The sequence below is a fragment of the Rhipicephalus microplus genome, chromosome X (genome assembly GCF_043290135.1).
Source record: "Rhipicephalus microplus isolate Deutch F79 chromosome X, USDA_Rmic, whole genome shotgun sequence".
In the NCBI taxonomy this organism is placed as follows: Eukaryota; Metazoa; Arthropoda; class Arachnida; order Ixodida; family Ixodidae; genus Rhipicephalus; species Rhipicephalus microplus.
The window spans coordinates 92,189,130-92,311,025 of record NC_134710.1 but is presented as its reverse complement, the minus strand read 5'-3'; the positions used below and the strand labels follow the sequence as shown (position 1 = coordinate 92,311,025).

The window sequence follows — 121,896 nt, the reverse complement described above, 5'->3', positions numbered from 1 at the left end:
GCAGTTAAATAAATGGGTGTTGTTTCGCTTCGGTTCGACCGCGTCTACTGCATCCGTTCACTCCAAGAACATGCGCTCTCCATATCTAGACCCCACATTTTCTGAAAAACATTCCCAAAATGTCAACACTTGAAAAACAATCATTACTTGAGTTCCATTTCAAGAAGAGAACCTGACCACTTACAAGCAGTGGTTTTAGAGAAAATGGATTTTAAAGGAGCCTCAAAATACAAAAGAGGTATAGGGCCTGCCCTGTGCCCTTAAAACAGACCTGCTTGTGGCAGCTCAGCACATGTACCATACAAATGGCTTTTTTCCCATTTTTTATTTCTTTGTAGATGAACATGTTCACACGAGAAGTCAACAAGAAAACAATTTATTATACACTATATGTTACACTTTTTAGAACTGAACCAACAGAAATATTTGTAAAATAAGTTAATTCACAGCTATTTTTTTTTTTTTTCAAAAAAGGTAAAACAATAAACTTCGGTTCACTTCACTTAGCACCAATATGTGCATAAATGTGCTTTCATCAGCCATCCTAGTTTCTCCAGTAATCACGGCGCTGTCCAAAATCTGACATATCTGTAAGCACTGTTGCCAGCGGTTCAATCACGCAAACAATTCTCCTTCTGCAAGACAGCGGCAACCACAGCCAGACGGGCACTGTGATTGACTTCTGAACCAGTCCAGCAGATGTTGCACGTGGCCTCCATGTCCACACTGAGCACAAAAGTGAAACTGGCCTGCGCATATAATGAAAGTATCAGCAGAATTGCATTTACTTGAAAAAATTGGTGCACACTGCCTCTACATTCATGTGTGTTATCCTGAAAGCTGACCTGTGAGACCATATACATGCTGACCATATACACGTAAATAAGACCAAATACATGCTGTTTACACCTGTGAATAAGCCAAGGCATTTTACCACGACTATTGGCTGCCAGGGCCACATAATAAAACAGATTAAGTCTCAGAAGTTCTTAGGTGTGTGGTTTCAAGAAGACTTATCTTGGAATGAACATACAGCCAAGCTGTTGCCAGAATTAGGTAAAAGTATTGCATGTCTATACAAGTTGAATTCTTTCATACCACTGTGGCTGAAAAACAGACTTTATTACACATTCTTCTTCTTGCGACTTACTGAGTGCTTGTGTGGGGGACCACAATCCAAACTATTATAAACTGCTTATTTTGAAAAAAAGGGTCCTGAGAATCTTTGGGGATTTCCATGGCCCCATACGTGACTTGCAGATAGAACCGCTATTTTTGAAATACCTTGTGCTCAAAGCAAATCAGATTTATTATTTCAAATTATATCAGCATATAAAACGCAGTAGACTATATAGTTCGCAGAATCCTCGTGGTACACTGTATGATTTTCGTACTAATGCTAAAAGGACTCCAAGGTTTCGAACGATTTACGGATGGCAACATACATCTTTTCAGATACCCACCTTTCTAAACAAAATCGACTGCCTTCTAGCCATAAATAGCACAATCTCCAAGCAAATTATCAAGAAGGCACTAATACAAAACAACTTCTTTCTGCTTGCCTATGATGTTAGTTAATTATGTTGGGTTCTATGGCACAAAGGCAGCAATGGTTATGACGCACCGGACACTAGGTGATTTTTAATGATAGGGTTAAAATGCGAGGTGAAAAACAGACTTTTCTTTACAGTTTGTTTAAAAGACCTGCGGCCTCCAGAAACCGAAAAACGTCCTCTATGGAGAAGATTGCATTTTCTGATAGTATTAACATTCGGTGTAAAGGTGTTTGTGTTCTGTAGAATTCTTTGAAGTAAGCGTCTTTTTTCAAAGACTGGGCATGTTATTAAAATACTGTATGATTGATAGCTGGAGATTTCTTGCAAAGTTCGCATTCTGGCTGATCTTCTCTACACAGAAAAAAGTTGAGGGTTAGGTGAGTATTACCTATCCACAGGCAGCATAGTATTACTTCGATGCAGCCCTTTTGGCGATAGCATGACTTCGATTCTTGTAAAATAGGCTTGACAGTTTAAAGCCTGTTATGCACTTGAGCCTGCCAGTCTCCTTGCCATTTCACCCTAAAGGCTGTCCGGCATCTGTTAAAACAATCTCTGAATGGTACCTTTATTTCTGCTATGCTTTGATGACCTGCCCTTGTTGCTACCCTGTCTGCCTTTTCGCTTCCTGGGATACCAACATGGCTTGGCACCCGTACAAGACAGATGCCTATGATGTATTTTATGTTTTCATTGGTGCAAATATTACACCGTGTGACTATTTGTGAGACGTATCTATTTGTTTTTTCTGAGCATCTGTGTTTTTTTTTTAGTTTTTCCTTGCTTTAAATATGGGTGTTGAGCACACACTGCTAATGTTGCACTAGTACAGAAGACTCTCAGTAAACAGGAATCTGTTAAACAAAACTACTGCTTAAACGAAACTGTTGCCTCTGCATTGCTTAGTTTCGGGCTTGTATTCAGCACTCATGTTCACCACTCAGTAAGCAGAACTCCTGCTAAATGGAACATATTTTCCCGGTCTCTTCAGGTTCCGTTTACTGAGAGTCTACTGTACGTTGAACACTACAATTCATGTGTATATATATGCTTACAATTAATAATGCTTTATTGTTGCTGTATACGTTATATTATTTTGCACATGTACCATTTTTTATCTCCCTTCTCATTCCTATCACTTGTATCTTGCCAAGAGCTTATGATTGCCTGCGTGCCTCACTTCATTTGGAGAAAAGGCCCTTTGTCAGGCTCCTAAGCCTTGTGTCTACGCTCCATTTTCTGTTCATGCACAAAAACAACAACAAAGAATAATGAATGTTTTAAGAGCGCTGACAGAGAATTTTTGTGATGCTTTCTATTGCTTCAGTGGATAGCTGTCTCAATTGCTATACGTCACCAATGGCAATTTATAAATAGGTTTGCAAGATGGAGGAGCTTTAAAATGAAAATGACTCTCTCCACAAGTGTCGTGCACACACTGGAACACCCGAAACATTACAGTTCTTTTGTATCTGTGGTTAATATTAGATGCCTCAATGGGCAGCAAGTCTGGGGATTCTGCCTTTCATATAAATAAAATTGAAAGAGCTATGACAGTGGAAGTACCACAACATAGGGCTCCTCCGTCGTCTCGAGCTATTCAGCAAAAGCCAATTTTTAGGTGTTACATTTCAGAAAAACCTAAGCTGGACTGACAACATAAATAAAGTTCGAACTAAGGTTGCGCGATCAGTTGGCTTACTACAACAAATTCGATGTATGTGCCTCTTAAGCTCGTCAAACAACTGTACTTTTTTCTTGTACATTCTCATCTTAGCTATGGCTTATTAGTATGGGGGAACGGAAACAAAACCGACATTGAAAAACTGGCAGTACTATAACGTCGAGCTGTTTGTTTGCTAAACTTTTCAAATGAATACATATGGTCTTCCAAATTAATGGTGCGTTACAGTATTTTTAACATTAGAAATTCTTACAGAGCGAAGATCTGCATTCGACTATTTAAAAAAGTCTCTACAAACCTTTAGGCCTTTTCAAACCAGTACCTCAGTCGAGACACAGAATACAGTTTACGCCGCACATCAATGGTAACTAAGAAACCCATGGCGCAGTCGTCACGCACACCTATGCGCGCATGACGACTGCACCATAGGCACAACTAGTGACACTAAATGTGACCCTGTGTATAATATAACAATACGAGCAAAACCAAAGTTGCTGGAAACTGGCTGAGAAGGCCATCTCGACACTTTAAACATGCGGCGGACCATTGGAAATACTTTTTGTAGAATAAATTTTTCCCTATCTCTTAGCAACAGCGGTCTAGCGAATAGCTGGCATAAATTTTTGGCAATTATTACTGCTAAGCATTATCAAATTGCGAAGCTGACACTTTAATTCGATATTAGGCTTGCAAAGGTTCCCTTCATAACATAACTTCGATGTTTCTGCAGTATAATCTCGAGTGGTGCACATTTTTGTCAAGTTTGTCAATCTAGTGCACTTTTCCAACAATACACGCACATTGGTTCGTGCAAAGGTCTGTTAAAACACCATGTTGCCCAAACGGGCAAATTCAAATTGATTTTGAAAGTTGAGTGGCTGGACTAACTACTAGAAAGTGATGGTTGCATGAGAAACTAGTTTAGCATGCTAAAATCAATGATTCAAAGCATCGATCACTGGTGATCGATTTGAATAGGCGTGGTAACGAAAGAGTTAATAGTCCTTTCATCATGCATTAATCCATGCAGTGACATGGAATACTTTAAAGCTGAACAGGTCGTATTGCATTTCTAGAGACTACAGAACCAACAGCTACTTTATTTTCTTAAATTCACGCTTGATGCTCGATGCGAGCCGTCGATCCGCCTTAATTCAGAGGGTGGTCGTGAAGCGACGGCACATAAAGGGTGCGGCTGCTTGCATCACACATGAGTCTGAGCGCTTTTTCACGGAGATGTGATAGATGCACTTTCCCTCTCCAATATCAAGCATCTGTCAAATTTGTTCTTTCGTGCACCTTCTTTATGGCTCAAAGCAATGCCACAGCCGCGGTCTCAAAGAGCTCGTGTGTCACCTCTTAAAGGCAGCGCATGCACCAGTGTCGCAGTGACGCGGCTCCATTGGTTGCCCTGGTAGCGCCAGGAACGTAGACACGCTATCTCAAAATATCTTGTCTTTTAAAAAGCCAGTGTGACCGCCAACACAGTGAATAGTAGGGATGCAAGAGAACACCCCATGGATCTGTACGCAATTGAACAACAAGTTACTTCTGATTTCCGTCACGTGGTGCCACCTAAAAGTACTCTTCCCCATGAATGCAAAGCACACGTGAAGGCTAGGTAATGGGCGAGTGTAGGAAAGGGCTACAGGAGAGGATGGTGAACAGCTGGATCGGATGCATCTGGTTGGCATTGGCGAAAATAGAGGCGGCGCTGCCAGAACAGATACACAGTCCATTGATTTAAACAAGTACACAAGTCAGCAAAGCAATTTTTTACAGTGCCTTCCCTTGTTTCAACTTCAAAGAGTATCATCCTAAGACAGACAAAAATATGTGCGTTGTACATTTTCATACTGTTTATAGCTTTTAAGGAACATGAAAAAAAGAAATGAGTAAAGCCATCCATGCTTTAAAAAAAAATGCCAGGCATGCAGCAGAAAATTCAAATCTGAATTTTTTTTAAAAGAAAAAGACCAAAAAAAGTCTTTAATAAGTGAAAACAAACTTTGGACAGATGCCTGTCTGGTATGAAATAAATGAATGATAACATTTTTCTTTGTAGTTTCACCTGTGCAAACATAGGGATTGCAAGCAGAAATATGGTACATGTTCATGGTACAAGGTTAGTTTGAAAAGCTTTTGTGATAAGTTAAGCAAAAGCTGGAGAGGATTGAGCACGACTGGACTTGTTCTGTTCACTCAGAAGGACTCGGCAGACCTCCAGAAGGAGCCAGACTGCTTTATGATCAAGCAGGATTTTACTCTGCACTCTTTGCACAACAATCTCAAGCCATCAAGATCGCTAATAAGATGAAGCATAGCATCAGTATAAAATTTGGCATTATGGTGCAAAAATACACCAAATGTAGTAAAAGACCTTTGAGAAGGTTGCTCTGATAGAAAGAAATGCATTCAAGCCTGTGTAGCATTTTGAGTATAGAGAGGAAGATCCGAAAACCCCAAGGATGCCCCTTTACCTTGTATACAAGGTCTGTTAAAAAAATATTCGACCTTACTTTTTTTTGTGAGCACTTAATGGACTTTAAACAAGTGCACTTGCATCGGCCGACCTTGAACCTTCGTGCGCATGCATGAATTTTTTCCCGCCTGCCAATAGCGTCAGTCACTGGGACGAAGTGTTTGAGTAAGGTAGTGCACAGCACTCTCGTAAAAAAAATGGCAGAGCGACTGGAGCAGCGCTACTGTACTGCATCAAACTTTGCCAGGAACTGGGCAACAGCCAAGTGGAAACCATTCTGAAGATCAAGACCACTTTCAGTGATGACTAGAGATGATAACTTTTGGCAAAATGCCTATTTTTTCCTGCAGTCCGTTTCGAGCCTAGTTAACATATAAGCATAAACTATGGGAAGAGAAATGTTTTAATCAAACATTTATTGTGCCTATAAGTGCCTATTTTGGGGTTCGTGCCTATTTCAGCTTATCAGCACCTAAAAATTCCTTTTCACCTTTGTCAAGTACATGTTTTGCTTAAGTGACCTGTTCGTATGGAGTATGGAAAAAAACGAGAAGCACTAAGTGCGGCAATATTAACTACAACACGCGCATAGCGTGCTAGTTATCTTTCCTTTTTGTTCACATTTTTACTACTGTTGAGGCGCCATTATAGTGCGATGTAGGGTAGACGAGCGCAGACGCTGCGTCACATCGACGAAAACAGACCATAGTTCGATGCACTGCCACAACCTACGTGTAACCGGACTCGGCTGACACACTCCGACGTATACAATGCTCACCAACGCACCGGTAACGTCGGACAACAAACACGTTTGTGAGCAGAGCTATAGTCTACCACAGCGAGGCGAAGCGACGCCAGCCTAGCACTAGCACGCCCACCTAAAAGAACTCGATCGCTTGGTTCGAGAGCAGTGCAGCACGGCGATTTAAAAAGGCTAGAGTGTACTCTAGCGACCCAAAGCTATGCTAATCTAGTGCTGCAGCCTCCAGCGTACACGTCAGTTCCAATGGAATTTATGTTCTTGATAACGGCAGCTGTGACAAGTCTGCCGAATAATGGCTAATAAGATGCCAAAGAGTGACCATTTCAGGCAATTTTATAACCTCCATTGCTCTAAAATTGAATAAGATTTTATACGACCACTCAATTATTTATTGATCCCCCACAGTGAGTATGAGCCACAAGAGAAGGTGAACAAGAACAATATACTAGTTGATTGCAGTGCTACACCGCTGATGGTGAAACATTATTTTGCCAAACACATGGAAAGCAGGCTAGAAGACATTAGAAAGGTCGCCAATATTTTGCGTTGGACGTCCACTCTAAAACATGCAGGGGCATAAAGCTCCCAACATTCGTTACGCAACCACCAATTTGAATAACCCTTGAACCTGTGCAAATAACATGAATTTTGTGGTAATTATATGGGCACTCACATTTATTGTTTTGCTATATTTATATCTGTACCTGTGAACAATGTTCAGCACATTCTCAGTCGGACACAGGTGTAAGCATTTTGATTTTAATACGCACGCTTGAGCTCGTGCTAACTTCATCATTTGCCAACAGCCGCAAGAAAAAAGTACCAGCGCAAGTCCACTAAAGAAGTTCTACGAATCCCAACACGCCTTCCTAGTGCAATTTGCGCTATTTTCCTCGCAGGTACCATCCGAAAAAAAAAAAAAAAAATGCCAGCTGGAGCAGCACACACACACACACACAAAAAACAATGTTGCATCAAGCCAAGGTTCTCCACAACCAATCTTCATCATCAAGGCAGTCATTCTTGTCTGAAACTTTTGCTGAAATAAAGAAAAGTGAATTCTGGGCAGACTTATGCAAAGCATTGGCCGCTGCTAACGTTCATTGGGTGAAGATAGAGAACAAGACATTCAAGATTTTTTTGCAAAAGTACCGTAAACGTAATATACCGTAAGACCCCACTCTCTGCAAGCAGTACCTGCGGCCAATGTACGTGGACACATTAACAGAAATCACACGAGAACTCAGTAAACCGTGCATATGAATTTCAGTGGACGAGATAACAAGTGGATATTTGGACCTTGGATATTTAATAGTTTCAAATTTTTATAAAAAAACTGAAATCAATTTGTTTTTGTGTGCTTGAAACAACTAGAAAAAACTTCTGGTAATACCATCGCCTACTTGTTGAACTCGTCCTCGAGAGTACCGTAATCCTCTGGATCCCATCACGACCGAGTACTGCGACTCTACACACACGCAACAGCTTATGTGCACAAGGCTGCTCCACTTCTCAGTGTCTTTAATCCAGAATTATTGTCATTTATCTTGCCCATGGGATTCATCGTTCAGTTCTGTTAACGAGTCATTCAGTTCTGTTAACGAACTAATAGCTACAGGCAGGGCACTGTTCCTTAAGGCGCTTTCACATGTCTGTGCCTTTAAAGAGCAGTTCGCGGATGTGCCTCTTCCACCAGACATCGTTGTTACCCGCTGGGGAACATGACTGAAGGCAGTGCACAACTACAACAAACACTTCCTTTTTGTTAAGGCTGTTATTAACAACTTTGCCACAGAGGAGAGCATCGCAGTCAGGAGAGCCCAGAGTGTTCTACACCAAGACATACTTTAATCTGACCAGGCATATTTGTGTGCTCATTTTACTTTCTTGGCAGAAGGCATAGATGAACTTGAAAGTTCGGGCACTATTCTGACTCGAAGTGTTGGGCTAATTTTAGATTCAGGAATTCGCCACCATTCCCAATGATGGAAATTGGTCAATTCGAAGCTTAAATCCTGAATTTTATGAGCTGAAACAAGTGCCTAGAGTTCTGAGCGGTATAGATTCGAAGGTTACAGATGCAATAAGAGCATCGGAAGTGCCAGACTACAACTATGCTCCACTAACTTCAGCGGATGTCGAACATTCTTTTTTCGCGTATACAAACAAACCTGCGTGCGAACCTATGTGCGTGTGTTGTTGAGAAAATGCACGTGACTGGTGAACTTGACAGAAGTGCATGCCCTTCGTAGTTATGCTACAGTAAGATCAAAGTCCTGTAATCAAAAGAGCCTTAGCAAGTCAAATATCAATTAAAGGTGTCAGCTTTGCCATCTGACAGTGTTTTAGAGTAATAATTGCCAGAAATTTTTTCAATAGAGAGCTGTTGCTAAAAGTAAGGGGAAATTTATTCTACAAAAATATATTTCTGAAGGTACACCGCATGTATAAAGTGTGGAGGTGGCTTTCTCAGACAGTTTCCAGCAGCTTTGATTTCGTTTGTATCATTATGTTAGACACAGGGCCGCATTTAGAGGCACTAGTCGCTCCTATAGCGGCTTTGTCACGCGCGCATTGGTGCACACCTGCACTGCAAAAGACATGTGCCGCTCGAAACTATCTTGCAACTGCACCTGAATTGAGTGAGGACGAGTTTAAAGTCCAAGGATGACAGCACCTCAGCTTCAAGTTTTATGGCGACGAAGTTTTCCGTCAACCTGAAACATCCGCAGCTATTCATGGGTTTGCTTTGTTTATGGAATCAAGTTTTCTCTTCCATGGCAAGTCAGGTGCTGACCTTTGTGCATAATGTTACAGCTACTCTGGTTACGTGCGAGGTCCCTACGTCGCTGGGATGCAGTCTGCTGGTGCTAGCTGCAGAGCTTTTTTCCTCACTACAAGAAGGCCATCGGAGCACATCTTGGCCCTGACTACAGAGCGGCGCAAGGCATTTTTGAACTGCATGCAATATTGTTCTTTTTAATACGATGCCCAAAAATGCAAATTAATATGCTTGGATGCATTTATTAAAATGCCAACCTATTTGGAGTGAAGTGGCTCAAGGACAAAGGTGATGGTAGACGAAATAGCGAAGTTAGTTGGACATCTGATTTATAGAGGGATTATTCACATCATAGGCATCCATCTGAAGTGGAACACCTACAGGCTTCTATCGCAAAAAAATATTACTGAGAAAATTGTACCAGTTCACTTGTGTCTCACAAAAATACCAAGGAATGCTTCACCGCATGGGAGTACCCATGAAACAGAACAACGGTTCCGATTTTTGAAAAGACGATAGTCTTTCTTGGGGACCTTCGACACAAAAATTTTGGTCTGTCTGTGTGTACATTTGTCTGTTTGTACACTCTTAACAGCATCGGGTATTAGAAACGACCGACCCCATCCGCAGCTCCCACCTATGTTGCTCAAGATTCAGCGTTCATACTTGTGCAATTATTGCGCGTGTCTGGGGCACCATAACAACATGTATATATTCTGCATGTGCGCCTTTTACTAGAAAAGGCATACATAAGTAATTTTAAGGACCGTAGTGCTTATCACGCAGCGCTGACCATCCAATCGACCGACCCCATCCGCAGCTCCCACCTATGTTGCTCAAGACTCAGCGTTCATACTTGTGCAATTATTGCGCGTGTCTGGGGCACCATAACAACATGTATATATTCTGTATGTGCGCCTTTTACTAGAAAAGGCATACATAAGTAATTTTAAGGACCGTAGTGCTTATCACGCTGCGCTGACCATCCAATGCTTGCATGGAAAGGCGAGTGTTTCCAACGCTTTGCTAAAACGAGACGGTGTTGGCACCTACCCGTCGCCTTGCGTTCTACACTTTATCACCTCTGAGACGGGCGTGCACACCCATCTCAGAGCCACGCGCTTTATTTTTGAAAAAAACTGCCAGATGGCGGTCATGTCTTACGTGTGACGTGACTTGATGTGCTCATTCGCCTCCGCTGCACGTTCGAGGCACTCTGATTGATTGATATGTGGGGTTTAACGTCCCAAAATCACCATATGATTACGAGAGACCGTAGTGGAGGGCCCCGGAAATTTCGACCACCTGGGGTTCTTTAACGTGCACCCAAATCTGAGCACACGGGCCTACAACGTTTCCGCCTCCATCGGAAATGCAGCCGCCGCAGCCGGGATTCGATCTCACAACCTGCGGGTCAGTAGCCGAGTACCTTAGGCACTAGACCACCGCGGCGGGGCGCTCGAGGCACCCTAACGCAGCGCCTCCAGAATACCATTCACCGATTTTCTTGAGCAGAACATCAAATAAATGTTTTGTTCACTCTCTCCACACACAAGACTATCGTTTTTCGACGATATTTGCAGATTAAATGCAGATACGGGGCCAATTTTTTTATGTCTATGTGTATAGAAACAATTTCTACTAAATTTATTATTTTTATATGTGAGGAGGTTTATTAGCCGTTAAAGACAGCGACGAGACAGCGTGAAGAACCGTCCAGCGATCGGCACAGCAACGAACCGAAGCACGAGCCGAGCGAGCCGGGCGTTGGCGATGCTGCTCGCTGCAGGCACATCTTTTTTTTTCACAATCGCCCCCGCTGAAAAAGGAGCCATCCTGGCGACTTAAGAAGTTTCAGGCAAAGGCTCATGGTACGGTTTCAGTCGGGAAACATGGACGATGTCACGTGCACGCCGGCGCATGTCGTCCGATCGGGAAACTGGTTCAATTAGAAAATTAACCGGAGAGATTTTCTCCAAAACGGTGTAAGGCCCCTCGTACCGGGGGACAAGTTTCGAGGAGAGTCCCGGTGTTTGGTATGGGATGGCAAGCCACACAAGAGACCCTGGGGCATAGCTGGGATCCGAAAGAGAGGTGCTACGGAATTCTTTCTGGCGTTGTTGCTCTTCCGAGGTGAACGCACGGGCGAGCTAGCGGCACTGTTCTGCTTGTCTAGCAGCATCGGAGATAGGTGGACACTCGGAAGCATCAGGACGGTAAAGAAGTAGGGTATCAATTGTATGGGAAGGCTCACGTCCGTAAAGAAGAAAGAAAGGTGAGAATCCCGTGGTGGTTTGTATTGCGGTGTTATATGCGAACGTGACGTATGGGAGAACACGGTCCCAGTTGCTATGATCAGATGCCATGTACATTGAGAGCATATCACCTAGCGTGCGGTTGAACCGTTCCATTAGTCCGTTAGTCTGCGGGTGGTATGCTGTCGTTTTCCGATGAATGACGTGGCATTCCGAAAGCAGAGTTTCGACGACCTCGGAAAGGAAAGCACGGCCTCTGTCACTAAGGAGCTCTCGAAGTGCACCATGTTGTAGGATAAAGCGTTGCAAAATGAAAGAGGCGACATGCTGAGCTGTAGCGCTTGGCAAAGTGGCTGTTTCGGCGTAGCGTGTCAGGTGGTCAACCGCCACTATAATCCACCGATTACCATCTGGTGTCAATGGAAGGGGACTGTAGAGGTAAACGCCGACGCGATCAAATGGCTTGGCAGGGCATGGAAGTGGCTGCAATGCACCAGTCGCACGTGGCAATGTTGATTTACGTCGCTGGCAGTCAGGACAGCACTGCACGAATTTACGTACAAAATTGTACATGCCGCGCCAGTAATAGCGATGGCGAAGGCGTTTATATATTTTGAACACTCCGGCGTGGCCACATTACGGATTGTCGTGAAGGGAAGCGCATACTTGCGATCGTAAAGTGCGTGGAATGACCAGCAACCACCGGCGGCCATCGGGAGCGTAGTTGCGTCGATGAAGAAGTTGATCGCGGATGGCGAAATGGAAAGCTTGACGTCGGAGGGATCGAGATACTGGAAGGTTGGGCGTGCAGGATAAATATTCGATAAGAGAGGCGATCCACGGGTCACGACGTTGTTCGGTGGCAATGGAGTCGAGATTTAGCGATGACAAGGTCTGGAGGCAAGTGTTTCCGCACGTCTGATCTGGTGGTAAAGGTGAGCGGGACAGGGCATCAGCGTCAGAGTGTTTGCGTCCGCAGCGGTATACGACGCGAATGTCGTACTCCTGGATGCGGAGTGCCCATCGCGCAAGGCGGCCAGAAGGGTCTTTCAAAGTGGAGAGCCAGCAAAGCGCGTGGGGATCAGTTACTAGATCGAACGGGCGGCCGTATAAGTATGGCCGGAATTTTCCAAGCGCCCACACCAGAGCCAAACACTCTTTCTGTCACGCTGTAATTAGTTTCGGCTTTCGTCCGAGTGCGGCTAGCGTAGGCTACAACGTATTCTGAATAGTCGGGCTTTCGTTGAGCGAGAACAGCGCCTAGCTCGATACTACTGGCGTCGGTGTGCACTTCGGTAGGAGCCGTCGGATCGAAGTGGCGAAGAATAGGTGGGGAGGTGAGCAGACGGCGCAGAGTGGTGAAGGTAACGTCACATGCAGGTGACCAGGAGGTGAAGTTCACGTCACCGCGAAGAAGCTGGGTTAACGGTGACATGATAGATGCAAAATTGCGAACAAAGCGCCGGAAATAGGAGCATAGGCCTACAAAACTGCGAAGTTCTTTCATGGTCGTCGGCTTGGAAAATTCTGCGACTGCTCGAAGTTTTGCTGGGTCTGGTAATACGCCGTGCTTGGACACGATGTGGCCTAGGATTACGAGCTCGCGTGCAGCAAAGCGGCATTTTTTCAGGTTAAGCTGCAGACCAGCGTTGGTCAGACAACTCAAAACGTGCCTGAGGCGAAGGAGGTGCGTAGGAAAGTCATGGGAGAAAACCACGACATCGTCGATGTAACAGAGGCACATATTCCATTTGAGGCCACGTAGAGTATTATCCATAAGACGTTCAAACGTGGCAGGCGCGTTACAAAACCCAAAGGGCATGACGTTAAATTCATGTAGTCCGTCTGGTGTAATAAATGCCGTTTTTTAGCGATCGGCTTCTGCCATTGGGACCTGCCAGTAGCCAGAGCGCAAATCTAGCGACGAGAAAAATTCCGCTCCGTGAAGGGTGTCAATGGCGTCATCAATGCGCGGCAAAGGATAGACGTCCTTGCGGGTTATCTTATTCAAACGACGATAGTCCACGCAAAATCGGACAGATCCGTCTTTCTTACGCACCAGGACGACGGGAGACGCCCAGGGACTGTGACATGGTCGAATGACGTCTCTACGAAGCATATCTTCGACTTGATCGCTGATGACGCGGCGCTCTTCAGCGGAGACACGGTATGGTCTTTGACGCAGTGGCTGGTGTAGGCCGGTGTCAACATGATGTTTGACTTGTGATGTGCAGCCCAGTGGAGGTTGCGACACATCGAACGAACTCCTGAACTCATGCAGAAGATCCAGCAGGTCGGCATGTTCGGTGGGAGTGAGAGTGTCGGCGATGGCGCTGGAAAACGTATCATTGGACGACTCCCCGAGTGCCGACAGTGCTTTTGCGTGGTCGCAGTAGTCGTCCGGGACATCAAACAAAAACGATGGGTCGAGATCCTGCACGCGGCCGAGACATTCCCCCGCAAGCAATGTGACAGGTGTGGAAAGCGGATTGCTTACGAACATGTTGCTTCTTCTGGCGGCAAGGTCAATTGTTGCGAAAGGCAGCGGCAAAGCTCGACGACATTTGAAGATATCGGAAGGCATAAAAAGAACTGTAGCGTCAGTGTAGGCGTTGCATGAAACGGGAACAAGGGCGAAATTTCCAGGCGGAATATCGGTATCTTCATGAACGAGCAACTTCGGCGACTGATGAGGAGCGTCCAGTAATGGGACATCACACAAGGGTGAAAACTCAACTTCTGCGCGTGCGCAGTCTATGACGGCATTATGGCGGGATAGGAAGTCCCACCCGAGGATGACGTCATGAGAACAGACAGGAAGAACAATAAACTCCACGATGTAAAGAATGCCTTCGATGGAGACTCTTGCAATGCAGGCTGCGAGAGGCGTTACTTGCTGTGCGCTTGCGGTGTGAACCGACAGTCCCGAAAGCGGTGTCGTTACTTTGCGTAATAAACGGCAGAGATTAGCGGCAATAACAGAAACAGCGGCGCCAGTGTCCACAAGGGCGAAAGTACAATAACCTTCAACAGTTACTGCGACCACGTTAGCAGGAGAGGAGCGAGGGCTTAGACAGTTCGAAAACGGCGCAGTTCTTGCCTCTTGAACTGCGTTGCTTAGTTTTCCTGGTCGGAGGGTCCGGGCCGGCGACGCATAGAGGAGGGCGATCCCCGACAAAGAGAGGGTACGCGTTGCGGCTGGAAGTCAAGGTGGTCAGTAGGCGCATAGCGAGGTGGCGAGACCGGCCCGTATTGGACGAAGGGTTGGCTGCCGGGATGCGACGACCGGGCATAGTTGCCGAACGTCTGAGGTCGACGGCGGCAGTAGCGAGCAACGTGTCCGCGAGTGAAGCAAGCGTAGCAAATCGGTCGGTTATCGGGCGTCCTCCAGGGATTGGCGACTGGTGCTGCCGCCTAAGGTGCAGTATAAGCAGCCGGGTGTGCGGGCTGTGAGCGCGTGGTGTAGGGTGGTTGCGGGAGCCTACGTACAGCGTCTGCATATGTGAGCGGTGCGGCTACGGGCTGCATCTCTTGCGAAAAGGCGAGAGGAGGAGCCACAGGCTGCGTTGCATAGGTTAGGGGCGCGGCCACAGGCTGAACGGCTGGCGGATAGGCGACAGGAGCGCCTACCGGCTGCGCGACACCCGGGCAGTGACCACGGCTAGCTAGAGGTGGCTCGTAGTGCGCAAAAGGAACAGCTTGTGCAACCTCTTCCATATAGCAGTGCGAAGCGGGGCAGGTAGACGGGTGGTGGTCTCGTGAGTAAAGGGCACTAGGGAAAGTTGGCAGGCGACTTCCTCACGGACGAAGGCTCGGACTTGCTGAAGCAATGGTGAATTGTCGGGCATGGAGTCGAAACTGGACAGCGACTCACCACCAGGCTGAGGCTGCCTAGTCAGAGTGCGTTGCTTCTTCAACTCGTTGTAGCTCTGACACAAGCTGACGACTTCAGAAACTGTGCTTGGATTCCTTGCCAAGAGCATTTGAAATGCGCCGTCGTCGATGCCCTTCAGGATGTTTTTGACCTTGTCAGATTCGGGCATGGTGTCATTCACACGTCAACAAAGGTCGACGACGTCCTCAATATAGCTGGTAAAGGTCTCGCCAGTATGCTGAGAGCGGACGCGCAAGCGCTGTTCTGCCCTCTGCTTGCGGACAGCCGGCCGACCGAACACTTCAGCACATGACGTCTTGAAGACGCTCCATGTGGGGATGTTGTGTTTGTGGTTATTAAACCACAATTCGGCGACGCCAGTGAGATAAAATATCACGTGGCCCAGCTTGTTGGCTTCATCCCACTTATTGTTGGCGCTCACCAGTTCGTAGTGCTCGAGCCAGTCTTCGACGTCGGTCCCATCCGCACCGCTGAAGACCTTCGGCTCCCGTAGCCTAGGATGGCCAGGGCAGTTGAACTGGAGCGAAGGCGTCGATGTAGTGGCGTTGGCAGTCATGACAGGTGGTAGCGTGCGGCTTCGCAGCTCCAGGGTGTAGCAACGGGGATTAACAGCACCTTCCACCAAATGTGAGGAGGTTTATTAGCCGTTAAAGACAGCGACGAGACAGCGTGAAGAACCGTCCAGCGATCGGCACAGCAACGAACCGAAGCATGAGCTGAGCGAGCCGGGTGTTGGCGATGCTGCTCGCTGCAGGCACATCTTCTTCTTCACATATATTGTTCTTGGGTGATTTACCTTCAAAAAGTATATTCTGAATTTTCTTTGGGTATTTTTTTCGTATATAGTCTTTTTATAGCACTGTTTACCAGCTGGCAACCTATAATTTCAGTCTTCACATTTTGATTCATTCCAAAATATTTTTATTGCTTAACAACATATATTTTTTGGAAAGAGCATTTCATTGTGGAAAATTTGGTATGCTGCACTGCTTGCTGGACTATTTTTCAGACTAGCAATAACAATTTTTCCAAGACATATGAAAAATAAACATTTTCGCACAATAACAAAAGAGTTAAGGAGTGGTACAACCGGTTCAAAGACGGTGGCACATCGGTGGAGAGCGAGCCACGCTTTGGTCGGCCATCAACATGCCGAAATTACCAGGTCATTGACGAAGTGAAGGCTGGGGTGATGCGGGACTGTCGTGCGACTACCCGGCAAATCGCAAAAGAGGTAAGCATCAGCACTTTCTCTGCACATCTCATTATGACCGAAGATTTGGCCATGAAGAGAGTTGCAGCGAAATTTGTGCCGAAACTGCTCACAGTGGAGCAAAAGTAACATTGTGTTGAAGTCTCACAGGAGAGCTGGATTTCACAAACAGTGACCCTAACTTCATGAACACCATTATCATTGGCGACGAGTCCTGTGTGTACGGGTACGACCCGGATACCGAATCTTAGTCATCACAGTAGAAGCATTCCACGTCACAAAAGACCAAAAAAGGCCCACCAAGTGCGCAGCAAGGTTGAAGTGATGCTGAGTGCTTTCTTTGACTCCCGCGGTGTGGTACACCACGAGTACGAACCACAGAGTCAAACAATCACCAAAGAATACTACTGGGATGTGTTCAGTCACCTACATGATGCTGTGCGGCACAAGAGATCCGAGTTGTGGTCAATAGGTAACTAGCACATCCATCACAACAATGCTCCTGCACATTCTTCACACTTGGTTCAGACTTTTTTGGCCAGTCAGGCTCCTGTAGTTCAACAGGCTCCTTACTCTCCTGATATGGCCCCTTGTGACTTCTGGCTGTTTCTTAAACTCAAGAGGACATTGAAAGGAGAGCGATTTCAGACAACAGAGGACATTATGGCTGCAACAACACCTGAACTAAACGCTATTCCGAAAAAGGCCTCCTCAGAATGCCTTCAACAATGGCAGCTCCACTGGAAGAAGCATGTGGGGACCCAAGGGGACTTTTTGGGGGATTAGTTTTCCAACGCTACAATTATGCCAGTATTTTTTTTCCACCAAAAGTAAAATACTTTTTTAACAGACCTCATACAATAAAAACTTTGATTACGAGCATTCTCTTTTTCCCAGTGTCCACCAAATAATTGCTAGAATCACAGTAGAAGCACTCGGTTTGAAATGGTTATTCATTCAATGAAATGCAATGGAAATTTTGAAAACGTAAAAACTTTGTGCCAACATTATTACAAAACTGCAGGCTGCTGAGAAAGTTTCAATGAAAGAAATGTTGCACAAATTTTATGCACCAATAAAGCTGGCCCATTTCGTTTTTGGATATGCCTTAACAGCATTTGATAGAATAAGACATGATACTCATACATTGCTTGAACTAGAACATATAGTCATGTTAATGTCTGTGAAGCATTTTCATTTCCAAATTTCGTTGCTGATATAGAGCTTTATAAATTATTCATATCCATGGCTGCCTATTTCATGAGTCTTTGTAACACACAGCAATCACTGGATGCCACATCTAACAATTGTAACATTTTCACTCATGTGAAATAATAAAAGCCTGACATATAGCAACACAAAATAGTATATAACAAAATGCATTCTATTTACATCTAAAATTGTATAGTATTTACAGATCCTCAATGCAATCCATACCTATAAAAATAAAAGATACAAACTTACCACGTACTGCAAGATGGCAGACGATGCAGTGTAAAGTAAGCTTTTTGCATTCGTCACACTGAACACTGCGAACATCACTTTTGCAGTAATGGCATACTGTAACAAAGTCTGCACATAAACAATAAACACCAGTGTAAGTATAATATCAGCGGCAGACCATAATACTAGCTGCAGTGCCAAAAATTTTGACTCACCGACTGCTTTCACCTTGGGTGGGCTTGTTGAGAGACACTTGAGAACACAAGCTCTTTGCTCATAAAGCTTCCATTTGTAGAGTACCTCTGCATACTTTTTCTTAAATTCGTCATACTGTGCGGATTTGCTAGGATCAAGGAGCCTACAGAAGAACAAGACAAAGCAGCATGCATGCTGTCCCAAATTAAGTCGTTTTGATAAACCATCATTGCCACAGTAATAACTGCTAATTTTAAAACAAGGATCATGAACAGGCTCAGACCACACAAAATAAATAAGTGAGTACCTACTGCATAACTAAAATTTTTCTCTGTGTTCTCCTGCATAACACACTAAGTCAGCTTTTTGAACATTAGCCCTCAAAGGCAATCATGAAAATACTGAGTACACTGCAATGTCAAAATGGCATTATTCTCTTCATTTCAGTGTACAGCAAGTCACTACCACCTACTGTAATAGTTGTACAACAATAGTGCAATGCTTCTAACAGTGTCCTATTTATATAACCACAATATAACTGTACATAAGAATAGCACAACAGCAGTACAGCCAGCTAAGCAAGCTAAAGAAACTATGAGAGATACAGTTCAGAAAGAACCCATTTGGGCCTCTCTTATTTTTAAGCTATTTGGCACAATAGTACATATAGAGTGCTTTCCCTTTAAGAAGTGACTAGTGTAAATACCCATATGATAGGTCATGCGTTCTTTCAAGTGGCAAAACATACTAGCATTTTGCACTACAGAAGAGCAGGCATATAATGTTATAAGTTTGATTTAAGCACTTAAGCCGCTTGCAGCTTTAAAGCATTCAGCATTCCAATACAGCTACGAGACAGCAAACAACACAATAATAAAAACGAGGAGTGCATTTGATGCTTACTTGCAGTTTATTCTGTGATTGGCGCGTTCTACTTCACGTGGATCAGGGCTGTTGTCCATAAATCGAATGTCATCTATGGAATCTGACCAGCTGTTTGAACGATTCCGCTTTAGTGACTCTGGAAAAAATATATTTGCATATACGAACATTACTGTAGCAAAGTAATACTTCAGACAAAGTGGCTTAAAAAAAACATGGTACACAGGCCACTAAAGCAGAGTGTGCATGGTACCAGTGATATTACACTCAAACCTCGATATAACGAACCCAGATATAACGAAGTACTGGTTATAACGAACTAAATAAATAATAGTCCTACAATAAATATAGTGTTAGGAATAAATCTTTATAACAAATTTTCTAGTATAACGAACCTATTTTCGTGTAAAATACAATTTTGTCATAATGAGGTTGGAGTGTAGCACCTTGCCTGCTCGGTTCTTTGAACGACTTGACATGGTTCTCTGCTTTACCTTGTTGCTGTCACTACCTTGTTGCTATAGTAACCCAACACACACACCTTAAAACCAGGAGCAATACTGCCTTCACCTGTTAGCACTGGCATCGAAGTTCTCCTCTGGTGGCTATTTATAATTTTTTTCCCTAATATGGATTTATCAAAATGTAGGCTTGCAAGCATGTATGCATGTACTTATGAGTAGTTTAATCTTTCTACTTCATTGTAGCGTATTAGCTTTTCATTTGTTATAAAACAGATGCGTATGCTACTTGAAGGTCACTGTTTAGCCCCACTACTCTTGCGTTTCTCATTAGTTCCACTTGGTTACTGCTCTTACTACGACGACATGTTATCAAACTTTTTATACACAGTACAGTTTCGTTCTAACATAAATGTTTGATGAAAAAAAAGAAAAATAAATATTCATGCAGTAGAATTATTTATAACCACTGTTATCATTTTATAGCAATAAGCCCTGAACAAAAAAATTGGTAAGTGCCACAGACGACAAAGGCTGTGCAATGAAATTCGCTGGCTTTGTGACAATGGGTCTGGACAGTTTTAGATAATAAAGAATGCCTGACAGCTGCCTGTGTGGCAGTACAATTTACTAGCTCAAGTAATAAGAAAAAATAGAGATAAGAGAAGGCTGCAGACATTACCCATATACAGTCCACCAAAGACCGAGTCTGAAGGGCCAGTTACTGTGTGGTATGGAGAGCCACCCACCTATTAGGAAACACGTCTAAATTAGCATCATAGGATGCATGTTGAAAATAAATTCAGAAGACCAAAGCATAGATGGCCTTTCGCTGACAAGCAAATCTCATATAAATTAAGTGACCATAATGCAGCACCTTTTAGTACTACCTCCACGCTTCTTTCTAGAACTCACACTTGTGCAACAGTTCGACAATAGTCAGTTTTTAAACTTTGAAGTAAGCAAAGAATAAAACTGCAATAAAAAAGCTTATAACATGTGCCTGTGCTAAAGTTAAAGATGTGGCAGTGCCAACATTGATGTTTGTTTCAATTTTTCAAGAAAAATGAAGCCACACTTCTTGAGCCAACACAGACATCACACATCCAGCTACTTGAAATATAACAACCTAAGTAAGAAACCAAGAGCCTCAACAGAACAGCTGAGTGGAGGCTTTACAGTTTGGATAAAATTGAATTGGTAGAACTTGAGAATAATATTTTTACAAACTGGCTCATACGGGTGCAAGGAATAACCTGACAAAAATATGGCAGAGGCACCTTATTCCTTTCAGTGAGCCTACAGTGCCCTTAAGTGCCTTTTGGCAAAGCCGAAATTTCCTTGGGCTTGAAACGTTAGCACAAGTACCTTCCCACAAATTTCGTTTCAGCTTTTCTTTTACGGCATATTATGATGATCACATGTATTATCAAGACTAAAGGGTTGTCTCACTATTTTCAATTCTCTCCCTCCCCCTTCATTTTTTTTCACTTCATTTAACTCTGTATTTCTAATTGCCTATTGATAAAATATCATACTGCAAAATTAACTTTTTGCTTTCACCTTAATCAACTAATGCCAATTTCAAGTAGTGTTTTGCTGAACTAAAATTTGCTATTTTTCAATGTTAACCTCCCACCCAATTTTTTATAACCTTGTCACATGCACACTTTCACTATCCACAAGCTCAATTTCTTTAGATTTCTTTCAAGATAATCTAACAATGCTTGAATTAATTTGCTAAGATAAACAACTAAAAAATAAAGTAACCTTATTCATTATACACACAAATACGAATAGTACACATTATTTGAAGGCTCTTAATCTGAACACTCCAGTGGTAGATGTTCTACTATCATGATTTACACTGCCTTACTTTTAAAACTTTATAGCAGCTAGAAAGAAAAGGCCTGCATAGAGAGAGATTGTCATTTGAGTCTTTTGCCTTAAAAAGTACTCGTGGCACTTCCCATGACACTATTCTGTATGTGTAAAGGCAGAGGCCTGTCCGTGAAGAATGTCTAGAAATTATTCATGCCTATATTTTATAATGTGCTCTCTTGTCTTCTGAAATACCACCACACAAGAAATAGTTACTTGAAGGGCCCATGACCAGGTCACATTGCACACTTTGGTTACACACGGCATGTTATAAGGTCCAACCCAAGGAGCATTTTAGTAACAATTTTTCAGACCACTTTGCTGCAGAAGTTACAAGGAATGGAACTGTCCTGATACCATGCCTCAAATAGCACACTGTCAGCACATACTCCCTTCACTTGGTTTAGGTAGTGTCCACAAGCCACATTTTTTCCCCACCTTCACTTCAGCACATGAGGCGAGGGAGGGCCTCATTCTCAGCTGAAGAGCCTTGCCTTCTGTTTTTTTTTCCTTCTCTTTATATTTTTATCCAAAGTGCACTTCCAATGTCACATTGTGCACTTTGCAATGGGTGAAGAATAAAATCATCTGCAACCATTATAGTGACATTCGATGAAGCACATGTCATGTAGAGCATGCATTTTTGTGGATTTCACTTTCTCTAAAAGTGCTGCCCATTCAGAAGAAAGTGTGCGCAGCCTTTCTTTTTTATTGGTATTGCCCTCAGTAGACATTTCATGCTTTGCAGACACAATAGCCATAAAAACACCTATGCCCTGTTGTCGAATGCTAGAACCTGGTGAGGGGCCCTTTGTATCACAACGCAGTCACCTTTGTGTGAAGCGCGGAGTACACACGAAGCTCCACTCGCAATCAAAGTAAATCACAAGTGCAAGGATCTGTCTGTAACGTGCATATCTTTCTCTCATTCTTAAGTTTTGTTCATGACCATATGCAATCTTGAAGGTCTTGTGCACACAGAGTAGAAAGCAAGTGCAGCAGAGGAAAAAAGGCATAGGCTGCAGAAGAGAACCCCATGGCAATACGTAACACAAGCAGAGCAGGTTTGAAACTATGGCACATACCTTCTGCCACCAGCTTCCAGTAAGCTGCTGAAGAGAAGAAAGTAAAAAGATAAAGAAACATGGCTCAAAGAACAGGCAAATAGTAATGACAGAAGGCTGCAGTGCAACTAAACAAGCCCAAAGCACCAGCGTCAAGCAAGAGCAAGGCCCACTGCATTTTAGTAAATAGTGATAAAAAAAAGGCAGCTCCCCCACCAACCCCATGCTCTGCATGCACAGCATGGTGATTGACAATGCATAAGATTCATAGTTATGTACCAAGCTTTGGTAAAGTCAGGCATACCAAATTTCGTAGATTGTCCTGTACGCTACTACTCAAGTCAATTTAGAGTCACAGTCGCTTAAAAATAAAAGCTGAATGTAAATGCTGCCAAATATTCAGGTGTGCATTGCATTAGGTAGAAGACTATTTCACCTATGTAATAACTTCAAGTTCAAGGCCATGTGCCGAGCTTGGAAGGAAAGAGTTCTTTTACAAGCTATGTGTTTTGAAAATTAGTCGGCCGTGTGAACAGCGCTGTTCAATTGAAAATAAGATTGCTCACATATTTTGTTATATAGTTCATATCACAATATAAATGCACCTGCTCACCAGGCGACTACTCATGCTTGCGCATGAAATCACAAGATTTTATTTCACAAACCGAACACTTACACCCAACTAAAATGTACCTTCAACTCAATAAAAGAGAAGTAAATTTTGACTTCAGCTCAAAGCATAGGAATCACATTTAAGGTATTGCAACTAACTTGCAACAGTAAAAGAAGAACATTTTACAGTTAACAGAAGTTAGTTTCCACCCTCATTGAATGGGCAGCTAAGAAAAATACTGTTTTCATTAAGATTTCATTAACATTAGAAATCTGTTTTCATTAATATTACAGTACCATGCTTGTTAATAGAATACAGAAAATAGCCCGAGTTCAGTTTTTGAATTTAATGACGAATCTCGGAGCTGGACCTCAGAATGACATCACGGATGTTAAGGCACTGTACTGTATTTGGTGCTTTGCAGCTCAGCAAAGGGTCTCACAACCTGTGTAACCCGTGAACATAAGTTCAGTTCTTGGCTCTTAAATCCACTTTAGTGAAATGTGCAAAAAATATGGCTAGGCACATCTGTATAAGTGTGCTATTTTTTTTATTGCACAAACACTTTGTTAAATGTGCAGCAGACTCCTAGACAATGTTTATTTGTTGTTTTTATTGCAATAGCAATTATATGGACACTCTCGGCTGGATTGTGCCGTCGGGGTCGCCATAACTCACCGTATATGTATACGTATCTATTTATATGAAAATGCAAGAAAGAAAAATAATCCAGAAAAAAACTCCGGGCACGGAATCGAACGTCCAACCTTCCGTTCATTAGCACGAGGCGTTAGACACTGAGCCACAAAGGAAAACCTCCTTCAACGTTGTAATGGCAAGCTATTTATATCTACCACGGGGGACATAGCGTGTTTTCAGCATTACCAGCGAGATGGCGCGATGAGCGCACTCAGCGCAAAAGTCAGCACCCAGCTCATCGCAATGTTACGATGCGCGCTCTTCTCCCACGCGTGCTTTGCTCCGCGGAGGGGGCCTTATCCGCGCACTTATCCTGTGGTGAGGGAGAATCGCATGCCTTCGGCTTTGATCAAAACAATTGCGTTTAGTTGCCAAGACCACAAAGATCCTTTCCCTCATTGGACAGGCCCCATTTGCGAAAAGAGCGCACTTTTCAAACACAGCGAAGTAACAACTGGGACACTTGTTAGTTCGCACTCATATCTGTACTTGTGATTATGTCTCACGCGTCGTTTTTGTTTAAACAGCGCATTAAGCATCGAGCTGTAAGTGTTTGGCTCTCGTCCTGTGCGTGTTGTTTTCGTGCATCATTTGTGCGGGAGTAGTGTGCCGCACATTTCAATCTGCTTGCTATTTTCAGTGCTACATTCCGTTGTTGCTATCGAATTCATGGCTTTGCCCTTGGGGCAAAACTGTGGCTTCTTTCAAACTACACTTTTTGTGTGTGTGTGATTTCAAACTTATCAACTCAAGAAATTTGTTTGCACTTGGCTTCCAGCCTCTAGAAAAAGTGTGGTAGCATTATCTGTGCCTTTGATTTTTTGTTACAGACGTGTGTAAAGAGCTGTACTAAATTAGATGACTGCAGTTCAAAACAAGGTTTCTTTTACTTTGAAAAGCAAAATACTTATCACTGCTAAGCATAACTTAAATCATACAATTTAAAAGAACAGCAAATAAACAGCCAGCATAAAATGTTTTCACAGTTCTGTAATATGTACAGTGAATGGGCTGAATAAACAGAGTAAGATACCAATAATCTCTTCTTTCTTTCACATGAAGATACTTATGTTTTAACATTTCTGCTGCTTAAAAAAAATTACTTAAGTGAAAATGCACAGTGCGAAATTGTCAGATAACGAGTAGATGTGGCAGTGTATTCGTAAGTTTTTGCAAATTCATCGAGAAGATACACTACCGTTTGTGACAATGACAAATGAGAAAAACACAACATGCCGAAAGCATGTGCAAGCAAGCATACACAATTTATTAAGTCGTCTAATTATTATTTCCATGAGAGCAGGCAGTGAAGAAAAGCATGGTAAGAATGTTATACCAGTGAAACCGAGCAAAGAAAATTGCTGCACACAAAAGTTCTCATGAAATCATACTTTATAAATCGTAAAAATGCTCTGGAAAAGAAGAGGATGGCAACAGAAAGAAGAAAGAAACAGGAGAGAAAGGAAAGGCAGGGATGTTAACCAGTCTGGAGCGAACTGTGTGCTACCCTACACTGGGGATAGGGATGAGGGAGTTTGAAATATGGAAAAATTTCATTAGAAGAAATGGGCAGAACAATTACAAGATGCTAATAACTTTTGGGATTGAATGGCTGTATTCAATACGTTCTCACAATTTCAGGCAAACTTACACACATCTGTCGTTCAAGCACTTTATGCTATTTTGGTTGTTGAATTATCAGCTTGCGAGCAAGTGTTAATGATACACAACAGCCTCACTCATACACTAGTTCATGGTGGTATCATCCTTTTAAAATACTAGTAGGCTTAATTAAAAGGTGTCTAGACCAAACATAGTCAGAGCATATACATATGTGTTGTCATAAAAAAAAAAAAAAAGAAGTTAATTCATTGTGGTCCATTATCGGGCTCCTCATGACAATGCAACACAGCTTCAGAAGTCTGAAGCAACACCATCTAGAGAGGAGGAAAAAAAAAGTAGGTCTGCCCATACTGACCCCCCACCTCCAAATGCGTCATCGCAGAGAGATTTGAGACATGATTATGCGAGAAGACACCCCTTACGGTTGTGCGAAATCCAGTTGAAGAATGGCGGATCAGTTTTCATAGGATGCCTACTGCTTTGAATATTCTCCGCTGCTGAATGCCTCAGGCCTTGCCGTTAAATTCTGATTGTGTCATTAACAATTTGCCAGCAAGAACAGTTTAAGATGTCTAGATGCTGCTTAGTACCATTACCCTAGAGGGCTTACATGCCAGTTCTGTAGATTTCCCTCAGATCTGGCTTAACAGGACACATGGCTGAAATCTGGTAAAGATTGCATGACAAAGAAAAGTTCCTCCCACCACAAGTAGACGGAAATGGCTGTAAGGAACCATAACACATGTGAGAATACGTTATTACTCTGTCCACTTTACAAAATCCCTATTCCAGACAATGCTGCGAAGCCTAAGCAACTTTCAGATACTGCTGAAAGATGCTTTAGGCTTTGCAGCATATCTGCGTTTGTGACTGAAAAGAGCAAGAAATTTCAACCTTACGTAAGTTTACATCACAATACATATAAAAATGATCTTGTAGGAAACAGTGCACATCTGAGCCTAAAAGCTGCGCAATAACGAGGGCAACATATTTGTGCAGCCCTGTCTGATAGCTGCTTTGGGATGCGGCATGAGAAAGCATCCCCGCAGGAGCGAGGCCTTTAGCACTTTGTTGTGCCCACAGGCTTCAGCAAAACCTTCACGTTTCAGTGGTCCTTTTCAGGAAAATTTTCCCCTGAGAAAGCCAAGCGTCAATTTAGGGGATGCCTGTGCACATTGTGCTAACCAGTGGGTAACCAGCAGCAGCATGGTTACAGAAAGTGCCAAGTGTGTACGTTGTTCGGAACGACGTCTCACAAATGATAGAATACAGCTGCAATTTGCAAGCATCAGATTGTGATGTAAACACCAATATCTGACCACTCATTACAGAAAGCTTCAAAGGCTGTGTGAGAGGGCAAATGTATACTGCAAGCATAAGATAACTCGGTTTGATCTAGTGAAGCTTAATTAATGCTGCTTAGCCAAACCGGTTCCAGGAATATATCTTTTAAATTGTCTTTATTGCTTTCCAATCACTTCAACATAGCTCTAATGTCGAACGCATAGTGAGAATAACTGATTTATACAATAATTATAGAACCTTTTGCTGTCACTTGTTTACATTCCAAAAAGAACAAACCGATAGTTTGCGTAAAGCTAGCATTGAAACTGATCCTGAAAAAAAACTTCGACAGCCCACAACACATTGGAGTACACACTCTCACAAGCACTCAATTTTTACGTTTTCATAGCGTGAGATAAAGGATGATGAGCAACAAAATGTGTGATTGGGTGTGAGAGCAAATAGAATGAATGCCGTTTAGATGGGGGCAGACGTATGAAAATGAGTGTTGGTCTATGTATCAATGAAGGTCAGTGACAGTGAGCTCGAGTAGAAGTGAGCAGGAATATGGATGACTGTTGGCGAGTGTGAGTAGAATTGAGGCATGAATGTGAATGTAGTACAGTAAAACCTCACTATATAAAAATCACTGGGGCCGCAAAAAATCTTCAAATTAAGTGGGTTTTCGAATTATCAGAACGTACAAATAAGTGGGATGCAAGGAACTTGGAAAAGTAATCAGGACTGGTTGTTTGCTCTGCAGGCTAGTTTGAAGCTCCAAGGATTATATTTTCCAACAATACCTGGTCTTAATTTTGCCGCAAACATGGGAGAACGGCGGGCCTCGGGGCTGCCACTGGGAGCAACAACAACAACAAAAAAAAGAGGACACTGTTCTCATCAATTGAAATGCGCATCTGCGGAAAACAAGACATTTTCACTGCAATACAGCAGTGACACGTTGGCAGTATGTCACCAGCACCTCACTGCGTCAGCATGTCATGATGCGACCATTTGCCCATTCTTTATGATAAAATAAAGAACTTAATGATGGCCAGTGTGATGAAGTTGGCAATGTGTTTTGGCAGGAAAACATGATCATTGAAGCTTTAGAACTTGGTTTTCCAAGTAGCCGTTGCAGGCAAGAACTCCACCAGCAGTGCAAGTGCACAAATTGCTGGAGCAATCGGCAATTGGAGGTTTGCATACCCTACATCACCAATTATCCCTACATCACCAATTATGCCAAACTGTCTTTTATTAATTCCTTTAGAATCCCAGAAAGAATGGGTAAATCATGACGCACTTATGTTGCGAGAGACAAACAATGTGCTGCTTGCGCGTCATTACTATGTTGCAGTGAAGCAAATTGTGTTTTCCACAGGCACACCATTTGGTTGACCACGAGACTGGCTTTTTTTTTTTGTGCGTGTGCACTGGAAGTAGCGAGGCTAGATTGCTTCAGCTGCCGATTATAAGTATCACTACATTTAATCGCCTTGTGGCTCTTAAGGGCCATTGTTTCCAAGAAGTAGTGGCAAAATAGGGATCGGGAACTGGCACAAGGCACCCAAAGTTCTCGAATTAACCGGACTGGCACTGACCACAACTTCAAATAATCCGTTCAAACTTACATTGCAAAATACGGGATTGCAGAAATATTTTGAATTAATCGGGATTTCTAAATACCCAAGTTGGAATTAAAGAGGTTTTGCTGTAAGGGCAGGGAAGTTGAAGTGCACATGAGGAGTACGAGCATTAGTGCATGCAGCTATATCAAAAAGTACAAATGTGATGAACTGTTAGAGAGCAATGTATGGGTTTGAGCAGGAATGGGACTGAGCACATTGCCTGAAAAAGTGTAGGTGAGGTAGTATGAATGGATACCATATGCACCTCTAGTGCCGAACTATGCACGGGACAGCTTTATGCATGTAAGTGTACTTATGTAACTTATTTTGCCATCTTGATATGCATAGAAACTGTTTTGTCCTAGCTTTAATTTATACTGTCTTCATGTCATTCTTACTTCTGCCATTATGCTTTATTTCTTGTTTTTTTTATTCTTTCTTTCTTTCAATATATTCATTACTTCTGCTAGGCTTACTCGTGCTATAAAAACCAAGGATGTGGATGTTAAACAATTTAGGACAATTTTTTTTTTTACCCACGATGGTTGCACAAGTTTAGCTAGTGTAGAAAGTTGTCATTTCTTTCGTTACAATCAGAAAATGTGAAGCTTCATCGAACTACATGAGTCCATAAGAATGGAAGCTTGAGTGAGTTGGTATGTGTTCATTTTGGTTTATACAACGCGCACGAGACGACGATGAAGAATAAGAAACACATGATAGGCGCTTGCTCGCAACTAAAATTTATTGGAAAAAACAAGTGTATTAATACATCATATTTACTCGCATAATAGGTGCACTTTTTTTTTTTTTCCAAAAAATCCAGCTCCAAGTTCAGGGTGCACCTTCTACACAGGGTAAAATTTCTGAAAATGTTATTTCTGACTACAGCATAGACTGCTGATAATGTAAGTCCCCAAAGTCACGAATATCCGCACTACAACCAAAACAATCTTCAGCACAAAACATGTTGGGCATGCAGTCTCGCGTGTTCAAGAATAGACGCGTGCGATGCGGTGTTTGAGTTTGAGTTTAGTTTATTTACCCCGTACAGTTGTACAGTAAGTGGCTGGGACAAAGGGAAAAAGCTGTATAAAACAGCTTTACAAAGCCCCCTATCTCCATGGCAACTGTGGCAACAAAAACGGCAAAATCAAATTAAACACAGGACAGTTTAAATCAGCAATGCATATGCTTTGCATCAGAACAAAAAATTTAAACAAACTAAACTAACTAAAAACACACATGCTATACATCAAAAGAAAGAAGTAATCAAAGAGAAAATAATACTACATACAAATTAATAAAGCATATTTAAAATAAAAATATTAGAGAGCATACGAACATTTTCATAATTAATTGCTAATTTATTTAGTATATTCGGCAAGCAATAAATATGGTGTGCTCGCAAGCATTCAAACTTTAAAAAATTAACACCAACAGACCCACAATGCCAACAAAATGAACGTGAAAAAACACAACGAAAAGAATATGCCATAGCGGAATTTTGCTCATTATGTTTCAGGTGACCTATAGATCATGCACATTATCATGAACGAATGTTTAAGCACGGAATGATGCTGATCGTTAAATTTCACAAGCTTGCAATGCATATCCAGGACAATGCAATCGAACCGTGACCCACTATTTGAGAGTTGCAAGCGCCACCCATGCCACCGCAAAGAGCAGCATCGATTCTGTACAAAACTGCAACTTTTAATTGCCCCTGACTGCCACCGAAAAAGCAACTAACGCTGATTAGGCCTAGCCTACAATTTGGCATGTTATCGTGGAAAACTTGTACGAGACAACATTAATATTGGGCATCGAAAAGATCGCACTCGAGCACTGATCTAAGAGCAACATGCATGATACAATGTTTAGTTTCGCTGCTGGAAAATCAACAGCAACAAAAGTACACCAAGCTTGTGCAAGTCTGCATAGTGGCCGCAAATGCGAAAGCTCACGGCGGAAAACCGAAAAGCCTTTAAATTTGTGGATGAGGTAGCAAACACGATAACGCCGCTTTCCTCGACAGGAAACTCAAAATGCGATCACACATTTCATGCGGAGGGTGCGCAGATGACACAGCTGGTAAGCGGTCGGAGCCATGCCAGTGCCTATACAAAGGTTACTCCGACACAAAGGCAACTGCCTTTCTTCTTCACTCTCAAGCCCATGCAGCTGGCTCAGCACTGCTGCAGTCTTTTTCCTTTTTTCCTCTCTCCAGTTAAAGTAACAGGGAGTTGAATTAGAACCGTGTAAATAAGGTACAGAACTACCGATCACGGCCAAGTTCAGGGTGCGCGTATTATGCGGGGAAATAAAAAAAACCTGATTTCTTGCAATTAAACTGGACGTGCAGCTATTATGTGAGTATGCCTATTATGAGAGTAAATGCAGTAGGTGATACACAACATAACAAAAAGACAAGCCAGTGCCGGTCTTGTGTTTCTTATTCATCATCGTTGTCTCGTGTGCACTGTATCAACCAAGATGAATACATGAGTCTACTTTCTATAGCAGAGGTGTAGCATTAAAACTTCACTTTCTACGCTGCAGCTTAACGTTTCGGCGGTAGAGAATGGACAACGAGGCTTATGTTGCAAAAGCACAGCGCCACTTTGCCAGCAACTGATGGTATTGTTGGCATGTATACCTGAGAACGACGGCGAAGTTTTGAAGAGAGGGCAACAGCAAAAGTGCTGGTATCCCTGCATGTCACGAAGGAAGGTGACCACGTCATCCAGGAAAACGCAAGTTTTAACTAGCTGATAGTCTTTGCACTCTGTATAGTATATGTGATGAATTCAGCCAGTTTGTCAAGACTAGTGGCCGAGATGAAACTGCTAACTTTTTTTTTAATGTTCAGGCAAGGACATACACACCGCCAGTTGATGCAAATTGAGAAAATGTGAGATCGACTGCTTTTCACAGAAGGCGACGCCAATGAGACACAGCCTGCTCTGACTGACTGCAGTTCAATCACCCGAGTGTAGCACACTACATCATATCCCCTGCCCTGCAATAAGCTCATCTGCATGAACCAGCACAAAAGTGCAGGAACAAAAATGGCCTTGATGACCAAAAAGGGTAACTTGTTCTGCATACCTTTTATTTCTGTTAAAAAAGAAGTTAATAAAAAAAAGGTGAACTCAAGAATTTTTACAAGATTTAATTCTATCCAACTGTGGGAACCAAAGAGGAAAAACCAGAATGAGTTGCCATATATGAGCAACTTGTAGCAGTTTTCTCAGCTGTAACAGGCTAGTTTCATGGGTGCTAATGTCCCCATTAATAATTGAACACTTGGTTACAATGGCACTGACCATATATTAACAATAACTGTTGAACATTTGATTGATTGATATGTGGGATTTAACGTCCCGAAACCATCATATGATTATGAGAGACGCCGTACTGGAGGGCTCTGGAAATTTTGACCACCTCGGGTTCTTGCACCCAAATCTGAGCACACGGGCCTACAGCATTTTCGCCTCCATCGAAAATGCAGCCGCCGCACACGGGATTCGATCCCGCGATGGTGAACAGTTTACTGCTTTAATCATAAATACTACATAACTATACTGCATATTTCTAAACCAGGCATTTAGAAAGTGACTATAGCCAGACTACCACAACAGTAACATCAGTCAGTCTCAGAAAAGTTAAATACAGTAAGTGACCACTGTCTGCAATAAAATCTAACAGTTTACAACATTGTGAAATGTAATGAAGTGCTCAACAACTTACGCTGCTGCAGGCCTGATCAAAAGCAAATTTCTTGCCAAAGCTGCCATCAGCATTTTCGCCACTGAAGACACAGCACAACATCGCCACAGTTTGTATGTCATTATGCTTTAGGTAGTGACTGATGCTGAAAAAGGCATATAAAACTTGAATTACTTACAAATAAAATTCATAATTGCAAACAATTCATGATTAATTCATCAGTGTCAATCCACAATATTTGAGAAGTAATGAAGACCCAAGTTTCGTGCATGACATAAATGATACTAGGATACAACATTAGATAGAACACCTAAGTCTTATTACTGAAGATGTTTTCGCATGTATACCAAGCGTTGTGTCATGGTAATGGTGGTTTTTTTGGAGTTGCAAAACTCGACTTTACTAATACGGGAAAAATCCCTTTACTTTTTATTGTCCCTTTAAAGACGTATTGAAGTGCTTGCCAGTGAGCCACCTGGGCATATCAACGCTTCCTTTCTAGAAAGAGTACTAGTTACTAGTTAGAGACCTGACACTGTTTGACAATCTTTGGGTTTTGTTTCTCTTTTTTAGATGAACCATTGGTGCAGAAATGTAAATTTGTTTAAGGAAGACATCTAGTGGGCAACAACTAAAATGTCAAGGCATCACTATGAACGCAAGTGGATGAGTGCTGCAATCTACCGAAAGTGCAGTATAGTTCCAAGACAAAGCCAGCTTGTTCATAGCAGTGTGAGAAAAAGAAGAGCATGGTTGACAAGTTGACCTCATCTATGGCTGTTTTTAGCAGAAGTGTATGGATGAGCCCACTTTGTCTCTGGCATGAAAAGAAATAAAATCCACCAATAACGTGTCAGTTTGTAAAGTCCCACTCATGGCAGACATTACAATTACTGATAACATATTTTACGCGCATTACTTTCAAACACCTACCTAATCCTTTTATTTCAAGATAGGAGCCATCTTAGTGCAGAGATTACAAAAACTTAGACAGTGTTCTCAGTGCAATGGTTGTCATGAGGATTGGTATTGGTATGTGGGGTTTAACGTCCCAAAACCACCATATGATTATGAGAGACGCCGTAGTGGAGGGCTCCGGAAATTTCGACCAACTGGGGTTCTTTAACGTGCACCCAAATCTGAGCACACGGGACTACAGCATTTCCGCCTCCATCGGAAATGCAGCCGCCGTAGCCGGGATTCAAACCCGCGTTGTCATGAGGACCTCATGAGATTAGGCTGGTTGGTATTGCATATTGAAAAGACATAGACAGATGGCGAAAAAGTGAAGAAAAACAAGACAGAGCGCCGTGCCCCGTTTCTTCCCCTTGTCCCCAACTTTTCTAAGGTGACACTTGCAACTGCTGCTTTAATGGCCTCAAAGCACGCAAAATCTTCTGTTTGTGCTGTTGTCGCACACAAGTGAGAAAATATCAGGTGAGCAATAATAGCGGGAAAAGAACCACGTACATGGACTCCAGCATCCGTCGACCAAAGGGGTGCTGTGCCCACGGATCAGCTGCATCAGGCCCCGGTTTGTCGTGCAAAAGCTGTGGACTTGCAATAAGTGCTGCCAAGGACCAGACCTAGACACGCAAGCATATTTGACAGGGAATCATCGAGCAAATGTACTGCAAAGAAATGCTACTTTTAGAGAAGACAAAACAGGAAGATCACAAAACCTGTGCCAAGTCTTTACGTCCCACATTTGCAGCACACGTAGCATTGTTGTTGCAGGAACTGACAGGGTCACGATGATCCAACCTACAAATGTTTTACGACATGAAAAAGAATTTGTTATTATATATCAGCTACCAAATTCTTGAAGCTGAGCAACAGAGCACATGGTAGATGAAACTAATTCATACTACGTGCAGACAACGAAGATCTGTAGGAAGAAAAATGTGTGCAGAAATTCTGCTCATATATAGCCTTATCTTAATTAAAATGAATTTTTTTATATATACCAGTACATCAGTAAAACAGACATAACAGCTTATCTGCTACATTTTTACATGCTCACCAATTTCTTCTTCATTTTTTCTTCTTCGAAAATCTTGCTATGCTGTACTGTTAATGTTTCCTTTTCGTTTATGTGAGCTTCAAGAAAAAGAATTAAAAGTTCTTCATCTATCCCAGAAATGCCTTTTGATATTCCTGTCAACGCAGTTTTTTTCCTCCTGTGTAGACTAATAACTTTTTCATGTTGAGCTGCTTTTTTGTATCTAAATATGTATGTGTACATGTGTACACATTGTTTTGCAAGGTTTCATTCTTGCTACCAACATAGCACACGAGAAAAATATAGCACCCCTAACAAATCGCTTGAAGGGAAAGACGCCACAGATCTCTACAAGGTGCAGACGGGAGTCTTTTCAAATTATCACGGCTCAGCAAAATATATCCTATGTTGTACCGTGACGCTTGTTCGTGGTACGGCGGTTTGCCGACATTATATCACGTCTCTTAGGAGTGTGCCCGAAAGCCAGATCATTCGAAATCTTTTTTAGGCAACACCACTGTAGAAAGTTAGGAGCAGTGGGAGGCACAACTTGCCAACTTGGACCCAGAGGTGCAATTAGCGCTTCTGAAGGACGTTAGACGAGCGGTGCAAGCCGGTGGGGCCCTGGACTTGGGGCTCCAACCAACATGCTTCTGAGTACTCTTTTCCTAACCCTTCCCTCAAAATAAAGCTTTGTTCTTTTTCTTCTATACATGTACTTGGTCTTTCAAGCAAGAGTAGCACATGAGTAAAGTTAATGAAAATAAACATGAAATATTTGCTAAAGAAAAGTAGATGAAACTACTACGCAGACTGATGCATGCTTTGATAGCCAGAGAAAAAAAAAATAGCATAGCAATACACATGAGCTGGTAGGCTAAAAAGATATTGATCACCAAAACTAGTTGCAGAGGTACAATACTACCAGGTTGATAGCTGTTAGTATTTGAACTTTCAACAGTTAAATATCTGTATTGGAACATTTCCAAGTACAGCAGGATATAATACTTCAGCCAATCACAGCATAGTATTTGAACTTTTAATGGTTAATACCTGTATAGGAACATTTCAAAGTACAGCAGGATATAATACTCCAGCCAATCACTGCATTTTTTTATATGCAAGATATATACCAACCAAGATGGTGATTAATGAATAAAGTGGCTCTGCTTCTTCCTCATAAGCAGGGTACCACATATGCATTTTTTTATCAACCTCTATTTCATTGTAGGCACACTAGAATGTCTTATACCCATTTGTCTTTTACATCAGCGTCTCTTATAAAGGGGTTTGACAATAGTCAGTTTATAAAATAAAGCACTAAGGCAGAAGTCTTTCTAAGCTATAGAGTCACAACCACGCAGTGGCTGTACACTGCCTTTTTTTCTCACAGTTGAGAAAAGAAAACTACAGGCTTACGTGTAGTTCTGAGCCAGGTACTGGTTTATTGGCATAATCCCCGACATGTTATAGATAAGTACGGCAGCACTTGGCAGAGGATGCTGTTGTGAAGATGCTTGGCGGCCAGTCCTCCTTTGCGTTCTGCCTCTTCCCTTCTGAAGATATATAGGAGGCATTTTCTTTTAAACACACCTTTTTTTTATAATCCATGCTAATCGACAGAAAGAAATATGTCACCACGTGAAGCTGCACTTTAAGGAGAAGAAGATTTGAAGGTTTCTTCAAGTCTTCTTCTCTAATTCAGTCAGGCTCAATTCAAAGGTATATTCACCCACAATAAAACATTGCATTCAAAGCCTGTCTTAGATCAACTGCACTATCATTTCACTGATAAAGAAGTTGCGAGATTGTGAAAATAGCAGCATACACTTTCCTTTTATGCAAAAGAAGAACAAGACTTGCAGATTTATTGAGTAAATAAAAGTGTTTATTTAAGAGCCATTTCTTTATTGTTCCCTTGATATCTTAAAGGTGCTTTGCAACACTTTTTAAACATGCTCAGAAGACACTACTGATTGGCAATCAAGGCTCCCAAAAACATGCAAGTCAAATATAATAGCATGCAGCACAGCGCCTGAAAGCCGCGGCTTGTCCACATGTGCACGCATGATTCCACTGAAAAGCCGTGTATTCGAAGAAAAAAAGATAAAGGGAAGTGCTCAAGGTCACGAGGCGCACATGACGTTTTTCTTGCCCCGTGCCATTCCTCCCTGCTTAGCTTCCAGTGCTTTCATCGGGACAAAAGAAGAGAGAATGCAATTGCAGCATGCAGCAAATCTTTGCAATTCCACTCATACTGGACAGATTCTAGAAACTTTAATGGCAGTATATTCGTGAAGAAATAAGCTAATTTACTGAATTAATTCTATGGCTACTTGAAAAATTGTTGCAGGGCCCCTTCAAAGAATTCGAAATTCGCTCAACCCATGAAATTAAAATTTTGACAAGACTTATAAAGAAAAAAATTAAAATATCCCAATGTGCAGTTTCCATGCATTTGGCATGACCAGTGTCAAACAGAAACTCTGAGTAGGCAGCCTTGCAATGTAGTGATACAGTTCCCGACATTTCACGACAGCAATGCTGTAGATCCATTCTTCAAGCCCATTAGGCTGTGGTATCTAGTGTGGGAAAACCCTCATGGACAGTAAAACCTTGTTAGTTCGAAGTCACTGGGGCCGCGAAAAATCTTCGAATTGAGTGGCTTTTCGAGTTAACAGAATGTACAAATAAGTTGGATGCAAGGAGCTTGAAATTAGTCCAAGTAGTCATGCCAGGCTGGTTGTTTGCTCTGCAGGCTAGTTTGCGGCTCTAGATGTTATATTTTCCAGGAATACCTGGTCTGAATTTTGTCGCAAACACAGGAGATCGGCGGGCCCCGTGGCTGCCACTGAGAAAAAAGTAAACGCCAGGCCTGCTTGGAAGGCACAGCACAGTCACAGCGAAAGCCAGAAGAGCGGCCTTTCAGAGCCTTTCAAAACACTCATTGGGTAACTACTGCAAACACACTTGCTTAATACCCACTAGGGCATTAATAATAAAATTTTTTGAGTAGTAGGCCGGCATTCATTACACTATTTTTCATCATTCTTCTGAGAAGCGTTGTATCTGCTAAACACTTTCAACGAATTTTGCACCGATTGTTCATGCAGTGGCTGACAACGATTAGGAATTATGGCTGAAGTGGGTATGCGCCACAGTTAATAGGGGAACAAGAACAAGCTTATTTAATGGGTTGAAAAATTAGACGACCCACTCATTATGCTATTTGCATTGTGCAATGACTGGTTGTTCCTTTGCTGTTTTAAAATGCTTTTTAAGTCATATTAACATGATTGCTTTCCCGAGATCAAGCCTGCCTAAGGCAAGTTTGCCAAAAAGTCCCAAGCACCAGTGTGGCTCAGTGGTAGAATATTGGGCTGGCACCCAGCGAACCCCAGTTCGAGCCCCACTGTGACATTGGTGCTAGGTTTTTTTCCGATTTCGCAGCTGCACACCGGCAACATGTCACCAGCATTGAAGTAGGCGTTGCAGGCAAGAAGTCTGCCAGCAGAGCAAGTGCAGCGAATTGCTGGAGCAGCCAGCAATCAGAGGTTCGTATACATTACCAATTGTGCCAAGCTGTCTTTTATAATTTCTTTACAATCCCAGAAAGAATGGGTAAATCATGATGCGCTGACACTAGGAGAGACACCAGTGAAGCACATTATGCTTTCCCCAGGCACGCATGCGTGCATGTGTGTGTGTGTGTGCACATGTTGGAAGTAGCGAGGCTAGATTGCTTCAGCTGCTGATTATTAGTATTACTACATTGCATTGCCTTGTGACTCTTAAGAGCGGTGAAATCGGAATCGGGCACGAGCACATGGCACCCAAAGTTTTCGAATTAGCCGGACTGGTGCTGACCACCATTTCTAACTATCCGCTAAGACTTAGATTTCAAAATACGGACCCGTGGAAATATTTTGAATTAAGCAGGATTTCGAAATAACCGAGTTCGAATGAAAGAGGTTTTTGCTATATATGCTACCTTCAGCTTGTGTCAGTGAAACTGACGTGTATACTTTGAAAATATGCATGCAGCACTGGGAAAGCTTACCCTTTCTTTATAATAGAAGGACGAGATGGAGACATCCTGTGGTTGTGCAGTTGCTGTGCCGGGGCTGTGCGGAGCGTAGAGGCTGACTAAGGATGAAGTGGAAGGAGGTCGGCTAGCCTTATGCTGTGAAGCAAGGTAGGCTCCCAAAGCACTCAGGGATCGTGGTGTCACCTCCGTGGGAGCATTCATTTTTTGCAGATGGGATGGCCGTGTGAAGCACACAAGGAAGTCTGACAAAAAGTGATTATAAAATATAACGTAGCAAGGCATATAATATTGAAATGCTAGAGAAAATGTGTTTTTTCCTTGTAGAAACAGCTTGCAGACAAAGATTATTAGTAAGAAGGCAAGTTGCAGAGACCAACGCTATAATTAGATTGAGACTACGTAAATGCCATATTGATAAGATACAGTGCTCTGAGATAGCTGCAGCTAATGCATATACATAAAGATGAGTCATGATAGATAATGAGCCATTTTGTGCAGGTTTTAGAAAAAAAAAAAGAAGTAATTCTGTAAAACCTACAGGCCACATGCATTTAGGTATGCGTTTCCCACTTCTACTTGAAAATGATATATGTTACATATTATGTGTGCTGGGTGTACAGCCGCGGCCACGTCTGTGTAGACCACGCGAGCAGTGATTTTTGCTCGGCGGCGTGAAACCTTGAGACAGTTTCGGGCTCTGAAGTGGTGTATTAGGAGCATTCGTCTCCTATTTGTGAGCCTGACCACATCAGAGCCTGATACCTCAAGATTTCGCCCCACAGATCAATAACCGGCTGCTTGCGTGTTCTACACAGACGTGGCCGCGGCTGTACAATGTACAACGTCATCCTTTTGTGCATTATGTCACTCACTTGTACGCCAATTGACCAGATACCTTATTCTCCACCACACTAGCAATTTCTCTCTTTACTCCTCACTCTCTTCCTTGTTTTTATTTTGTGAGATTGGCTAATGAGCGACATCCAAAGTAAGCAAAGTAGCTAAAGAGAGCTAATGCTTTCCTTGTGTTACTTAGGCACATCCATTCTGTGTGATTCACCAAGAATCGGCACATGCCAATATCCTATATGCAGTACCAAAGTACCGTAGTTTGTTCAAACACACCCCCAGTGGTACACACCGACTAGCCCACGTTATCTAGTAGGTCCAACAGCATTCAGCAGTAGGTTGTATATGCCCTTCTGGCGCAAATTATGATGTGCTGCCCGTAAATATCTAAATTTTGCACAACATATCAATATCATATTCTAGTAAAGAAAATTAAAAAATGTTTTCAGGAAGGTTTACTAATTATTCTTAATTAACATCACACACACACACACACACACACACACACACACACATATATATATATATATATATATATATATATATATATATATATATATATATATATATATATATATATATATATATATATATACCTGATTATTCTTCAGTCAGGCATGCTCGATTTCTACACAAAAAGGAGAAAATCTTATGCTCAAAATGCACCACTCAGTTTGTTTTCTGCTGTGTTCGTTATGAGGAAAGAAAAATAATGCTTATGAAATTGGTCCTGGAACGCGGCACATTGAGTGACCCACCAAACATCGCAGTGATTTTACTAAAATAATCAGCTGCCGTTATATGCCGCAAAATGGGGTTAAATGAAGGCTCGTAGACTAAGCAGAAGGTTCAATTGACCATATGTGCAACAATCACTTTTGCCTTTATTTTCTCGGTGGTTCGAAAAACTGGCAAAGAGAAGTCATGTCTAGATATTTGGACGCTGCACCTCAAGGGGATATTTGGGCACATGTTATGTAACCTATGTTGTTTGCTTTGCAGGACATTCACTGCCCAATGATCATCCAAAGGGGGTACAAAAGCTATAGAAAACCATCAGTTTAAGCTAAACCCATAGTTTCTTATTTGCAATAGCTAGCATTAGCACAACCAGGTTCTGAATGCAGGCCAATGTAGAAAAAAAGGGCCAATAACCACTATATGCAAAACTAGGATGTATGCTGCAAATGCTGAAGGAAGTCTTACACAGTTCAATGTATGTAGCCACATAAAAAGAAGAAAAAGAAATCTGCATGAACACAATTTGAATAAGCATTATCAACCTATTTTTAGCAAAGCACTCTTGCTAAAAGAATTCCTATTTTAGGTTACAATTATAGATAACAAAATGTGGGCAACATTCTAAAATTAGAATTAAAATCTGCACTATTTTGATTTTAAGGTTAATCCTCAACCAACAAAAGTGAAAGACTATCAGTTCCACCATGAAAAGGTAGAAGCTATTTCTCCTGTTGTGCAGAACATTTAAACCAACAAAACCTTTGTTAGATCATCATGGAGAAATTAAAATGAGGGATTACTTGAAGATTATGAAAGGTATTAAAGGCATGTAGCATAATCAGTTCTTGCTAAAAAACTGCTGTTACAAAAATAGGAACAACAAAACAGACAATATCAAGACGGAAAATTGATCTTTATACCAAGTCATACAAAGTAAATGTTATGTTGTTAATATATCAGGGCATTAAGTTCTTAACTTCACAGCTACAGCTAATGAGAAGTGCAACGAAGTACACCATATACTGTTTTATAAACAAGTTAAGCATACAAAACCTATTAACGTGCTTTTAAACTCAATTTATTTGCTAGATGCAATCGCTCACATTTCAACCAACTGGTGCATCAAACTGTCTGGCATAGATATCAATGATCATTCATTTTTTTTTTTTACTATGGCAATATTGTAACGATGTTGAAGGACTCGGGATGTAATAAAACGTACTTATTAAAGGGCAAACCTGTGCCCACAACTCAAAGGACTATGGTCGTAGCACGGTACAGCAGAACACCAAAGATTTCTCCTTCTTTTACTTCTTCAAGAAGAGTCCCAAGCGCGTGGCGCACATAAGCCAGACCAGCTGGGTTTTCGTGCTATCATCATCGTCTCTGCGCAACACTAGACGGCGCGCATGTATGTCCCAGTGCGCGCGGTGATGGGCACATTGTTTGAATGCAGGCACTATGTCGCGGCATAATCCCCCCCTCATACGCATCGTCCCAATGCGTCAGGCAATGAATAGATTCGTGGTAGGCATCACTGGTCTTCCGGTGATCTTTCATAGTAAGCCTTCATCCGGACTACATGTACAACCTCTGTAGGGTTGCGGCGTTTTGAGCTCCCGTGTATAGCAGATCTGACTTGGTAAGTTACATCGCTTACACGATGGAGTACTTCGTAAGGCCCGAAGTAGCGGCTAAAAAGTTTTTCAGAAAGCCCACGGCGACACACTGGGGTCCATATCCATACTTTCTCACCTGGTTGAAAATGCGCTTCGGTACGACGCTGATTGTACCGATAGGAGTCGACACGCTGTTGGCGACGTATTCTGTATCTCGCCATCTGTCGTGCTTCCTCGGCTCTTAGCAGGAAGTCAGTCGTCTAGGCCAGGTGGATTGCTGCTTTCATCATTCAGTGGTAACATGGCATCCAGTAGAGTGGTGACTGTTCGGCCGAATACAAGTTCAAATGGTGTCACTCGCGTTGTTTCTTGAACGGCTGTATTATATGCGAACGTAATGTAGGGCAATATTTCATCCCACAGTTTATGTTCGACGTCGACATACATTGAAAGCATATCAGTCAGAGTTCTGTTCAGGCGCTCCGTTAGGCCATTTGTTTGAGGATGGTATGCTGCAGTTCTTCTTTGGTCTGTATGGGTCATTCGCATCAGACATTTCATTAGGTCTGCAGTAAAAGCTGGACCACGATCTGTAATTACGACGCTGGGTGCACCATGTCTGAGGACTTTGTTGTTGATGAAAAACTTGGCAACTTTAAGAGCTGTTGCACTGTACAGCGAGTCAGTCTCAGCGTAACGAGTGAGATAGTCCGTGGCTATGACTATCCACTTCTTGCGTGCAGTCGATGTCGGAAACGGGCCTAGGAGATCCATACCGACTTGTTGGAATGGGGCATGCGGTGGTTCTATTGGTTGGAGGAGGCCTACAGGTTTCACGGATGGAGTTTTGCGTCTTTGACACTCACGGCAAGTTTTTACATAGCGCTGAACTGATGATAACAGTTTTGGCCAGCAGTATTTTAGCTGAATTCTGGCGAATGTACGGCTGACACCCATGTGTCCAGATGTTGGCTCATCATGACATGCGTGCAGAATCTCATTTCCTAAAGGTGCAGGAACAACGAGTAAAAACTTGTCACCATGAGGCTTGAAGTTCCTCTTGTAAAGGACCCCTTCTCGAAGACAGAACGAAGGGAGCCCTCTGGATAAATTGCGCGGGACTTTCACGTTGAGTCCTTGGAGACGCTGTATAAGCGGCAGAAAATCGGGGTCATTTTGTTGTTGTTGAGCGTACCGACGCCTAGAAACGGGAAGTCTTCTTCCTCCGACTCACTCGTCTCCACTGGTGTGCGTGACAGGCAGTCGGCATCGCTGTGCTTTTTCCCAGATTTGTATACCACAGTAACATCGCACTCTTGTAGTGTAAGGCTCCATCTTGCTAATTGGCCAGAGGGATCCTTAAAATTCGCCAGCCAACACAGGCAATGGTGGTCACTGACTGCTCGGAATGGTTTACCATAGAGGTACGGCCGAAATTCACTTATGGCCCAGATGACCACGAGACACTATTTTTTCGGTTGTAGAGTAATTTGTCTCAGCTTTCGAAAGCTTGCGGCTGGCATACGCTATCACTTTTTCTTGGCCGTTTTGCCGCTGGACTAGAATGGCTCCGAGGCCGACGTTACTCACATCAGTGTGAACTTCAGTTTCGGCAGTCTCATCGAAGTGGGCGAGGATTGGAGAGGCTTGCAGGCGTGTTCTTAACTCATCAAATGCTTCCTGTTGTTCACCTTCCCACATAAAGGCCACCTCGTCTTTTGTTAGATTAGTAAGTGGTTCAGCAATGTTCGAAAAATTTTCCACAAATCGCCGATAGTACGCGCATAAACCCAGGAAGCTACGTACTGACTTCTTGTCTTTGGGCATCCGGAACTTCGCGATGGCAGCTGTCTTTTCGGGATCTGGCCGAACGCTGTCGAAGCTGACGACGTGTCTGAGGAATCGAAGCTCCTCAAAAGCAAAGTGGCATTTTTCTGGCTAGATGATCAAGCCTGCTGAACGAATGGCTTCCAATACTGTGCGGAGTCGCTCTAGATGTTGGTCGAACGTAGCGGAAAATACGACAACGTCATCCAAGTACACCAAGCAGGACTGCCATTTCAGTACCGCGAGGACAGCGTCCATCATTCTCTGAAACGTAGCTGGCGCTGTGCACAGGCCGAATGGAAGCGCTTTAAATTCGTATAGGCCGTCTGGGGTTATGAATGCTGTCTTTTCACGGTCGCGCTCATCCACCTCAATTTGCCAATACCCGCTCTTGAGATCAAGGGAGGAGAAGTATTTCGCACTACGTAGTCGATCGAGTGTATCATCGATACGCGGCAGAGGGTATACATCCCGTTTTGTTACGCTGTTCAGTTTCTGATAGTCGACGCAGAATCGAAGGCTGTTATCTTTCTTTTTAACAAGCACTACTGGAGACGCCCACAGACTGCTGGAAGGCTGGATCACGTCATCTGAAAGCATCTCCTCCACTTGTTTCTTGATGACGTCTCTTTCCTTTTGCGACACTCGATATGGTTGTTGGTAAATTGGTCTCGCGGCTTCTTCTGTTATAATCCTGTGTTTTGCAATAGCCGTGCGTCGCACCTTAGAGGACGTTGAAAAGCAGTCCGAAAACTCTTTTACAAGGGCGAACAATTGTTTCTTTTGATATTCTGGGAGCCTATGATTGACGTTAACTGATGCGTCGACAGTGCAGGTCTCTTGTGGAGTGGTTGGCGTTGTCGCTAAACTGCATAGTTCAGTCGCCATGCAGAACTCGTGGAAATAGGCGATAGCCATACCTTGCGTGATGTGCTGACATTCATTCCCAAAATTCGTAAGGAGGACAACTGAGCGGCCATTCCTTAAGTGAACAACACCCCTCGCCACGCAAATTCCTTTGTTTAAAAAGAGCTCTACGTTTCCATCCGCTATTCCTTCGTGGTCACAAAATGCCTTATTTTCAACAAGCACCATTACACTACAGCGTGGTGGCGCTGTGACGTCATCATCAACAACGCGCAGAGCAGCAAGACGTCACTTTTCCGATTCCTCCACCGACATAGCTTGTTCGGTCGAAAACGTTGCACTGGATCTGCACAGATTAATTATGGCTCCATTGGCTTGCAGAAAATCCATTCCTAGTATAAGCTCCCTTGAACAGTCCGGCAGTACGATGAAGTCAGCAACGTAAGTAAAGCCTCTTATTTCGAGCCTTGAGGTGCATCTGCCAAGCGGTGTAATAGTGTGGCCACCTGCCGTGCATATCTGTGCCCCACTCCATTTTGTCACAACCTTTTTCAGTTTCTTCGCCAATTTGTGACTCATTACCGAATAATCAGTGCCGGTGTCAACTAAAGCATTTAGCTCATATCCGTCTATTTTCAACCGCAAATCTGAAGTAATCTTCGCACTGCTGCACTTACCCTCTGTAAACATGGAATCGTCACCTTGAAACCGTAATGGAGAATCTTCGCAACTGTAGTTATCAGCGGTCTCACCTCCACAGGTCGCTTGCTTCAGTTTTCCGGGTGTGGGCTTGTAGAACAGTGCCCAGACCGTGGGGAAGAAGCACGTCGACTGGGTGATCGGTAACGCCTGGGCGACGGCGATCTTGGCTGATGTTGGCGTGGAGTGAGTGGGCTCTGGCGCGTGGACAAGTACTCTTCGATCTTCGTTGGCCGTTCACCCTTTCGAGGGCATGGTGCGTACAACGGAAAGCCCCTTAATCCTGCCTGTCGGTAAGGGCAGAACCTATACAGGTGACCTGCTTCCCCACAATGGAAACACAAAGGCCTGCGCTCATGGTCACGCCAGATGTCACTTTTCCGGGGCCTTTGATCCACGTAGCGAGCTACACCACGGGCTCGTGGCAGGTAGCTAGCAGTCGGTTCCAGTGAACGAGGTGCGCTGTGTACCGTCTGTGGGCAAGGAGAGGCCATCGCAACTGCTGCATTGGTGTGCACCGCGGGTTGTCTGAGTATTTCAGAGTACGTTGGGATGCGTTGGATCGGCTGTGGCGCACGCTCCGGCTCATGTATCATCTGCCTCAGTTGATCTCGTACTATGTCGACGACAGGCAGTGTTGCTGTAGTGTGAGGTGCTTGCAACTTGCTGAGCTCTTCCCTGATCACCGACCTGATGAGTTCTCGCAGGGCGTCCATGTCACTTTGCTGGCCTCCAGAGAAGACATTGGTAGGTGCGTAGTTTATGTCTCGATTGTACTGTCGAGCCCGCTGTTCTAGCGTTTTCTCGATGGCTGTCGCTTCCGTATGAAACTCCGCAACTGTTCGTGGTGGGTTGCGGACGAGAACAGCGAATAGCTCTTGCTTCACCCCATGCATGAGGTGGCATAGCTTCTTGTCTTCGGTCATATGGGAATCTGCGCGCTTGAACAGGCGGATCATGTTTTCGATATACATAGTGACACTTTCGTTGGTGAGTTGGTTTCTGGATTCAAGCGCAGCCTGCACCTTTTCTTTGCGATCCGTGCTGGCATAAGTCGCCAGAGATTGTCCGAAATTCATCCCAGGTCGTAAAGGAGATTTCATGGTTCTCATACCACGTCTTTGCGAAGTCCTCCAAAGCAAAGTATACGCAGGGGAGCTTCTCTCTCTCGTCCCAACCGTTCAAACGTGTCACTCTCTCAAAGAGGTTCCGCCAATCTTCTACGTCTTCATACAAGTCGTCATGAAGTACTGGTGGCTGGTGAGGCTGATTTATCACCACTTGGGCCGGTGTTACATGACTTGTCATGGTGGTGGCGTCCATTGACTGAGTTCCCCTTGGCTTGAAGTGGAGTGGACTGAATTCTGATGAATTACCTTGAAGACATCGACTGGTCCTCTGATGCACAGGTGTCAGCTCCCCAGGATCAACTCGCTGGTAGTCGGGGCTACGCTGTCTTGCGTTCGTAGGGCTTTGATTCATTACCCAGCACCTCCACCAGAAATGTAACGATGTTGAAGGACTCGGGGTGTAATAAAACGTATTTATTAAAGGGCGAACCTGGGCCCACAACTTAAAGGGACTATGGTCGTAGCATGTTACAGCAGAACACCAAAGATGTCTCCTTCTTCTAATTCTTCAATAAAAGTCCCAAGCGCGTGGCGCACATCAGCCGGGGCCAGCTGTGTTCTCGTGCTATCATCATCGTTTCTGCGCAACACTAGACAGTGTGCATGTATGTCCCTGTGCGCGCGGTGATGGGCACATTGTTTGAATGCAGGCACTATGTCGCGGCATAATATCACTGGTGAATTGTGTGCAAAAGTACGGTGAAAATGGATGTAAAAATGTGTAATATAAATAACATGAGACACAACAGTGCACACTGCAATTGTGAGTGCTCTAGTGGCTTCAGCGAACTTCACAAGGAGAAAAGGCATGTAGTATAACGGCATATATAGTATAATTATTCTTGTAAACTTATTGTACTCGTCCGTGTCTTTTGCGTGCTTGTATAGTTTGTGCACAACTATTTTTTTTCCTTGCTAATGTAAACCAACTTGCCGAGCAGAATCTTTTTGATGAACCATATTTCATAATTGCAATATCTCTTCTGATGCTAGGCATTCCGTTTTGCTCTTTACTATAATAGTGGTTTTAGAGTGGTAGTCATTGCATTTGTAACATGTACCGAAAAACTATGTTGGAATCAGCCAATTCCTCACACAGTCATTTTTTCACTCCGAGCAATCGAATAGTCAATGTATATAATATTTCTGGTCACATTATTGGCACGAGTCAACAATGGTGTATGCTTGACAAATTCAGAAAGTGTCAGTAACCTCTGGCTCAATTCAATACACACACACCTAAGAAGGTAGCTCTACATAGAAGTGTGGCAGATTGGGCTAGTTGGTATGACATGACGATAGTTATAGCGCGAGTTATGTACAAAGAAAATGCAACTGGCATATACTTAAAGATAATTGCATGAAAGCAAGCAGTCATTAATAGCCCTCCAATCAACTATCACATTCAAACATTTATTTTTTTCTTCTGCATTCTTTATACGTTCAGTTACTCATGATTTTTATAAACACCAAGTTTTTATGGGAATAATTTTTTTTTACTTTTACATTTACATTCAAGAGTAAGAAGTCTGCCTGCAAACTTCTTGTGCAAACATCAAGGCAGAACACTCTTTAAACATGCTTACTTTCCGAGCTTTCAGCATACAAGATTAGATATCCCTACACCACTGCGCAAGTTCTGTGCTTTCTACAACACAGTATTTTCTCATTTGAATTATCAAGGCAGTACTGTCAGAGGCATGACCCCAGGAATACCTACGTGAGCTGCTAAATAAATATCACTCTACTAGTACCTGCCCCACAAAACCTTGCTCCTGAAGTCCTTGGAAACGGCACACTGGAATCTTGAAAGGAGCCATAAACAGCATAAGGATGCTTGAGGCGGTCTGCAAGGTAACCACTGTCCGTGTCCTCAACCTCAGCCGATTCCTATGGAGAAGCACAATGCTTGCCATGAATCATGCAACCTTAGAAATGAGAATGTCAAGTGCCATTTACATACCACACAACTTTCAAGCGTTGCTACCAGCTGTCGGAGGCATGGTTCTAAACAGTTGCGATTTCTTTTGACATGCTGCTCAGATGTTGCTCTTAGAACCTAGAATGCAAAATGCAAAAAAACACCATCTCATTCTAAGGATACAGTCTGCATATCAAAATACATGATGCACTTGGCATAATTAAGTTAAGTGCATAATTATGTAAACCAATATTTCTCATACTAAGTGCAATTAAAGCATTTGCTCAAAGATTCAACTCGCAAAAGTTAGCATGCATACAGACCTTTAGTAATCTGTTTTCAATGTCGCTGTCCACTGTTGTTCCCTTGAGAAATTGGAAATATGGGCTGGCATTGTAAGGATAATGTTGTGGAAAGTGAAGCTTGAGCCTCAGTACATGATTTCCAACTGTTATTGCAACACAACAGACTCTTTTCTCTGCATCTAGCTGTGAATAAAAAAGAAAGGAAAAACAGGAACACACTTATATGAAGACTCTCTGCAACAATGAACAAATAAATTATAATTAACTGAGCACATGGCAGCTGTAAGTGAAGCCATCAACTGTATTCTCCAAGTGTGCTGACAAAAACATGTTACATGGAAAGGAATTATTTACTTCCCTGACCAATGAAGAAGTTCCTTGAAGCACACAAAGAAATAATTTATTGCATATAGCTTAGTAATTTCGTTTTTTCCTGAAATCGAGTGCCACATTTCTGTTTTTATTCATACACCAAAATCTTCATTTTTGAACCTTTATAACCATCAGTGAAGTGGCTCAGTTCATGGACCTATAAAAATTCTGAAAAAATTAAGTATAAACTTGGTCAAAACACAAAATGGACACATTCGATCAGCTTAGCCATTTTAGGAGATCATAAAAAATGCATGCTTGTACCTGGTATCTGCATCTTAGGCACACTTTTTAGGCTCACAGCTATTTTGACAGTAATTAAAAAAATGCTTCTGACATGGCTTAAACTTCCTCAAGATTATTTCTTCCCATTGGCTCTCTGTGCATGTTGCGCATTACAGTGAAACCTCGTTAATATGTACCCACTTTAAACATACTAATGGTTAAAACGTAGTTGTGACGAATCCCCGACTGAGTCTTATAGCGACTAATAGATTCGCGGACCGCTTAAGCCATATTGGTTCATTTTATGCCTAAGCGATTAGTGCGTACCAACTGCGTACCGCGATAACATTTCGCGCCGTAAAAGTTAACAGCACCGTTGAATAAATAAAAGACGTCACAATGTGCTGCAAACATACGGTTTTCCGTTATTTTGATAAGTGCAGAGATCCGCTGATTAATTACTCTGACTTCCGAGCGATTGCGGTGATGCCTTTGCGGGTAATCATATGAAAAAAAAAATGAAAGCAAAAATGAAGACAAACAAATGTATAATATGACATATATCGCCGATGAAAAGCCTTATCACCATGCTTATCCCAGTAAGTATCCCCAGCTACCTGCTCGGGCACGCATATGCAGTAGCGTGACTTTAAGCCATACTGCACGCTTTTAATAGGCGACTACCTGAACGTGCTGGACTGCCGATTGCTGCCGCCACGTGGTGCGGGATCACGTTCAAGTGCGCATCGCTTTGTAGAAAAGCAATCGGCTCGCTGTTTCCAAGTTGAGCGTTCCGAACCGTGGGTGCTGAGGAACCTCGCTGCATCGCTATCACACTAAGTGTACGGTATAGCAAGCGTAGTGCTGTTGTAACGCTCTTATTAGGCGATGACCCGAATGCGCCTTCTCTGCCAGGACAGCCATTGAGGTTCGCAGAGTGCACATCACTTGCAGAAAGCTCGTCATCGCCACGTTAGCCCAACAGGTTCTCGCTGCATATGTGCACGGTCTGAAGCAGAGTAGACGCATTTTACAGCAAGCGGCTCAGAAGTCACAATGTGTGCCGAGTAGGCCAGGCGCTGCACGCAACTAGCCAGTAGACGATCGGCTCCCTGCATGCGACTACACCGCATTTCGAAAAAAAATAAAAAATTCCCAGTTTGCGCTAAGCAGCAGATTGCGGTACGCATGTATTGTCAGCGATTATGTCCATTCTGTCGCTATACCATGCAGCGTATTCTGGACCCCGCAGTAGTATCAAAATGCTCTTTGGCGTCGTCACCAGCGCGCTATCAGACGTTCGTGCAAGAGCGACAGAATCTTTACTACGCTCTGGCAAAAAGAAATGGCTTAGGCAATATTTGCGTTTTTGGCAATATTTACTGTGGCACTGTATTTATACCTTTGTTGATGGCAATGGCAAACATCAGCTAGAAGATGCAAATTTGTAGCTGATGGTTAATGCTTAGTATGTACGCGTAGTTATGACGTGCTCCCGACAGGCACGTATAAACGAAGTTTCATCATTTTCCAAGCACAACAAAAGCAAGATGTAATGAACAGAAGCGATGTTCAACATCCTGTGGTCTTTCTTGCGGGTCATCACACTAATGAAATGTTTTTTTAACTTGAACTATGCACCAACCTAGAAGCAACACAGGAGCTCTTTTTTTTATGAAAATCTAAAATACTACAGCTCCAATTATGGTGGTTCGGTGGTATAATGTTCTGCTGAGCATGATGTTAAATGTTTTATTTGCAGCCGCAGTATTTGTATTTCAATTGCCATGAGTGAAACAAAGCCATTGTGGCTGGGTGTCAAACCCATGACATCGTGTCAAGCACCTGCGCTTACCATGTCAGAGAAATCACGGCCCATCAAAAAGATCCCCTTTTAAGCTTCCTATTCAAAAGCTATGGTTGACTTTTTATATTTCAGTAATCATGCACAAACTTCATTGACAAGGTTCTCTTAGTATGGTATGAAAGGTATGAAATCACAAAAAATCTTTTTTTTTCCCACTCACAGTTTCAGAACATTGCACAACTACATATGCATACAAAAACTACATCAGCATGAAAAAAATCATAACTGAGATAAGGTGAAAAATGCTACCTATGTAGTTTTGCACTGCTCTGAAACTGTGAATGTGAAAGGCTTAGCCTTGTTCCAATGCATGGAAGGAATACACTGCTTCAAGTAAAAATTTTGTTGAATTTATAAAATATAATAGGGATATAAATAGAATTTTTTCTCAGTGCTGGACTTTACATGAACCCACCCATATTTTTACAGACAACTTTTAGATGCCAAATCTAAAGCTTTATGCAATTAGTAATGTCAATATGTATAAGCAATGTCCCACCTTTTTCTTATGGCCATCACTGATATGATATTTTATATTGGTAAAACATGCATATATTGTTTTTATGGAGAAAACATGAATATGCCTGTCGAATACTACTAAACTTGAGAAAAATGAACCTAAACTAAACACAAGTGCAGTGCGTATGCAGTGTCTCTGAGTTATACCCCCTGCCACAGGCAAGATGGCATTCGTTGAGCAGATCAACTTTACCTCTTGGATGATAACTTTTGGGATGTTTATATTGAGGAGTGAGAACTCTCGCTCGAGGTCAGGTGGATGATGTTGAGGCAAGGGAGTTTCCCTTTTGCTTGAATTTGTCCCCGAAGACTTTGGAAACTCTGAAGAGACGGGCGTGGTGGCCAGCTCAGCAACCATTGCCGCTGCCAGGGAAAGTGTGTCGTCCTCCGACACATAATGTCCGCACTGGGGCCAAGAAAATGCGAAAGCACAAGCAATAAGATCAGTTCACAATGTGTTGTCTTGTTTCATCAGAATTTGATCAAAGGTTGAAACACTTCATGAATTCCAAAGCATTCAAAATATCCTTGGCAGAAAGCGAAAATCGGTCCGTTTGAGTAATCACAACTTACTCTTATTTTTACTTTTCTGCACCATTAAATTCTGACATATCAGTCTGTTTGAGTAAGCAAAACTGCACAGTTAAATTCTGACATAGCAATTTTTTTTTTTTCGAAACTGCGCCAACTTTTAACTAACATTATCGTCCGTGCTTTGCGCGAAATGCGGTGTCTACGATAGCATAAAGCTTACCGATCGGTGCCGTCGATAGCGGCCGGTGGTGAAAAAACCCCAATCGGAGTACATTCGCACAGCGTGCCAGCGCACCCGTCGGCGCGATGCGGAGTACACGGCGTTTCTGGCCGCGCCGCAGTCGACGATCGTGGCCGTGGGAACAGTCCACGCGTGCCTGCCGTCACCCTCTCTCTCTTTTTTTTTCTACCTTTCATCCCCTACGTCTCCTTGCATCAAGCCCTCGCAGTTCTGTCGCGCTGACATTCTCAAGCTTCAAATGCGGCTCCCCTATCACGCCATCCAGGCATCCGCGACACGTGAAAGCCGATCGTAGGTATTCTGTGGCCGATCGCGGCAGCACGGACGTAGGAACAGGCCGTGAAAGCGGACACGTGCGACAGGCCAGCAAAAGTCCGTACATCACATATGAAACCTACACTTGAATCACACTGAACATGATTATTAATAAGCACAGTTGTATCGCGCGGCATTCAAGTTTACCGCTACGCTTAAAACCTTGTGTCGTTCGGAGCTTTCGGGCACAGCTCAGCGATTCTTTGTGCGAGTGAACGTTACGGACATTGTTTATCCATTCACTAGCCCCCCCTATCAGATCCCGACCACCCTGCAGGTGACACCACAGAAGTGACACGAGCCCCCTGCGCCCGTGCAGGCGCGCACATCTGCAGTCGCGCTTTTGCTGTGGCTGCATGGCACATTGACTGCTAATAAACAACGGAGACAAAAAGACACCGAACGAAAATACTTTCATGGTCTCCGTTTGTTGCAGCAACCAAATCCCACACGGCTGTCTGTAATCTTCGATATCCAGGCTTCGATATTCGATACATGAACATTCGACGAATAAATTACTCAAGCATGACGCAAAACAGTTAACGCGATTCATTTATGTGCCGCGCCATGAGTTGAACTCAACGCAATGCCATGTGCGATATATTTCTAAAGACGGTAGTATTTTTTGAGGTCCTTCAATGCAAAAATTTTGGTCTGTCTGTGCATTTGTCTGTTTGTCCACTCTTAACGGCATCGGCTACTTGAAACAGCCGACCCCATCCGCAGCGCCCGCCAATGTTGCTCAATGTTGAGCATTCATGCTTGTGCAATTGTGAATTAAAAAGCAATTATTGCACATGTCTGGGGCACCATAACAACACGTCTATATTCTGCATGTACGTCTTTTACTAGAAAAAGCATACATAAGTAATTTTAAGGACCGTAGCGCTTATCACGCTGCACTGACCATGCAACGCTTGCACGGAAAGGCGAGTGTTTCCAACGCTTTGCTAAGACAAGACGATGGTGAAACCTACCCGTCGCCTTGCGTTCTACACCTTATCACCTCTGAGATGGGCGCGCACACCCGTCTCAGAGCCACGTGCTTTGTTTTCTAAGAAAACTGCCAGATGGCGCTCATGTCTCACATGTGACGTGACGATGCGCTTGTTCGCTTCCGCTGCACGCTCGAGGCACTCTAACGCAGCACCTCCAGAATACCATTCGTCGATTTCCTTGCGCAGAACATCAAATAAATGTCTTGTTCACTCTCTCCACACGCAAAACTATCGTCTTTCGACATTTGCAGATTAACATGCAGATACGGGACCATTTTTTTATAGCGACATCGAAGTATCGCTAACGCGTGTTCTTTCTTTCATATCTGCAAGCGAATTCTTTCTGACACAAGTGATAAGGAGCAAAAAAGTCACAGTTTTGCCGCAAGGGCGAACCAATAAATGTGATAGCAACAACTTGGAATGTAACGCTGAGAACGGCTAGCAGATCGAAACGTGCAGCGCGCTGCTCACGCACAAATGACGCACGAAAACAACACACACAGGGCAACAGCTACCTAACAACGTTTACAGCTCGACGCATGAGGCACTGTTCAAACAAACAAAAAAAAAAAGACGCACGAAACGTAATCACAGGTACAGATTTGAATGCGAACTAACGAGTGTCCCAGTAGTTACTTCGTTGTCTTTGAAAAGCGCGCTCTTTTCGCAAACGGGGCCTACCCAGCGAGCGAAGTGATCTTTGTGCGCCCGGCAACACGACGTAATCTTTCCGGTGAAAGCGGAAGGCGCGTCATTCTCCCCATTGAAGTATAAGCGCGCGCGCACAAGCACCAGCCCCCCCCCCCCCCCCCTTCCATCGCCCCCATCCGCGGGACAAAGTATGCGTGGGAGATACGCGCATCGCGACAAACTGGGTGCCGAGCGCGGGCGGCTTCTTTTTTTTTTCTTTCTTTCTTGAGTTTTCATATATATAGATACGTATACATAGACGGCGCATGACGACGGCGAAAGTCAACCGAGACTGTCCATATAATTGCTCTCGCAATAAAAACTACCACACGGAAAAGCAGACAGGACACAAAAGGCAAATGGGCGCCATAAATTACTTTTTCTTTCCCTCCGTGTTGAATAAGCTTCCTCGCATGCAATAACAGCTAGGTAAGCAAATGCATACCGCTACCTTTCGTTTGAAAGCATCGATTTGTAATTTCTAAAATTGCTTTTTTGCTAGCAAGAAACATATCAAAACTGTGCAGAAAACTTCATAAAACTATTTTGTGATAACGAGAGAAGCAATACATGCTTTGCAGTAGAAGCAAAAAATAAAAAATGAGGTGGCATCCTTTTCACCACCCCAACTTGTCATAACAAGGGTCACAAAATGGGCTTGTTGGCAAGTCAATAATAGAGTTATTGATAGCGGCACAAACTAGACACACGGACAAAAGAAAAAGTGCTGCATGTGCCGTCTTCATTCCTTTGTTCTTGAGTGAAGTTCGCACAGCAAACCGATTTCTCTATTGTCATCACAACCTGGGTACTGTCCAGAGTGGTATAACACTGAATGCGTATTTAACCTAACTGAGCCATTTGTTCTCCACATCAGCTTGACAAATGTACATTACTATTGCATTTTGCTTTTTTGGGAAAGTGAACGGAGGCCTTGCCATTCATCACCTTGTGGCTTCGTATGAGGAGCATGCTAATAGCAACAAATTTTGTTTCTAGCAATGATACTTAACACAAATGTGAAATCACTTCTAAAATGTTTTCTTGTAACAGTGCCATGCGACATGACACATGTGGCACATCAGGTTATTGTTTGTTCAATCTCGCACTGAAACATCTGAATTTTTTTTTCACTGCAGAGGCCTAAAATAAGAACTTACCCATATATTGCAAAGTGCCTAGTATGAACCAAAGAAAGAATGCTGCACATTACAGTAAAAAACAGTTTGGTGGCAGACTAACATGCAACTTTGACTTTGCAAACTTCTGGCATTAGAGCGCATGTCAATGAATTTGCACATTGATTACTTTATCATCACGCTAGTTAATGCATGAATGTTCACTCTCTTCCGTGAAAATTAATCCTGAAAAAAAATATATCACAACTTGTTTACAGCATAAGTTTAAAAGTTGACTGAATTCTGGAACTCTGAGAGTCAGAACCATAATTTGATACGAGTTGCAATGTAGTGATTTTACCTATTTTATTTATTTTACACCCTGGACTTCCTGGCATTAGAAAGGAAAGTGGGTTGCAAGAGTAATCCTTGCAAGGGAGCAATAAATGTCAAGGATAACAATATGCAGTTAGTAGAATATTTGATAATCATGCAATAGTACCTGAGTATGTCAACTGCACTACATGAGAAAATAACATTGAATGCATTATTTGCATATTATGCAATATTATCTGGGTATGAAACATACAAATTGAAACAATACCTTACAGAAACTGTTTAAACATGGTATGATGACTGATGCTTATAGCACTATTAATGTGCCATATTAGGCTATGTAAATGAACAGGTAACATTAGTTCATAAAATTGCTTCTTAATGTACAGTTTTAAGTAATCCTTTATGAAACTTGTTATTAACAACAGGCACAATATCAGGTCATTCTGTTCATGAGACGTTCGAGGTATGATTCTGGAAGACACCTTGTGCTAAATGCACAAAGAAAAAAAAAAAAGAAGAGGTCTGAGATACGGCCTCAGTGGCGACCACCTGCCACAATGCACTTCCTCACCGGAGCAGGATTGGCCATCCTGGTGCAGTACTTGGCCCCTACCTCCCTTATGAAAGTACCAATCAACCCTTGGCCCTCAGCCCCCAGCGGCTGCGAAACAACTGTCCAAGGCTGCGGTCAGACCTGCGACCCAGCGGAGAGTGCCAAGAATCACTGGGCCTGGACAGGCCGCCATTGGAATTGGAACTTGGCTACATTCAATGCTAGAATGCTATCTAGTGAGGCTAGTGTAGCTGTGCTATTCGAGGAATTAGAGGGTGTTAAATGGGATGTTAGAGGGCTAAGCAAAGTTATGAGCACACGTGAGGCTTAGACAGTGCTGAAGAACGGATACCTTATATGCTACCCTGGAATAGTTAACAGCAAAGAGCGAGGGGGTGGAATTTTTTATATGCAAGAATATCGCTGGCAACATAGAGGAATACTATATCATCAGTGAGAGGGTGGCAAGTATCATAGTTAAGTTTGACAAAAGGTACAAGATAAAGGTGGTACAGGCCTATGCGCCTACATCGAGCCTTGATGATCATTTAGTTGAGTGCTTCTATGGAGACGTAGAGTCAGCCATAAAAAAAAAAACACAGTATACTATTCTGATGGGCAACTTAAATAACGAAGTAGGCAAAAAACAGGCCAGATACCATGCAATGCGGTAATATGGCATCAGCTTTAGAAATGACAGAGGGGAGTAATTAGTAGAGTTTGCATAACATAATAATTTATAGATCTTGAATACCTTCTTCAGAAAACAGGCTAAGCATAAATGGATGTGGCAAAGTCCTAATGGCGAAACTAAAAATGAAATAGGCTTCATTTTATGTGCACACCCAGGCATTGTACAGGATGTAGAAGTAGTTGGCAAGATCCAATGCAGTGACCATAGAATAATAAGAGCTCGTATACACCTATAGATTAAAAAAAAAGCAAAGACAAACTGATGCGCAAGAAGTCAAATAATGATTTTTTGGTGAGAAAGAAAGTACAGGAATTGAGAGCTTCGCTTCAGAATAGATTCGAGGCACTAAATGAGGTAACCGACATTAGCGTTGACGCAATGAATAATCATCAAAGAGTGTGCAACGGAAGTCGGAGGTACAGCACTACGCAGGACACTGGCAAACTATGTCAGGAGATGAAAAATCTCATCAAAAGACGACAAACAATGAAAGCCTCAAATGAAAATGATAATATAGAGGTAGTGGAACTTTCAGAGTTAATCAGTAGGCGAAAGGTTGCCGACATCTGAAGGTATACATGGAGAGAATTGAGCAGGCTGTAAAAAGCAGCAGAAGCCTAAAAGCTGTGAAAGTAAGCTTGTGCATAGGCAAAAATCAGATGTATGCATTAAGGGAAAGGAAGGCAATGTCATAACCAGTATGAATAGGATAGTTCAGATGGTGAAGTAATTCTACAGAGAGCTGTATACAGAAGCTGAAACAACCAAAATGCTGTCGTAAGAAGTAATAGCCTGGAGAAATTTAACATCCTACCAGTAACTTCAGGGAAAGTAAGGAAAGTTCTAGAAGGAATGCAAAGGTCCAATGCCGCTGGTGAAAATAAAGTAACAACGGACCTGCTGAAATATGACGAAAAAATTGTGTTAGAAATACTGGCCATCTTATATATGAAGTGTCTCTTAACAGGAAGGGTACTATAATCTTGGAGGAACACCAACGTCATTTTAATTTATAAGAAAGGACACATCAAGGACTTGAAAAATTACAAGCCGATCAGCTTACTGTCCATTCTCTATAACCCATTTACAAAAATGAGAGCTAATAGAATTAGGGCGACGTTAAAGTTCAATCAACCAAAGGACCAAGCAGAATTACATACAAGCTACTCCACAATAGACCATATTCATACTATCAATCAGGTAATAGAGAAATGCACAGAATATAACTAACCTCTATACACAATAGACCATATTCATACTATCAGTTAGGTAATAGATAAATGCACGGAATACAACCAACCCCTATACATAACTTTCATAGATTACAAGAAAGTGTTTGACTGAGTCCAGATATCAGCAGTGATGTAGGCACTATGGAATCAGGACATCGACAAACCCCACATAAACATACTAGAAGAAATATACAGTGGATCCACAGCCACCATATTTCTCCATAAAGAAAGCGACAGGATCCCAATAAAGAAGGGTGTAATACCCCTGTCACACGACATGTGTAATGTCATTCGCAGCACATTACATTCATAATGAATCGCATTGCGATCTAGCGTGCAAGGTCTACACAGCCATGTGAAATGACATTCACTATTGATGTCAAGGTCTGAGTGTCATTTACTAGGCGTGAATGTCATTTACTATGCCTATGTAGCAGCAACAAAAATGACATTAACGCCTAATGTCATTCGCAGCGAATGACATTACAGGTGTAGTGTGACAAGTATGGCTTTTAGCCACCATGCGCCGCTACCGGAGTAGAGTCGCCGTCGTGCGGTCGCTCACTGAAACCCGGGCGGTGTCTGCATTCGCAGCTCTTATATGGTTGAGTTTTCGGTTGTATTCGCGCTGTTTGAAGTATAAACAAAGTTTTTGTAAACAGAAACAGCGAAGCACTTGTCACACTTGGCAACAAGTCTTTTTTAAAGGCATGTGTTGTTTGTGGCGATTGCTGTCGAGGCGCCTGCTCGTGTGTCGTCTGCTGCGCCGATATGAAAGGGTGGCCAAGTGATGCTCGTAAAATTGTTCTTCACTACTATGTTTGTGAGTTCTTTAGTGCGCTTTCAACTGTACGCGAGCCCATTTTCGAAAGCACTGCTTGCCGTTACCTAATACAGAAAGCTCGGGCGCTTTAAGAGCGCAAGTGTATGCGCACGTCTATTGGAGTAGCAGACTGATGATATGTGGGGTTTAACGTCCCAAAACCACGATATGATTATGAGAAACGCCGTAGTGGAGGGCTCCGGAAATTTTATCCACCTGAGGTTTTAACGTGGACCCAAATTTGGGCACACGGGCCTACAGCATTTCCGCCTCCATCGGAAATGCAGCCTCTGCAGCTGGGATTCGATCCCGCGACCTGCGGGTCAGCAGCCAAGTACCTTAGCCATGGAGTAGCAGACTACATGCAAGCGTAAAGTGCGTGCGTTAATAGCACGATATATTTCTAGACTGCTCCCAGGGAGGTACATGATCACAAGTTCCCTGCGCAAATCTTTCGTTATGTACATTTGTTGCCACTCAGGTTAAGCAGGAAGTGGTGCATCAAAAAAGAAAAACCAAGCACTTTTTCGAGTGATTGCATCGTTTCATAGCCTAATGCAGCTTTATTAAGATGGTTTGAAAAACAAACAAAAACAGCTCCTTCTTTCGTGCGCTTCTTGTAAGACTGCCCGTTGTATGTGAACAGATGCTGTTCAATTTGTAGCACTGTTGATTTTGAGCTGTTACACGTGTGAAAAATGTGGCCTGCTGTAAGCACCCTCACATAGTAGCGTGAGGCTTTGCGAAAATGCACGGAGATATTAATGCGAGAATAGGGATAAGGCGAAAGCCTTAGATGGCTCATCAAATGTGAAAATATACTGTCTTCGACGGCCACGTCCACACGAGAGGTGCAAAAGATCCTCATGACGTGCTGTCGTCAACGTATGATGATGATGATGTGTGGTGCTTTGTGGCGCAAGGGCCAATTGATGGCCAAAGAGCGCCATTTCGATGAGTAGAGACGCGGACAATGATATGTAGCGTGGCTGTATAGGGGCCTTAAAATTCCTCGCGATAATGCGGGTAAAAACATAAGTATTAAGATCATGGCAGTGGCGTGATATGCATAGTAAAAAGGATGACAAAGGTTTTGATAATAAAAGCATGTAAAAATATTTGGCGCTAGCACAAGTGCTTCATCAGCGCCCTTGTGTCCAAGGGCTACGAGGCAAGTGCTTTTAAATATAGTCACTGCAGCAGCAACCTCTTTTGAGAGGTCACGCTACACAATGCCTGGGTATATTACATGATAAAAACCGACATCTCTTAAAAAAGCTAGCAATGATTTATGGGTGAAAAGTGGTTCCCTACCGACAAACATTGCGGGGTGTAATGGTATATGTTGTCGGTAGGGTAATGGAAAGTGTTGTCTTCTTAGAGTGTCTAATTGTTTACATTGGATTAAAACGTGAAGAACTGTTAATGTCTCACCACATTTATCACACAATGGTGGATCGCCACCGGACAAAAGATGTGTGTGTGTCGTGTATGTGTGTCCTATCCTGAGTCTTGTTAGTGTTACCTCTGTTAGACGCGATTTTGATACTGGTGGCCAATGGCCAAGGTGTGGCTTGATAACGTGTAGCTTGTTTTGTGTGTGTCTATCCCACTTTCTCTGCCAGTAGTCCCTGAGCTTTTGTTTGAAAGACAGCTTAAGATCAAGGGGCGGGATCGATATGGGTGTAGTGGCACTGATTTCGTGGGCGGATGCAGCAAGCTGATCCGCCATCACGTTGCCTTGAATCTCTCGGTGCCCTGGCACCCAGCACACTACAACACGTTGGTTGAGTGTGTAGAGTGTGCATAAAATAGAGTAAAGTGAGACGAGGACAGGGTTTTTTTGTTTTTTAAGACTGTGCAGAGCCGTTACAACACTGAGGGAGTCTGTATAAATTACTGCTTTTTCTATTTGTAGTTCTTTGATGTGCTTAGCTGCCACAAGTATCGCGTAGGCTTCCGCTGTGAAAATACTTGTGCCTGGATGTAGAGGGCCAGCATCCGAAAAGGAAGGGCCAACGACAGCGTAGGACACAGAGAAGTTGGACTTAGAGGCATCTGTAAAGAACTCAGGGCGTGTGTATTTGTGTTGAAGTTCCAGGAAGTATGTTCGAATATGGGAAATAGGCGCATGTTTAGTAACTTCTAGGAAAGACACATCGCAATCTATAGCCTGCCACTGCGACGGTGGCGGGTATGCTACAGGAGCCATTAAATTGTGTTCAAGTGACACTCCAGTGTCCTCAGCTAGACCCTTCAGACGAACTGAGAAGGGCCGCCTCATCGAAGGCCTGTTTTGAAACAGAATGGAGCTCGACAAATCAATAATGGTAGAGTATGAGGGGTGATTCTTGTCTGCTTTCACCTTAAGAAAATAAACAAAGGACATGTAACTTCTCTGCAGATGAAGCGACCACTCATTTGACTCAACGTAAAGGCTTTCTACGGGGCTGGTACGAAAAGCACCCGTAGAAAGGCGGATGCCCAAATGGTGCACGGGGTCCAGCATCTTCAACGCACTTTGAGTCGCAGAGTGATAAACAATGGCCCCATAATCTAAGCGAGTGCGAATGAGGCTTCTATACAGGTTCATAAGACATTGCCTGTCACTACCCCACGTAGTACGTGACAACACTTTTATAACATTCATGGCTTTTAAACATTTTGTTTTTAAATACTTGATGTGCGGTACGAAGGTCAACTTGTTGTCCAAGATTAAGCCTAAGAATTTATGCTCCGCATTGACAGACAGACGTTGACCGTTCAGTTCAATGTCAGGTTCTGAGTGCACGCCTCTCTTTCGGGAGAACAAGACACAGGTGCTTTTTTCTGGGTTCAGCCGGAATCCGTTTTCCTCTGCCCATTTGGACACCTTGTTTAAACCTAACTGAACCTGCCGCTCACACATTGCTAGGTTGCATGACTTAAAGCCAATCTGGACGTCATCTACATATGTGGAATAAAACATGTTGCGGGGGATGGACAGGTGCAAGGAATTCATTTTGATAATAAAAAGTGTACAACTAAGTACACCACCTTGCGGTACTCCCGTTTCTTGCACAAATGTTTGGGAGAGAATACTGCCCACACGAACACGGAATTTCCGATTGGACAAGTAACTCTCGATTATAGAAAGCATTCTACCGCGTACACCCAGGTGAGACAAGTCTCTTAATATGCCAAAACGCCATGTTGTGTCGTAGGCCTTCTCGATATCGAGAAACACTGAGAAGAAGTATTGTTTGTGGGCGAAAGCGTCTCGGATCTGTGCCTCGATACGCACCAGATGGTCGGTGGTGGATCTACCCTCTCGAAACCCACATTGGTATGGGTCGAGCAATTTGTTTGTTTCTAAGTAGTGGAGTAAGCGGCAATTAATCATTTTTTCAAATAGCTTGCAGAGGCAGCTTGTTAACGCTATAGGTCTGTAACTTGATACAATAGAGGGATCTTTTCCCTGCTTCAAAATTGGAATTATAACAGCCTCCTTCCAGGAGGAGGGGATCACACCCGAAAACCATATGCGATTATAAAGAGAGAGGAGGGTTTCTTTAGTTTCGGAAGGTAGTTCCTTTAGCATCGCATACATTACGTTGTCAGAACCTGGGGTAGATGTATTACAGCAGCTGAGTGCTGTTCGCAGTTCTGCTAAGCAGAATGGTGCATTATATGCCTCATTTCTTGGGGATTTTCTTTCTAACTTTTGTTTTTCTATTCGTGCCTTGTAATTCTGGAAGGATTCGGAGTAGTGTGAGGAGCTCGATATGTGTTCGAAATGTGTGCCAAGAAAGTTGGCTTGATCCTCCAAGCTTTCCCCAAGGCTATTAACTAGTGGAAGAGCATACGTTTGTTGGCCCTTAATTTTCTTTATCTTATTCCACACTTTTCCCTCGTCTGTGTACGAGTTGATACTCGATATAAACTTTGTCCAGCTCTCTCGTCTAGCTTGTCGGCGCGTTCTCCTTGCCTGCGATTTGACCCGCTTGAAATTTTCCAGGTTTTCTGCTGTAGGGGAATCGCGAAGCAACGCCCATGCTTTGTTCTGAGTGGTCCGTGCTTTCCTGCATGCGTCGTTCCACCATGGGACTCGCCGTTTAGAACACATGCCACTCGTTTTTGCAATACATTTAGATGCGGCATCAAGTATAAAAGCTGTAAAATACGTGACAGCGTCATCTATGGTCAGGGCAGACAGCTCAGTCCATGTCATGTGTGTAAGAGTTCTATACCCTTCCCAATCAGCCGAGTCAATCTTCCATCGAGGAACCTGCGGGGGTAGTTGATCTTTGTTCGGCGCACTCAGGATGATTGGGAAGTGATCACTCCCATAAGGGTTTTTAAAAACGTTCCACTTAAAAACAGGTAAAAGGGACGGTGATGAAATGCTAAGATCTATGGAAGAGTATGTGTTGTTTGCAAGGCTAAAATACGTAGGCTCCTTCATATTTAAAAGACATAAACTAGAAGAGAAAAGGAGCTGCTCAATGAGACGTCCTCGCGCATCACAGTGAGCATCGCCCCACAGGACATTGTGTGCATTAAAATCACCTAGAACCAGAAATGGCTCTGGGAGTTCATCTATTAATGATTCCAAATCACGTCTGTGTAGCTGTTGATGCGGTGGTATGTACACAGAACATATGGTAATGAGTTTGTTAAAAAGTACAGCTCGAATGGCCACTGCCTCCAGGGCCGTTTGGAGCTTCAAATGCTGGCATGCTATACTACGATCGACTGTAATGGCTACACCGCCAGATGGTACGACAGGATCCTCCCGGTCTTTTCGGAAAATAATATATTGTCGTAGAAAGTCCTTGTGCTTAGGAGTTAAGTGCGTTTCTTGCACACATAGCACTTTCGCGTTAAACTTACACAGAAGTTCTTGGACGTCATCTAAATTTCTAAGTATTCCCCTTACGTTCCACTGTATGATTTTGTCCATAGTGGAAAAAAAATGGGAAAAAGTGCTGTGTGCAAAGAAGACGGGGATTAACTCATTTTACAGGGCCTTTGTCAGGCCCTGTAATCGGCGTTCTGTCCTTTGTGAAGCGGTCGAGCGAAGCTCGCCGCTCCTTCGGCGCTTCCTGCGCCGTTTGGCTTGAACTGGTGTTCATAGCCTCTTGCGAGGCACTGGACACCCACTCTAAAGAGCGATCTGTGCGTCGCTTAGACTTCGCCTCGATCGACGAAGTCTTTGTCCCCACCGAGCTGGGGGTTGATGGAGCCCCCTTGGCCTCGTGATTGCCCTGGCTGCTGCCAGAGCTTGTAGAGGTCACTGGTGTGGACAGGCTGTATGTGGGCAGGGCAGCGCTGGCTGCTCCCGCCGCAGGGGCTTGTGGCATTGGCCTCGGCACGCTAGGCGCCGTCCGGGCAACTGCCAAGGGCCTTTGTGGTGCCGCCCCTCGTTGCACCACTTCGGCAAAAGGTGTTTTTAGTGCTAATGATAACGAGACTCGTTGTCTTGCTTCCCTGAATGTGATATTTTCCTTAACTTTTATAGTTATTATTTCTTTTTCTCTTTTCCAGGCTGGGCACGCTCTGGAGTATGCGGGGTGGCTACCTTCGCAGTTTGCACAGAGGATCTCGTCATGACTACATTCATCAGCACTGTGGCCGGTTGTGCCACACTTAGCACAGATCAGCTGTCCTCGGCAGCTCTGGGATGCATGACCAAATCGCTGGCATTTGAAACAACGCCTCGGGTTTGGAATGAAAGGTCAGACATGGAGTTTTACATAGCCAGTTTCGAGAGTCTCAGGTAAAGTGGTTGAATTGAAGGTGAGTATCAAGTGGTTTGTTGCTATTTCGTTGTTGTTACGTCTGATCTTGATGCGCTGGACATGTATCACACCTTGGTCCTTCCATCCATCAAGAAGCTCTTCTTCACTCAGTGTCATCAAATCTTCGTCCGATACCACGCCCTTCACTGTATTCATGGTACGATGTGCGCTCACAGAGACGGGGATGTTACCAAAGGCTACAAGGTGCGAGAGTTTATTGTACTGTTCTTTGTCTTTTAATTCGAGAAGCAGATCACCACTTGCCATCTTCGTGGCCTTATAACCGGTTCCAATGGTCTCTCTCAAGCACTTGGCTACAAGGAAGGGTGAGATTGCTCTAGCTTTTGTAGATGATTGTTCGCAGTGGAGGACATGGTATTTTGGAAAGTTTCTCTGTTTTTGGGCCAAAGTAGGAAAGTTGCGTCGGTGCGTACCCTTTTCGAAGCACGATCAGTTAAAGAGGGGGTCGGGGATCCCATGAGAAAATGTGTATTTTTCGGTAACGGCGCCTACCACCCACCACGGAGTCCAACGAGGGGACGTGGCAGAGCATGTGGGCATGTCTGCGCAACGCCAGCAGTACGCAGTTACTATAACCCAATATGGTTTACCCTAGTTTGGATAGCCACACAAGGTTAACCCTTGCCGCCAGGAAAAATTGGAAGTAAAATGAAGTGAGGAGAAGACAGGAAAGATGTAAAGTGAGAACAAAAGACGAAGATATAGGGAGAGAGAGATAGGAAAAGGCGACTGCCGATTTCCCCTGGGTGGGTCAGCCCAGAGGTGCCGTCTACGTGAAGCCGGGGCCAAAGGGGTGTGTTGCCTCTGCCGGGGGGCCTTAAAGGTCCAATCGCCCAGCGCCGGCTCAACCCCCAGGATCCCCTTTTCCCCGAACACGGCAAAGCCACGCACGGCTAGGCGTGGGAGGGAGTAGAAACTCCCCCGTTAGCTCGGGTCCGTGGTGTCGCTACACACCAAACGCCTACTTGCGCAGGCGCCCCTGCGGGGGTCGTCAACGTATGACTTCACTGTTCGTCAAAATCTGTGACTTCATCAAGGTGTCAATATGACATCATTAAGTCACATTATGTGACATCACATGATCATTTTGCACAGTCGCTGCCATCAGTTGTTCGATAACAGAGGCAATGCGACACCACGTAAGGTTAAAAAAAAAAAAAAAAGCTTTCATAGGAGGCGAGAAGGAACAACATATCGACTGAAGAAAAAGTAGAACATGGCTTTCGCCTTCGATTGGTCTTAGGTAAATGCATAAGCTACCTTGTGAGCTTTTTTTTCTTCAAAAGCAGTGCACGACGAGTCATGGCTTACATTGATTGCACCATTTGAAGGGCGGCAAATTAAAGCATTTATTTTGGAGGCAAGTCCCGCGTGTCACTGATGCGCATGCCACACTGACAGTATCGCGTCCTTACAGCCGCCATTTTTTTTCCTTCTACGAAGTCCTCTGGTCGGAAATGGCAGCTACATACTTTTGTATAGTTCCAAGTTGTGTTTGGCGAACAAGTGTCCCGCCTGATCGCAGCCAGCCATCTCTCCCGTAAACCAGCGGCAGCTGGTATTTCATGGAATGAAAGCTCGTCAGTGTTGGTCTTTCCACTTGCTTTGCACGACAATACGCAACAATACGACATGTCGGGGCACTCGGAGCACGTGGTTGTGAAAGGCTGAAATATAAAATAAATCACGTACACTATCAAATTTAAGTGCATTTTTCACACCTGCAAAACGGAGATATAGACTGCATTCGGGATAGGTACCTGTTAAAACCTGCAGGAAGTGCGAATGCACTTAAACTCTGATTTAAGTACGAATTCAGGAGCATAGCAACATGCGTAGCCATTTAGTGCCAGCTTCCCGCAGTCTCCTCGCACAACGCCACCACGCGACAATGAGAAGTGGCGGCGGAGCGCGTGTTCTACGGCCAGAAGAGAGCACTGAAAAAAAATAGAGAAGGCTCTGCAAAGGTATAAGGCAGAGAAACACGATCTATCCAATGCTATTCACCATGTGTTTACAGGAGATTTTCAAGGCCCTAGATTGGGAAGAGTTAGGGATAAGAGTTAATGGAGAATACCTTAGTAACTTGCGATTCGCTGATGACATTGCCTTGATGAGTAACTCAGAGGACAAATTACAGCTCATGATTACTGAACTGGACACGGAAAGCAGAAGAGTAGGTCTGAAAATTAATATGCACAAAACTAAAGTAATGTCTGACAGACTTGGCAGAAAACAACACTTCGCGGTAGGTGGAGAGACGCTGGAGGTTGTAATTGAATGTGTCTACATATACATAGAACAGGTAGTAACCACGAAGCCAAACCATGTGAGTGAAATAACTAGAAGAATAAAGAATGGATGGGGTGGATCGCATTCGGCAAGCATTCTCAAATCATGAACAGTAAGCTGCCCCTAACCCTCAAGAGGAAAGTATATAACAGCTGCATCTTGCCAATACTTACTTACGGGGCAGAAACATGGAGGCTTACAAAGAGCATTCAGCCTGAATTGAGAATGACACAGTGAGCGATGGAAAGGAAAATTATATGCGTAACCTTAAGAGACAAGAAGAGAGCAGAGTGGGTCAAGGAACGAACCAGGGTTAAGGATATCATAGTTGAAATCAAGAAGAAGAAATGGAAATGGGCCGGGCACGTAGCACGTAGGCAGGATAAGGTCATTAAGGGTAGCTGGCTGGATTCCCAGAGAAGGCAAATGCACGAAGGGGAAATAGAAAGTTAGGTGGGCCAATGAGATCAAAAAGTTCGCAGGCATAACGTGGCAGCTGAAAGCACAAGAACGGGTTGATTGGCAGATCATGGGAGAGGCCTTTGCCTTGCAGTGGGTGCAGTCAGGCTGATGATGATGATGATGCATTGTACTAGATCCCTGTGCAGTGATTTACCCCACCCGGGTTTTCTTAAAATGCACTGAGTGCTTTTGCATTTTACGCTGATTAAAATCAAAAAGGTGGCGTCTCCACCCAGGTGGAGGCGCCACCTTGAAAAAGTTCCGCATCAAACACCCTGAGCTCATGAATTTTGCAGGTGTCCCCTGGGTACTACATAGCTTGTATTTGATAAAATTGAAGTACAGTGTCATCTGTGGGTGCCATAGGCCTACCATATGAAGCTTCAAAAAATTTGATCAAGCCAATGTCATGGAAATGCGAAATGTACATTATAAAATTTTTGGCGCAACACACGGAGACTCCGGTGTGAAATTTAAAAGTGAAACTTGAACCTTGATTCTCTCCGCTAATAATAAACTTATGATAGTGAAACATGGCATTAGAGTTCTAAAAGTGTAGTTCATCAATCTAAACCAAGTCATTGTTTCTCTTTAGCATCCCTTTAATTACTAACATAAAAGAAATAAATAAATGGAAGAGAAAAAATGGTGGCACATACTGTTTGATGCTTTGAATCCACATTCCACAGGTGTAAACTTTGATCCTTTGACCACGTTACGAGCTGGTAGTCACGAGATTCTGGAAGATATTGTGTCATTGCAACACAGCTTTATTCACACTTTAATCTTACTAAACAAAATAGATAAAAATGAAAACTAGATGTGCTACGTATGCAATTGACACTGAAAAAAAGACAGTCACATTGTGGCAGCAGATGGCCACATGTCACTTTTGATATTCACCTTAGTTATCACAAAGAAAAGCAAAGAAATCAAGCCCTCCATATTTAAAATTTTTAGAAGCTTATGTTATAAACAATATTCATGAGCTAACTTTTTCTTTAGCACTTACTGAGGGCATTTTGGCAATTACCGAAACCTTATAGAAAACTGGTGTGCTTAACGTCTTGAACAACCGAATACAATTTTTCTTTAACAAATCATGGCTGCAGACGTTTTTGTGTGTGCAATAAATGTGCAGCATTGAGAGGTGACTGGTACCACCACATTTGAATTCTCTAGGCAGCCTCCTGTAGGTTAATAGATTGTGACAATGTCTTTGCAAGGGTGCCTAGAACTGTGCATATTATATACAAGGAATGAACCAATAAGGAGATATCCAAGTGCTATATGGCTCCTTTCATTTGTTATCTATGAGTTGTTGTAAGCAAATGCCAATAACAGACTAAGCAGAATTGCCTCCTTGGCAAGGCAAACTGACTCAACATCATTCATAGTACCAAGCCTTAATATAGTCAGCTCACAATCCTTCCACTGCAGAACCCCAGAAAATAATTTTAGCAGTTAAGTTTAGCATTCATCTATTAATCTAGCAGGGACTCTTTCATGCTACTGCCAACAACTTAGCAATAGTAGTAACAGTGATTACTTTTATCAGGACAGCAACAACTTTCGTTACCATCATTCCCATCACTCATTGTCCCCAACTTCTACCTACGGAGGAGAATAAGTCGCTGCTTAATGTAAGGTGTTGTGAACAAACAGACCGAAGAGCCACTACGGTTAGAACCGTTTATTTTTGATGATTTGAACATGAACAATATGATGATGACATGTCTTCTTATCTTCTAATTCTTCATCGTCTTCTCCTTTATCTTCCTGTTTTTACATCTTCCCGGGACCTCATATGTCTGCACTTGTGTCTTGCTCTGTACCGTTTTCAAACTACCATGGCTTTACAAACTCTTACGTTGTGATTTGGTCTCGTGCACCTTAAGCCTCTGTTTTCTTCTCTAAGCTTTTCCCTTTTGTCGTCGTATTTTCGTGACCTCCTACGGTCTTAAGTGCTGTGATTGGTTAGATCACAGAAGCAACATCTTTTTGTGATGGAGCTCTGAAATGCGGAAGTCTTGCTTGTTAAGTTTGATCTGTTAGTCCATTTTCTTCGAGGTCTGTCTTCCCCGTCTTCGAAACTTTCTAGTGACTCTCTACACCTCACTTGTTCTTGCAAAAATGCTATCAATCCTTTTAGTGTATCTTCACTACAACCAATGTTGCTTTCTCCTTCCGAAGTTCCTGCTCTCTCTTGCGTACTTTGCCTTCTCTTCTTGTAAAATTGGTATTCAATGAACAATTCTTGTGGCGTGCAACGCTTAAGATTGGCATAAGCGTCGTAGCCTACGAATGCACTGTAACTCCAAGCGCTTCCAACGTGTTTGTGTGCAATTTCACTGTCTGGCAAAGTTCACGCAAACTTTTGACATCTTCTGGAATCCTAACAGGTTCTAACTTCATCAATGCATTCATGTGAATTTCTTTGAAATGTTCTTCATTGCCAAACTCCTTTTTCAGCCCCGTGTGCTCAGATTTGGGTGCATGTTAAAGAACCCCAGGTGGTCAAAATTTCTGGAGCCCTCCACTACGTTGTCTCTCATAATCATATGGTGGTTTTGGGACGTTAAACCCCACATATCATCAACTCCTCTTTCAGCAGCTTAACAGATCTCTAGTAATTTTTATCGGAGTATTGTAGTCCTTCAATAAAAGCTGCTGCCTTTCCGTCAAGGACAGAGATTAGGTAGTGGAACTTTTGACTTTCTGGTAAGTTCTGTCGAAGATGTATCACGCTTTCCAACTGCGTCCAAAATTTTTGCCACGTCAGCTTGTTGCCGTCAAACCTGAACATGTTCATTTTTCGGCAATTTCACATAGCAATCAGTAGTCTGATTTCCTGACACTGCCGGTTCAGTTCTTGTTATTTCCATGGACGGTGGTCCATCATGCACTATGACTCTTAACTTCTTGATGTAGGACTCTATTCTTGAAGTGGCCGTAATAATCCTCATATCATATTCCACTACTCTCGCGAATTCATCTGCAGCTGTTTTTTCTGTTATGACTCCATCTACACATTTGCCGCTTTCAAACTTTCCGTGATGCCGTTGATTTGGCTAAGGGTTATGCTTAGAGAGTCTACGCCCTCTCCATCCTTCATCTTTCTTTCCTCCTCTGTGATGAGATTCGTTATCTGCATCCTGAACATTTTCCTCTTCTGCGAAACAATGTTTCAATTCATGGTGAACAAGATGCAGGCTTACATTCACGATGTAACGATGACCTCTTCCTTGTCGGTGGCTCTCGACTCCAAGGCTGCCGCTCCCGGTGTCACGTCTGCTGCCTCGATTTCTTCAGCTGAGGCTCTGGCGTCCCGGTTTCGTCGACAAGGCGAAGTTGGTCACGGCACCATGTTATGAATGAACAGACCGAGAAGCCACTACGGTTAGAACCGTTTATTTTTGACGATTTGAACGTGAGCAATATGATGATGATATGTCTTCTTTCTCTTCTAATTCTTCGTCGTCTTCTCCTTAATCTTCCTGTTTCTACAATAAGGCAAGGGAAGTTGAAATGTTCAAGCAAGAAGGAACAAGAGGTTGTTTTGAGATCACTAAGGCGTGGGCAGTGTGGGTGATGGGACTGCGCTGCTGCTTCATTCAAGACCAGGGGGGGGGGGGGGGGGGAAGCGAAAAAGAACCTTCAGATGGCTGCTGTTGTCCATGCTGTGGGCTTAGCTTTTATATATCAGCAAGAAGCAAGAAGACTTGAGCTTTGACTTGCTTAAAAAAATAACAATAAAAAAATTGTTTGGGGACAAAGTCATTGTATTAAAGAACTTCTGACGCAAAATTTAAATATTCTTGGCTCATTGATTCAAATAAAAACATGGGTGCCGAGAACCTTAAAAGTAACGTTGTAGTGCTTGGGAATATTATCACACCCTAAAAAGCACTTTAAATTTCAGTATCCAGTGTTCGGTTTTGCAGCGATGTGTCAACACAAGTCCATGTCACGGGAAGACTGTGACTTGCAAAATAGTAGCAACAGCTCTGTCATTTGCTGTCAGTAACAGGTGGTATGGTGGCTAGAAGGGGGAGGTGGCGTCAGCGTTCGCGTATTCGCCGAGAAACCGCAATCCTCCATTTCAAGCCGTTGCCGCGGTGGCGCTGCTGCCAGCTTGTCGATGTGATCGCGTCGCGACGGTCTCTCTCTCTCGTGTATCGCGGTTGTGGAAGTGTACGGAGTTTCTCGTTGCGTCGGTAGAGTGGCCCTTTTTCTTCGTGGCTGCGGTCATTTTGCCGCGTTTTTTTTTCGAGCTGTGTTTCGGCGGTGACTTCTCAAAAGTGAATTCCGAACTCTGCCGGAACGATGAGCTCCACCGTGAAGAAAGCGAGGCAGCCTCACTGTTTTGCGCCTGGCTGTACGTCAGGCTACGTGTTGTCGAGGCAGCCGCGTCAGCATTTGTCTCTTTTTTCTGTGCCGAAGGATCCTGTGCGCTTCGAAGCGTGGCGACGAGCCGTCCCCCGTGCCGACAAATCTTTGGACGCGAGGTCGGCGCTGTGTGAACATCATTTCGACAAGCAGTACATTGACCGTTGCTTCACGCACGTGATAAAGGGAGAAAATGTAAAGATACCCCGAGAGCGACCACTCCTGAAAGCAGACGTGGTACCAACCGTATTCCCCAATGTCCCTGCGTACCTCTCCAAAAAAGGGCCGAAGAAGAGGACATCGAGAATGTCAACCTGTGGCTTGCCTACAAAGATTCGGCGCGAAGAACTGAGCGTGTCTGCGCCTGCTTGTGATGAAGCAACTGCCTCGCTCGGCGCAGGAAGCGACTGCAACGAACTACCTGTTTCGATCTCGCCAGCAGTTCCTGACATGAGCAAGTGTGCACTTCCCAGCGCTTACTGGGCTAGACACCTAATTGCAGGATCCAACGACGTCACGTCGTTTAGCGTGTGCGCACTTGAAGGTGAGAACATATGGTTTGAGAAGTATGTGCTCATGGTAACAAATGAGAGTACAATTCAAGCTACTGTTTTTGTGCAAGCCATGAAGGTGAAAACTGTTCACGTAACTGATGTTGAAATGGCGGAAGAGCTGCTTTGCAACGTGGACTCTATGATCCCATGTTCAGGATTTGGAAGAACTGGAGAATTTGAGGCAAACGCAAAGCGCAAGGTGAAGACTTGTGGTGGCAGAACTTTCAGCTCATCATGTCCTGGAGTTGCTCAAACATTAGAGAAAGCTTGCCCACAATGCAAACACCTGAGGAGACTGCTCCTAAATCAGGCGTCGTATGCAAGGAGAAAGGTGAAAACTTGTGTTCAGCGAGCATGCTGCCATGGTGGTGCAAGCCAGCGACTCCAGGCTCATATATTACATGGCTGGCTACGTCGCAAGAAAGAGCATCGCATGCACCAAATGTGAAGAGTGCAGCCAGCAGCTCCTACAAGCCAAGGACGAGTCACCTCCAGCTGCAGCATCCCTCACTACTGCTGTGGACCGAGGGGGGCTGCTGTATCCATCAGCCAAGCTAAATGCGCTCATCACCTCTCTTGAGAACACTTTTACCCACTGCTTTAGTGTAAGAGAGCTCAAAAGTGGCAGCATCATGGATTTGGTTTCATTCCTGCAGTTAACAAAGCTCACCCTTGTTGGCTGCCCTGACCAAAGCATGGCCCTGACAAACATGATTATCAAGTTTTATGTGCTGACTAGGCTCCACTTTCATGTCAAGTCCCAGAACTGCAAGCGGAGTGCGAAGAAAGAAAAAATTAAGATGTTGAAACTTAGGCGGCTGCTCTAAGTTGCTTATTGCATTGTGAATTTGAGATGGAACATTTTATATTTTTAATTTAGTGTAAAGTTGCACAATTATCTCGTGTTCCTTAGTGCTAGGCAACTCACTGTGGGTGCGAAATGTTTTTAATGTGCATTTACTGTCGGTGTGCAAATGTTTTGATACTATTTTTAATTTGACAGAAGCATATGTAAACGTGATATCTTTCTACTTTACTGAATGACCATGATTTGTCATGACCATGATTACTGAATGACCATGGGAATATTTGTGCAATAAATATCTCCTGTACTTTCCTTTGCTTGTTCAGAATCCGAGTAGCATTTTTTAGGAGTGGAACCGCACGCAATCCATGAATAAAAGGTTTTATTAGCGCTGAGCTTGTGCGCAGCAGAAGTATTGGACTAGCAAAAAATAACTTGGGTGTTAAAATTGTTTCCGTGAACCATCGTCACACCCAATTATAATTGATTTAACACGTTTAGGTGAGCTGCACATTTGTACGAGGACGGACAGTGGAAAACAACCAAACTTGACAGTGCCCTTGCGCAATATCGTTTTTCACTGTCCCTGTCCTCATCCAAATGTGCAGCGCACGTTAATACTAAACTCTAGACCACACCAACGAGCCCCTAAAGCTTATTTACGTTGCTTGCAAAAAAATTAATCGGACGCCCGCGTGCATCGCGCAAGGCTACTCGATGGCCCGCTGCGCGCAGCGAGCATTGCATTACGGTCAGCAGCGCCACCTACGCCCGGCTTGAAACGAAGGAGCGGCCTCCGCCTCTCGTTGGCGTCACCTCCCCCTTCTAGCCACCATACAGGTGGTTTATGTAAACAACAATGATGAATTGTCATCATCCAGCGACTGTGACAATTTCTGTGATTTAGGCTGGATGCAGAATGCAGACTTCGCAAATCCAGTGGTCTGTGTTGACTCGCTATGATAATGTTTATTGCAGTGGGGCTGGCTTGCAAATGCTGGATGACAAAAACTTCAAAATCAAATTAAAATATTTTTTACATGTTGTCTTGCTCGTCTGTGAAGAGCATTGACAGTGCATACCAAGGAAATGAGAAATGTCCCTTTTGTGATGCTGCAAAATAATGTCGGTCCTCCTTTAAGGTTTACAGGAAAAATATCTGCTTAAGAAAAAAAAATTATGAGTGGCGCCATCATTATAGCTTGAGAATGAAGGTGATACCAGCAGAGAGGCTTCATCATAGAAAAGGTGGCTCATTCTTTTTTATGCAAATATGATATGTGTGGCAGAACAAAAATTTGCTAAAAATAACAGATCGTTTTTATACACTAAAATAAAATCCCTCTGATAGTTTTACATGCTAGAAGCCTCTTATTGAGATGAATGACATATTCAAGGACTCTGGATCATTACCAACTGTCCCAGCTACTTTGCATTGTGCTCGAACAACAGAGCGAAAAATGGGACCAAGGAAAAAAGACACACATGACACTGTGTTTTCTGCTGTTCTTGACGCACTATGCATTTCGACCAACCCGCACAGTCTTCCATCCTACTTTCATTTCTTTAACAAGCACTTATGTAAATACACGAGTGTCATTACATTTCGCCATGAAAATGCGGCCACCAGAGCCGGGAGCAAACTGAAGTTCAAGCTCACAGCAGCACCAAAGCCATTCAGCCATTTGCTGAAGTAATACATAAGCATGATATTACTGATCCACTGACAAGATGTTGCTTACAGCAACTATGAACAAGATACTGTGAAAATAGCTTAAGTGGTACAGCTAGACCACAACAAAATTCTTCTTTCATTACTACAGCAAGCATAGTGAACTGTCTTTAAAATATATTTCTGGGTGAACAGAAATGCTACCAGCTGAACATCAAACACTTAAACAGTTACACTAAAAAAAACCTACAGCTGCTTGTTACCTATAGTAACTAATTTTCTAAAATCCATCATTAACTTAATGAATTAGTCATAGTATATACAGACCCTGTCGTAGCCGCCTCCAGCCAAATTCAAGCACAACATCAGAGTGGGTAAGAAATGTTCGGACAGGCATGCTTGTGCGAAGGCTACTCCAGATGACCAGGTTCCTATCTCCTTTCCGAAGCTTGGTAACCAAGGCTGTGACGAGGCCATCTCCAAAGGGCTATAATAAGATGCCACATGTCAGATACCTAAAAACTAACTCCGCAGAGTGAACTTTCCATAAAAACTACAAAATAACATGGAAGTAACCATAAAAAAATGTTTCCTTACCAAGTACCTTGCCCTCCACACAGGTGCTCCTGCTTGAAGCATGTATTCAACTTTCTTTGGGTTGGTCACATCCCAGAACTATAACAAGATAAGACTTCCAGTTAGGAATAATACTACCAATAAAGAATAAAGTTACAAACTGATAACAGCACCTTCACTATGAACAGACAACATATGACTAGGCTTGTGGCAATATTCTAATGCTTCGAATATTTGAACGAATAGTTAAATATTCGAATTTTAATTACCGAATATTTTCGAAGTGTTCGCAATGAACGAATAGATCTATATTAGTCCGCATGTAACCACCTGTAAAAGTGGTTTCACTGCAATGTAGAATTGTTAGGCCGTCAAAGCACCTTGCCAAAAAAATTTGCTTTGCCGCGAAGCCCCCCTTCAAATTTAAAGGGGCCCTGCAACATTTGCTGAGCATAGAAAACGCTGCCGATCGGTAGTCAAGGCTACCTAGAACACGCGAGACAAATATTATAGCGCAGCCCTCTGCCTGTTTTTCCACAAACTTTCAAGGCTAAAAATTGCTTTCTTCCCTTGACAAATGACACTACAAGTTCAAAAATCACTTGTCACAGCCAAGAAGGAATATATTACTCTAGTCACAGCCATTGGCTGATTTGAGCATGGCGCGCTCGTCGTTACTGGGGCCGCCGCGAGAGGCCACTACTTGTTCACGAGTACAAGTGTGATCGCACTGAAAAGCCGCGTATTTGAAGAAAAAAAAAAGTGCTCAAGGTCCCGAGGTGCGTGTGACGTATTTTCTTTCGCCATGCCATTCCTCCGTGCTTACCCTCCAGCTATTTTGTCGGGAAAAGAAGAGCTAATGCGATTGCAGCGTGCGACAAATTTTTTGAACTCCACTCGTACTGGACTGATTCTAGAAAATTTGTGGAGGTAAATTTGTGAGGCAACAAGCATGTTAGTTTACTGGCTCCATGGCTACATGAAAAAGTGTTGCAGGTCCTTTTTAAAGAAACATGTTACCTTCAAATCAATTCTTCATTTTATTAAGCTTGTTATAACTTATATGATCCAAGTAAAATAAAATTTAAAACGTTAATTATCTTACAGGTTATCCCTCACATCCTGCCAAAACTACTACTTAAGGTTGTTTTCACTTCCTTTGAACGAAAAAAAAAAGGCATTTGCATAGATCCCCTATTTCAATTCAAAAGAAATATTGTGCAGATTAGTTGGGTCATGATAAATATTCCCTTTTTTTATATGTCATACATACTATTCGAATTCGATTCAAAATTATTCAATCAAAATCACCATTCACTTCGAATTTGCTTTGAACCTATAATTCACTATTCGCACAAGCCAACAAATGACATTCAAATCTATCACTGAGCCTGACTGCAGTGTGGCAACAGTCTACTGAGCCGAATACTGTGTTCTCTTGCTTACCTAAAGGGCCCCTCGTGAAGCCCTTTTTGCAAATTTTAATTCAGCAGTGTATGTCAATTGAAGCACAGCTTTTTGAGAGGATGGACATGCAGCTTTCCAGTAGACATTTAGACGATTTTGACATTATGCAACCACTTAAAAACTTTGCAGAAACAAGCACCCCTATATGCTCTGTGCACCAAGGTTGTTAGTTTATTATACTGACACATGATGAGGGGCCTTTAACTTAATTGTACTAGTCTTACTACAAGTTTTGGCATATTCTTTAAATTACACCTTACAAGTAATATATTTATAAAGTTATGTGCAGTACAACCAGTTCAAGAGTGACAAACTACTTCTATACAGCAAGAATTAATTGTGCTTGTATCTTAGAAATGTGAAAGCATAGTACAGTGAACTCCAGTTAGACGAACTTGGTCAAGACAAATTTTCGCTTATGCTGAACAACACACAAACGTTTGCTTGGTTTCCCATAGGCTCAGTTAAAAGAAAATCTGCTTAATATGAAATGTGAAGCAGGTCTATTCTGTTAAGACGAACATTGACGGTTCGTCTTAACAATGCTGGCGATTCTGTGCAACGAACATTGTAGTCTTGGTGCAAACCACAGCAGGCAAAGAAAAAAAAGCAATTCGCATAACAAAGTTGAGAAGCAAATTGCAAAACAAAGGGAAGAAGCAAGTTAAGAAGAAAAGAGAGGTCATCGTATAAAACATGTATGTATTTCTCTCATCACCAGTCTGTGGGTGGGCAAAATGCCGGCTTTTATCAGAAAATAAAGCAGAAGAAAGAGTTGGGAGACCCCCAGTCATTGTGTCCTTTTAGTTTCCTGGCTGGAGTACAAAGGAGGACAGAGTATCACAAGAGCTTGGAAACCCTTTGAAGCTATTTCATCCCGTGTGTACAGAGGGGAAAATGGGCAGCTGAGAGGGAGCCATACAGAAGTGATATTGGTAACAAAAATTGTCTGTGCATTAGAATCTCACAGGAAACAGACACCACATGTGCGGTGTTAACACTGTCAAAGAGGTCAGATGCACAACAGCGACTGAGCGCATGATGTGGCGAGACCACGTTCTTTTGCATAGGACCTGTGCACATCGTATCTATTCCCAGTAAAGTAAATTGTGCTGCGCCATTTTTATTATGAAAGCACACAACAAAGGAAGGCTATTTTTGCACATTGAATATAGCTTTGTCGAGTCTTTTCTGTATGCCAGAGGCTTGTGACCACGAGCAGCGCGAACATAGATCCTCAGATGTGCGCTGATCAGAAAAACTTACTAGGTGCATAAAATGGGGAAATATGCCAACTTCAAAGAAAAGCTCCCATACTTTCTTAAGCAACTCGGTGTATATAAGCTTTGTCAAGGTAACAGCATTTGAGCGAGGCATATCCAGAAGTCAATTAAATCTAGTAAAACGGACTGAGAGAAGAAAATGAACTGTCAGGAGAACATATTTTATATTAATTAAAAGACAACTGTGCTTGCCTTTATCTTCTTCTTTGTTTTTCTATTCGTCAACACAGGGTCGTGTTACAGGTATATCAATAAAATGTGATGGCAATATATTCATGAGCATATTTATTATGAACCCAGATATTGTGTGCTCATTAGATTCAAGTAAATACTCTACTTCAAGGCATACGTATCAAGTTGAGCCAAATAAATGCCTTTTCTTGTCATTTCCTCCCCATTTTAAGTCTGCTCCATTGTCTTTTCAGGTAACATGTGGATGCACTTGGCTTGTTAGCACGTCTTCTTGGGGGGAGGGGGACACTTTTGATAAGCCCAACTCCTGATAAGACGAACAAAAAGCCTTGGTCCCTTAGAGTTTGTCTGAACGGGGGTCTACTGTATATGGTTTTCAAGTGAGGGCAAGTGCTCAGAATCTGCCCCGCCGCGGTGGTCTAGTGGCTAAGGTACTCGGCTGCTGACCCGCAGGTCGCGGGTTCGAATCCCGGCTGCAGCGGCTGCATTTCCGATGGAGGCGGAAAGGTTGTAGGCCCGTGTGCTCAGATTTGGGTGCACGTTAAAGAACCCCAGGTGGTCGAAATTTCCGGACCCCTCCACTACGGCGTCTCTCATAATCATATGGTGGTTTTGGGACGTTAAACCCATAATATCTATCTAAGTGCTCAGAATCTTGAATATGCAGCAAATCGTCATTGCTTTTCCAAATTGACAAACATTCATTCCTTATTGAATTTAAGTAATAAAATAGAAAGGTCTTCAGAGAAAAGGTTATCACACAAAGTACTAGGATCTGAACACAAAGCAAGGGGGTAAATATTGCATATCTATTCTACTGTCACATAACCATCAAAGCTTTGAAGACCTATTCAATCCACTCTGAAGGCAATTCTAATTTCTTTGTACTGTTAAAAACATACAAAAGGAGACTATGTCAGAAGGCTATGAAGGCTTAGAAGACAACCTTGACAGTTCCATCTTGACTAGAAGTTGCCAACTGGTGCTCACTTGCAGGATTCCAGTCTAGTCCGTAAATTTTAGATGGATGAGCAGCTATGTACTGTACAGGACTGCCACTTTTCTGAAAACAAAAAAAGCGGATTTCAACTTCCTAGCGACAAAATCAGGTAGACACATGTCAGTGTCACATCCTCAGCTATAGGCAGTGCAGCCGACCTGACCTTGTGCTTCAACAAATCAGCCCTAAAATTGTCACAGGAGGAGAATACCAACAAGTACGTACTCTTGTGTCCCATATTCTGACATCACCATCATGTGAAGTGGCCAGGACATGCTGTGTAACTTTGTTCCACTTCACTTGGCTGGCGCCAGCTAAGAATGTGTAATTGACATGAATGTGAGGTTAGCCTACATGGCACTAATGGCAAAAAAACTTTGAGCAAGTGTTATTGGTATTAAGCAAGCTTGTAACTCACTGACTGCAGACAGTGACAAGAAGGGTTTCCGCAAGTCCCTGAAAGCATATTTACAACTCAATAAACCTGCGAACTATGTCAAAACAATGAATTGCCAAACCTGCTATCCCAGATGTGGACGTATGTATCATATGATGAAGATGCCAAAAGATTTTCATCAAATGGCGACCAGTTGATGTCACTGAAAGAAACGCAATGTGGTTATGGCCATGTGCATGGGTCCCATGAAGTTTCCAAGGCATCAGCATGCACGCTGTAAATACTGGTGACTGAAAATGTGGAAAAAAATGCTTACCTAATTGCTCTTGTATGAGCCTTTAATATGATGTGTTTCAATAGCAGCTCCCCATTGCACCACGTCAGAAGCTCCACATTCTGATTGCACTGAAAATTAGGTGTGACAGCTCTTTATTCAACAAAGATAAGGACAACAACTGAAGAAGATATGCGTCCAAAGTTCCCCTTTATGCTGTGATCTCTACCTTGAATTGTGTTTTGTGAAGATAACTATATTAGACTTCATTGCACTGACAAAAAAAAATTATTGATAGAGAGTCTCCTTAGCGAGTTGTCTAAGTTATGCATAGCCATGCAATTTTATTGTAGGCCACCGCCTACCCTAGAATGCCATGTTAGGGCAGCAATGGTGTGAGGTCTTCTTTCTAGTGCCCACCAGCACCTTGAGTGGCTTTTTGGAAGGCCCATCCCACAATCACAAAAACACATGTTTGGCTTAAAATTTTCAGTCAGAATTTTCTTGGTGGGTAAAACTGTATGCGTATAGGCTTCACAAACATCCGACAGAGGGCTTTCATTTCACCATCACAACATTCAATGAAGCCTTCATAGAAAATGCTTTCTTTTGTTTTGTACGATGCATTCATAAGCTTCAGATATATTCATATTTTGCGAGCATAGCTGACCTCACCAGTGGTAAGAGAACTCCCCTTCAGAATGTGAGGGCCTGGGTTCAAACCCAGCACAGTGAAGAAAGTTTAATTTTGTTTTTACATTTATCTCTTTACAGTGACAATCATCTTACATGACAGAGGGACAGTTTTCTCGTTGAGTTGGCATGTAATGCTCATACATATAAAAAATAACAGTAATGCACACAGAAAAAAAACTTCAAGCAAGCTCACATGATAATAACTGTGCATCCCCCCATGACAAGAAACGGTAAAATTTTTTAACCAGTATATATGGGCCTGCTATCCAAGAGTCAACAGACATACAATGCTTGGTAGTTTAAATGCAATACTCTGAATGTGTGGCTGCTGGCAGTGAGAATGAAGGGGAGAGCATTCGTGATGCGCATTGACTTCACCCAGTAGACAACCATTCAGTTTGTGGTTCTTGGTGGCACTGGTGTTGTGCGGCTTGCCATGAGGTTTTAAAACTCTGAGCTCATGTGCTGCACCGTATGAAAGAGCGTTTGGGACGTTAAACCCCACATATCAATCAAATGAAAGAGCTGGCGGGTGTGCATTACAATAAATTGCAGCCCTCTGCCAGATCCACTAAAAACATTAGACTGAAGGACAGTTTTATTGGCTGCACTCACCATGGTCACAAGTGCGCATGCCATTACCACCCCCCCTCATCACCAGCAGCCACATGTTTCGAGTATTGTGTTTCAATCACCAATCACTGTAGAAATCTCACCAGGTTCCTAGCTTTCTCCTTGATACTGAAGCTGGAATTATTCTCTTAATTGTGGAGCAGTCTGGGGTCGGGTTTGTCATCCATCTACACATCTCATGTGGCATGATCATGCTCACAATAAAGCGCTCACTACAGGGCATAACAAGCAGTACTCATACCCCAGTTATAATGAACGAACAAGGTCTAAAATAATATGTTTAACGGAAATAGCCATGACGTAATTGCCTTCATTAACTCAAAATCTCAAAAATTTTTCACAAACACTGGGCTGACTACAGTGGAGCGGAAGAGAGGAAGCCACCACCTCGCTGAGCGAATACCCCTCCCCCTGCATTGCCTCTACATCGGCACTACACTGGCGCGGTGCTGCATTGCTACGTGACTACATCTGATTGGGGAAACCACTGGACGGACGTCGACAAAATGCAACAAAAAGTAGTGCACATGTGGCACACAGAGTACATGAATCTGCCCAGCAAGATCCCACTCATGCTGGGGAAACTCTACATGCCTCAAACGTTAGCGTCTGATACTTTGGTAAATGGAGCAGTAAAAAAAGAAGGAATCACTGGGTGCCCGTGCAACATACTTCCTGAGGTTTAGCATTAGTTTAGCTGCCATACGTATTTTTATTCAATAATTTCTTAAAACACCAGCTTAAATGACAAGCTCTTCGTCATCTATATAAACGACACTGCTTTTGTCTCACCTGTACATACCATCATTCTATATTTTTCTTTATTCTTTTTCCCATCCTTCTCTTAAGACTTCTTTGTCCCCAATCCTCTTTCCTATGCAGAGTAGCATATATATGACTATGTATAAATCACCAGATTATTATTCATTTGATTAAAGATGTTTCTCTTTCTCTCTAACATTCCATAAACAATGTTTCCTAAGCCTTCAGAACACAGCTTTGTTGGTACGTAAAGTTCAACATCACAAGAACTATGCTTATTTTATATTTGAAATGTTTTAGAAACTTTCGAAATATTCCACAAGTGCAAAGAAGCTGTTTAAATTTCCTTTTAAACCTGCATTCTGCTTATTCCTGACCATGCATGCTCCGAAAGGGACACTAAAGGCAAATATTAAATCGACGTTGATGGCTGAAGCAGTGACCCAGAAACCTCATATTGCTCCTTTCGTGCCAAAGAAATGCTCATTTTGAAATAAAATCACGTTTTAGTGGTCTGCACAGCATTAGCACAATTCAAATCATTTGTCTGAAAACAGGCCTTCTGACATAGCAGTTGCCTTGCGCAACGTTTCCCACTTGCTTTTAGTGCGTGGCGGCCGACATACACAAAAGGGTTGTAGGAATGCAGGGTTACTGGACGATGGTGTCAACATATTGCAACACTTTGTGCAACCACTGTCATAGACACATTTGTATTTGCCCAGAGTTATGGAGGGAAAAGCTGCGAAAAATAAAACTTATTCGTAATTACGCCGCTGCAAGGCATTCACACCAGAAGTAGAACGCATGTTTCTGCAATAAAACTTTTGTGCTTGCCTGGTTCAAGTGGGCCCTGCTAGATGCCTATTCTGTCTAACCAAGCAAAAATGGTGCTTTTGAACCAATCACGCCTTTCCCAATAGTAACGTCACACGGCTCTTTTTTCCATGAATCAAGCATAAACGGACAAGCAGCATTTCATTACATGCTGTAATGCATTGAAGGTTTTTTTTTTCTCGCAACTTGTTTTATTACTAGTGGTTAATTGTAGTTTGGCCCTTTGATGTGATTGGGATCATTTCAAAATGTCCCACTCATGGTGCATATGGTGTCACACATTTACCTTAATTTCTCAATAAACCTACTACTGTTGACAATAATGACACTTTAGACGTTCTCAAACATTGATCTTTTACCATGATGTAAATTGTTATTTGCTTTTAGCATCCCTTTAACAATACTGCTTATTTATTAATTATGCTTTATTCAAATGTTTCATTAGGTTTACTTAATCATGTGTACTGTAATAAGAAAACCTTTTTCAGGCAGTTCATTTTACAAAACTACTTTGGGCCTATCTAATATATCATTTTATTTGCATGTGGCAATGTTTGATGTGCATATAACTTAGATTCACAAATTTTTTTATATACACTCTCCAATCAACAGCAGTACTTATGTACTAAGTTAGGGGTTATTCCAGTCTTTGCAAAACATCAAGAAGCATCACAACTTGATTTGTAAATTGTTGTCCTAAAATTTACCATGCATCTCTTTGTTGAGGTATTTCTTTTAGCTCTGTTTTATCAACAAAAGTTGAACTTTTGCCACGATAGATGCAAAATAATATGCTCGGATAATGAATAGTAACAACAGAGTGTAAATTTTCTTAATGCCATATATTCAATTGCTACACCACAATCGACTATCTTGACTTACCAGACTAAAAGCTGTGTGGTCAACAAAAAAGGTAACTATCTGCAGTTTTACGGCCCCGATCCCCAATATGATGATGAAGATCATGGCAGTGGAGGGCTCCAGAAATTTTGACCACCTAGTGTTCTTTAAAGGAGTACTGTCACGAAGTTTAAAAATCTTCGGATTGTTACTCGAAATAAAAGTACTAGTGTCAAGAAACCTAAAACGAGTATTGTGGTGCTTGGCAACACATCAAATATATTTTTATTGCTGCGACGTTAAAGGGCCAGTCAACAGGCTCCGACTTTTCTTTTACATCCCCCAAACAAGCTCGGCAATTCGTAGAGTAGACCGTAGCAATCCCGTTTTCTGAATATTACATCGATGCACAATGCACAAAGCCTCCATTTTGAAAGACTATTCCTGCACTCCTTTCCCACGCCCTACCAATCCTTCTTCCACGCGCAGTGACGCAAAATCGGCAATAGGTGACTTGATGTAGCACGCAGCTCGTTGATTGGTCTAAACCAGGTCTCAACAAACAGTAGTGAAGTCAACATCAGTTCTTGTTCCCACTCACAGCTACGAAATTGCCCCTTTGTTCTTGGCACTGTGGTGATACAGTTTTGACCTCGCAGCTGTCGTGCGTACATTTCTCGCTCAACTATCACTCAAGATAGCGCCTACGCGCAAGTGCTTTGCCCTTGACATCAGCAACACATGGAAAAGGCGTTGCTCCATGGGTGGAGTCTCGACAATGGGCTACACCTTCCCCTCCATGCAAGGGAGAGGGGTGGTGAGGCCGCGCGAAAATTTGAAACTAGCTAAAACCGATGTTCTAACCCCTGTAACTTCCTTATTATAGCACGTATTTGCAATGTTCTTGCGAAATAAAAGTGCACACATTTCTCTTTAAAACGACTTTTAGACCTTGGGCTAGTTTACTGGCCCTTTAATAAGACACTTTCGGTTTAGATATTAAGGGGGTGACATCTCTGCAATGTGTCAAAGCAGTGTGACATCACGGGGAAGACAGCAACTGGTGACGTATAGTGGCAAAAATCTGCCATCTGCCCATGGTGCACGTAAATAACAAGTGAATTGTACTGTTACCCTAACAGTGATTTCTGCGATTTTGGCTGAGCGCAGGACGCAGAGCACGCAAGCTCATCAGGATAATGTCCATTGCGCTGTGGCTGGCTTGTAGGTACTCAGTGACAAAAACTTTGAAATCAAAACAAAATATTTTATGCGTGTTGCCTGACTTCAGTGTATGGAGAGCGTTGACACTGCATACCAAGAAAATGGAAAATGTCCCTTTCACGGTTTCTTGAAATCGTAACAGTGCTCCTTTAATGTGCACCGAGTACATGAGCTACTAGCATTTTGCTTCCATCAAAATGAGGCCACTGTGGCAGGGATTGAACTCGCGACCTTTGGGCCAGGCGCCTAGCATAACCACTGCTCCATCGCGACAAACAAAAAGAACAGCTCAATATAAAAGGAAATTGATTGTATGCCTCCTTGTCACTTCACAAGGTTACATATATTAAAAATATAGCAGATAAGGTTACAGCCAGCCCTCAGCAAAAGAAACACTGATAGAGGGTAGCGCAGCATAATTATTTGCTTTCAATCCATGCAAAAGTGGGCGACATCCTAGTGCTACCTGTACTTTGATGGTGACTAATCTAAGATGATTATGTAAGGGACTTGAGGCTCCAACGGAAAGCTTTATATTTAACATGTGTCCAATATGCAGCTAAGCTTTGCTTATTTGCAATGGTAGGACATAACCAAATACAGTTACTTACAGCCAGTAAGAATGTGTCTGCAAGATGTGGATTCCATTCTGCAGTGCTCACTTCAAACTTGCTCTGGCGAACGCTCTTTTTGACAGTGACATCAGGTGAGTCCAAGTTCACAAGAGCAACATATCGACGCCTGCAGATATCAAGCAAAATTTGTAAGAAGCTCCCAGACATGTAATAGCCATGCACTTAAATATTAAATATTTCGAGTGTTCAACAAGTAAGTGACTTGCGAGAACTATGCTTTTGAATATCATAATACCAATTTTGCAGTTTGCATTCGTATTCATTTGCATCAAGCTCATCACTTTTTTTTTCGTCTTTTCGATTAATATTCTAGATTGGTCGACTGACTGGGGTTCGTAGTATGAACCTGAGCGGAAGGCTTTTGGTTAAAGTTGACCCCATTGGGATTCTTGAGCGTACACACGCTTCTCCGTACACGTACAAGTCACGGGCATTTTGACAGCCCGCCAGCGTTGATCTACAGTCGCCACCGTAGGCATCTAAACCTGCGACCTCGACGCAATTCAGGCAAAAAAGAACAACTACAAACGCATTTTCGCGTGACACTTCAACCTATCGCTGTTTAAAACGAGGGAAAACAACGCTCCAATACAAGTAATACTTTTGGCGTACACACTAGTCGGTTTTAGCCACACAAATAGTCGGAAACACAGCGATCACATGCGAATTTTTGCCACCAATAAGGTAGCGTTTAAATTAAACGCGACTCATACTAACCCTGCTAGGACGGCGTACTGTCCGTCAGAGTCCAGGGCCATAGCAGTTGCCTGCACAAGAATCACCAGATTACCTACGTGACATTACAGCTCTTCGAAAAGTTGTTTTTCAGTGTGGCTGACAGCTACATGATCACAAAGGTTCAGCAGCGTTATCGTTTACTTTGTGAGCAAGCGTTATCATCGTGTTTTAAGGTAAGCGCAACAATTTTGTAGTACGTCCGGTGGTTGCAATGTTTACATTAGTAAGGAAGATATCACAGTGCACAAATAGATTACTTTCGACAGTAAAAACAGGAAGACAAGCACGATTACAGTTAAGCACCAGCTCGTAACTTCAAACAGAACCAAACATGCGAAAATACCTGCAAATCCTTGTGCTCCGAAACAACATAGGACAAATTTACTGCTGCCATGCTCGGCGTCGGCTGAAGCGGCTGTGCGCAAGAGCCGCCGACGCGAAGACGACGACGGGGTTGCTCGACGACATCCCGCCGACAGAGAATTTCGTCAAATCTGGCGCGTTTGAATTGTTTGGAGCGTGGCAGGAGCTGCTTCGATAAAGACATAGTGCCAATGGTCTACGGATAGATCGCAGAAATATAGCGACTTCCCAAGGTCGCTAAGCAGCTGTCTCCGAGAAAGAAACGTCTTTTAGACAATGCCAGGCGCCCGCGTGCAGCTTGAGCCAAGCAGCACGTGCTCACGTGCACGAGACGTTCCGATGGCACGGGCGCGCTAATAAGCTGCGCTGACTGGAAGGATCAACCATGAGTGAGAAGAAAAAGAAGAAGAAGAAGAACGACTACGCTTTCTTGGCCAATCCCCCTGAGTGGATATGAGCCATCAGTACAGGGAAACAAACAAACAATGTGGATTCGCCGTTCTAAAGTGAGATGTAGTTCAACCAATAAATGTTTATTGCTTCAAGAGAGGGAGTAAGTCAATCAAGAGCTTTATTCCTGAGGAGTTTAAGTAATTAGGGTGTCCACGAGGGACATCCCAGCGGCCGCTACTGTAAGTGACGCCCGAGTCGGGGCGGGAACATGGTGGCGTTCCGCCAGTTCTTGAGCCCTCTGGACTGCCTTTTTTTTTTTTGGTTTCGGAGATTGCGGCTCCGAGTGGCTCCTCCCAATCGGACTCAGAGGTGAAAGGTCTTCAATGTAACGTGGGACATTGACAGAGCATGTGTTCGAGTGAACAGTACATTTCTGAGCAGTCTGGGCATTGTGAATCTATGTCCGAGTTGTAACCGCTGAGTCGCCCCCGTGATGAATATGATCTCATTCGTAGTATGCGAAAGGCCACAAACGAGTTCGAAATCTTGCTCGCGTTCGAGCTTTGCATGTGGTAAAGGGTATTGGCTTCTGTTGTTTCGGTAGTGGGAGGTAATTTCGTGGAAGTTGGTGAGTAAAGGGTCATTAAACTGTACGTCTGGGCCCAGCTCTTCGGCGGCTGATTGATTGCCGCGGCGGGTCAGTTCTCGCGCTGGATCATGAGCCATTTCGTTGAGTTTGGGTTGCTGTGGGTGGACGTCTTTGCCCATGTCGCCAGGGGATCAAGAGAGGTAGTGCAAGCCCATACATTTGCGTGTTTGTAGAATGTGGGCTGCTTCTCGAGCGATGTTGCCGCTTTTGTAAGCCCAAATGGCGGCGCGAGTCTGTGAAGACACGGATGTGTGAGGGGTCGATCGTCGCTAAAGCTATAGCAACCTGGTCAGCTATGGCGCTCGTTGCTAGCCTAACCGAGGCGGCTAAGCGGAGGGCTCCGTCGCCATCTACTACTACGAGTGTGGAGGTGGTGGAATTTTTGTATTGCGCCGCATCGACGAAGACGGGAAGGTTGCGGTTAGCAACGGATAGCGGTACGGTTGTGGATTGTGTGAGCGCGGGCCAGGCGTCTGCCTTTGTTGTGTTGCGGGTGAACATTTCGCGGAAATGAGGTTACCATGTAATCGATTTGATATGTGGAGTTTAACGTCCCAAAACCTCCCTATAAATATGAGAGACGCCGTAGTGGAAGGCTCCGGAAATTTTCGACCACCTGGGGTTCTTTAACGTGCGCCCAAATTTGAGCACACGGGCCTACATAATTTCCGCCTCCATCGGAAATGCAGCTGCCGTGGCCGCTATCCGATCCCGTGACCTGCGGGTCAGCATGCAGCCGAGTACCTTAGCCACTAGACCACCACGGCGGGGCAGGGTTACCATGTAGGTAGCGCGGAAAGCTCTGGGGAGGGTTACTGTGCTTTCATGGTAGGGATGTGGGAAAATGCCAGTCTCGCTTAGAAGTTGGCGGCCTGCCTTGGAGGAGGAGAGGCGGATCACTTCGGCCGTGGTCTGGGCCTCGATCACTTCATCGATATTGTTGTGCATGCCTAGTTGGTCGAGACGGGAAGTACTCGTGTTTTGAGGTAAACCAAAGACTTGTTTAATGCTTTTGCGCATGAGTTTGTTTAGTTTAACCTTTTCCACCTTAGTCCAGTTGTGGGCAGAGAACGTAATTGATGTGGCTCACCAGGAACGCGTGGTATATGCGCAGGTTGGCCTCCCCAAGGCCTAGTCTGCGACCTGAGGCTCGCTGAAGGAGCCGGAGCATGTTTTTCGTTTTAGCTGTGGTGTGTGCAATTGTTCGTGCATGGTTCATGCATGGCAGCCAGTGGCCTCGACCAGAAGGCCGAGAATGCGTATGGAGTCCACGCGGGGTATTCGTTGCCCGTCTTTAGCGTGTAGCACTATGGGTAGCTCATATAAGGGCATTAAATTACGAACGCCTTGGCGAGATGGCTGGTATAGTAGCAACTCTGATTTCGTGGGTGACAGTCGCAGTCCAGTTTTTTTTTTTTTGGTAAGCTGTTGTGGTATCGAGAGCGGTTCGAAGGGCCTGCTCTAACTGCCAAAGAGCCTCCTGGGCACCAGATGGTGATGTTTTAATTAGGGATGTCGTTGAGTTTGTAAGACAGTCCCTTCATTACTATGTTAAAAAGCAGTGGAGAAATGACTGGCTCTTGTGGTGTCCCGTTTGAACCTAATGTGTAAGTGTCGGATGTAAGTGGCGATATTCGAAGCTGAGCTTTTCGGTCTTGTAGGAATGAACGAGTGTATGACTGGAATCTTTTTCCGAGACCGAGGCTGGCAATGGATTCCAGTATAAACCGGTGGAAAACGCTTTCGAATGATTTAGTGAAGTATAGGGCGAGAATGCCACATACATCTCTCGTTTTTGAGTCGAAGATCTGTTTCCTTAGTAATAGCATGACGTCTTGTGTTGATAAGTGCAGACGGAACCCGATCATGTTGAAAGGAAAGAGTTCATGATCCTCTATGTAATGCGATGCACGATTCAGGATAGAATGTTCAGGTGCTTTTCCTTTACATGAGGTTAGTCAGATAGGGCATAGATTGTCGAAGTTTAGTGGTTTACCTGGTTTTGAGAGAAAGATTACCGTGGCCATGCACTATTGTTCTGGTACCTGGCCAGTTTCCCACATGTGGTTGATGTATTTTGTGAGTAGTGTGATGGCTTGGTCGTCTAAATTTTGGAACAGGCGGTTGGTCACCTTGTCAGGACCCGGGGCCGATCGACAGTCGAGGTTTTGTAATGCTTCCCGAATTTCAGACTCCGTGAAGGGGTCGTCGAGTTCGGGTATTGTTTCACCTTCTATTTGTGGGTAGTCGGTGGGTTGTGCACTCTTTAGGGGGAGATGTCGTTTGGCGATTTCTTCAAGAAAGGATGATTTCGTTTCTCCCATCTTTTTGTGTGAATTTAGGAGACGGTCTATGGCAAGACTCTGGTTGTCTTTTGTTTTGCGGTCATCGAGCACGTATTTTAGGAGATTCCCTTTACTCCCAGTTCGCATGCGGCCGTCGACTGGTGAGCAGAGTTCATGCCATTGGAGTCGTGTGAGCTCCGTGCAATATTTGGCGATGTCTTGGTTTAGTACTGATACACGTTTTCGTAAGCGTCTGTTTAGTCGTATTTTCCAGCGCGCGAGTATTGAAGCTTTTGCCTCAAGCAAATGTGCGAGATGTGGTTCTATTCTCGGGACCTCGAGTTCTGTTTGTATGGTTTTGGTAGTTTTGGCTATGTATTCCTGAAGTGAGGCGAGTAGTTTAGTGAATGTGTTGTGTTTCTTTGTGTCATTATTTTTTTTTTTTGTTGGATGGTGCGTAAGGCATCCCAGCCCGTTAGCGTGAATGTACGAGGTGGGGCTGACGCATTAGCTCGGTACGTATGATGAAGTGATCGCTGCCCAGATTCTTTCGCGTATTCTTCCAGGTGTGGCTTTTGATGTTACGGATAAATACCAAGTCCGGCGTAGTGTCGCGTTGTACCGATGTGCCAAGTCTCGTAGGGAATCGGTGATATGTTATGAGTGCGAGGGACAGGTCGTCTATTGCTTACGTGAGGTTAGTGCCTTTTGCCGTTGCCCGGTGGTAACCCCATGACGGGTGAGGGTCATTGAAGCCAACTACTATAACAAGCGGAGAGTTTCGCGCGAAGGTAGTGACTTTAGCTAAGAGCGCATGGAAAGACTATCTGTAGTCTGACAAAGAGCTGTAAACATTAAGGATAAAAAAGTTTGTTTTAGAAAACGGTTTGTTAATTACGGGTTCGATGAGTATCGCCTCTAGGCGGCTGCGGGTGGGTAACACCTCATGAACTATGTGAGCGAATTCCTTACTGATGAGTGTGGCTATACCTCTCTTGGTCTCCCCCTCGTTGGGAGATGGGGTGGTAACCCGATAGTGTGTCTCGCAAAGGGTCTCCTGCAGTAATATTACGTGAGGCTTCTTGGGTTGCGCTTAGCAGCAGTGGGATTTTGTGGTTCATGAAGCTAGCGCGATCCCACTGCCAAATTTCTAACGTGTTTTGGGTTGTGGAAGCCATGATGATTACATAGGATTTGTTGGCACAAGCAGCTGTGCCGTTGGATCCATAGAAAGTACTTCTCTGTGTTTGGTTTTAGCTTTTATTGTGGCTTTTTGCTCTGGTGCTTCTATCTGGCGTGACAGGGTGTCGATATTATCGTGATTTTCTCACGTGAGGCGTAAGATTTCGTTCAGAGTGTCTTCTGCATGGTGAGTCGCTATCACCACTGCTAGTTTCGCAGAGTGGTAGGGCTCTGCGTTTAGGTTTGCCAACATCTACAGAGGTAGAGGGTGGAGCTGTAGAGGCTGTGAGAGTTTGAATTTGTTGTCTCGCTTCATTTAGTTGCGGGGTGAGCTGTTGTATTGTTGCACAAAGACCTGCTAGTTCTTCTCGTAGTTTTGTGACTATCTCGCTTTCCTGCTCTGGCAATGAGGTCCGCGTTACCTGCTTGATTGGTGGCGTGCTCCGTTGTGGTTGTTGCTTCCCTTGGACTCGATCCACCCATGTCAGCTAAGCCTGGCGAGATGGGGAGTGTCTCCTGGAGCAAGAGTGGCTGCGCTGGGCGCTGCGACGTCTCGCTGCCGGTGTGAGGGAGCGGCTTTGCTTGGATGTTCCGGAGGTGCTCGAGGTGGCGCTGCAGTCGCGAGAACAGGCTCCACTCGGTCCTCAGGAGCGGCTACGACCAAGTTGACGGCGTCGGCGTCGTCGTTGGCGTACGACGTACGGAACTTGAAATTTACGTTAGCAGTCCTTGTCGGTGATGGGGTGTGGTTCACAGCAGAGGGTGCAGCAGTGCTTACATTGGTGGTTCCCGGGTGGGGTTTTGAGTCCGTACTTCTGGCACCACGTTGTATTTGGATTAGGGCAAATGTCTGCGTGGGGGCCGAGGCTGCCGCAGCTGTAACAAACTTCCGTTTGTCTGCGGAAAAGTGTACACCGAACTATGCTCGCACCGCAGTATACATAATTGGGAACTTGCATTTCTTGGAACAGGATGGTCACGGCTGTGGTGTTTTGGATACGTTTCACCTCCAGGGCACTGGGGTTGCGCTTCGTGACGATCAGTTCTCAGAGCTGGGTATCGTCGAGGTCGAGGTCAATGCCTCGGATCACGCTTTCACAGGTGTCATCGTGTGGAGCCGGATATACAGCGACTCGGTACAGGGTGTCTCGCAGACGGAGTTGCTGTACCACGGTATAGGCTCATGCGTTTCGTTCGTTTGGGGTGCACACGACGGAAATGTTCTTGGTTAAATTTGGGCATATGAAGTCTTCCATGAGGTCTTGAGGAGCCAGGGCGGCTGCCATTGCCAGGGCTTGCTCAAACTGCACCGTTGTAACTTTAACCACGTTGAGGCAATCTCGAGGCCTTACGATTATGCGATATGTGTCCCTTCGTAATTAAGGGAACCTCGACGTAGCGACGAGGCGTTGATACGCGCTTCTCGGTCCGGTGGTGCGGCCTCCGTCCCTACGTCTCCCACGCGTACTTGTTGGTCTTGCGTCTTGGGATTGGTTAGCTTTGCTCTTGGTTGGTTTACGGTTGCACGCCATAATCCAACCTGAGCCACTCGCTTCTTAAGGCGATATTGCTTCGCCTTCCTCGCTTTCCATGATAAACGGGGTAAACCTGCGGGTTAGGGCAGGCCTAACCACCTTGGCTCACCGGAGCAAGGCTTAGCCCGTTAGGGGTAGTGAGGCTGCGTCGGCGTAGGCGCTTCAAAAGGCTAAGTGTGGAGAAAGGGACCACCCACCAAAATAAATATGGTGTCCACGGAATTCTCGTAACTTGGCGAGTTCGCTGGTGTGAAATTCACGGTGGTTGGAGGTGAAAAACCGCGCACAATCATTGAAGATAGCGGAAACCGATGTTCTCACGCCCCCACTGATCGGCTTTCAGTTCTTTTTTTCAAGAAAGGGAGTGAAACATCTTTATTAATAATTTCAATTGAGCGAAGAGCAAGGAAGGAACCTCCAGTCCGGTGTCCCTAGGATGATTCCGGCGATGAGTCGAGCCTGCTCCGTCGCGGAGGGCGTCTTGCCAGAGCTCTCTCTCTCTCTTGCGTATGTATGGGAGAGTTGGCAAGGGAGGAAAGATGTTTGCGGGGCATTTGATCGTGACATGGAACATTGAGGGTGACCTGCTACAGCCCGGACAATTGTCAGCATGACCCGGTGGATAGAATTTGTTCACATAGACAAGATTTGGAAAAGTTCCGGTTTGCAACTGACGTGTTGCCACTGCTTCCACTCGCATGAAAGACGGGGTGGGGATGCGCGGTAAGTGCAGTAAATGTAGTAAAGGTGTTTATTATGATGACGGAGAATGTCTCCGTAACGCAGCAAGGGAACCCCCCCCCCCCCCCCCCCTCTTTGAATTGATTGCATCACCACGCCGAGCCACCCGACCCGGAGGCAGATTTCGCAGGCAACTGCATGTGCTCGTTCATTGCCCGGAAGCGAGGTATGACCAGGGGCCTGCCAAACCCCATAACTGCGAAAATGCTCGCGACAACGACGAACGACGCGACGTAGATTGCCTTCGCGTGAACAGTCGCTTGCGCAGGCAAACCTCATTTACGGGATGGCTTCGGTGAGCAAATTCCACTGTTGCTGGCATGAGGCCGTCTATTCGTACCGAAAATTCCGCGTAGTTGGCAATATGCAATGTAAAAATAGAATGTGTTATTACATAATGGAACAGAAGGGGTTTATTATTGCCTTGCAGCACTTCTTTTATATGAACGTGCATAAACATTACGTTATTTCTTCGTTGTTCACACGTGACTCAGGCGAAGAGGAGCATGAGAGGAGGTGGTGGTTTCGCGGCACATGGACAGAACCAGCAGTACAGTGCATGTACTAGCAGCGTCAAATGAAACCCGAACAGCGACAAGCCTTTGCGATAGTACAGTGCATGCCGTCCACTTATCACTTCGAACAGGCAGGCATATATGCAGAAAGCTGACGAACAGGATGCGCGCGCCTATCAATCGTGATAACTGGACTGCGCGCACTAAACTATCGCAAAGGCTTGCCGCTGTTCAGGTTTAATTTGACGCTGATAGTACATCCTGTTCCGGCGCTTTTAGCACAGCACTTCCGGGCGATGGGCGACGGTTTCCAAATCTGGAGAACCGAGCGATCGCGCGAAAACTACCACGCGACACGTCGCGCGAACGCCCTGTTGCGTCGCTCATGGCATCACTCGTGGCTGTCGCGTACATTTTCGCGTTTATGGAGTTTGGCCTTGCAGGGAGATTTGGGGGAAACATTTTGTGGGATCTATTTAAAAATTTGTTGTGCCGCTCTCGGGATGCCATGTTCTTAGCAACGGCTGGACTCGAGTCACTCGAACCCCTGAATTGAGTGACTCGAGTCCGTCATTATATACAATTCCCCTCACACGTGTATGGCGTGTCGAATCGCGAGAGCAACGCCCAGAATTTCTCCGTAAGCGACGTTAGTTAGCGCATTGAAACAGAGTGCCTCAGGGATTCGCTGCCGTCTAACACTACAGAGTTGCAGCCCTCTCGGCTGTGTGCCGTGTCCGTGTATATAGAGTCTGTGATTCGGGGATGTTTTCAAGCATACGGCTAAGACATCGCCCGCGCGCTTTACGCCATCTTTTGTCATGCTCGGGGTGCATATAACGTGGCGAGGGATGAATGGGAGTAGCTTGCGAATCAGGGTTGATAAGGTCGCTGGGCGGCTTTCAGTTTCGAGTGGTTGGACAGAGTATCCTAACCGTGTGAGTAGATGACGGCCAGCAGGGGTGAGTAAGAGGCGCTCGCAGCGACTGACCCAACTTCCTCGAGTAACTCACTTAGTGTGTTATGCGCCCCTAAGTTAAGGGGACGGCATGTGGAAGTATAGTGCAGGAGGCCATAGGCCAGCGTCGTCGCTTTGCGAGTCAATGCTTCAGTGTGAAGCTGTTACGCTTGGGCCAACCGCTAAAATGGGAGATGGTATGTAAGACAGCTGAATAAGCACGCCTCCACCAAGCGCAACAGGTCTTCTTCTCGAAGACCTGCGCGCCTGTTATAGAACCGCCAGTTCATGGCAAAAATAGGCTAAATCTGTCTGGGTAGAAGGGCAACTGCATAGTTAGACCTGCCATCCGCTTGGACACGTAGGCTAACGATGCGAACACGATTGACCCGTGGTATGGTATACCATCCACGTGCACAGAGAGGGGTCTTAAGGTGTACCCCGGTAGTGAATGAGTATGAGCTTCGTCTTTTGCGGAGCACATCTTGAGCCACCTTTCCACGAGTATATATACGTAGACTCTATCTACTGCTTGCTTTAGTCGCTCCTGAATGGCATCATTGGAGCCCCATGTATGTAGGCAAAATAGTGATGTTATCCACATAAATAGCATGAGTGACACCGGTCGAGTAGACGCGGGAGCCTTGCAAGCGCGATATTGAAAAGAGCTGGGGAAAGAACTGAGCCCATTCAGTGGTGTCTCACGCCCTCCAAGGCTTATTGTACCTGATAGATGTGGTGCAACAGTGACTGTGCGATCCCGAAGAAATAAGCGGATATTATTGTAAATACGAGCGCCACAGTGTGACTTGGAGTATTGAACAGTCCATCGTCGCGGTCCTTAGTAGCCTTTACAGCTCGCTGGGCTTGGTCGAGGAGAGCTGCAGTTGTCTGGCTCTCCCTTTCCGTCCAAGAAAACCAGGTCTCACAATGGCTGTTTTCGGGTATTTTGATGTTTCGGGGCCGGAAATGGTATTCCCATTTATTGTGGGCGAAACGGGCATCGCCGTAGGCAGATGCCCATGCATTTGTGGTATTGTAACGATGAAATAGATTTATTTGCAATATGAGAAAGGTTAGAGATGCTTTGTCCAGCACAAGGGACAGGACGGTCAGCCCCACAACAGCTCGCTACGCCGGGCGCGCTTCTTCCTCCTCGTCTTCCTGGCTCCAGCAAATTCTCGCCACGTGACAACTACCCCGGGTGCAGACGAAGCTCTCCGAGCAAGTTACGTAGACCGACGGTGGTAATGCTTCAGCCTGCAATGTGCACTGGCTGGGTTCGACGTAACCACCGGTTATCAGAGGTCACTTTAGCAATGACAAACTTAGCGTCACTTAAACACTGCAATTTGACGTATAGTCCGGTGTACTTAGGCAAACACTTCGTGTATAGGTCATTTTTGCGCACAAGAGTCCAAAGCAAAACGAAGTCTCCAGAACGAAAGGTTACAGGCATGTATCGAGGGTCATGACGAGTTTTGGCATGGTATTTGACGAAATGGTCCTGAGGCGAGCCAATCGACGAGCTTCGTCAGCGCCACATAATGTTCGGGCTATATTGAGAAGTCTTCGTGTGTAGACCAGGGTAGTATCGTGTCGATAAAGCTTTGGGGATGTCAAGCGTGCAGCAAAAAACAAAAAGGCGCATACTTCACCGTATTGTATGCGTACGTAACAAACAGAAAAAAATTGTCCCAATTTTCAGGGGCGAAGCTCCTCTTTCCTCTTTCCATAAGTCCTTGTGAAAGAGCAGTTTGGATTTCGTCAAGGGAAGTCAACGGAGATGGCACTACTCAGCGTAAAAGGAAAAAAAAAAGATACTTTCTAATATAGATGAAAAGCGATTCACTGTTGGACTTTTTTTAGATTTCAAAAAAGCATTTGATTCTATTAAACACGATATTTTATTTTATAAGCTACCGTTTTATGGCATTCGAGGAGTAGCCTTAGAATTAATTCGCAGTTATTTTTTTCATAGACTGCAGTACACGTGTTATAACGGCTACCCATCACAGTTGAAAGAATTATTATATGGCGTACCACAAGGATCTATCTTAGGTCCAATATTCTTTATTATCTATATCAATGATATTATAGCCATCCCAAGAACTCCTGCAATCACTCTGTACGCAGAAGATACTAATGTGTTTTTCTCTGGCATGCAAATCAATAAAATAAGCGTTCAAGCTAATGCATTGTTAAAAGAATTAGCATTATGGTTACATATAAATAAACTTAACCTTAATGTTAGTAAAACAAAACTTATTGTATTTAAAGCACGTAACAAACCAGATAATTTCGAACTTCACCTTGCATATGAAAACAGTGTAATTGAACGTGTTTCTTCCTACAAGGTTTTAGGTGTCTTTTTTGAAGAACACTTAGATTGGTCCCATCACATAGATAAAATTCATGCCAACATATCAAGGTCTCTCGCTGTACTCCACAAGCTTAGAGACCTTGTTCCAAAATCTTTAAAATGGCAGCTATATTACGCCCTAATTCATTCACACCTTCACTACTGCATAATGATTTGGGGGTCTACATCAAAAACTAATCTTGTTAGGCTAATAAGATTGCAGAAGAAAGCAATACGATATGTAGAAAACCTATCATACAGCAATTACACAGGTTCATACTTTTTAGAACACTGTGTTTTAAAGGTGAATCAACTGTATGAGTTTCATTTACTCTGTTATGTTTTTAACGAAATTAGGCTTAATCCTTCTAGATATATTCAACTGCAATCTAGTAGCTATGTGCCTTATGAATTAAGATACGACCATTATAGAATTCCACTTGTCCGAACCACCTATGGAACGCAAGCACTTACATATTAAATTCCCAGTCTTCTCAACAAACATACTCAGGTTATAGAAATCGCGCAGAAATCTTTGTCTCTGAAATCTTTCAAAAATATATAAAAGCTTACCTTCTACCCTGTCCTCAAGATTGATAAGTTCTGTATATAGCAGTCATGTTTCTCTGGTTTTGTTATTTGTAGTGTTATGAATCTTTCTTTATTACTGTACAAGTATGTACTCCATTTACTCTGTACAAAAACAATGTTATGCATGCATTATTAGTGTGTTATATTGTATTTCTTTTTATATTGTATGCTCTGAGTGGTGCTTTCGGGTACTTGGGTCCCGTCAGGCCGAGGACATCTGCCTTTTGCCCTTGTATCCGAGACATACATTTGTCTGAAATAAAGACAACAACAACAACAACAACAACAACAACAACAACAACAACAACAACAACAACAACAACCCTGATGTAACTTTGTCCCGCGTCAGGCCTCGTTAGGCGCAGGCAGCAGTATCTCCCAAACAGTATAATAGGTGACGCTGTCTCATAGAAGTACATATAAGTACATACAAACTGCAGTTCAGTGAGGATATTCTGGATGGTGCTGTAACGCTACTCTCCGATTGGCTGCTGCGCGGGCTGTGTCTGGTTGTGCGGGGAACCAGTGCCTCTCAATCTTTTGGATCGTCGCCGTACGTGTCGAATCGTTAGTGGGGCATGAACGAAGCGGAGTGGAGGGCGCGGAGTGCCACAGAGGCTCGTGCTCCTTGCCAGACAGACAGACAGACAGACAGACAGACAGACAGACAGACAGACAGACAGACAGACAGACAGACAGACAGACAGACAGACAGACAGACAGACAGACAGACAGACAGACAGACAGACAGACAGACAGACAGACAGACAGACAGACAGACAGACAGACAGACGTATGGGCGGAAGCATGAATGGAAGCACGGACGGACTGAGGGACGGACCCACGGACAGATAGATGGATGCTTCGCTCGTCATTATTCACTCCGTAGTTATGCTGTGAATTTTTTGTGATCATTAGACGCATACATTTCAAGCATGCTGGTCAATGTGCGATTCGTGTGCTCAGTGAGGCCGTTGGTTTGAGGATGGTATGAGGTGACGAGTGCCGATAGTCAGAACCACAGAGACGCAAGGGTTCCTTAACAACACCCGCTGTTAACTGCCGGCTCCGGTTACTAATCACAACACGTGGAGCACTGTGGTGGAGAATGGCAGACTGGAGGAGAAACAACGAGACGTCAGCTGCTGTAGACGAAACGATTGCTGCGGCCTCAGTATATACGGTCAGGTAGTCCACGCACACTATAATCAGCGACATCCAGTAGATGACTTAGGTAAGGGGCCAAGCAGGTCAACGCCGATCTTTTCAAATGGAATTATGGGTTAGCGGTTTGACTGGTTGCTAGGCACCCACTGAAGGCATTGTTGGCTGTTTGTGACCTTGCCAATTAGCACAGCTGGCAATGTACTGTTGTGTCGTCTTCCAGAGCTTGGGCCAGTAGAAACACTGACGCACTCGGTGCGCCATCCGAGTAAAGCCAAGGTGACCTGATGTGATGTCATCGTGCATGGCGCGGAGGATCTCGGGTCTAAGATATTGGATCACGACGAAAAGTGGAGCACATTCAGCGGCATAGTTCTTCTTGTACACTAAACTCGCGGATATGGTGAAAGGTGAACTTCGTGGTGCTGATCGAGTGGCATCAAGAAAATCCCTTATTGAAAGGTCTTGCTCCTGTTCAGGCTCAAAGGCCGCTGCGTCGCGTCGGGAAATTCCGCAGATATCGCAAAAAGATATTCTTACAAGTCATTGTCCCCAATCTATAGTGCTCGCTGATGGAAGTCTTGATAAAGAGTCAGCATTGGTGTGACATCGGCCACTTTTGTACGTGACAGAGAAGTCGTATTCCTGCAGCCGTTAGGACCAGCGAGCTAAGCATCTGGCGGGGTCGCGTAATCCAACCAACCAGCAAAGTGAATGGTGGTCAGTGATTATCCCGAAGTGATGGCCGTACAGGTATATGATCAAACATTTCAATGGCGAACACGACGGCGAGGCATGTCATTTTAGTGATGGCGTAATTCCGTTTTGCCTTTGGGAGTGTACGGCTTGCATAAGCGACCACTTGTAGGCGTCCACTGTGTATCTATACAAGGACCGCTCTAATGCCAACGCCACTATGGCATCAGTGTGATGCTCAGTTGGTGCTTCAGGATTAAAATTGCGTAAAATAGGAGCAGAGGTAAGCAAAAATGTTAGCTCGATCAACGAACACTCGCACTCAGCAGTCCATGTGAAAGGTGTGTCTTTATGAAGCAGCGACGTGAGTGGATGAGATCAACGTGCAAAGTCTTTGATAAAACGGCGGAAATACGAGCACAATCCAAGAAAGATACGGAGGTCTATCACTGTCATTGGTTTCTTGAAGCCTTGGACAGCAGCAAGTTTTCCAGGGTCGTGACAGATACCTTCCTTCTGGACAAGAAAACCCAGTACAAGCGTTTGACGCTCACCAAACTGGCACTTTTTCAAACTAAGGATCAGTCCCGCATGGTGGATGCAGTCGAGAACAACATCAAGCCGTTGTTTATTTTCTTCCACACCCATATCCAGCACATCCATATTTCACATCGCAGTCCGCGAAGGATCGTGTCCTTGAACCGCTCGAAAGTCGGCGGAGCATTACACAAACCAAAGAGTATTACGTTAAACTCAAAAAGGCCATCCGGGGTAATGAAAGCGGTCTTCTTTTTGTCTGGTGGGTTCATAGGTATTTGCCAGTAGCCTGAGCTCAAGTTGACGGATGAGACGTACGAAGCGGAGTGTAAGCGGTCTATGGCATCGTGTATTAGTGGAAGCGGGTACACGTTTTTTTTCTTCGTTACTGCGTTCAGACATTTATAGTCGGCGCAGAATCACCACGAATAATCTTTTTCCTCACGAATATAACTGGAGCAGCGCAAGGGCTACTGGACTCTTGAATGACACCCTTCTGTAGCATTTCCTTTACTTATTCATCGATGGCCTTCCTTTTGACGGGGGAGACGTGATAAAGCTTTTGTCGAACGGGGGCTGTAGCTCTGGTCTCGATATAGTGGGGCACTTGGGATCGTGGTGGTGTAGGCAGACGTTGAGGTTTTGCAAAGTCAAAGACGGCAGCATAGCGCACAAGAAGCTCTCGAACGAGGGGAGCGATTTGTCAATCGTGACCTTGAGTTTCGACGTGTGGTCAGACGGAGGTGGAGTATTGTTGGTCGTGACAGCAACTGCACGGGTAAACTGCCCGAATGCTCTAGCTTAAACCCAGCAGGTATATGAAAACCAACGCGGATGATGCGTTCACCTGTCATACGCAAGTAGAGCTGCCGACGAGGTTGACAAGTGAACGAGGCGCGATAATCTGCTTTTTCAACGTGTTAGGATAGACTGGCTCAATAAATATACAGGACAGACCTCCATGGGAGCGAAATGACATCACTGAAGCAAACGCTCTTGTTTCAGCAGGTAAAAGCACATCATCCGATACGAAAAACGCCTCAACTTGAGCGGATGGCACATCTTCGAAAGCATGCGGCAGCGTATATCACCTCTTATAGAAATTTTACCAGCTCTGAAGTGTAGTGTCGCTCCACAGTCTCGCGAAAAGTCAATACCAAGTTTTGCGTCATGAGTAGCACTTGCTAGTACGGTAAATTTACTTTGAAACGCCTGTTCAACCACGGTAACCAAGAACAAACATACGCCGACAGGTCGCAACAGCTTGCCGCAAACACGAAACGTAGAGTACCCGTTCCAAGCAAATATCACTTTCTGCCCTAGGCAATTTTTGAAAAAGAGGGACATCACAGACACGGAAGCACCAGTATCTACCAAGGCTACAGTACTAATGTCATCAACACAAACGCGCGCTTTGTTCTTTGACCTGATGACAGGCGGAGGAAATCGCGAAGATGACCGTCCTGCGACCTCACCCCCGTCAGTTGCACCAGCTAGTTTCCAAGCTGGAGCAGTGTAGGCGGGCGGTGACGTGGCGATGGCGATCGATGTGTCCGGGATTGGTGGCGGAGTCAGGCTGCGGTCAGACACTGGAGACGCATTCCGGCATGTATTTTCGAGGTGGCGGAGGAAAAGGGGCAGATGGAGCAGACGGTCACCGGGGTACGGCGCCTCACATGCGAGGCGGGTATGCACGACCTCTTGCATTGCATTGTGGATGACGTCTGAAGTACCTCGAGATGTGTCCAGGAATTCCGTAGTTGAAGCAGACAGGTGGGTTGCGGTAGGTTTCGTTGTAGGACACAGGCCTTCGGGGCATTGCGTATTCGGGAGGCACTCGCCGAGGTGGCATGTCCTGTCGACATGTAAAACTTGTCGCTCGAGGCTGTGTCATGGTTACCTCTATAATGACTTCATCGCCGACTGGAGAGTTGTATGCAGGTCGCGACCAGGTGAGCGGTACTTCCGAATAGCGCTCATTCAGTGCACACTGGTGACACACGCGTTTCACATTGACGCCATGGAAGTTAGCTAGTTAGTATATGATGGCGACGAAGTCTTCATAGGGAGAGATGTCCACAATTGCTATCGATGTGACGTTGTCCAGCCGACCAAACTTCGGAAGTATCCACAGTGTTCTGACCGCTTCAAATGCAACGCCTACAATGACGCCTGAAGCCAGACGGCGTCTTGATGTCTTCCTTAAAAATAAGAAAATTTTAAACAGCATCGGCAATTCCCTTGAGCAAATGTCCTACCTTGTCCTCGTCTGTCATGTTTTGATTCACTATTTCGCAGAGCTTCATGATCTCTTTTATGTAGGTCGTGCACGTCTCTCCAGGCAATTTCACTCACCGGGAACGTGTCCGCTTGGTCTTTTTTTTTGTTTTGAAAGCGAGTCACCGAAGCACTTCTTTATCTTTGTGACGAAGTTTCCTCAAGTTGTTAGTACACTTTTATTGTGGTCGAACCACAGAAGTGCAGTTCCCGCAAGAAATAGGACAACGTGCAAACGCTGTGCTGAAATGTTCTATTCATTAAGTCTGCTCATCCTCTGATAGTGCTTCCGCCAGTCATGGATGTCTTCATCTTCCCGAGAATGTGTGGTGCTCCTGATAAGGTGCGCAGCCCACCTGTCTAGGGCGAGCAGTCTCTTGCGTGACTACTTCTCGACCGCCGTCACGTTCGTCCACGCATTTCATGGCAACGTCTTCCGGTGGTAGCCCGGCGAACCTTTTATTGCATCGAGGGGGTGGTGGAGCTCGCTCGTCCAGGGTGACGTACCCAACACCTCCACCAAAACTGTAACAATGCAGTGAATTTATTTACCAGGCGAGAAAGGTTAGAGATGCTTTGTCCAGGGCAAGGGACAGGACGCAAGTGACAGCCCGACAACTGCTCGCTCTACGGGCGCGCCTCTTCCTCCTCGTCTTTGTGGCTCCAGCGAACTCCTGCCACATGACAGTATTGAAATGGTGTACGTTGAGATATATGTATTTGATGGTAGCCAGTGCCAATCACGAGCCTATTTCCCGGTGATTTTGAGTGCAGATTACCACATTTTTAGGGCCGAAGCTCTCCTTAGTCTAACCTTGTCCTGCGTCAGACGTAACCGAGAAAAGAAAAGACGAGAAAAAAAGGAAGGCAGTATCTCCCGAATAATATAATAGACGGCGCTGTCTCATAGACGTTAATAGAAACTGCAGTTGACTGAGAATATTCTAGATGGCGCTGTACTACTACTCTCCGATTGGCTGCTGCACCAGTTGTGCCTGGGTGCACGAAAACGGAGTGCCTCTCTCAGTCCCCTGGATCATCGCCCCGGAAATGTAGGTGTTCTGTGGCCGTACGTGGTGGATCGTTGGTGGGCATGGACGAAGCAGAGCGGCGGGCGCGGAGTGCCGCGGTGGCTTGTGCTTGTCGCCTCGTTGGTGGGGCATGGACGAAGCGGAGTGGAGGGCATCGATGGCTCGTGCTGGTCACCAGACAGACATACAGACAGACGGAGAGGCACACAGACGGACGCATGGACGCATGCACGGATGGACGGACACGCGGGAGGATGGACGGATAAACAGACGAACAGACACTCACACGAACAGACAGCAAGTAAACGGGCAGATGGATGAATGGACAGACAGACAGACAGACAGACAGACAGACAGACAGACAGACAGACAGACAGACAGACAGACAGACAGACAGACAGACAGACAGACAGACAGACAGACAGACAGACAGACAGACAGACAGACAGATGGACGCTTCGCCCCATTCATCGTCGTTCACTTCGTGGATATGCTGTAATTTTTTGGTGGTTGCGTCATTGGTTTTTTAAGACACCACATAATTTTTTTCAGGGCTCGTCAGCACGAACCACGGGCCCTTTAGTTTTTTTTCAGGGCCTTGCGTGCTGGGCTCCACAAGATGGCGCGCTGTTCTTGTAAGCCACGTTTAAACATATTTAAGGCCACCAAGGGGATGTTTCTAACTATATTTAGTCGGTAGGCTACTACGTAGTCCGTGAGTAATGAATCTGGCTGTATTCTCCAATATTTACTTTTGATATCTAGGGTAAATGGCACTGCCTCTACCATACTGGGTGATTTTATTGAACAGCGTTAAAGAGTTCGCTTCGCAGAAATTTAGGAGTCAATGTCAGCGTAGCCGACTGTGAACGAAAAATCAGCCTTGTCCTCGAGCGAAAAGTCCAGATAGATGCAAATAAAGAATAATTTCAGAAAAAGAGATGTTTCTTAAGAAACAGCGAGGCTGGTTGATCTTAGGGGTTTAACGTGACCTTCTATCTTAGCTGATGTTAGGCCTTTAGTTGGCCTAGACAAAGTAGAGTTAAACCACAGCCTGTCACAGACCACGCAAGAATGTCCTAACTTCAGCGCCAGAACTAACCTGCAGAGCTGGCTGTGGCACCCCTGGTAGAAGCGCGGCCCTTTCGTCGCTCTTACTCGGCTAGAGTGGACTGTCTCCAATTGGTGAGCGTGGCTGATAAGCAGCGGTGCGGAGGGTTTTTCGTGGACACCCGAAGATTTACCTCGAGCTTTGGGAACTTCGCGTAAAAAAAAAATTCGTTTCGAGTGGGAATACAACACAAGACTTCAGCGGGCAAGCCGGTCTTCTACCGTAGAGCCGCGCCCGTGCACTACAATGCTTACAAAAACATCATGTGAACGTTACGTTATGGAAGAAGTGTCATTAACACATGTGACGTTGCATGGAATAGACGTAGAATTACACTATACGTGCACACAGACATAAGTATCTTTATTCAGGCCTGTATCCAATGGCGTGCCCTAGCCCCCTCCCCCCGAAATTCGGATGGAAGGGGGTGTTTTACCAAGAATAAATAATGACAATAAAGGTTTTTAATGATCTTCAAAAACAACCCCCCCCCCACCCGAAAAAAAAAAAAAAACTCCTGGCTACGGTCCTTTCATTATCAACAACAGTACCAACAATGTGTGCAGCTTCGTTGGTGCGCGTGTTGCCTTATACGGATAGTGTGTATCTCGCCAATTCGCAAAAGAAAGGGCTTTATTGAGCTGGGTACTTCGCAACTGTACATGCAATATAAATTCTTGAGTAGCCCCACCACGGTGGTCTAGTGGAAGGTACTCGGCTGCTTACCCGCATGTCACGGGATCGAATCCCGGCTGCGGCGGGTGCATTTTTGATGGAGGCGAAAATGCTGCAGGCCCGTGTGCTCAGATTTCGGTTCACGATAAAGAACCCCAGGAGGTCGAGATTTCCGGAGCCCTCTACTACGGCGTCTTTCATAATCATACGGCGGTTTCGGGACGTTAACATCCTAGGGGAAAGGGCCCGTCTACAGGCGCACAAACGTTCCTCTTCCTGCGCCATTATAGGTGTCCACCGAAAAGCGAAGCTATAGGCTAGCCATCGAGCAGGCGATGCGAACAGTGCCCGATTTTGGTGTCGCTCTACTCTTGAAGGGGAAGCTAAAACGTTCCCCAAGTTTTTGATTTGATAGAGTCTGTCATGGTCGATCATTTGGTTACAGTCGCAGGCAGTATTAGTTATTTTGTAACTGAGATACGTCGGCGTTCCAGTATGCGAGCCGAACTTTTGCGTATCTTAAACCCTTGCCTTCCATCTAGGATGGTGGTATTCAGAACCATAGGCACAAACAGGGTTTTTCCTACTATATACCGTAGAACGTCTTTTGCAAGTACAATTGCGCAGCGCCCACTACGGTAAATGTCTTCATTGTGCGAGTTGGCGAGGTACCCGTATAAGGCAACATGCGCACCTGCGAAGCGGCACACATTGTTGATGATGTTGTTGATAGACACCATCAATGTGAATTCGGTAGCCGTGCGCTTTTGAAGTAAAGAGCATGAGGTATGTTCGCTCCTGCACGATCTTAAAATAAGTAAACAGTATACATGCCATGTACTTGTACATGCTGAGAAAACATCAGTACGAAGGAACTAACGATAGTCGAAGAGGAGAGAACCTCACATCAGCTAATACAAACCTGGCAACTACTTGAATCGTTCCGGCCCTGCCACCTCAAATAAGCTTAGAGCTACTAACGCAGTTTCTTAATAAGCGCACTAACACACTAGGCACAAGATCAAAAACTTGACTCCATCGAAAATGCAGCCGAGGCGGCTACATTTTTGATGGAGGCGAGAATGCTTAGGACATCTGTGCACAGATTTAGGGGCACTTTAAAGAGTGGTCGAAATTTCCGCATCCCTTTACTACGGCGTCTCTTATAATCATATGGGGGTTTCGGGACGTTAAACGCCGCCGTCGCCGCCGCAACAACGACAACAACAACAACAACAACAACAACAACAACAACAACAACAACAACAACAACAACAACAACAACAACAACAACAACAACAACAACAACAACAACAGCAACAACAACAACAACAACAACTATTATTATGTTTATTATTATTACTATTATTATTATTACTATTATTATTATCACTAAACTTGACTGATAGGATGAGCAGAAACAAGTTTTATATGACGAAACATACATGACATTCGAAAAATAAAGGAGCTCTTTATTGGAAAGCAGAGCGTAGGAATCGTATCATCCTCTCTAGATTGGGCTTTCTCAATTCGATTACCCGACTTTACCCCTATTTACCAAGCTTAGCTACTGGCAATAGTGCTAGCATTGCGTAAAGTGCCCCAAGATCTATCATCGGTGATTGTTCTAACAGACTATCTATCGGTCTGTACTGCCTTAAGCTCACCAACTTTTTCGCTTACCTTAGAAACTTTCTACTCGCTCATTCCTATACATGTGCGACTCGTTCGACTAGTTTGGGTACCAGGTCACAGAAGTTTAGTTCTCAATGAGCATGCAGATGCACTAGCTGTATGTTCTCTTGATTGTCCTGTTTAACCTATTTTGCCTACTTCTGAATATATCACAGCAGCACGCTTTGAAAAACGCACAACGGCCAATAACTTCGAAAAATCTCTTTTGTTTTTATCAGACTATCCGCACCTAAAGTTCCATTGGAAGAACAACTGGTGTTCATCAAGAAAGAAAGAAATAGTGATTACAAGGTTGCGTTGTCGAGTCCCTTCATTAAACTTTTTGACCGACCGACCGACCGACCGACCGACCGACCGACCGACCGACCGACCGACCGACCGACCGACCGACCGACCGACCGACCGACCGACCGACCGACCGACCGACCGACCGACCGACCGACCGACCGACCAACCGACCGACCAACCAGAGTGTTTAATCAGGACTGTATTGCTCATCGTCACATTCCGCTAGCTAATGGAGGAAAGCAGAAACTAGAAATGGTGAGCGACTGTAAATGGTCTACAGCCTGGTATGCTCACTAGTAAATCGGCCCACTAACTAAGACTCAGATCGGGCCGTAAGTCGGAGCCTGAGTGAGCCCTAAGCGCACCATATATTTTTTGAGTGAGCCTGAGTGACCTCCACTTTTTATCGCCATTTTATCTACTCCTATCCACTCATCTCCAGCATTGCTATCTCCGCCTTATATCAGCTTGCGTTTATTCAAGTCCATTCACTAACAATAAATGCATTAACATTCATGCACCACATCAATATTTATTTACGAGAGAGATGAGTTCAGGAAGACACAATGCCATTACCCCCCCCCCCCCCGTGAAATCTTTCACGGGAAGTTGATGAAAATACCTCGTGGGAGCCGCGTATTTCATAAAAATGTCTCTACTAGATTGAGAGCACTATAGCCTTGTAGTTTTAGGTACAAGCTGAAAAGGCGTATCGAGCCCTGATTGTGTGAGATATTGGCTTAACAAAGCATTGACACAGTGAGCGAAACAAGCTAATTTTACGCAGATTGCTTGTTTCGGCTAGTTGGTAATCCATTGAATTGCCATATGCAAACTTAAGGCGCGACAAACAATGTGTGTCGCATTCTCTTGACGGCCGTCCCTGAAGTTTGCGCTATATAGCAGCTCAACTTTGCCCTAACGGAATCGTGATTTAACTCACTCAGACTCAGGTCAAGCCACCAGTTTGAGTGTGATGAATTCGGCTGAGTAATATGTTAGTGAGTTTGAGTCCGAGTGAGTCCGGTTGAGAAATTTTTTGGGGATTGCCAGTTCAAGTGAAAAATATATTTCCAAGTGAATCTGAGGGAGATAAAGAATTAAATTTTATTTGCGACCAGGTGCGCGTTCTCTTCGCCTAGAGGTGGATGACTTCTTCATTCCTCGTAGCCCCGGCTTTAGCCGCCGACGCCCGAGCCCTTTCCACCAGCCGGAGCTGGTCCCCAGTGTTTGCCGACGTCAGCAACGCCTTTCACTGGTCCTCTGGATTTTCTTGTAGGCTGTGTTGTCAATGAGTGGAACACTCTGGTTATTTCGACTGCCCTATACCCCCAATATTTTGCCAACCTTTGAAGTGGTCACACCGTTTTTGAGATCGGTCAGCTAATATGTAGACATTGTTGACCTTTTTTTTTTTTACAATTATGTATTCTTTTTACGCTTTTCCGTGCAGTGGTAGGGCAAAGGCCCCTCCTGAATGAATGTCATTTTGCTGTGAATGATATTACACGTGCCGTGTGACAGGGGTGTTACACCCTTCTTTATTGGGATTCTGTCGCTTTCTTTATGGAGAACTATGGTGGCTGTGGATCCACTGGAGATTTCTTTCAGTATGTTTATGCGAGGTTCGTCGATGTCCTGATTTCGTAGTGCCTGTATACAGCTGATATCTAGACTGAGTCAAACGCCTTCTCGTAATCTATGAAAGGTATGTGTAAGAGTTGGTTGTATTCCGCGCATGTCTGTATTATCTGATTCATATTTGAATATAGTCGAATGTGGAGAAGCCTGTACAAAATCCTGTTTGGTCCTTTGGTTGATTGAACTGTAATGACCACGACCTACTCTACTCCTAATCTGCCCAGAGAGCCCCTCTCCAGCGCCCACATTCTTGTTCATACATTATGCCGCTAGGGCCGTAACCTAAGAGCGGCGTGACGCTAGTCAGCACCTGTTCGCTGACGTCACCTTCACTGTTTGTGGTCAAATTTCGACCAACAAAGAACTCATTGTGCGTACTTATCATGTATAGTTTAAAATTCTTCACAAATATTAATACTAAAAATCATTCAGAATTTTTTTTGTAATCAAATAGACGCGACAACACATAGGCTTTCCTACTGCATGTAAATCCACGGGTTCCCACGTTTGTCAACTAGTGTGCTATAAATACATAAGCGCACTGAACAGCTTAATTGACCAGCAATCTAAGTGAAGAAATAGTTACATATATACCAGCAGTTCACCACAGAATGCAGGCATTCTTATTCCAGCGCCGTCAAAACAACTGTAAAGTAGCAGACGAACAGGTTATAGGTAGCGTCCCCAATGGTGAGCGGTTGAACGAGAGCGGGGACACGTGCTCCCATAGGAACCCTGCTATATCTGGGCAGGTCAGAAGTACAGCAGGTCGTGGTAATGACGCCTTAATTCTATCAGCTATAATATTTCTAAATATTTTATAGAGAATGAACAGTAAACTGATCGGCCTGTAATTTTTCAAGCCCTTTAGGTCTCCTTTCCTTTGAATTGAAATCATGTTGGAGTTCTTCCAAGATTCTGGTATCCTTCCCGCCTCGAGAGACTTCGTATATAATGTGGATAGTTTTTCTAACATGATTTCTCTGTCATCTTTCATCAGGTTCGTTGTTACGTTATCCTCATCAGTGGGGTTGCCTCTTTCCATTCTTTTTTAGGCTTTCATTACTTCCCTTGTAGTTACTGGTAGGATGTCAAATTCTTCTGGGCTATCATTGCTTCTTGCAATATCATGCTGGTTGTTTTGGCTTCTGTACAGCTCTCGGAGAACTCCTTCGTCATCTCACCTATCCTATTCATACTGGTTATGACATTGCCTTCTTTGTCCTTTAATGCATACATCCGATTTTTGCCTATGCACTAGTCTGCCTTCGCAGCTTTTAGGCTTCTGCCACTTTTTACAGCCTGCTCGATTCGCTCCATGCTATACCTCTTGATGTCGGCTACCTTACGCCTATTGATTAACTTCGAAAGCGCCACTAGCTCTATATTGTCGGTTGCATTTGAGGCTTTCGTGGTTTGCCGTCTCTTAAAGGGGCCCTGCAACACTTTTTGAGCATGGCAAGAAAACGCTGCCCATTGGTAGTCAGGCTCCCGACAATACACGAGCCAAATGCTATAGCGCAGCACGTGACCTGGAATTCACAATAAATTATCAAAGTCAGCTGAAAATTGCTTTCTCCTCTCCCGAGAAATCACGGCATATACCCAAAAAATCACACGTAGCGAGCCCATCTGTCAGCCATTGGCTGATTTTAACATGGCACGCTCGCTCGTTGCAGAGATCGCCGCGGTAAAGCCGCTACTTGTCCATGCGCGCGCGCACGATCACATTGAAAAAGCTGCGCATTCGAAGAAAAAAAAAAGAAAAAGTGCTCAAGGTCAGGTAGCCACGTGACGATTTTATGTGGCCCTGCCATCTCTACCTGCTTAGCTTCCAGCGCTTTCGTCGGGACGAAAGAAGAGAGAAATTGCATCATGCGACAAACCTTCGTAACTCTGCTGCCACTGGACGGATTCTTGACATTTTTGTGGCGTTCAATTCATGACGTAATAAGCTCTTCCAGTGAATTCATTGCATGTTTACTTTAAAAAGTGTTTCAGAACTCTTTTAATAAGATTTTTTGTCTCCTGGGATAGTTTGTCAGTGTCCTGTTTAGTGACGGCACCTCCGATTTCCATCACACACTCTTTGATGATACTAGTCAGATTATTGTTGATTGTGTCAACGTTTACGTCTGTTACCTCGTCTAGAGCCTCGAATCTATTATGAAGTGGAACTCTGAATTTCTCTACTTTCCACCTCATCGCTAGCTCATTGACATCTTGAGTAACAGTTTGATTGATTGATAGATATGTGAAATTTAACGTCTCAAAGCCACCATATGATTATGAGAGACGCCGTAGTGGAGGGCTCCCGAAATTTTGACCACCACGGGTTCTTTAACGTGCACTGAAATCTGAGCACGCGGGCCTGCAACATTTCCGCCTCCATCAAAAATGCAGCTGCCGCAGCCGGAATTCATTCCCGCGACCTGTGGGTCAGCAGCTAAGTACCTTAGCCACTAGACGACCGTGGCGGGGCGAGTAACATTTTATGCCTTTGCTCTTTTAGGTCTATGTGAATTCGAGCTCTTACGCTTCTATGGCTAGTGCATCGGATCTTGCCAACTACTTCTACATCCTGTACAATACCCGGGTGTGCACACAGAACGAAGTCTATTTCATTTTTAGTTTCGCCATTTGGACTCCGTCACGTGCACTTGTTAGCTCATTTTCTGTAGAAGGTATTCAAGATCCGTAAATTATTACGTTCTGTGAACTCTACTTATAACTCCCCGCTGGCATTCCTAGAGACGATGCCGTATTCCCCCACTGCATTGTCTCCGGCCCACTTTTTGCCTACTTTGTCAATAAAGTCCCCCCTAAATATATTATAATGCGTCTTTACTTTGTTTATTGCTGACTCTACGTGTTTGTAGAAACGTTCAACCATATGATCACCATCATTAGATGTAGGAACGTAGGCCTGTATCACGTTCATCTTGTCTTTTGTTAAACTTGATTGATTGATATGTGGGGTTTAAGTCTAAAACCGCCACATGATTATGTGAGACGCCGTAGTGGAGGGCTCCGGAAATTTCGACCACTTGGGGTTCTTTAACGTGCACCCAAATCAGCACACGGGCCTACAGCATTTTCGCCTCCATCGAAAATGCAGTCGCCGCAGCCAAGATTTGATCCCGTGACCTGCCTTTTGTTAAACTTAATTACGATACTTGCCACCCTCTCACTGATCCTATTGTATTCCTCTACGTTGCCTGCGATATTCTTGTGGATAAGGAACCCCACACCTCTTCTCTTTAGTAATCCACGGTAGCATAGGACGTGTCCGTTCTTCAGCACTGTATAAGCCTCATGTGTCTTCCTCACTTCGCTGAGGCCTATTACATTCCATTTAACACCCTCTAATTACTCAAATAGCACAGCTAGACTAGATTAACTAGACAGCGGTCTGGCGTTAAACTTAGCTAAGTTCAGATTCCAATGGTGGCCTGTACGGACCCAGATATTCTTAGCACCCTCCACGGCTTCGCAGGTCTAACCGCCACAGGTCTAACCACCGTCTTGGACAACTTTGCTTCGCAGCCGCTGGTGACTGAGGACCGAGGGCTAATTGGTGCTTTCATATGGAAGGTAGTGGACATGTACTGCTTCAAGGTGGCCAATCCTGCTCTGGTGAGGGAGTACATTACCGGTAGGTGGTCGCCAGTGCGGCCGCACCCCTCCCCTCCCCTCCTTTTTTTTAGGAGGCGAAGCTTTTTACGGTCTAGGGCAATCCCGGATCTTTCCGGCGTCGTAGCCAGCCTAACATATACAGACAGACAGACAGACAGACAGACAGACAGACAGACAGACAGACAGACAGACAGACAGACAGACAGACAGACAGACAGACAGACAGACAGACAGACAGACAGACAGACAGACAGACAGACAGACAGACGGATGGATGGATGGATGGATGGATGGATGGATGAATTGTCGAAACTCTGTGAAATGCTGTGATTGTTTATTAACAATTACAATTTTCCTCATCGCGCGTGTTGAGTAAATAAATGGTTGGGAATTGCCTGGCACCGGCATTCGAGCCATGGACCTCTGCATGCAAGGCTGATGCGCTATCGCTCAGTAGGGGTTCCGTCGCACTTCCTTAGCGCTGTAGAATACTACACGACTGCTTATCAGTTCTCAACTTCACATTACCCGTAGCTCGTCTAGCCTTGTCTTAATTGTTTAAAACTCTATTTTTCAAAATATATTAAGAAAAAGTATATAGCGCAGATTTGAACTTCTGACCTTGCGAGCTTAGTGCTTTGGATGACCCTCCATCAAAGGCCTGCAGTGGTGTATAGAATTATACTGCTTCCAGGAAGTCTTACATAACTCGCAAAGGGTTCCACCGTAATGGTATCAATGCGGTTCATATAGTCTATTTCGGTGTGTGCCAGGGTTATGGCTTAAGTCACGATGAGGGGACGTGTATAGAAAGACGTCATTCTTTTCGGAATACTGCGAAAAATGAGGAACCCCGGAGTGAACAGAGAACTACGAAAAGGGTAGGCGGGGACGACGACGAAATAAAATGAGAGAATGCAAGAGAACACTGTGTCGATTTTGTGCTCGCGTGGGTACTGGGCATATCCCCGCTGAAGGGTCTCACATGGGTGATCGCAGTAGACCGAGAAATCGTGGTCGATAGTTGCCAAACCTCTGTGTCTGTGCAGCTGAACTAGCATGCGTTCCCGCGCGGCTATAAAAAGAATCACCATCCAGTCCGTATATTGGTGAGTTCTGGGAAAACCGACACAGGGGCTTTTCTCCCGCACAAATTTCATAGTCTAAATCAGAAGAGCGGTTGAAGGCAGTGTTGTTTTACGGACGATTTGAGCTGCAGTTACGCTCGAGCACAAGCATGCATCAGGCCTGACTCCCGCTGCACATTCATTTCGAAACACACATATATCCTCTTTGAAATAGAAGTTCTAATGCGCAATGACATTGCGTTTGCTCGTGGATGTTCTCGTGTGACCTACTCGTTCGACTTGATTCATTTGTGTCTCGCAAGCACGCATCTTATGGGCAACTTGTGATTTACGAATGGTAACCTTTGATTATCATATTCATTTTAGAATTAGTCGTAACTATCGATAGAAATCAAAACTAGGCGAGTTGGCTTGAGTGAATGACGTATATACATATGAAAAAACAAGGGCCAAGGGCAAGATCGGACACACAAAATTGGGAGAAAGTGGTCGGGCCTGAAGGTCCCACCCCGTTCACCATAAGTTTTGCTTTGAGCTTAACGTTTCTACTGTCTAGTAAAATATCGCTGTTATTGGTCAATAACTCGTCAAAAAAAAAACAACATAGACTGTGTGTTATTCGTTGCACGTTTTGGGATGTGCAGATGTTCGTCGAAAAGGCCCAGGGTTTGTTAATAATAATTGCTACGGTCAAACGTCCCCAAACCACCGTATTATTATCAGGGACGCCATAGTGGAGGACTCCGGAAATTTCGACCTTCTGAGGATATTTAAGGTGCACCTAAACGTGAGTACACGGGCCTCGGCCTACACCGAAAATGCGGCCACCACGGCCGGGATTCGACGCGGCGACCCGAGACCCAAATTATAAGGGCAGTAGTGGAATTGTAGGGTTACTTGTGGGTTTTCTTCTAAGTTCATGTGTATGTGGCTTGTTCTTTCAGATAAAGAAAAAGAAAAGCTGTTTTTTGTGTCATGGGAAACTTTGCCAACGGTGAAACGATCTTCCAAGTCTGGGCCCTTGGCCACGGATCGAAAAAAGTGATGATCCTGTGAGGCCGGTTGTTCCGCGTGGTACATCTGTCGAATTATCTCTGACCCGGGAGCGCACGTGACCTCAAAATTTTAGACTCTTAAGCGTGTGTCCCATTGGAGCAGGAGGTCTCAGCTATGCTTCTCCACAAAGTTTGGCTCCCTTTGATCAAAGCCTGGGATTAAACTAGCAAAGACTACGCGCGTCCACAATCGACTTCATGAAGTGCATCCAAGCTTACGAGAAGAATAAAAGAGGACATTTTAAGACATTCCTTATTTGATCACTACATATTTGTTGTGTTTCTGATTTAAAAAAACACCATTTGAGAATGTTCGTACTATAAAATATGAACAAAAGAGCTTTGAAGTTGTGCACATATGCTTAGTAGCCTCCCTGATACGTGGTGTTTTTGTAGTGGGGCTGTTGAGCTTGGCGTTCCGTTGTCAACTGTAGACAGATAACTATCATCATGATGGACTAGCACGCGTTCTCTTCATCCTCTTCTTGCTCTCCGTCCTCTTCAACACCTGTTTTACTTCCAAACACGGGCGCCGATTTGACCGGCGTGGGATTTGATAATTCTGATGGGTGAGGTAACAAGTAAAGTGAAAGAGAGAGAGGGAAAGATAAAAAGGAAGATATGCAATGAAAGGGAGAACTTGTTGGCGAGGCGGCATTCAAACCCGCGATCCAAAGCCGAGTGTCCTAACCACTCGGCTACACAGGCAGGAAAGCAGTTTGTAGCATGGGCTTGTATAACATAGCAAGAAGTGAGGAAGGTAATTGTGGGTGAGGAGGAGAGATGTGAAGATGAGGAGAAGGTAAAGGCGGAAGGGAGAGTAAAGCGTAGCATAGAAATAAAGAGAACTAGAAAAGTAGAAAAAAAAAGAATACCGGAAAAGTGACGAAGAGAGAATGAGAGAGAATCAAATAGAGAGAGAAAAATATATAGATGTAAAATGGAAGTGAGAATTAGAGTGAAAGAAATGCAAAAAAGTGAGAGAAAGGAAGAGTGAGAAAGAGGAAGAAACATAAAGAGAGATATAAGTAAAAAATGAAAAGAGACAAAAATACACAAAAATACACAAAAATACAGAGATATTAGACAAGAAGAAAGACAGGAAGAAAAAGAAAACGTGAAAAATAAAGAGAAACAAAGCGGCCGTCAAGCTCCAGGCTTTCTTCAGACTTATCACCATTACTAAGAAGCTGCTTCAACATTTTTCCCGGTGATGCAGAAATAAGAAAGAAATCTTATGTGACAGGTAACATGACTGCAGCGGCTGAGATTGAACACTTTAAATGGAACACACCAATTGCAGCAAAAAAAAAAGCGTAATACATAACAACAAATACGCAACACTGCTTAACAAAGTTGCACCGAGACATGAATGAATGACCTTACGACACATACTGGAGTTTACGAATTGTAGCCGATGAGTTTGCAAGCCATAGGTCGGCAAAAAATGTGAAGCTCGCTCTGACTCGCTCAAACAATATATTTGACACGTAGGGCTCACAAGGACTCAAACTCATCAGAATATTACTCACTCGCACTCACTCATATTGAGACTAATACCTGTATTTCACGAGTCCATCAACCTATAATTAGACCTTTCGACCATGCTTTCAATGCTATTTAGTACCAATATACAGGGGGCCCCAGCTATCTTTAGCCAGAGTTTAAAAATATGCCGACACACGCAATTACGACGCGACCAAACTCGTGTTGCTGACCTTTGCCTGGAGTTAGTCAGACTATTTTTAGTGTTCTAAAATATTGTTTAATTATATATATATATATATCAGTGGGAGTAATAATTCAATGGGCCAGTTAGTCTTCGTGAAGGTATGGGATATGGCACAACGGGAGCGTTGTCAACAAGGATAAATATATTTATTTCCCAACAGTTTCGGGAGGGGTCCTCCCTTCATCAGGGGATGAGTTATATATATATATATTGTGAAGAAGAAGATGTGCCAGCAGCAAGCAGCATCGCCAACGCCCGGCTCTCTCGGCTCGTGCTCCGGTTCGTTGCTGTGCCGATCGCTGGACGGTTCTTCACGCTGTCTCGTCGCTGCCTTTAACGGCTAATAAACCTCTTCACATTTGGTGGAAGGTGCTGTTAATCCCCGTTGCTACACCCTGGAGCTGCGAAGCCGCACGCTACCACCTGTCATGACTGCCAACGCCACTACATCGACGCCTTCGCTCCAGTTCAACTGCCCTGGCCATCCTAGGCTACGGGAGCCGAAGGTCTTCAGCGGTGCGGATGGGACCGACGTCGAAGACTGGCTCGAGCACTACGAACTGGTGAGCGCCAACAATAAGTGGGATGAAGCCGACAAGCTGGGCCACGTGATATTTTATCTCACTGGCGTCGCCGAATTGTGGTTTAATAACCACAAACACAACATCCCCACATGGAGCGTCTTCAAGACGTCATGTGCCGAAGTGTTCGGTCGGCCGGCTGTCCGCAAGCAGAGGGCAGAACAGCGCTTGCGCGTCCGCTCTCAGCAGACTGGCGAGACCTTTACCAGCTATATTGAGGACGTCGTCGACCTTTGTCGACGTGTGAATGACACCATGCCCGAATCTGACAAGGTCAAAAACATCCTGAAGGGCATCGACGACGGCGCATTTCAAATGCTCTTGGCAAGAAATCCGAGCACAGTTTCCGAAGTCGTCAGCTTGTGTCAGAGCTACGACGAGTTAAAGAAGCAACGCACTCTGACTCGGCAGCCTCAGCATGGTGGTGAGTCATTGTCCAGTTTCGACACCCTGCCGGACAATTCACCACTGCTTCAGCAAGTTCGAGCCTTCGTCCGTGAGGAAGTCGCCCGCCAACTTTCTTTAGTGCCCTTCACTCACGAGACCACCACCCGCCTACCTGCCCCGCTTCGCACTGCTATTTCGGAAGAGGTTGCCCAAGCTGTTCCTGTTGCGCACCACGAGCCGCCTCTATCCAGCCTTGCCCACTGCCAGCGTGCCGCGCAGCCGGTAGGCCCTCCTGTCGCCTATCCGCCAGCCGTGCAGCCTGTGGCCGCGCCCCTAACGTGTGCAGCGCAGCCTGTGGCTCCTCCTGTCGCCTGCTCGCAAGTGATGCAGCCTGTAGCAGCGCCGTTCACATATGCAGACGCTGTGCGTAGGCTTCCGCAACCATCCTACACTACGCGCTCACAGCCCGCACACCCGGCTGCTTATACACTGCACCTTGGGCGGCAGCACCAGTCGCCAATCCCTGGAGGACGCCCGATAACCGACCGATTTGCTACGCCTGCTTCACTCCCGGACACGTTGCTCGCTACTGCCGCCGTCGACCTCAGGCGTTCGGCGACTATGTCCGATCGTCGCAAACCGGCAGCCAACCCTTCGCGCAATACGGGCCGGTCTCGTCACCTCGCTATGCCCCTCCTAACGACCCCGACTTTGTGACGCCGCGCGCACCCTCTCCTCGTCGGCGATCGCCCTCATTCTGAATAACCGGGTTTTCGTTGCGCGAGGACAGCACCTTGCCCGACGCCGCTGGCGTCGGTGTGCACTTCGGTAGGAGCCGTCGGGTCGAAGTGGCGAAGAATAGGTGGCGAGGTGAGCAGACGGCGCATAGTAGTGAAGGCAACGTCACATGCAGGGGACCAGGAGGAGAGGTTCACGTCACCGCGAAGAAGCTGGGTTAATGGTGACATGATGGAGGCGAAATTGCGAACAAAGCGCCGGAAATATGAGCATAGGCCTACAAAACTGCGAAGTTCCTTCATGGTCGTCGGCTTGGGAAATTCTGCGACTGCTCGAAGTTTTGCTGGGTCAGGTAATACGCCGTGCTTCGACACGATGTGGCCTAGGATGACGAGCTCGCGTGCAGCGAAGCGGCATTTTTTCAGGTTAAGCTGCAGGCCAGCGTTGGTCAGACAAGTCAAAACCTGCCTGAGGCGAAGGAGGTGCGTAGGAAAGTCGTGCGAGAAAACCACGACATCGTCGAGGTAGCAGAGGCACATATTCCACTTGAGGCCACGTAGCGTATTATCCATAAGTCGTTCAAACGTGGCGGGCGCGTTACAAAGCCCAAAGGGCATGACGTTAAACTCGTATAGTCCGTCAGGTGTAATAAATGCAGTTTTTTGGCGATCGGCTTCAGCCATTGGAACTTGCCAGTAGCCAGACCGCAAATCCAGCGACGAGAAGAATTCCGCTCCGTGAAGGGTGTCGATGGCGTCATCAATGCGCGGCAAAGGATATACGTCCTTGCGGGTTATCTTATTCAAACGACGATAGTCTACGCAAAATCGGATAGATCCGTCTTTCTTACGCACCAGGACGACAGGAGACGCCCAGGGACTGTGAGATGGCGAATAACGCGTTGTAGCCTACGCTAGCCGCACTCTGACGAAAGCCGAAACTAATTACAGCGTGACAGAAAAAGAGTGTTTGGCTCTGGTGTGGGCGCTTGGAAAGTTCCGGCCGTACTTATACGGCCGCCCGTTCGATCTAGTAACTGATCACCACGCGCTTTGCTGGCTCTCCACGCTGAAAGACCCTTCTGGCCGCCTTGCGCGATGGGCACTCCGCATCCAGGAGTACGACATTCGCGTCGTATACCGCTGTGGACGCAAACACTCTGACGCTGACGCCCTGTCCCGCTCACATTTGCCACCAGATCCGACGTGCGGAAACACGTGCCTCCAGTACTTGTCATCGTTAAATCTTGACTCAATTGCCACCGAACAACGTCGTGACCCGTGGATCGCATCTCTTCTCGAATATCTATCCGGTACGCCCAACCTTCCGGTATCTCGATCCCTCCGACGTCAAGCTTTCCATTTTGCCATCCGCGATCAACTTCTCCATCGACGCAACTACTCTCCTGATGGCCGCCGGTGGCTACTGGTCATTCCACGCGCTTTGCGATCGCAGGTATGCGCTTCTCTTCACGACGATCCACAATGTGGCCACGCCGGGGTGTTCAAAACATATGAACGCCTTCGCCATCGCTATTACTGGCGCGGCATGTACAATTTCGTACGCAAATTTGTGCAGTGCTGTCCTGACTGCCAGCGACGCAAATCAACACCGCTACGTGCTACTGGCGAATTGCAGCCACTTCCGTGCCCTGCCAAGCCTTTTGATCGCGTTGGCGTTGACCTCTACGGCCCCCTTCCATTGACATCAGATGGCAATCGGTGGATTATAGTGGCGGTCGACCATCTAACACGCTACGCCGAAACAGCCGCTTTACCGAGCGCTACCGCTCAGGATGTCGCCTCTTTCATTTTACGTCAATTTATCCTTCGACATGGCGCACCTCGAGAGCTCCTTAGTGACAGAGGCCGCGCTTTTCTCTCCGAGGTCGTCGAAGCTCTGCTTTCGGAATGCCACGTCATTCATCGGAAAACGACAGCATACCACCCGCAGACTAATGGGCTAACGGAACGGTTTAACCGCACGCTGGGTGATATGCTCTCGATGTACGTGGCATCTAATCATAGCAACTGGGACCGTGTTCTCCCATACGTGACATTTGCATACAATACTGCAATACAAGCAACCACGGGATTTTCACCTTTCTTTCTTCTTTATGGACGTGACCCTTCCCATACAATTGATACTCTACTTCCCTACCATCCTGATGCTTCAGAATGTCCACCTATTTCCGATGCTGCTCGACAAGCCGAAGAGTGCCGCCAGCTCGCCCGTGCGTTCACCTCGGACGAGCAGCAACGCCAGAAAGAAAACCGTTGCACCTCTCTTCCGGATCCCAGCTATGCCCCAGGGTCTCTCGTGTGGCTTGCCATCCCATACCAAACTCCGGGACTCTCATCAAAACTTGTCCCCCGGTACGAGGGGCCTTACACCGTTTTAGAGAAAACCTCTCCGGTTAATTACCTAATTGAGCCAGTTTCCCGATCGGAGGACATGCGCCGGCGTGCACGTGACATCGTCCATGTTTCCCGCCTAAACCCGTATCATGAGCCTCTCCCTGAAACTTCTTAGGTCGCCAGGATGGCTCTTTTTTCAGCGGGGGCGATTGTGAAGAAGAAGATGTGCCAGCAGCAAGCAGCATCGCCAACGCCCGGCTCTCTCGGCTCGTGCTCCGGTTCGTTGCTGTGCCGATCGCTGGACGGTTCTTCACGCTGTCTCGTCGCTGCCTTTAACGGCTAATAAACCTCTTCACAATATATATATATATATATATATATATATATATATATATATATATATATATATATATATATATATATATATATATATATATATATATATATATTGCAACCAGCAAGGTTGCGTAAAAACACAGGTTATTATTCCAGAAACGTTAGCCGCAACAAGCTGGTACAGGCAGGAACCCGGCAAGCACGAGCCACACACGGACGTCAACGTCTTCTTTCACGCTGGCACAGAGCTGGCGCCACTATGCTTCGGTACAATTACTCCCCGCGCAGAAAGGAGCCAACCTGGCGACCTAAGGAAAGGACACGACAAGGGGGTCATAGCACGGTTTGAGGCGTGATACGTGTACTGTTTCACGCCCACGGCAGCATTGGTCCGAGGGTGGATCAATGGGCTCAACTTCATAGTTGACAGGAGATGTTTGCCGCACCACACGGTAGGGGCCATGGTATTTCGACGAAAGCTTCGGGGAAAGACCGGGAGGGGTAGACGGGACCCAGAGCCAAACCAGCATTCCTGGGTTATAGTGTACAGTAGACGCAGAGGAATCGTGGTCAGTTTTCTGGCGCCATTGGTCTTGTGCGGTAAATGAGCGAGCGAGTTGACGACACTCTTCGGCATAAGCAGCTGCTTCGGAAACAGGCGTCGCTTCGGAAACATCAGGCCTGTAAGGGAGAATGGTGTCCATGGAGCATGATGGCTCACGTCCGTACAGAAGGAAGAAAGGAGAAAAGCCAGTGGTTGTTTGTGGCGCAGAGTTGTACGCGTACGTGACAAAAGGGAGCACTTGGTCCCAATTAGTGTGGTCGTCAGAGCGTACATGGCAAGCATATCTCCAAGGGTACGGTTAAAGCCTTCTGTCATGCCATTGGTTTGGGGATGGTATGCCGAGGATTTCCTATGGACAGTGCGACATGCCTTGAGTAGCTCGTCGACGGCGTTCGAGAGAAACACGCGTCCATGGTCACTAAGTAATTCACGAGGTGCACCGTGTCGCAAAATGAGATGGTGAAGAAGAAAGGACGCAACGTCTTTCGCAGTGGTAGCAGGCAGCGCAGATGTTTCAACGTAGCGTGTTAAATG

The 121,896-nt window shown here is 44.5% G+C and overlaps 1 protein-coding gene across 4 annotated transcripts; it reads right to left on the bottom strand.

The window, feature by feature from the left end:
* Positions 1–477: 477 nt before the first annotated feature.
* On the bottom strand, positions 478–86,812 carry Wdr59 (WD repeat domain 59). Of its 4 annotated transcripts, none has more exons than XM_037427403.2 (26): positions 86,542–86,806; positions 86,178–86,227; positions 85,437–85,566; positions 79,876–79,964; positions 79,681–79,761; positions 79,581–79,618; positions 79,388–79,476; positions 79,109–79,225; positions 75,242–75,319; positions 74,972–75,131; positions 67,884–67,963; positions 51,323–51,535; positions 48,165–48,329; positions 47,884–47,979; positions 47,675–47,810; positions 38,201–38,430; positions 35,560–35,696; positions 33,821–33,902; positions 33,609–33,724; positions 32,160–32,283; positions 22,578–22,601; positions 20,294–20,360; positions 19,172–19,289; positions 18,289–18,431; positions 18,095–18,202; positions 478–749 (listed from the first exon to the last, which is right to left on the bottom strand). In XM_037427403.2, the coding sequence occupies exons 1-26, from the start codon at positions 86,743–86,745 to the stop codon at positions 616–618; spliced, it is 3,009 nt and encodes a 1,002-aa protein (XP_037283300.2). In that variant the 5' UTR covers positions 86,746–86,806; the 3' UTR covers positions 478–615. The 4 variants fall into 4 exon arrangements, 3 of the variants coding, with proteins under 3 accessions (XP_037283300.2, XP_037283299.2, XP_037283301.2); XM_037427402.2 differs by having other exon boundaries at positions 22,578–22,604; positions 86,542–86,805; XM_037427404.2 differs by lacking the exon at positions 22,578–22,601 and having other exon boundaries at positions 86,542–86,803.
* Between the last annotated feature and the right edge of the window lie 35,084 nt (positions 86,813–121,896).

Bases quoted from the DNA above. Each gene is read 5' to 3' on its own strand.
- Wdr59 (XM_037427402.2), bottom strand. From the start codon at position 86,745: ATGTCTTTATCGAAGCAGCTCCTGCCACGCTCCAAACAATTCAAACGC. The intron at 85,567-86,177 runs GTTAGTATGAGT...TGATATCTGCAG, and splicing joins CAGTACGCCGTCCTAGCAGG to GCGTCGATATGTTGCTCTTG. The intron at 32,284-33,608 runs GTACGTGGTTCT...TGCCTTTTTCAG, and splicing joins CGACGGATGCTGGAGTCCAT to CATCAGTCACTACCTAAAGC.